Here is a 128,221-nt window from a genome sequence, read left to right as displayed (position 1 = left end):
TTCAAACTTGGTACTCTGAATTTATTTTTCTAATAATTTGCTTGTTCATTTACATTAATATGGAACATATTAAAATTAAAAATAATTTTATGGTGTACAGGGGCAAAGGAATTCACTTTTCAAATCCTCTTTTGTAATTTTTATATTTTAGGATCACTTGCGCAAACAAAGTTATTGAAGCTTGTGGCGTGCAGATAGATGTGCATATTATACATGGCTAGCCTCAAAAATATTGAGGGATATACCCTGTCTATTATTTCCAGGAGGGGCCATGCCTTAGATGGAGAGTCCTAAAGTATTTAATGCTCATTTTGAGCTACACAGACCCAATTAGGGCCCGCGCTCTACTAGACAACTCCCGGCAACATCCAACAGCCCACACAGTGTGCCATCTCCCCAATTTCCCTCACATGGCTTGGGTTAATCCTGGGCTATGGTAACATTCACTCGCCCATGTTAAATCGCAGTCAAGAGGAATCGAACCCCGGTCTCCTGCACAAAGTACGAGAGCTATAACCACTAATCTACGGCGCCATGCAAGGGGTGCTTTTACCTGAAATTTTTATATAATAGCTTTTCACTTACTTTTGGTTTGTTTACAGATTATTGTTAATGTGTAAAGGCTAATTAGGATGTTTTTATTTGTTAGATTGCAAAATAATATATACATTTTTTGATTCCCCTGTAAATGCTAAATTTACATCACAAGTAAGTTGTGAGCTATGAAAATTTAGTTTTATCATTAAAGTCTAGTTGTAATTTTCACATTAATTACATTTAAATAACGTGCTACATTTTAAATTTAGTCTTTCTTGTGGTTTCTTATTACTTTCTAATTAATAGAAATATATTTTCTAATTCATTGTATTCAACCTAAAAAACTTTGTTTATTAACTAAATAACCGTATATATTGAATAAACTTGTTAATAGTAGGGTAAGGCTAGTAAGCATGTAATCAGCCTTCTGTACCCTATTTATGTGTAATATATTGTTTAAGAAATTAACATCGCAAGGGATCGAATAATTGTACTTCTTCGGGGGTGGGACTACAAAGCTTACTATTAACGTGAAACTATCCCACTTAATACACCAATTTTTGCATTAGTCATGTGTCAAGAAAGTTACAATTGTTTCCTTTTTTTTCTATTGGTTCTATTACATTAATACATACATTTTTCATGGAGAATTTATCGTGGACTTAGTCAGACAAAAGTCGGAGGAAACATGAAATCACTTAATTAAAAGATATATACATCCCTCTAGTAATTGGTAATATAGGTATGTACAGTTTAATTAATCAAACAACGTTAAACTTTTAATCAATTTAATAATCTCAACCTTGTCTGACGAAATCAAAATATAACGTAAGTTCACATAAAGATAATTTTTACTCTAATGTACATATACATCAGTTCATACGTACATGCATCTATTAATTAAATAGTTAACAACCTTCTAAAAACCACTTTTTCCTTAGTTATTTGGCCCCTGTAGGCCTATTAATTCAGACTGTAAATATATATACTTACTAAGGTTTTAATTAATTACATACCCATTGTGAGAATTTTATGGTGAGTTCAGTTAAAAAACACATTATTACACACAATGTAGGCGCTTATGACTTTTAAGCTCAGTTTCCATTGGGCATTAGTGGTTAATTTTTTTAACGCCTAATGGAAACGTGGATAATTAGCACACCTATTGTAACTTGAATTAGCGCTGGCCAAACATCTAATTTTTTTTGACATTTTAACGCGATTTAGCTTTAGCACACTTTTGTATAAAAGAATTGAGCATAATGTATGCAAAGGCTATTTCTACAAATGTTTTTTTACAACAGCGGGTAAAAAGGTTATATATTAATTCTTTCAGAGGATGATTATGTTTTCCATATGCCCTTGTTTTACAAGACATTCACTGTCTTGACCGTTCTCTTTTTGGATTTTGTCTTCTTCTTTTATTTCAACTCATAAAACGCCAGAAAAAAAGTTCTCCTCGATGTTGTAGACATATTTCATCAACAAAAAGAATTAAATGAGTGTTTACTTGTAATAGAAACGTCCTTGCGCAAAAAATTCAATATGATTAACTCTGAGGTCAGAAATTAGTGCGAAAAAATTAACATCATTTAACGCCAGATGGAATCCAACCTTTAGGGAATATCAACAAAATATTTTTTTTAAAGAAACAAATAATAACTACTTTTATAAATTAAAATCAGTCATCAGCCATAACAATTATCTTAACCAGTTGTCAACTATAAACATTTTTCTGCACTACATTTTTGTGCAACTTTATATTGGACATCCCTCAGAGTTATTTTCAACAATCGGCTAAGAAATGAAATATATTTTGATTGATTGGTAGCAGAAAATAATTGCTAGTCCCTTTTTGATAAATAAATAAACCAATCAAAATGGCGCTTTTTTAAATTATCAGGAATCAGGATTTTTTGTGATTGGTAGATCTTTTTTGCTCTTTGTTGATGGTTTAAATATGCTGCAAATTTATCATGAGGTCAAACATCGAAGGAATTGCAGCATAAAAAACAAAAGATCTAATAGTAGAATTTTTGGCATAGGGCGGAGGGTTATAAAAGATTTCTGAGGTTGAACGGAGAAAAGAGGGTAGTGGGTAAATCAAAATTATCAAAAAGCTGGTGGGTGGTAGAATCATAATTGCCAATGGTCCCTTATAACAAACCTTTGTGTTTAACCTTCCTAAAATTTGAAGACTTGAATTTTAGAGGAAAGGTTAAACTCTTTTTAAAAAAACTGCAATATTTTGAGCCTATGTGGCTTTTTGACATTCCCACATTAATGTGTAAGAAAGATTGCATGGAAGTTGTTGGAGAACAAATACATTTGTATAAATTATACTGGCAACCTCTAACAACAATTTTCTGCACTAGATATGACTTTAAAAATCCACAATTCACCTGCATAAAAACTAAATCAGTGCAGGTTACCATGGCTATTACAAACATGAGTGCGTGCAAAACATTTACAAGACACAGAAACAACTTTCTAAATAAAAATGTAAACACGGGTATTTTTTAAATAAAACAGACAAACCATGACAGTCATAGCTACGAAAAAAAAATTTAAAGGTATTTTGCTGAATGGTTGATATAAGCATTTAATTAATCTTATAACCCATGACAGCTACAGATTCCTGGCGACGCAAGTGTTTATTTGTGTTTTAAAAATTTATAAATTTCCATGAAACCTCGACCAGCCTTCCACATCCAAAATGGCGATTGGCGCGCATGCGTATAGCAGTAGTAGAAATCGTCATGAATCGGAACGTAGGTGTGCACTTCTTTTGGACTCTCCTACGCGGGGAAATAATAACGTCCTTAATATCGCGCCTCAAAACGCAAGGGGGGAGACACGGTCATTTTCTTTTCGCGCAATATTTCAGCATTTAAATAGAATTTCAAAATACAGAAAGATGAGTTAGTCAGAAAGGCGGGATTATTTAATGCATGAAAACTAAAGACAGTGTTATTTTTTACAAAATAAAACTCGGAAAATCATAAAAACAAAAATAACTTTAGCATGAGGTGTGGGGCTTCTATTTCTCTTTTTTAACGTGTGTTTAGGCTCCGTAGCTTAGTTGTTATAGCTCTCGCGATTTGTCCGGGAAACCAGGGTTCGATTCCTCCTAGCGACGATTCAAAATGGGCGAGTGAATGTTACAATAGCCCTGGGTAAACCCGAGCCATGTGAGAGACATCGAGGGAGATGGTACACTGTATGAGCCGTCGGATGTTGCAGGAAGTTTTCCGGCAGAGCGAGGTCCCTAATTGAGTCTGCGTAGCTCAAAATGAACATCAAATTCTCTAGGACTCCCATCTAAGTCATGTCCCCTCCCGGAAATGATAGACAGGGTATATCCCTCGATATTTGTGAGGTTATCCATGTATAATATGCGCATCTATCCATCTATCTACTTTCTGCTGGCGTTGGTGCTAGTCAGCCTCGTTCTCCCGTCCCTTTTTTATTGTTTGATACTGGCGTTCTTGTACGCTAAGTCACAAAAACGGAAAACCTGGCAGTTGTTTTCCCATTACTATGGACACAAAAAGGAGCAAACAACCGCAGAAGCTCCTTCCAACTTTAGACATGTCTTGCTGATCTGGATGTTAGGATGTTAGGGAAAGAAAACACCTGCTATACCATGCTTCTTTCACTCTTTTCCGCTCATAAAAGTAAAACAAAAGCAAGATTGTACAAAAAACCTTAGGAATCTTGTTTGTCCTAGTGAATATAAACCTAAAACCGAAAAGAAAAAGGAAAACATGTTCTTAAGTTTCAACTTTTTGTATAGTCTGATGAAGACCTCCAATAAGGATGTCGAAATATTACTAAAAGAAAAACAAAAATGCTGAACGGCCATGTATATGTGTTTTAATTATTGTCTTAAGTAAAATGTCGACCAAAGTTAGAGTTATAGTTTCATATGACCACACTAAGGAAAGTTTAAAGGAGGGGGGGGGGGGGGTGTAAATTAGGACGTCCGCTATAATGTGTGCGCTATATAGAAGTTTAGTTATGTAACCTTTACCGTCTTTTTCGTTGTAGGTAAGTGTTCAATATAAGGAATATTCGCAGTTGTTTCCGGAAATTTCACCTGCATTCTACACAACTTGTTCCGCACTTTGTTCTATTTCAACAAAGACACGACACCATCGTCGTCATCGTTCTTTTCCCCAAAGCTTTTTAAGATAAATTTCGATAGTAGGTTTCAAGCTGCTTATCAAAGAACTACAGAACGCAATGGAAGTTACTACTGGAGGGTACAACCTCGCTCCAAGAACTTGTTAGGCTTTTTATATTTATATTATATTCAGGCCGTCCGTCCAAATATAAAAGCCTTACAAGTCCTGGGGACGAGGTTGCCGGAGTATATTGAATTTAATTGAACACGCAATTACAGTAACTTGGATCCAGTGAGATAAAAATGACCTGACTATTACCATTGCTGTTCCTGTTGCGACAAAATAATAAAATGACACGAGTCTGAATGTGTGATTTAAGAAAATAATCGCCAGTTTTAAAATCGTGAAAAAAGGACTAAACAAGAAACTGTTGACGACTTTCCTTTGTTTTAACACAATTTTTTAACAAATTGAATTTCCAGCATTTTTGGAAAAAATTTTTGCAACTACGTACACTGGATACATCATAATATTATATAGACGCAACCCCCGCTCTAAGTCGACATTATTTTCCCGCCGTTCCGGTATAGAAATAAGACTAAAAATCTTGGTGGTGTTGAGGTGGTGATGAGGTTAATCCTAGGTGCTTTATCTTCCTAATTCTAATATTTTCCCCGCTTTATAAGGCTATTGTTATAAATAGACTGCGGAGGAGAATTAATTTATAATCGAAACAAACTAATTAGCGGCTTAATTGACGCGAATAAATTTGTCAGAAGCATGCTCGTTCCCAGAGTCTCTTCACCCCTGAGCCTTCACGGAGCGACATTTTAACCGCTATGAAATTATTCAAAAAGGAAAATGTCCTGGGAAAGAGGTTGTATTACATGCATACACTTTCAGCGATGTTATATGTGAAAGGAAGTGAAACTCAGTGTTGTATAGAGACTTGTAAAGATATTCTTTGTAACACAGCGTGTGATTTGAAAAATGCTAATGCATTTCAAGAAAATAAATAAATAACATGAAATGTTATATTCATGCTGTCAGCAAAAAAGTTATATTTAAGTATATTTTTGTGGTAAATTTTTTCTTACTGTGTACCGTCTTAAAGGCTTACCAGACTGTTTCGTCGAATACAATACAACTACAGCAATGGTTACCAAAACTAGAAAAGCTTCTCAGCAACAGGCCCGGCGAAACGGGAATCGGCAGGGACTTGGCCTCCAACATATTGCCAGAAGTTTTTACCGTTTGCAATGTAACAACCGCAACAATGTTTAACCGCGATCGACGATCTGGGATTTCTGAATATTACCATCCTTTTCCCTGTAGTATAAGTAGCGTTTAAGTAGTTTGTCACAATATAAATATACAAAAAGAGAAAAGAGTATATCTTTCTCCTTTTAGTATCTCTATGATCACAATTTCCGTTTAGTCGTACGGTTTGTTTATTTTCACTCCACATGCTGTTATTGTGTTCAAAATAATTGCGCTGCAGACTAATTTCAGATTCTCGCAGACTATACTTCGTGCTAACAGGCAAACATGGATGTACAAAATACTGATTTTACCGAGCTTTGGTTTACTTCACTAAGTGCTCGACAAGAGGTTAAACACCTGGACACCAGGCACTGTATCAATCATACCCTTTCTCTCTGTGCAAAATATGTACGACGGGCAAATTCCAGTGGATTTTTTAAACGGATAAGCGACCGAAGTGACTATGGTGACTAAATGTTGTGACAGTGAATATTTTTTACCGAACGAAACAACTTTTACCGACCGGTTTTTGCCAATTATTTTAGTAGTACTGTAGGATTTCAAAATAAAGCTTTGTAGAGTTATTTTGAACAAACAAGAGCGCTCTGTTATTGCGTTTTGTTTTGTAATGTGTGTTTTTTGACAAAAATTGACACAGCAAACAATAAGAACATCCCGCCTTGATAAAGACAAAAAAATAATTGTACAGTTATTATTCTTGGCAAAATTGATCTCCATCTTTTAAAGAGGAATTTGCATCGTGAGCAAAAAGGAGCATTTTGATAATTAATGACTTTTCTTTAACAACACACAACAAAATAAAATGTTTCCATATTCTTACAAAGTTTATCTCACTTTAATTAAGGGTTCTCGGCAACCTCGCTCCCAGGGCTCTTTTTTCTCTTTCTGATAATCTCGGATGGCGAGAGGAAATAGGCCTGGCACCGCAGACTGGAAATGTCCACTATTTGTGGGCATTATAAAACTTCCCTTGTTCTAACAATCTCGCCGTGGGGACGAAGTAGCGTTTAATTTATTTCGTACATGTAAAAACAGCCTGAGTAGAGAGTCTTCTACTACCGTTAATAACTATGTAAAAATAATGTGTAAAAATAATTTGTAAAAATAATGTGTAAAAACGTGTGAAAATATTGTTTAAAAATGTGTAAAAATAATGTGTAAAAGTTCTGTTTCTCTTTTTGGCTGGATCGTTAGATCTGCACACAAAATGATTTAGTACGACTTCTAACCAGGGTTTCGGTATAGTGCACCCAATGCATTTTGAAATTTCTTAATATTGGTGCGAGGGCCATTTCACTCACAAAAATAATTATGATAGGACACTTAGAACTATTTTTTAGCCTTGATAAACAAGTTGCTATTAGAAAATATTCAAGAGCCTAAGTCTCTTCAAAAAATAATCTTTTTGAAAATAATTTAATTCTTTTGCGCTTTTTATCCCGAAACTAATTAAAACGCCGTAAAGGTATAGGAACGAGATTGGTTGTTTATGTTTATGTTTCCGCCATTATGTACTTTCATCTTTACATAATTTAAGAAGTGTTGCCGAAAATTATGACGTTTACACATGACGTTCGCATAATTTTAGTAAACGCCAATGAAAACGCATTAAATTAATTATTAATAGTTAATTGTTGCTTTAAAGCCAATCATAACAGATGTAGCGATCACGTGTCAAAACAAACTTTAACGTGCTGGGTCACACACGAAAGTTTTTGTCCAGATATTCATCGCAGACATTCTCGCTTGGAAGGTTTTTGGGGAAGAAATCGACTTTAACGAAGTGAAATGTATCTTGATGTCTGTACCTAATACAAAGGAAAGACGTGCTACGTAACACTGAAATTTTTAAATGGGAATCCATGATGTAGATGTCTTAAAATAGATTTTCTTTGATGTCCGAATTTATATTAAGCTTTATAACTTTATTTATTTAAGATGTTTCGTTTCTTTTTGGAAATTTTAAATATGTTTGAAATACTTCAGAATAAGAATATGTAAAAATAATAAAACATTATCTTTTTACACCTGGATGAAAGAATAAAATGTAAAAACGGTCTGTCGCCTATCGATCGTGCGTCGAATCATGCTTTCGGTTCAACCATGGTTTCATTAAGTGGATGTTCAAATGACGTCACATAATTGTGCAAGGTTAGAATGGAGTAGTAGTAAACAAAAACGTTTATTTTCACTCAGATCTTCGCAATGAGATGTTGCTTGCATAAGAAGGCTTGGAAGAAGAAGAAGCATACATGAAAAATATTTTCACCCAAGATGGCAAGCCTGATTTGCAAATGGAGAAATAGCTGACATTCAAAAGCTGAGGTTATATTTCTTTGATTGAAAGCAAAATGGAAGATAAAAGTTTCCTGGATATTGGTGATACGCTTCTGTCCGAAGTTCTTGTTGAATATACTTCAGATGACGTTGTAAATAAGATCAAAGAAACCTCCTCAGCTAAACAAAGTTCTCAACCATTTTTAGTTAACATGAAAGAAGTGAATTGCTCTCGTGAGCTGCTTATAGAATACTTACAACTCGCCATGGATGATTTTGGTTTCTGTGTTATGGATAACTTTCTCTCAGATGAAGATAGCAGAAAAGTTTGTTTAGAATGTGAAGCCTTGTCACTTATTCCTGGCTTATTAGAGGATGCTGGAAAATATGGTGAAGAAGACAACAAAATTAATACTTTTCGTAGCGATTTAATTTGCTGGTTAAATGGCAGTGAAAAATTATGTGCAAGTATAAACACATTAAACTTTACTTTTAACATACTTGTTAGCTCGTTACTGAAAAATCGCACACGCGTTACGCATAAATCACACACTCAATTGTCGTACTTTCCCGCCAAATCGTTTGGTTACAAACATCACATTGACAATCCAAATAATAATGGTAGACTTCTGACAGTTATTTATTTTTGTAACAAAGACTATGACGTAACTAAAGATGGCGGAATATTTCGATGTTACATTAAAAATAATACAAAATACGTTGATCTGGAACCTAAATACAATCGCGCTTTTATTCACTGGTCAGATCGACGAATCATGAAAGAAACGCTACCCTGCAACCGAAATATTTTCTCCTTGACTTCTTGGTATTTTGATTCTTTAGTCTAGAATAAACAAGAAGTACCACATACATATATATTTTTTTTTAACAAAAATCAAAAATGGCCGTTTTTGATTTGTTTATTGAACTTTTATTTTTGGAAGAAAAAAACAGTAAATTTAATTAAATCAAAACAAACATATATATACCTTCTATGATGATATTTTGTTTTTTAACTTACATTTTATATAATTCGTATGAAGTTCAAGGCAGGCAATACGCGATCGAGACAAGAGTGTACGTTAAGGAATAATTATTTCTTAATGAGAAAAGTTTAATCCCGGCGCGTCCAGACTATTTATGAAAGGAATTCAAGATGGCCATCTTTCCCAACCACAATAATAACTGTTCGATCTTGAAATTTTACAGGTCATGCTTACAAGTACGAGGTAATAAGCAGTTGTTTTCTTGGAAGTGAAAGAGATGAACATAAATCGCTGACATAAGCAAAATATTGAGGGAATGCGTCAATAAATTAGTAGTTAGAATTGCTTTTCATATAAAATGATCAAACTTTTTACTAACCGTTACATCAAAAAAAAAAAAAAATTCTGTGTCAAGTTCTTGTATTTGTTTCTTATGTTTCTTTTTTGTTTTGTTTTGTTTTGTTTATTTTGTTTTGTTTTGTTTATTTATGTACACTGTTTTTCTTGGATTATTTCTGACTAACACCAAAAATCTTAATTTTGAACCTGAATATTTTCTTATTAGCAACGGCAAAGCTTTCTTTTTCAAACTGGAAAAGCATAAGTCGAAGTCAATAAGAAATCACACAAAACAAAATATCGATATAATTGTGTGAACAATTCTGCATCTGTTAAGCCTATACTATCTCTACATTGTTATAAATTATATATATATATCCATAAAAAAGAGTCGAGGAAATCGAGGGAACCCGGACAACTTTACTATATCTAAAAAAATTTATTGACCATAAGATTGGGAAAAAATATTTAAAAAAAGTTCAAAAGTGTTCGGTGTAGATGAGTGTAGGGATGAGACTAATTTGGAAAAATGTATTTTTGATTTTATTCATATATTTTTATTCTATGGACAGTTGTTTTTAGATACTAGACACATGTTTTTATCAAAAAGGAAATTTTAACCTGAAAATTATAATAAAAAAATGGTTGGTTTTGTGGATCGATTGATGATTTTAACAACGTGTTACATACCTTTGTTGAATTTGTTCAGAAGATAAAAATCGTTGGGTGCTGATATTGCTTAATGGTTCCTTATTTTTTCAGATTCTGTTCACGTCGATGGTGTGGTTGTAATCTAATTCTAAATCCCATGAAATCATAAATAAAAAAAAAGATTAAACATTACAAACTTCACAAAATGTTGGAAAAAAACTTGTGGAGTTGGTTTAGCCAAGTCTGGGGTGAAATTATTATCATTTTCATAGTAGCTACTTGATGTTGTTGGCAATTTTTGTTATAGTTGTCACATGACGATATATATATTACTTGACTTCAGCCAATCAGATGTGGTTCCTGCGCTTAGCAGAAGAAGTCGAATTAACAAACAGGGGTCCTAATAAGAGGGGGGGGAGCTCAATTGGGACCCAAGAGTGATACATTTAAATATTTTTAGGGGTATTGATCAGGTTTTTTTAAAAGTGTATATACGAAACTGGTCTTTTCTACTGGTCGGTCGTAACCAACGACATAAAATATTAAAAATCATCATATTGTTGATGTGTGTTATGTACTTTTGCATGAATATATATTGGATTTTTTATTTGGTTTGGTATGCATTCCACGCACTCGAATATTATCAAGGTTTTTTGTTTGTGTAACAACTTTTCACTATTGACCAACATAAAGCACAAATGCAAATTTTATGAGTTGTGAGAAGCTGAAACTGAAACTGAGATTTGGATGAAAATCTAAGCAAGTGGCTACAACTAGGCATTTGGAACAATTTGAAAAGTTGACAAAATATTACATGAAAGTACTTGTGTCATTTTAATGTCATCCTTAGCGACCTATATTAAGACCAAGGATTTTGTCTTAAGACACTAAAGTTGAAATGAAAAAACGGAATTACTTTGTGTACCTTTATTACTGTTGACTGGAGATGTTTTATAGAGTGCTATATACCAAAAAACTAAACCAAAAAAATGGCAGCAGCAGCATAGAACGTTATTAGGGTGTCGTTGCGTTATGAAAAAACAGAAAAGTTTTTGTAATGCTATATTTTTACTTTGAGGTGCTAAATGACATTTCCATATTAAGACCAAAAATCCCAAGTGGCGCTTGGTGATTGAAACTTTTTAATGCACCAACACTGGTAATTTTTCAGCACTGCAAGTAGAATTTGGAGTACCGGTGTTATGAAGTGTATTATCAAACCTGCTTGGTTTTACATATCAATGTTAGGCAGATTTTTCTAATAAAGTTTGTTTGTTTTTCTGTTTTCATTCTAAAATCAGATTTTAATTTTTTTTCCTTAAAACACAATGAGCTTATATTTTTTAAGGAACCTTTTTACTAAAATTGGGATTTCAACAGAAGTGCATGATAATTTGAAGGATTGACAGCAAAAAGAACTTTACTTTCAGCTATTCGGTAAAAAAACTTCATTCGACAACTAGCGGAGTTTCTGTGTCACAAGCAGTAAAACAAAATGTTTACTTTGTTGTCTTTTCTGCCCTCTTCGCAGCCTTCCTAGCAGTCATCCTCGCTGCTCTCCTTATCGTCGTCAAGTAACTCGAATAGTTGCCTTCCGTTGTCAAATGGGTTGGGCATTTTATAGACCCGTATGCCTTCTATATTATTGAGAGGTCAACATAAAATTAAGAAGGAGACCTAACTACCTAAATTTTTTAGGTCATTCTTTTCTCAACTTTTTTTGTTTTTCTTGAACTTGTAATTTATTAGAATTTTAAAAATGCGGTTTGTGTTGTTGATGTTTTCTTGCACAATCACACATATTGAAAAGATTTACTGAGGAGGGCTCAAAAATTTGACTCGTCGAAACTTTGTATCGGCCCGTCTACGTCAGTTCACTGCACACGCATTAAAGTGCTCAATATTGTGCAATATTAAAGAGCGCTTTTGCAAGCCCTGATCGTTTTAAAATTTAATATAATTTCAACTTTTTAAAGAACACTGTAATACTGCAGTGTATAGTGGCTTAATTTTATGATTTCGACCCATGAAATAGCTTGAATTGCCGCCATTTTGAGTTTGTGCGTGCATTTCTGTTTCCAATGAACACTGTACGCTTCAAATACTTTTTTAAAAAACCGTTCTTTGGCTATTCTTTAAAATGGCTCATCACTTAGCCAGTACTCTCCAGCCGGTAGGCTTTAAAAGTTTTACTTGGCTAGGAGTGCAGTAGCGTACTGAAAAGCATAAAGTTAGAGAGAGCAATCCTTAAAGGTATTAAGAAGCTGGGAAGAATTACTGACCTACTTACAACAAAACACTTGCGACCATGAGAAAACGTGATGCAGCATGCGTTGTTTCGGAAAAATTGGTTACAACGAGATGACAAATGAACAATGTAAGATTTGGAGAAACTTGTTCATAATTTAAGGTATATGTTGTTCCCATAGCAACAGAAGAAGAATTGCGTCATCGAAACAAATCTCCAGACAGCTAGAATATAAGCGTAAAGACAAACTGCTCATGGAACAGTGAATGTGTGTACTGCAGTGGCAAGGATCATTCTAGCAACAAATATATTATTATGCAAAGACATTCCGCATTGGAGGTAAACGCTCTACCACAAGGCTACCAGTCACATGCTTTGCTTCAATCGCACAGTAGCTGACCACATGGCAAATCAATGTGGATTACCCATCATACTTTATGTGCAGTGAGAAAAGCCACATCAATTTGTCCAGAGTAATAAGGTCAACATTAAAAAAACGACAAGCTAACAAACACAGAAGATCGAAGAATGAGTGGACTTGGCCTGCTTACAAGAGGATTACATCCAACTTTATCTAGTGTTGCTGACGTAAAAAGGGTGCAGAAAACAAAGTTAGCGGAGCGAGCAGTTCCTACGCGTGCACAAAGCTAATTGCTAAATCGGAATTAAATAAAACTGTTTAGTGTTAAGAATATCAACCTCGTTCCCAGGGATAATTGTTTATTTATTTTTTTGTTCCAGGACTTCGCAGACAATACTTACTACAAGAAAGAAAGGAAACTGATATTTTAGTTTCCATAGATATTGTTGGCATACAAAATTTGTAGGAGGAGAATTTGGTCACAATGAGTTGAAGAGACAGATTTATTTAACCAAACATGGAATATTGCGAAACCAAAACTGACTATGGAATTCAAGTATATTGTAGCTACCTAAAAATAACAAGGTGATTCATCGTTTCTACAAATACACAGTAACTTGAGATCATTCTTTCTAAGTGCAAAGTCACATTGTTCAACATTTTTTGGTTAATTTCCTTCGTAATAACGGCTCAGGGGCCAAAAACCCTGGGACAAGGATGGCATTTTTTACTTGATTAAACTGTGCATAAAGTAAAGTTATGTAAATACAGGGTCTGTGGTCTTTTTTAGTATGCTAAAAACTGCGATATTGAACACGGTACATGTTCTGAATTCGAGCTTCGTTGTGGATGTTCATTTCCAATTTGAGGATTCATCACACAATATGTCCGAAATAATGGATCTGAAACATTGTTTGTCTGAAAATTATAGATTCAACACACAATGTGTCCGAAATAATGGATCTGAAACATTGTTTGTCCGAAAATTATAGATTCATAACACCCAAAATTTTGTATTTGAAACATTATTTGTCCGAAAATTATAGATTTATCACACAATGTGTCCGAAATGTTGTATTTAAAACATTATTTGCGGTGATTCTTTGCACTTTACCATCATGTTAAAATCAAAAGACGAGAATTTTTCTATCACAAACTTTAAACAAAACGTTAGAATTCGTTTTGAACTAAAGTAAATCGATTCTCAGCAGATATCGTATATGGAAAGAATTTCAGGCTTCTAATGACAAAAATTAAAAATTTTCTTTATGACATGCTACAACTGTCGAGTTTCTTTTATAGAGAATAAAAAGTCATAATATATCAAATGAAAATTATTCTTTTATACATTAACTAGTCGATAAGGACCGTGGATAAATCCACTTAGTCAGAAGGACAATGGAAAATAGGTTGTTTTAGATGTTTTTTGATGACATCAGCAGTGCAGATATAAAAAAAATTTGGTGAAGTTTAGTTTATTCATTGCCTGTAATGTTTAAGGGTAAAACGCTGATCAAAATAATGTATATGATCATATGTTTTCGACAAACCCTTAAGGAGATATAAGGTTTTAAAAATTTTGCTGACGTCAGCAATGGCCCGTCAAAACAAAACATTTTTTTTAGAAATTCGTATACCTGTTGCCTTCATCGTATAGATCTTGAAACGCTGATCAAGAACATGTATAGGATCATATACTTTTAACAAACGGTTGCAGAGATATTAGGATTTGAAGGTTTTTTGATGACGCCATTAACCCGTCCATTTCGAAACGGATTTGGGGACCCAGGTTTGGAAAAATTACCCAAATTGGTCCTAGGTGGTCCCTAGTTACCCACGCGGTGAAAAATCATTGACGTCTCCACCTCGTTTCCAAGTTATTTGGGCTCAAAATTTTAGGTGCACTGTAATGACTTCATTAATTTAATATAGGACATTGATGTTATTGTAGTGTTATTGACGTCGCGCCTTAACGTCAGAAAATTTAACATATTAGACATAACTTTTTCGGCAACATCAAAAGAAAATAAACACATCCAATTTTCCTGTCACAGACAGACAGACACGCTTAGCGTATTATTATATAGACCAGCCGGGAAACCCGTGGAAAAATCCACGGGGTCGCCCATCCTCTATATATCGCATTTCGTGTTTCCGTAACAGGACGTGGCTTTCGCGGACTCGCAGACAGACGGAATACGGCTATTATTAAAGAGATTTACAAAAAATAAAGAACATGAAAACAGGCCTTGTGGAAAGGGCGAAATAGTGGTGTGGGGTTTTAAGAACACCATCTGTTTATCAATTTTGAGTCTTCAACTCTACAGAAATAATTCTTTTTTTGTGCTATAATTTCCAATGTGGCAGTCCATCTTCCATCATATGTCATTTTAGTGACAGTTGTGGTAGTTTTCTTTAAAGAAAAGTGCCCACAAATTTGAGTAACACATTCTAGACCAACGTCGTTTCCAGTGCCTGTTGACTCTCTTTCAAATGGCTAGTTATTATCAATTCCACAACTTACTTCTCGAACCTATTATTTTAGTTGTCAGATTAATTTTGCGATAAAAAATCGTTAATTGAAGACATTCTGGAAATTGTTCTGTTATAAACTTACATTCTTTAACCGTCTACCATACCAATATCCTACTGTTAAAAAATATTGTTTCTATATGAAATTTTTCTATTCTTTCTGTCAGTTTTCCCGCGATATATAAGTTGCAAGAAATTCAATTTCCTGACACTTCATAAGCATTAGAAATGAGTATTTACTATAATTTTTATCATTTTTGACAAGTCTTTCCGACATGATTTGGTTTTTCGTAAAAGGTCCAGTTACATCTTTTTATATTCTTTTCACACAATTGGGAGACAGCTGGATAAATTAAACAAAAAATTGGACGTACTCCTAAAAGTGGCAGTGCAACCAGTTTTTCTCATTTAATGTTAGTATTAGAAATGAGACACATGAAGATATAGTGAAAAAATCTAAAAATAATCTTTTTGAATCCCCTACATTTGTCTCATGATATTTTTGTGAAGAACTCTATCCTTCAAATATATTTTTAGTATAAGTAAAGCCAAAACCTTTCCTGTACTTTTTACTCAGTTATTCATGCAAACAAGAGCTAGATTTTATGCTTAACCCTATTCGGTCCGGGGTTTTTCGAACATACTATGACGGAGGGCGGAATCCGCCCCCCCCCCCCCCCCTCAATAACTTTTTATAGGGTTGTTCAAATTGAATCAAACTTAGCATGCTTATAGTAGTCATAAAAGGTACAAAATGGCAGCAATAAATTTTTGCTTGCGTCAGCACATTTTCTGTGACGTCATCAGAAGCTTCAAATATTTGTTAAAAATGCCACTATCTGCTTAAAATTTAATTACTTTTGTTCCAGAGCGAACTTTTGAATTCTGTTTGAAGTTTCTGAAGGCTAAATAAAAGTTATTTAACATATTTTCTGGTTTTTAGGTGGTTCGCATAAAAAATTGCCAAAAATTGCCCGCAAATCCGTTTTTTTCCGATTTTCGGGTAAAATCCGACAAAATCGGGAAATCGGATTAATTACGTGTCCAAATTATGCACAATGATTCTTCTTAATAAAAGAAAGTTGTGTTACAAGTTTCAAGTTCTAAGGATAATCCTAACAGAAGTTATTAAATTTTTCTCATTATAAGAATTCCATAATGATTTTTAAGGGTAGTTTCAAGTAATGGCCAATATCAAAGCCTCTGAAAGGTATGGGACCTAAGGATTTGGCATGCAGGTGTCTAATAGATAAATATTGAAACTCAGTAAGTTTTATAACCATATAACATAACAATAAGGAGTTAACCGTCAGGGGGTGGGGGGGGGCGGAATCCCCCCCGGACCGAATAGGGTTAAGACAGCAAACAATGCACATTTATTTTATTCAAGTTTTAATCGTCTTTCAATAAAAGCATGTGGTCAATTTATGTCAATTTATTCAAGTTATAGTTGACATTTTAAAGTTGTCGCTGTCGTTAAATAATTTCGAAAACAATTCTTAAGAAAATCCTTGCTCACACCACGCACGTATTTATGCTAAAGAATAATCATTTTCGTGCTCCTTGCCATGACTCCATTTTCGGCATGTCATCCCATCATACCATAGCTTATTTTAGTTAAGGGCAAAAAGGTACGCGTCTATGCTAAAATAAGCATCCAAGTGAAATAGCAAGCAAGAGACTATACGGATGATCGAGCGTGATTTTTGTGTCCAAAACGTTTATCCATCAGGTACGAGTGACATCTCATTGTAACCAAGCTACAGATCTCAGTTCCGATTGACTGACTGAATGTGGGTCATTGTGTTTTCCATAACTTTAAAACGGTAAGTTGAAAAGCATTCTTGCTTAACACAGTAGGTCAAATTGGTCTTAAAAAATGTTTCCCTTGCAAAATAATTGTGGATTTTACACGAATTCACTGAAAATGAAATTTTTTTACTGGTTTGGCATTCAAGCATTTACGTAACTTACAGTGTCTAGAGTCAACCCCGTTTCCAGACCCTTTTCTTGCTAACTATATAGGAGCAAAAGCAATTTAAAAATGTTGTTTTTTGTTTGTGTTTAAAACATCACACACCTCGGACCCATTCCTCTTCGTTTTTTCATCGATATTATTTAATAAATCCTAAATAAAAGATATTCATCCCAGTACGGACATAAAAATCCTCACGAGCTGGGAAGAGGTTGAAAGCGAAAATCAAAAATCAAAATAGTTATTTAATCGTTTTTTTGATAAAATAATTTCTTTTCAATTATTTAGAAAATTTTAAGTTACTTCTCTAGTTCGTAAAACAAAAAAACTGTTATCACTATGGTTACAAGATTATGTCGTCATTTTTTATAAATAACCAATAGATTGTTTAATATTTTATCCGTCACCTTTTTTAAAGATGGCAGCTGCTTTATGTATGTATATATGTATGGTTGCAATGAACTTCATCTTGGGTGCTTTCTCGATATTATGAAGAAAACATGGTAATATGTTTGTGGTAAAGAAGGAAGACAAAATTGAAACGTAGGAAAGAAAACTGTAAATAACACTTGAAACAAGGCCGGGAGAAATCAAATACGGCCATGTGCTCTCTTTTCATAACATTCTTTACAAAAATAAAAACACTGTGAAGGCGAGAGTATGACATAAAAATATTCATAACGTTCTTTTGATATATTACTTTTAAACTCAAGAAATTCTTTTTTATTTGTTCACTTGCATATTATAAAGGAAATTAATTATGAACCAAGGGAGGTTTTTATATGCAAAAAAAATTACGCATAAAATATTTAACTTAGAAGAAATCGCAGTTAAAGCAAGTGTGAGAGCAATGAAAAGAAGAGCTTTTTAAAATGCTTAATTAAAGCGAGAGGATTTTTGAAATGTTTAGAATTCTCATGTTTGTAAAATTATCATGAAAATAATCCCTTGGGTTTGTTTATGTATAAATTGCTTACTTTATCTTGTACATATCAGGTTATGTAAACACTTGAAGTGAAATATAAGAAGGTATATAAACACACAGAGAAACGCGCACGCGAAAAAACATCTTCAGAGATACGCTTTACTTCAACTAACCGGATTAAGTTTTCCGTTTATGTTTATTGTACTTATGTGCATGTTAACTTTGTTTTTAGTGTATATGTCGACTTTGTTTTGATTATATATGTGAACTCTGTTTTAACTGAGAAAGTCTTTCATTTACTAGTATAATTTAACGACCTAGTATAATTTAACGACTTAGTTGAGTCTACTTTTTTACCAAAATTTACAACTGGCCCAGAGTTTTCACACTTGTTATATGCTATTTGTAATTTCAAAGTTAATTTCTTAGCGTTACTTCTCGTTTTAGCGCTTGCTCTTCAGGATGTTATTAGATATCCTGGTGACGAGGTTGGGGATGTTATATAAAACTTTTTAAATGAAATACGAAAAAAAGCAACTTTGTACCAAGATCCTATTCCTTTACCAGAACTGCGCTTCTCTATCGTTTTCAGCTTGTTTGTCAAAAGAACATTTCTATAAACTAAAATTGTCATCCAAGGTGAAGATGTGAAAAACACTAGAACATGGGGCAACTTCGTTTCTTGGATGCTTCGCCCATCATGATGCCTCGTCACTTTAAGCTATCTACAATAGAGAACTGTAACATTAAAATAGCTGAGTATAAAAACAATACATTGAATCATAGTCATTAATGTATTTATCCATGGCATGATGTATACATTGAGGGTAGTCTACATTCTCGACCCCAGAGCTCTTCGAGATAAACCTCGAGGTTTTAATCTCAAAGAGCTCTGGGGACGAGAATGAATAGTACCTTGGTGGGTTCATCATATTTAGCATATTTTTAGATTAGTATTTTTGAAATTTTTGCTAACATGGAGACGACGTTGCTTTCTAATATTTGCTTCTTCACCGTCACTTGAATCACTCTTAATCTTTTTCACAAACATCTTAAAACGCATGCGCAACTGAATTTAATATTGTGTGTAAAATGTCTAACTGACGCACAGTTTTGTTTTTTGAAAAAGTTTTATGTTAATGTTATTAAAAAGCATTGGTTAATTCAAAGGAACATGTTTGTAAAAAGTTTATGGAGAAAATTGATGTCAAAGTAGACAGAGTAATAAGATTACGTATAGTATGTATATTACGTATGTATTTGACATATAGTGCGTATAGTACATATTGTACGTATAGCACCTGTGGTACGTACAGTATATACATAACATATAGCACATATGGTACGTATCGTACGTCTGGATTCGTATACTACATATGGGACGTATAGGACATACAGTACGTATAGTACACATAGAACCTATAGTACATACAGTACGTATGTTACGTATAGTATATATGGTATTTATAGTACTAAATGCTATGCACGGAAGTTGTGTTTTTTTACATTATACTTTTTATCTCGCATATATTTTATACATTGCTAAACTTCTAAATGAGATACTTAAATTCATTTTTAAAATTTTAATTGCTCTGTTAACAACATATTCCCAAAAGCCAGATGCGTAAGAGCTAACATTAAGTGAGTTTAGAGAGAGAAACTTACAGAAAAAAATATATATTAAGGGTGTCAAGATTCCTTGTTGATATATTCTCCTTGTTGATATATTCTCCTTCATGTCTTTTTTTTCATATGTTTATTCGTCTTCATGTCAATTTCAAATGTGTTTACATAGGGAGCGCAAAGTCCATTTTGCAGAAGAACGCTGGAAACGAGGTTGTCTTACTTGAAAAATCATATTTCTTCAATACATTGAAAGATCTTTCCAGTCCTTTTTATATCTTTCTCCCTTTGATATGTCAGATACCCTTGGGGATAAAGTTGATAGACAAAGAAATAACGTAGACCACAAAGACTTGAAGATGGTATTAAGTGATTACAAGTATGTGAAATAGGGAAGGCTGCTTTGAAAGAGAGTTTTCAGCTCTTAAACTAATAGATGTTTTAAGAACGCAAAACTGCCAAGAGCATTTTGTGATATTAACTTTAGCTATTGTAGTATTGATACTCTGTTTGTTTGTTTGTTTGTTTTAGTGTTTTTAGTTTTATTTTCTCACATCCACCTCAAACTGCTCAAGTTCCGTTCAAACATAAAAAAATAATGACAGGCTCTGGGAACGATGTACTGTTAAAATATTTACCAGCCAAATAGCACGAATGAAAAATTTATCAAAATATTCCTGAATTTTTCGCGTGACTAAATATGTTCTTGCGTATTAGGTTTATATTTGATCTTATTTACTGCAAACATCGTCTTCAAACTTAGCCCCTTTTTGTGGCTAACTAAAAAAAAAAACGATAAAGCCCTAGATACAAGGTTGCTTCCTACGTATTAATCGCTTTTATTTTAATATCTTCCCTTGTTTTCCGATTTCACGTTTCTGCCTACGCAGAAAAAACAATGATTTTGAATGTTCTATTACATTGCATTAAAATACTTTTTTTTTCTCTAGATAAGACAGGTGAAAAATGTTTTTGATTATCTACTAAGCCAATTACTAACCTTTTATTGTATTCGTGTTTTCTTCTTTAGATTAAACAGCCACATAGTTTAGTACTAAAAAATACACAATTGACTAATAACTCTAAAAATTACAAAATAGTTGCCATGGGAAACGAATTAGGTCGTGGAAAATACGCCAAAATGGCAGATGGAGTTACGGAAGGAGAACATTCTACGACTACAGCTTATAATGAAAAGGCAAGCTCAACAAACAATATCAAACAAAATAAGGACCAGAATGATAAACAGGCAACACAAAATACTGACCAAGTTAGTCATCAAACAATTAATAAACCTGATAGCGAAAAAGAAGAAGATGAAAAATCGTTAAGCAAACTTAAAAAAGACATATACAATAAATTACACGACAACTATGAAGTAATCCCGACAAACGAGCCCGACGTTATAGCCGTCAAATAAGACGTGTCGGTGTAATTGGTTGCTGCTAGTTTATTTGCAAGACTGATAAATATTCGCAGTTGTGAAGACCATATGAGCATTACACGAGGAGCGTGACATGCAGTCATTAGAAGACCTTTGTTTGCTATCTTGTAAGATTGTACGCAGTTAGTTTTCATTCTTTTATATGAAAGTAAAGAAAAAGTGGAAATACATACCTTTTTTACGGTTTTATAAGATTACTCGTGTTTCTGCATAAAACGTGGACTAGGAACTTGTTTCCAATGTCTTAGATAATAATCTTTATTTGATAAGAACCATAAATTTGCTTCAGCCCGACGTGTTCTTATTTTTTCATTGTTAAGTCTGAAATTGTTCTTACCTTTTGAGCACTTTTTATATAAATTTCGTAAAATCAACAAATTTATTGTGGATAGATTATTACTGTGCTATACTTATTGACATCTCGCCGTCAAATATACAAAAATAAACAACAGTCCCTCGAAGTTGACGATTTAACACAAAATGATATAAGTGAACTCATTCCCAGTTTCTCTTCTAAACACTTGGCTAATTGTTTTTCACGATCCTGTAATGCATGCGCTGTCTCTTATTATCAAGCTGCATTTAAAATATCTTCTTTGAAACACGGGGACAGGATAAATAAGTAAAAAATGAAATGCGTGCCTCTCTGTAAACCGTACCTAATTTCTCGCCAGTCTTATTTATAATATCGGTTATTGTCGTTTTTTTAAAATACTCACTGTCAATTCTTGAACAAACGTCCAACGCCATTTGGTGTTATATAAATTCACACTATTAACGTTTAGCGTAAAGGAAGCAGAGAGAGAAACCCAAAACAGCGATAATATATTTTATTTTCATTTTTTTCACATTAGTAAATCACCATTAGTGCATCTGCTACAAGCTTTGGGAAGCGAAAAGGCATGGTGAAAAGCACGAACTTGTAATATTAAAAGATAAAAACAAAAAGATATTTTATAAGAAGACAATGATTTCTTTGATACATGATAAAATTTCTTTATTTCAAAAGTTATGTAATAATGATAAAGCTAACTATTAATACTACTTTACTGTTGTCCACAACTGGCGAGTTAACTGGCGAGTTGATTAGCGAGTTAACTGAAGAGTTACTATGCGAATACTCGGTACAAAATGTGCATGTATTGCAATTTTGCTCTGACCACTATTCGAAACTTGGTTTGTCCATATTAACAACAACCATATTTTTATTTTTTCACTTTTGAACATCGTTGTTTGCAGGATTTGTTTCCTGATGTCAAAGCCGCTGGCGTTTGCTTGACAGTTTCTTTGTCCCCGGCTTCAAGGTCAAAAAGGCAGGAACTCCTGGGAGCAAGGTTACTCTTGTGAGGTAAAAAAAGGAAAGGTTTTTTGAATAATTTCATTGTGATAAGAAGAATTAGATTTAAACGACATCAAAAAATTTTTGCATAAAAATGCTTTTATTTATTTTAATTTGCAGTGAGAATATCACAAGGATTGTTTTGTGAGTTGTTTTTTTTTGTAATTATTTTTTAGGTTATTTCGTTTCTACAAGAACCGAACCTTATACCCAAGGTCTTTCACACCTAGGATATGCTAACGTGAGGACAAAATGTGATAAGCGTAGATAGACCCTGGAAACGAAATTGATATGATATAAACACACAAAAGAACGAAGGAAATTTAACTAGTGGTCTCTAATGATAAATTCTAAAGCCGTTCTTCTATGTTTCAGAACAGAACTGTTTTATCTTTGTCTTAGATAAAATAAATAAATAAATTATCAAATAAATAGACTTTGTTTTTTTCATCTCGTCCTCAGCGCCTTGTTCAACGCAACAACAAGAAATCCTTGGAACGAATTTGTAAAAAAATAATTTATTTTCCACTTAAATTTTAATTTTCCGGAGCTCACTCGCAGCGATAAAACTCGAATGTTCTTCTATATGTGTTTTCCATCCCATGTGGCATGGTTATGGTGAAAGATGTGGTAAAAACGAGGCAATCGGTTGTGAAACAAGTAATACCCATTCTTCACTAGTCGATCGACACACTCCCAATCTTCACCTCCCCATGATGTACCAAACTTTTCTTCGTTCATACCTACACAGAAAGTTGCATGTTTACAAGTTGAAATAAAATCTTTACTACATTTTTTTGTTGCCACTATAAGAAGAACTAGCTGCTATAAAGTGACCGTCACAGCTCCTACTTGATGACTGCTTTCATTCTAATAGTTAGGGAATTCAAACAACGTAGAAGATGTGGGAAAATATGAAATTGTGTAAGGATTCCTAATTAGGTTATTGTTTTTTTTAAAAAAAATAACTAACGTTACGAAAATTTAAGTGATTAACTCATTCATGTATAACCCCTATTATAATTTTACCCCCTCTCCCTCCCTTCGATAAACATCAAATCAAAAACCGCAAGATATTCAAGTAACTTCAGTCATTTAACACCTATAAGGCCAAAGGTTTTTTAAGATGCTCATCATTTCCCCACTGTGAGTATTTTTGTAGCTAGAACTCGTATCTACATGTGCAATTTCTTTTTCTTCTCAAACGTAAAAATTTGGATGAAGTAACTAGAGATCACTAGAGATTTTTTATCCAAATGTCTACCCTTAACGTAAATGTTTTTAGGGTCATAATCGTTCACATTATTTTTATTCAAATTTATATAGTTCCTAGTTTTCAAAAGAAGATTAAACACGACCTCCTTTTCAAGGCATCTGGTATATTTTCTCGCATTGGAACGGCGATACGAACTGGGTTCGAGGTTTGAAGATACCTACCTCCTATTACGTCCCAGTCTGATTTATACAAAGCCATCATACCAAAGCCGTCATCAACCCAGAGAGGTGGTGATTGGTTGAACTCCGTGTATTGTTCATGCTGTCCAGGGAAAAATTTCAACAAGGTGGGAGAAAAACCAGCAAAGCCTTGAAATGTTTGCTGAAATACAAGATTTAGAAAGGGTGTTCGGAATACACATGCTTAGCAACTGAATTAAAAACTGCTGAGGAAATTTCGTATAAAAGCACATTTACTTGCATATTTTTTTGCCTTAAAATGGATCCAATTGGAACCGATGCTTTCCGGGGGTAACATAGATCTTAAAAAAAAACAATCAAGTTCGTTGAAAATCTTATTTTCGTTTCTTCCCCAATACAGTCCGTTCCGAGGCAAAGCTATGAAACAACAATTTACGTCTGATTCACATCCTCGTCTCCAGGGTTTGTTGCCTAAGCCGCTAAAAGGTGAAAGCCCCTGGGAACGAATTTACCCTAATACAATTAAAATGTTTTTGCCACGTAAATGACACATGCGATCGATTAATAAGTGAAGCAATGGCATCACCCATTCCCCATTTCCTCCCTAATTACGCCTTTTTTGTGCCCGAAATTTTAGTTAACACGACATTAAAATGACGAATAAAAATATCACCTCTTAAATTGGACTGCGTAAAAAAATGTTTTAATCGATTCAGAATGCTGTGTCACAAAAAGAGAAATTAAAGAATATTTTTTTTCTTTGCTTCCCACTCTTTTGAAATACTAAAAGAAAAGAAAAATCACTGCGGAGAAGGTTAGTTCCATCCACAGTTCTCGCAACTTCGATCACAGGGCCTGTAGCGCTTTTTGATATGAGGATAAAACTAGGTGCTATTTCTCAGGTGCTATATGATTTCTGCACTTTTACTGGTCTTCAATACGTCATCTAATTTCTGATTGGCTTAAAGTAACTCATGTTGATTAATTTAATTAGCTCTTACCTTACGTATTCTGTCGAATAAATTCAACGGTAATTCCAAGTGTAAATCTAACACGAAAGCGATCTCATCGTTGGTCACGTGACTAAGAGCAATATTCAACGATTTCACTTTGTTGAATAAACTCCCTTCAACTTTCACCAGTTTAAATGGTACGTGGTACGATGTTAGAATGTCACGAATATTTGCATCGGTACTATTGTAGTCAATCAGAATTAATCGGATCTAGGTAGAAAAAAAGTTATGTTGATTTTGCAATGCAAAATCTGTTCTGTTCTTGTTAAGATTGTTAAGAGGTCAACATTCTTTTATAATAATATCAAAATTCTAATCAGGCTGGTTATTACTCTTATCTCTCTATTGTTTTAATAGAATCTCTCTATTGTTTTAATAGAATTTTATAAAGCATATTCTTATCAAATAAAGGAGAGTAATGCTGAGAAAGTGTAGACAAGACAACAGTTAACTGCGCAACACTTCAACGATGTAACAACACTAACTTTTATAAATCTGTTTCTTTCTATAGTCCTTTGCAGTATATCAGTGGCGAAGAGGTACCCTGACATCACCAAGGAAACATTAATGAAGGGTGTGTTGGGGAAGGGGTGGTGGGGGATGGTTTAAGAACGGACTTTCATACTGAATTAGAACTTTGACACAACTTATGGCAAATATTGTAGATCAGTTTACATGATAGGAAATCGTGAGCAAGTGATCTTTTAAGCACATAAACATTTCAAACGCCATCAATGGATTTTTCAGCTTTGATCGGCTGTATCTCAAAATTTAATGGTTATAAATAGGTCAAGCTTGAGTGCATTTAAAAGAACTTATCAAGATTCTAATCTTTCAGCCTATTGCAACTTTCGGTTGCTGTCACCTTTATAAATTCACAAAACAACCGCAAGATTGTTGATTTTTAATTTCGCCTTCCATGAGTTACGCCAGTGAGACCTTGTTCGGTTTTCGCAACAATAACGGCGTTTAAAATTGCAGCATTGTATTACATTTCTACGAAAGTGCATCATGGGAAAGTTTACTTACGTTTTTTTCGTTAGTTTTTATGATAATGGTTTCTAGACTCTTCAACAAATGATGTACCCACACCGCTTGGTTTTTAACTGGAGTGAGTATATTAACGGTCACGTTTGGCTTCCATTGATAGTTCTTCATGAAGCAGATTCTGTTCTGTGTTTTATCATGACGAACAAAATGTGTCGTTCTGTATATCTTTTGATCATCGACAGAGAGAACATCAAGTTCAACAAAGTAATGAGTCTGCTTCCATTGCGAATAGGGAATAAATTGCTGGTTTAAATTCTTCTGAATGTGTACGATATTCTGTATTTTGAAAGATCTTAAACAAAGAAATTGAAAGTACCTGGAGCTGATAACAAAGACGCAACGAAAGAAACGCAAAAAAGTCTTTTTTTTTAATTTTAAAACAAATAGGGTAAATTTGAGAAAAAATGGTGTATTTTTATCACCCTTAATTTTTCGTCAGTCGTAATTTTCGTCATCTTTTTAAAATTCTGTTTTAGAGGTCCAATAAAGAATGGGTCTGTTAGAAACTCTTCTTTATTTTTAAAATTATTAAAACTTGAGCTAAATCACTCGCTCATTAACCATCGACTGTTCTTTAAATGACGAAAGTGTTTCCTTCATAGAACAGTATCTCCATGCGAACAAGTAACAAAAACCTATTGAGTTAGTATAAACTTAGACATAGAAACCGTCCTAGGTATAAATTACCTGTTCATTTGATGTTGAATTTCTTTTACAAGTTTCTCTGCTATTAAAATAGCCTCTGTTTCGTTTAAAAGCAGGTGCTTGGTTGGCCATCCGCCGGTATAATTAAAATATTCTTTAGGAAAAACAATTTGTCGATCGAGGTAATCTTTACCGTAATATTCGTACACGATTTTGACATGATTTCGTGTAACAGGCTCACAAATGATAGTAGAATTTTTGTATATATTCTCTGTATTTAAGATTGGTATTTCATGGAATTTCATTCTGTTAATTTCCTTTTGTTTTGGAGGGTATTTGATATGTGGTTTTTTTATTTTAGAGAGTAGTGATTTTGAGCCATTTCTGTTTTGTATTTTATTACACTTAGCCTGGAGCAGATTCCTTTGGTCAATTTCTTCAAAAGACTCGTTCCCAGTCCGCCATTTTATGTCCATTTTTCCATATGCTAGACCTCCCTGAAGAACTTCCACGAAATATACTCGATTTGTATGTAATTTGACTCGTTTATCCAAGGAAAACAAAGCATAGTCAGGTATGATTTTGTCTTGTCTTTGCATTTCCGTCACGTTGAAGTAGGAATACAAAACAGGTGTTCCCATAGAAACGTTGTAGCCAGTAGTAAAATCCTGAAACATCATTCCTGTGTCGACCAATATAAACTCTAAACCGTCCCTGGAACTTAATTTAAATTCAAACATGGCGGTTTGGTTTGTAAACAAAAAACCGTACAGTCTTCTTACATAAGCTTTAGAAACAATGTCTCGATCAGTCAGACTTTTTGCTATGCTAGTATGCTGTGGTCTGTCTGGAAATAACGGATGCCATTTGACTGAATGAGTCTCTCTTTTTATCTCCACATCGCTCCACCAATCAGAGCATAGTCCTTTATCAAATGAATGTAAAAAATTTTCGCGCCAAAATAACATGCTTTCTTTTGTGGTTAACAAAGTTGGGGATGGTGAGTGATTTGTGGGATGTCGGCTTGTTGTTGGAGAATTATTTAACACGGTAGGCTTGACAGAATACAACACATTTGTCTCCTTTTTCAGCTCTTTTTTTGTATCCATTTGCGACAACTTATCTGCTTGTGTATTTTCTAAACTACCAGACATAGAGTTTGTACGTAACTTCTCCTTTTTGATGACATCCACGATTTGAAAATTACTTCCAGTTAACGCTAAGCTTGGTTTAACCGTTATAACCTTTTCTTTTTGTCGTTCTATTGGAGTTAACGCATCAAGGCGAGCACTTTCCTTCATTTCAGCAACATACTTTAAATCTTTTAACTTATCTTGTGATTTTGTGGCAACTTCGTTGTGATAAGCATGCTTAAAATCTTCTTGCGAGTCCACTGTATCCTGTTTAACATAATCATCTTTCTTTCTGTCTCCTAGCTCATGTTGTTGTAACTCTTCTTTTAATTTTTCAAGTTTATTCTCGTAATTTTCTTGATTCACTTCATCTGTTATAAAGCTCCTTACATAGATATCCAAAAGTTTCCTCGAATACAGTTCGCGCTTCATTTTGTTCATACTCCACAAAAATGTAGTGATGTTAATAAACGAGGCAAACATCAAGACCAAAACAAAAAATATGATTAGAAATCTGTAAGATTTAGTCTTCATTTTGAATTCAAACGTTTCTTCTTTGGGAAATGATAACTCCTTCTTTTTTTTCTTGGTATATTTTTTTACAATTCTTGAATTCGTTGCTACAGTGTTCAAAATTATTAGCTACATTACAAATAATTTTTGTTTTCTAATTTTTAATGTTTTAACTAGCACTCGTTCCTTTCCGATTTATCTTTCTTTGATTCTTAAATTCGAAATTCTTCATTTTAACATTAAATGTGTTTTTTCCAACACGTTCTCAGCATGTACAATGGAAATAACTATGTCGTTACCTAGTAATACACCATAAATTAACACCGGAGAAAAAAACACGTGTATTTTTCTGTACCTCTGAAGAATCAGAACGCAAATTTTGAAATACAGGTTGCTATGTTACAGACTTTAATAAACTTTATCCCCAGTACTTATTATCGAGTATTGAAAAGTGCAAAAGAAGCCACATGTTAAGATTGATTCCCATACTATATCATAGGCAGGGGCGTAGAAAATGGGTGGATGGGGAGCGACCCACCCCCTTAAATGTAAAAATTCTCTCCCCACAAACACACAGACTGAGTGCATTACTATATTAGGTATTTTTTGTTATTTGGATGCGATTTATACAATACAAAGTGTACTTTTTTCCTTAGTAGGTCCTAAACCTGGCGAAACTTTCTTAGTCACTCAATGCTAAAAGGCCCATCAATTTACATTCTTGTCCCTAAAACTGAGAACTTAATCAATTTACGTATTTTTCCCTCCAACTGTGAAACCTGATTTAACAAGTAACAGTCTTGTCCCTCCAAATAGAAACCTGGTCCATCAGTTTACAGATTTGTCCTTCCAACTGAAAACCTGGTCCATCAGTTTACAAATTTGTCCTTCCAACTGAAAACCTGGTCCATCAGTTTACAGATTTTTTTCTTCCAACTGAAAACCTGGTCCATCAGTTTACAAATTTGTCCCTCCAAATAGAAACCTGGGCTACACCTCTGACAAGTATCATAATAGAATATTTAGAACTCTCTCATGAACGTTTTCTTCACCCTACGGAAATTTATTTGGACATCGGTGGTTCCTTGCTGACAAACATTTTAAACACTTATCGAAAAAAAAGTCGGAAAAAAGTGACCAAATTTTTGCGAAGTAACTATTTTTCGCCGACCTTTATTTTGCCGGTTTTTTTAACCCATTTTTACTTCGATATCTATAAGGTCATAACGATAATAACGAGAACATACAAAAACAACATTGGATCAGTCTCTGCGTTCGTCTTCTTTCTAAATAACATTTCAATAAAGTCTTAACAAAAAATAACATTTGAACAAATCTTAAGGACAAAAGCAAAGAAAATATTTAAAAGAGACTAAAAGAAAATGTTTTTATTAAATTGACTGATTTATTTAGTTTTTATTGTACTTGTTTTTATTGAAAAATCAAACTTTTTTTACAGATAAGTTATCTCGTAACTATTCGTCGAAAGTACACAACGATCCTATACATTATTATTATTATTATTAATATTGCCGTTGAAGAAAATATTTTTACTTTTACAAACTTTTATAAACTTAATGTTTCATGCTTAGCACGTAATAAAGGCGAAAAATGAACAACTTTTTTTGAAACATTGGACTGATGACGTTATCAAAATTTGTAATGAAACCTATATTTTATTACATCGCTCTTCTGCCTATAAGTGGATTTTTTCACAGGCCTTATCGCGACCAATTTAGGCATTCTAAAGAAAAATAGTGGAGGTTTTTTGAAAACAAAAAGAATTTGACTGAAACAAAGTATTATATAAAAAAAATTATTTACCAATGTTCAGAATATGTGTATGATAAAAAAATTTCAGGCCAAAGGAGCTTGTTAAAAAAATTTAATTACATGAAGTACCCCACAAAAAGTTAATCACTCTATTCACGTTTGATTTTAACAACCGAAATGCTTGATTTTTATATATATGTGACAAATTATTTTGTAGAAAAAGTCAAGGAACTGTTATATCTCGTGTACCCCAGGTCACCCAGCTTTTTATAACAATAATTTTTATTCTTCCGTTTATTTAAATAACTCCTACCTGCCGACACGATTATCTCAGTAGAAATCTCGTCCTCTGAGCGTTTTTTTAGCATTTAAACAACAATTTATTAACATAATAAATCAACCTAGAATTTACAATATAAAACACAAATGACCAAAGACATTATACGTGGAAAGATAACACTTTGAACATTGAAAGGATGACATTACAATACGAAACGACATATAACTAATATTGATTTAACAGTACATTTAGATGCAATCGTAAATGGATGCTCTATTCGCCAATGCAAAGTCATTGAGATTAATATCCCTATCTAGCGTCGATCCTGAACCCCGAACACATCGAATTGTCGATCGTAGCAACGAGAAACAGATCTTTGTTCGCATAACATTTATTGCTAGAGAAACTGGAGTGGACCGTTTTTCAGCAATCATTTCGACTAAGCGTTAAAAAAGGGTTTGCACTCATTGCTTATCGCATCATTTGTCGCGAATACAAGAGGTGTAAAGGAACCATTCTCCACTTGAGGTACGCGCTCGTTATACTGCTTCTTCTTTTCCGTTTTGTTTTTCTAGAAGGTTCTGCTTAATTCCATATCCATGTATACTCTTTGGTCAGGAATCCAGAAACTGCGCGCTCTCACATTGAGCCTTTCCGTCGTTTGCTATGCAATGTTTGTACCTTTTACCATTGATTTCAAGAAGGCTCGGCTCTACTCTTACATCTTTATATACTTCCTTGAAAAGGTCTGCAGTAATGTTGCGAGTCTCTTTAAGTATGACTATTTTTCCCCTTTTCACGACAATGTATGGCTTAAGTCGAACTGACAACACATATGCAGTTGGAGGGCAATCGTTCCAGTTGCCAGTTCTATTGAATCTTGATTGCGTTCTAGAACTGTTGCTTTGTAAAATCGTACACCCATTCTATAAGTGAAAGCGTTATTAATCAATTTGAGACTCCTGTTTGCATATTAGATTTATTGATTCGTGTCTCCTTGACTGTCATTTTGCCGGAAAAGCAAAACAGAAACCCTGGGGTAAGAAGTCTTAAAGTGCTTTAGCTGGGGGGAGGGTACTTCCTGCGCTGGTCCACATTTTTTACATTAAGCAGCCCTTTGTTTATATGTGTCTCGTTGTACCAAATTTTTTTTGTATAATTATTTATGCGAATCAGACGGTGGTGGAGGCAGATGGTTTGGTCAAAAAAGGAAGGGGTTGATTTTTAGGTGTCCATATAATATCGTTCTGTCCATCGGTCGTGTTGCTAAACTAGCTATGTTCAATTCTCAGACATTCAGAGTTCAAACTCTGAAACAGTTGCAACGATTTCTGCAGTTTCAAACCAAGGTAGCTATATTTTTTTTTAAACATTCAACCTTTTAAATGCCAAGTCAATAGACGAGTTGAAAATGTTTATAAAGTTCCGTATATGCGCGCGCATCCTGACAGGCAAGAAAAAAGGACCATGTAGTGAAATTGAATCTTTATGCTAATTTATAGATTTTTAGGAATATAAGGTTAAAAATGAATTGGGATTGTTTTTTCTCAACTATTATCTTCTCTGTTTTTAAGACCAGATAGTACCTATTTTAGCGTCACTTTTTTTTTAACTTAATATTTTCTATCGTTGTGGTCTGTTGTTTAGGGGCCTTCGAAAATTCTTTTTGGGCCCCGTTAGCGGGATATCGCCGCTAAGATTCGGACTCCCTCCCCCCTCTTTTAGAGGATTTCCGTCTGTGAATACACACATTCGGATAAATCTTGGAAGGCTCAGGGGTGTGTTTTGTAGATCAAAGTTATCGGAATTGATGACAAGAACGACAAATAATTTTCAGGCCACAAACAAATATTTGAAATTTTTCAATCCTTAGCGGATTTTTTTTTTCAAACTAAGCCGAGAATGATGATGATGATGATGAAACCCAACAAAATTCTAAGGTCTCTTGCATTTTTTGCCTGTGCACATGCGTGCGCATGTCCAATGTTCTTGATGCAGAATCAAAACATTACATCACGCCGCAACTCATCTATTCCACGTGAACAGCCATGAACGTATATAGCTAGCTACCTATTTTCAAGCAAGCATTTCCATGCCAACAGCCATATGTAGCCATTAATAGACCACTTTCTGTGTGACGTAATTATTTTGATTTGATTTTAGGAACAATGGGCATGGAGGCGCCCTCGCAGCCAGGGAAAACTTTTAAATATTTGCTACCAAAACGTCCAATGTAGCTTAAATAAGCAAATCACAGCCTAACCATGCTGTGTTATATTTTAAATGCTAATATATATATACGGCTTTTATTCCCTGGTTGCATCGTCTTTTGTATTTTAATAGAAGGAGTAACTTAGAATTTAGCTTTGTTAATAAAACCATATTTATTCACTGAAGGGTTTGTAAGATAGCACACTTTTAGTAAAGCTTAATTTTCCTGCAAACAATTAAAATGTATACAATCAAAGTAAGCAGTGGAAACATTGACTTGCCTAAACATGCAGTTTTGGTTAAGTAAAAAAATCCACATAGTCAAAAGGGTTTTGGAGCGGGAAACAGGATCCCCTGGGTCCTTAAGCAAAAAACCTTTCATTATGACTAAATACATATAGCTATATTTTATTTTAAAAATATTAACACTTATCTGTTCAGTCATCGTCATTGAATAATATAAATATTATCATGTCATGAACAAGCGAGTTTATTCTAGGCTATGTTTCGACAGCTACAGCTGTCATCGACGGGCAATGATTGTAATCATCTTTGGATATTTATTATTTGAAGAGATAATTAGAGGATCAAAATTAACCAATCAGATCACAGCAATTAAAGTAATTAACTTTTTCACAAACCCAGATGGAAGCAATAAATTGATTAAAATCTTTCCTTTTTCCAAAAGTTCGCTTTATGTTACGTTTCTTTTTCTAAAAGTTTGCTTTTTTGTTACGGTTGTCCCGAACCATTTTTTTGCACTTTTCTCCTAAATGTTCGCTTTCCGATGTGCGGGTAACCATATTTCTGGAAGTTGATAGGAAATACTTTTGATATGAGTATTTCTGTCTATACTATTTATGGTTTCTTTTACTTTTCTTGCTGTCCAACCAGACTCTCGGTCTATGATCTTTTTATTGTCTCAGTCTATAACATGATCATTCTTCCAGCTATGGTCCGCAATCTCATTTTTGTGCTCTTGCACACGTTGTTTAAACATTCGTTTTGTTTCACCAACATAAACAGCATCACAATCCTTACACAGGATTTCGTAGACCATATTACATTGACTCTCTAGACATATTTTGTCTTTCTGATGGGACAGTATACTACGTAGCCTGTTTTTAGATTGAAACACTGGCTTTATTTTATGATCTTTCAATACCCGACGAAGTATATTACTTGTCCCTGGTATATATGGCATACATACAGTGGCTACTGGTTCATCTTCCGCATCTTCCCCGTCACTGCTCTTATCAGTCCTGTTCATAATTTTCCTCTCAACCTTTTAATGGTCTGTCTCGAGTACCCATTTGCAAGTAAGGCGTTGTTTATATGAGATAACTCTTTCTTTCGGTCATTCTCTCCACTGACTACATTGGCTGCTCTCTCCAGTAATGAGGACGCTACACCTTCTTTGCAAGACATTTGGTGATTAGATGTGTAGTTGAGATATTGATCAGTATGAGTTGGTTTGTGGTATACTGATACCACCGTTGCGAGACACTAGAGTGTCTAAGAAAGGAACCGTATCGTTCTTCTTGTGTTCAATTGTAAATTAAATCTTCGGGTGCAAATTATTGATATGTTCATGAAATGTGTCTAGGTGTGCTCTTTCTATTATTAAAAGACGTCATCCACAAATCTTTTCCAAACTCTTGGAGCGTGATCGGCAGTTGTTAAAGCTGTAGTCTCTTGAGCCTGCATATATATTTCAGCTACCACAGAGGATGTTGGGCCACCCATAGCCATACCGTCAGTTTGCATAAAGAAGTTACCGTCAAGTAAATACCATGTTTTTGTAAGTACAATTTGGAGCAAGGACATTAGTTTGTCAATAGGGATGCGTGTTTTGTTCTCATACTCATCATCATTTAGCAGTAATTCCCTGATGATATATAATGTGTCCTTTATCGGTACATTTGTGTACAGTGAAGTAACGTCAAATGATACCATACACTCGTCGTCCTTGATCCGTATGTTTCTGATAAATTCCGAAAACTCTTTCAAACTTTTACAGTGATCACTCTTTGTGTAATTGCTAAGAATGGAAGCTAGGTATTTCGATAAACGTGGAATTCCTATACGCCCAATCGTGTCGTGTACAGGATCACCTTTGTATAATTTATTAACAATTTTATTAACATTTTTTATTAGAATTGCATTTTCGTTAATGAAATTAATGACTATGTACTATGAAGATAGAGCAGCTATATGCAATTTTTTTCCTTTATCAAAAGTTTACTAATACTTCTACTATATAGAATATCGCTACTATATAGCTATAGATACAACATAATTATGTTTTTCCTAGCCCTGTCTAGAATTCGAACCTGGATCTCTCATTTGCAAGAGTGTCATAGCCATTAGACCAACAGGGCATGCATGCATATATAATTTTACTGTTGCACATTATAGCTAGAAATTTACAGTAAATTTATGCTTAAAATTTTTTATCCTACATCAAACCTTTTCCAACAAAGAGAAAAAGGTTTGATTTGAGGCGATATGTCATGGGGCTTTAGTATTAGCAAAAACACAGTCTGTTGTGGACACAAAATATTTCATGAGTTAGTGAGTCATTTTATTTTAAACCTGACAAATCAGAAAAAGCTACAAAATGTTATGGAGGATTTTCACAAATGTGCAGTTTCATTTATTTTCATTTTGCTTCAAAAATTCGCTTTACAGAAAAATAGCAACAGTTCCTACTTTTCACTGCCTAAATATGCCACTGAAAGTTATAATCAATCAGAATGCAATATTCAGTGTTTATTCTCAGAAAAGCTTATTACTGGAAAGAATTCAAAATAACTGTCTTTTAAATTTACCACATGTGTTTCGTTTCACATGAAAATCAAAAAGATATTTCACAGCTAATCCACCTCTGAATTTGTCATTCATAATTTGCTTTGTGAATATCTTGCATTGGTGTGTATACAGTTCAGGTGAAGTTACAGAAATCATTTTCTTATTAAGAAATTATTTCCCAATGTAGAAATTATAAGAAATTATGATCAGGAATTTTTATTCTTCTGAAAGTTCTGATTGAACCCAAAAATGAATGTGATATGTACACATTTTTATACATAAAAAAACTGAGCCTTAAAAACCTCAAAATCTTTAACAAAATTTAGGAAAATCCTCAGCCTCAGCATGTTAAGATGCAATTTTTGGAGACCTTGATATTAAAAATTGATTGTTACTAAATCATCATAATTTCAAAACAAAACACAATTGAGTCAAAGTTTTCCTCCCAAAACTAGTGTTTTCTTCTTTAGCCTTGTGGCATGTTAAAAAATTGTTTGGAAAGTGTCTACTGCCAGAAGCTTTGAATCTACAAAAGGAAACATACAAAGTTATTACAAGGTCAATATATACATTACACCTTTACCAGCTACAAAAAATAACCAGCTGGCTAGCTATTGATTTGTTGTGATGTTATAAAATGTCTTGTTACTTAAATAAAAAAGAAACCAAGTTCTTTTGAATTTGACAAAAAGCTTTTTCAAATTTGTTGAAAGTGAAACTATAACAGTTTCATGTTCACACTTGCTAGCACAACAATAGAAGGCAATTGTGTATCTTACTCTAAGATCAATGGAATTAAAAGTAAACAGATTACCTAAAAGCGTAGTCATCGAGTTAATGCTATTATTTTTGTAAAGTCAAAGCCTGCTTTTCTTACAGCAGACTTTACACGTTTCCTTATGTTCATTGCTGAAGCAATATTAAATTGATACCATACCACTAGAAAAAATTTTACAGATTCGGCAAAGCACCATGAAGGGGACACTGCTACAACATAATATAAAAAAGCGAAATAAAAACGGAACCTAATTGTAACGATTCTAGAAAGCGTGGGGAGGCTAAATTTCTCCTTAGGCGAGTGCCAAGTTCGCCAATGTGTGAATCCGCCCCTGCATTCTATATTAAATTTGCTGTGACACTGGAAATATAAAATTGGCATGCAACTAGAGGTATAAGTAGGGGATACCTAATTGCTGATTGGTTAATTTATAAAAGCATTTTTTTAAAACGATAGTGCAAAATAATTTGTTTGTCATAATTATAGTTATTTTGTATAGGTGACACATTTTGTTAATTAAAAAAAGAAACATTTTGTCCCCAAAAGTCCCCTATTGACACGATAAACTGTTTGGCATACATTTCATCATATTTTTACCTAACACAAATACACTTCCTGGCAAGGTGCTGTTCTGTGGCAAAGCTATCAACAAAAGACATGATCCAACATAATTTGCAGAATAGTCTGACTTTGCAGAACCCCCTTGAACAGGTTTGTCATAGCAAAAAAGGAGCCTAGTGGATGTGTACTTGATCACATGGAGTTACTGGAACCATGTCTCGATTTAATCAGGGAACTATAACTGGATGATAGACAAACAATACTCTTTCTTATTTGTTACTGACAATACTAGTTACTTGCTCTCTTCTCCTGCCTGGTCAAGCAAATTGTGGTTGCACAGTTTACAACCACATTCAGAAAAGCCTTCAGTAAACATCTTTTATCTGAGGTAACTGTTATTTATTTTTAGAATCTGAATGTTTCAAAGAGGAACCTCCATCTCACTCAAGTCAGAAGTATGATGATTTTTTCAGTACCAATGCTCTATTGTTACATTTATTCTTTCTGGGACAACTATTTTACATATACACATGCTGTTGTAAACTTTATTAGAAAAATCAGACAAAGCAAAAAAAAACTTATTCCGAGAAGCAAAAACGAAATCCCATACCATGCCTCATACAATTATACTGCCTATTCATTTTACAAAAACAATAGAGTAATGTTAATGTGAATAAATCAGGAATGAAAATATAATTAAAATATACGGCCCTTTTTTTTCTTTCATCAGCTATAAATATACAAATAAGATCAGATATTCCAATCAAATTTATCTATAATGATTGTTTTGTTTTAAGTAAATATAGTCTGCATACCTGTATTTTGGTCCTGGATCATTCTGCATAATAGTCTTATTTTTACATTAGTTGGCTACACCAGATTTAAACTTTTCATGTTACAGTATGACTATTCAAGTTAGTTTATCTTTAAGTAGTGTCTACTTTACATATCATTTCAAGACTGTAAACATACAGAAACTTTATTTATTTGTTTAGATTCACTAAAGCATGCTAAACTATAAATCTCATTATCTTGAAAACAATTTCTTAGTAATACACTTCTACGTTTTGAGCTAAAAAGTTCAAAAATTTATGAATATTGAGACAAAACTTAAACAATAATGTGCTAGACATGCTGAGCTCTCCAACACTGTCTGTTTTTTCCTTAAATATATGATATTATCAGATGTTATAACAGTTTGAAGGTCACCACAGGGAAGCCCAAAAACGAAAATTTTCACTATAAATTTGAAACGAAAAACCATTAAAAGCAAAATGGAGACATCATTTTGGTACTCACATAGCGACAACTCAATAAAAGTGTTGAATATTTTTTGACATTTTTCCAATTTTTCCAACACTAGGAAATTTATCTGACTTTCACAAAATAATGCTTTTATTATTTTTATATTGCGGTTTAGGAAATATAGGCAGTATACCCAACAGGAATAACATTGAAAAAAGTTGATATGTTTTTAGCAGAAGGAAAATTAGAATTTTTTTGTTTATCAAAGTCCAGAACAATAAATGAACCTGTTAAGCAAACTGTCTGTAGTTTCTTCCTGTTTTAACATCTTTGAATACCAGTTTAGGTTATTCACAACATTTTGTGTATAATGTGCTAGAACCAAAGGTTACTTAAACAGAGAATAGTGTAAACAACAAAAATATGCGAGAAAATTATTTTATGTAGTAATGTTTAAAAAACATGCATTAATTTTTTATCTCTAATAATACGGAGTGTATGTGACGGTCATAGTGGATATCGTCATTTTCCTTTAAAGTCGCCGAAATTTCCTTTGAAGTTGCCGAAAAAAGTATGTCTCAAATGTTAAATTTTATGACGTTACGGCGCGACGTCAATAACACTACTTTAACGTCAATATCCTATATTAAATTAATGAAGCCGTTACAGTGTACTTAAAACTTGGAAACGAGGTGGTAACGTCAATAATTTTTTACCGGGTGGGTAGCTAGGGACCACCAGGACCAATTTGGGTAACTTTTCCAAACCTGGGTCCCCAAATCCGTTTCAGAGTGGACAGGTTGATGACGTCATCAAAAACCTTTAAACCCTAATATCTCTACAACCGTTTGTCACAAGTACATGATCCTATACATTTTCTTGATCAACGTTTCAAGATCTATACGATAAAGGCAACGGCTATACAAATTTTTGAAAAAATATTTTGTGTTTTGACAGGTCTCTGCTGACGTCAGCAAAATTTTTAAACCCTTATATCTCATTAACCGTTCATCGAAAGCACATAATCATATACATTTTTTTGACCAGCGCTTTAAGCTCTACACAATGGAGGCAACGTGAAAACAAGGTTCTCAATTATTTTTTGTTATGGATCGGTTGCTGACGTCATCAAAATTCAAATGACTCTTCTTTTTATATTTCCACGGGCCTTATCGACTAGTTACTAATATTTAAAATGTCTTCCAAATCATACTAAGTGGTACATTTTGTAGATGCATATAGTTTGAAGCAAATTTGTATAACGTTTGGAACTATAAAATTTTTTTAAGGTGATGCATCGTGTGTTCACAGAAATGGATTTGCAGTATTGACCTTACCTCTACCATCTCGAAATGAAGAATGTGAATTTACTTTGCGTCCAGTTAGTCAAACTGTTAACGATTTAGTTTCATTTGTACAAGCAGAAGATGGTGGCATCGACAGAATAGCTGTTTATACAATGGAAGGAAAAAGAGTTTCACACTCAACGCCTATAGATATATTGATCCAAGGAGATTTCAAAATAGTTGTTAACGATAAAACCTATGATATTATCCCACCTAAACCTGGTACAACACCTTGATTCTCCTTTTTTGTTATTATTTTCGATATTTTGTGCTAGGATAAAATACATCCTGGTCAACATTGAAAATACTTCTAAGCAGTGGTTACATAAAGTTTCATATCAGGGTTGAAAATTTCATTTCTGTTTCTTGTCTAATTTTATTAAATGTTTGCATAATTTCGGGAAATATGAAACTTGTTTCAGCGTTGATTTAATTTCGACGTCATAGTATTCTCGTAAACACAATTTACAAATGGATTACAAATTGAATTGCGTGTACAATGTCATCATATATATAGTTTGCACCATCCTGGTATGGGAAACTTCATGTAAACATGTCAAGATGTCATTGCAGTTTGAGATCTCATTTCTTGTAAATCTCGTTTTGGGTCTAAATAAAAGCTATACCTTGATGTCTGAGCTAAAACGTATAGCTTTGGACGTCATTGGTACAAGTTGTCCATTTTTCTAGATACTTTTCCAGTTGATTACGAGGACCAGCTCTCCAGCACAAAAAATTTAATTGCTCAGCTGTACACTGATGTCAATGTTCAAGCATATAAGGTTTGTTTGTGGTGTTCATTTTATGAAAGATTTTTTTTGGTTTATGTTTGTACAAGTTGACTAAATGCTGTGAGCACTAACCTGCACTCGCGAGCACTAATTCCTAATTTCCCACATTGATTTAACATATTAGAATTGTTGATTATAATATGTTGGCCTATCTAGTGTATTATTCAAAGATTCTGTTCAAAAGCTAAACTATACCAAATATAGAAAATATTTTTTTCCTTTCATTAGCAAAGAACTCTGATAGTCAATGAAACTTTTTAAACTGATTCCAGTTTGTTAGGGTAAAGAATCATCGTGTTTGATTGAATGCTCAGAGTAAATATCAAGAGAAAATTGATTTCATTGGGTTAAGTTTCTTTGAAATGTATGATTAGGTCAGGTTCTTGCTTTTATCAAGAAAGCAAAATTTTTAAACTCATAGTAAATCTTTGTAACCGTGATAGTATTTAACATGTCACAGACCTAAACTCTTAATTTTTCAAGATCTTTAGTTCCCAAATTCCTAAAGACCGTAATGAACACCATAAGGCGACTTTTAGTCTAGATTCAAATGAGAATAAGATGTCTCCAGACGTAATGCTTTTTTGACATATTTGTTATAATTTTCATATAATAATGAATAATTCTGAACAGAATAAACGCAACTCTCCATCACATTAAAAGTTTGCATTGTTTCAGAAGAATTGCAAAGTAGTAAAACTTCTACATTTTTGTTACATTAGGAAAATCGTGAACGTGCTATACAAGTATACTTAGATTCTTTGAAAAACGAATTGGCACCATTAGAAGAGCAAAAAGCACTGATTGATGCAAGAGCTGCCCAAAGAACAAACGTTTTGATCTGGTCAGGGTTAGGTAAGGTTTGTTTTTTTATTGCAATTATTATAAACCCCAGTGGAGTCAACCAGTTAAATTTGCAGCTTGATGCTAGATTGATTATAATAGAGTGGGATTTTTTTGGTTTAAATTTGAAGATTTAGCATGCTAATTGTTAATCATCAAATCATCAATGATGATAATTTACTTTTATAATTAAAAGTAATATTAAAAGTGATGCCAGGCTCCAACACGTTAAACGCCCATTATTTTTAAAAAAGTGTTCATTTAGGCAGTTTTTTGTGTGTTTATATACGTTGAAAGATAAAATATTTCAATTAAAGGATTGCTTTCCAACCCACTACTCCCACATCCCTGCAGATTTCGTTCCATGCAAGTTTTTTCTCTCCGTTTAGGTTATATGGCTTTACAGTTTGGTTTTCTTGCTCGACTGACTTGGTGGGAATACTCTTGGGATATCATGGAACCCGTTACATATTTTGTGACGTATGGCACTAGTATGGCAATGTATGCATACTTCGTGTTGACGAGAGAGGTAGATACATGAATTCGTGTATTATTTTCTGTGTTTTATTCGATGAGATCAACACAGTGTGATGCCAAAATAGTAACTGGGGGGGGGGGGGGGGAAGGATGGTTTTGTCAACCTTTCTTCCTGACTTTGCGTTTAATTAACTTTTACTTCAACCTGGACGGCCCCTTTTAACTGAACAGCCTTTTTATTTAGCCTGGAGAATATCTGTTTTACTTAGACCAGTTGTAAAGTTGACATTTGCCAGTATTTTTCTTTGCCCTGCACGGCCTCTTTTTACTGAACAACCTCTTTATTATTGTCTCTGAGAAATTCTGTTTAACTTAGTCCAGTTGTGAAGGCGCTGTGTAATCTCTTTTTAATTCTTTTCTTCAGGACTGCAACTACCCAGAGGTTCGCAACCGTTCTCACTTGCTCACCTTTCATCGGGAATCGAGCAAAAAGAAATTCGACGTGCATCAGTATAACGCAAAAAAAGATCAAATGGCGAAACTAGAAAATGAACTTAAACTTTTACAGTCGCCACCCGCATTTGTTGATATGAATAAAGCCATCGAAACGTAAACAGTGACTTATAATGGTAGACACAGTAACGGACTATTATTTTTGCACTTTTTTTACAAACTTATATGCGCATACTAAAGGAATGTAGACGTTTAATTTATATTGGTACCTTATGCTGGATTTACACTGGCAAATATGAAATCTTCAGTAATTTTTGTTTGTAAGACACACAAATATGGACATGTGTATGTGGGGATTTATATTTTGTATTTATATACTGAGCCACTCTGGCCACATCTGAAAACAAGTTTCAAAATTAAAAAATACCTGGAAAATATTTTTTCGAGTCTGTTTTGCAAGTTCTCTTTTTCTATCACCAAGTTAAAAGTTTCATTTTTCTCAAAAAAATTTCTGTTCTTTTTCAAGCCAGATAACTTCTAAAAAAAAAGACAGAAAACTTCTGGAATTTACTTCTTAAAAATAAGTAGCCACCCTGTGAACTTAGCATTACTTGACTGTGCACACGAATCTCATATTTACGTTTCGCTGCCGGTTATTTCATTTACCTTATATGTACCATTTTGAACTGAGATAATTTTACGGCTAACCTGAAAAAATTGCGAAATTTGCTGGCAGGAGAATGGCGTGTTGGGTTTAAACTTTGTAGGTAGATAATTTAGTGAATAAATAATTTTTTGATTTTGTAACGCTCATTTGTTTCGTTTTTTCTCTAAGATTTATTCTGTAAATGATCGATTAAGCCCCCACTCCCGAATAACCCCCCCCCCCCCCCCCACACACACACACACACCCAAAATAAGCCCCTTCCAACACCCATTTTGACAAATAAGGCCCCACTTCCGAAAAAGCCCCCATGGGGGGGGGGGGGGTATTCGAATTCACAGTAATTTCAATATAGTTGATAGGAACTGAGAAAATACTACTATAAACAATTGATTAAATTGTATTTATTAAGTGGTATTTATTTCGCAGGTTGAGGTATTAATAACACTCGTGGTTATAATATCCAATTCAAAGTTTTTTTTTGGTTTTTTTAATTTGTCGAACAATATATTTCCGAATATCCTGCTCCCTGTCAAAACAACATACTTTGTTGGAACAAGAAGTCCGACCTCCCTTTTTCTCTTTCCAACCACAAATGCTTCAAGTTTGTTTTCAGGCGCTGCGTTTAGAAAGTTCGTAAGTAAACAAGGAATTTCTGTTGGTAGATGTCCAACCGCTAGTGTTACTTCATCGGTTGATTTAAAAACGGCAATAGCATTTTTATCATATTCGATTGCTTCTTCCCGGATGTCTGTTTCGCATATTAATTTTTGTCCAATATGTAGTGCCCAAGCGTCTTTATAAATATGATGTCCACAAATAGCTGTCTGGAACTCAATTTTAAAATTCATTTTATACGATACTGACAATGCTCTAGACATATTTGAAATCTTTTTTCGTCGTTACAAATAAAACCAACGTTATATTCGCATCGTTCTTGCTCTGAGAATTCAAATGTTTAGGTAATTCGAAAGTTTTGTTTTTAAATAGAACCAAGAAGGCAATAGTGATATTGAGATCGATTGGTGTTTGTTTTTATTATACCTTTAGAAAGATATGCTGTGTTTATTAAAATCGTTTTTTTTTTATTATTTAGCACACTAGATTTTTGCATAATTTTATAAGCCCCCCTCCCATTTAACCCCCCATCCCGAATAAGCCCCCTCCCCCAATACCCATTTTGACAAATAATCTTAATAATCTTAATCGATCATTTACGCTAACGATGTGTAGTAGTTCATTGTGACTGTACTTCTGAAAAATCCTGGTAAATGTGTATTGGAATTGTTCTGTAAAGTAACCATGTTAAGTTAAATCTTTGAAAAAGCAGATACTTGACCCTTCCTTACGGGAAGACTTTCTTGGAAAAGTGGTTCTTTTTTAAATTCCGCGTTCACCTAGTACTTTGTAAATCAAAGATGTGTTATTATTTACCCAGGATAGCCTCTTCAGTTACTATTGGTACTGCTATCAACGAGGGTCCTGCAAAGGGGGTTCTAGTGCATTTAAAGCTCCCATTTGAGCTACAGAAGTCGTGCAAGCGACAACAATCAATAAACTAGACAACCGCCTAAGATATCAATCCTATTCTCATGCTGAGCGCTAAGCAGAAAAGATAGATTGACACTTTTATAGTCTCTAATATGACTCGGCGTGGCTTTGAGCCCAATACCTCTCGCATTATGGTAAAATAAAAACAAAAGTAAGTATATAAAAGGACCACCGTATCCGCCGCCATTTTTCTTTGAAATACGCCATAATAATTACCATTGGAGACAATTCCAAATGCAATATAATTAAATGTAATTGCGTCATTTTATTAAGGCTTTGGTGGCAACCTTATCAATATTGCTAATTCTCTCATTACAGAGAGCCGTTATTAAATTAACGGAATTATATTTAAAAAAACACGGAGATTTGTAAAAATGAATCATTTCTAGATAGTTGTAGGCCATTTTGTCACCTTCATCCAAGAGAATTTGCCTTTTGATACAAGAGGACAGATCCTCACTTATCAGAAAGGCTAAGGTATCACGTTTTGTACCTTATATATGGGTGTAATAGTTTGCAGCAAATACTCTTCTATATGTACGTTATAGCACAGAACGACTTGCTAGAAATATTTGATTTTTCAGTATTGGAAATGGGATTATGTTCATGACCTACGGATAATAGAAAGACAAATTTAAAACAAGTTTCAGGGTGACGAACATCTTGGATGTTCGTCACCTAAAATTTAACCAAATTTTTAACGCCGTCAGACACTGAAATTCAAGTGTTTTAAGTACCCTAAATATATTTATCTTTATTCTTCAATAGTATATGTCATGTCTCTATTTTGTCTTCTGATTACATTAAGTTATCTATTCTCATCTGGAGTAAGCCAGACCGCACACGTGGTATTATATATGGATTATTTTTGCGCTTGGATTGTTAATCTGGAGTATTTCAACAACATAGATCTTGTTAATTTGTACAAGAGGTTTGAGAGCTTTTTTTGCAATCAGTCGCAATTTGCTTGATGGTGAAGAAAAGCAATTTTACAAATTATCAAAGATATGCTTATCCTTGATAAGTGTATGTCAAAATTTAAGCGTAAAAAATCCAGTCCCAGTACATTTCTGTCACATTTGTTAAACAAAAATCAAATGCAAAGGAGAATGATGATGATAAGCACGTGATGCGGCTCTGTGCAGTAGACCCAGGGCGAGCGTGTTTGTTATACACATTTTTTTAGAGGAAATGTGAAACTTCATCCACGAGTAGAAAAAAATATTTTTGATTAAAAAGTAAGTAATGGGCTGCTTTTCAGGTATTCGATGTAGCTACCTCTCCCTTTCCCCAGTCCCTTTATAACTAACCAGAGTTACATCTAGCATTGGTCTAACTAGCTCGTCTGTCATACAAACTGCTTTGTGAAGAGTCCAACCGGATTGACAGTCTTGTTTTATAATTAAAAACTAAGCAACTTTTCAATTGGCCCTGCGGTTAAAAAGACTTCAACTTGGTACTTGGGTCGAGCTTGAGGACTTGAACATACTATTACAAGTTTTCATTAACAAATTATTTACCTCTTAACTAAACTAGAAGAATATACCTGTGAGATATGTGCATAGACGCATTTCGTCCCCAGTATCTTCTTTCTCTACAGAGTGGAATCGTGTGCATCACAAAGGCGAAATGACCTAGAAAGTAGGTTGTGCAAGAACGCATCGCCTTAAATGGAGAGTAGCGTACCCTCTTACAAATACATAACTAGCGGAAAGTACCATCCTTACGGTAAGTTATACTTTATTATATTGCGGAACTAAAACGATTTTTTTCAAATTCTAATATTGAAAGTCAATAAAAGGGGGAGGATATATAAACAAATTGAAATGGTATGTTAATGGTCTTTCAATTCTTATGGTTTTTTAAGATACCTACATAGATAACACTAATCAAATTAGATATGGATCGATCTTCTAGCGATTAAAAAAATGTCAGTGTTTACTTAATTCGCGAGTGCAACAACTAACTATGACGTGCGTATCGTGTGTGCATCGCGTAATCATCTAGTACTATTTTCTATTTTCCAGACGGACGGACGGACAGAAATCATAGTATCAACTAGTCGTTAACTCATAAAAAAAATCCACAAGATTTGTTCGTCAAAAAAACCCACGAAACCTTTAGTTCACGAGAATTAACTCGTCACAAGAAGGTGAATAAAAATATATCATATCGTATTTGATATACGCGTATCTGTGGCATGGCCTTTTTCTGTTAAGACACTCATTATTATAAGAGACTAGTCGTTACCGTGGAAAAATCCAGGGAATTCGCCCGTCGCTACTCGCAGCTGCCATCTTTCGCGCTCACCGGAATTCGCCTGTCGTAAAAAAGGGAATAAGATATATCGTATTTGATATTCGTGTTGGTAGCACGAAATGGTGAGAAAGAAAAAAATTTGATGGAGTCTTGGGCTGCCTGGGAATCTCTAAAAATTAAAAAATAGAAAACCTTACGACATTCAGGAGGTTCGAGCTTAAAAAAACTCAACTAAATTTGTCATATTTTTTTTTGATATTATCAATTTTATAAAAAGTACTAGAATATCACAAAACTAGGCACTCGAGGTGACTAAGTATAATTTTTCGTTACATCTGGAAATCAGACGAGTAAGGTTGGGGAGGTTTACATATGACAGTAATACTGCGTTTACACTTTAGCAAATTTAATTATGAGTCAACTTGCTAAAAATAGACATTTATACAGATTGCAAGTACACTAGATTTAAAATAGTTTGGCACATTGGTGTAAACAGATGAATACGAATAAAACAATTCAGTTTTTAAACTTAAGTTTCTTTATTTGAATCCATATAAAGTGCTCAAGTGTAAGCGCAGTATTAATTAACAAGGCTACACTAAAATCTGAAAGCCATAAAAAATGAGATTTTTGCAAAACATTTTCAGTTCCAATCTTCCTTTCTTCCGAAATCTTACTTTCCCTCAAAATAGAAAAATCTATAAGAACCATAGAAACCACAAGGTTAAGAGGGAGAGTCGCATTTTTGTTTCCAGACGGTCCATAAAACATTTTTCAAAAAATTCACCTTCTAGACTGCAATAAAATGAACTTCTCAACCTCGCCCCCAGGACTTGTTAGACTTTTATATTTGGAAGTCTAAAAAGCCTAACAAGTCCCGGGACGAGGTTGTGAACATTTCTACTATTTTTTGTATAATAACTCTTTAAACGAGCCTAAATTGTCCCTTTATAAACATTTAAAGTTCTGTTCTTGTTATTGTTGTTTTGCAAAGATTTGATGTAGTGAAAAAATGAAAGACGCCTGATTTTGCGGACAAATAAGAAGGAGAGGTAGGGATAGGCTAAAAAGAAAGTAACCAAAAGGCTATGAATTGCAATTGAAAAAATAGAAACCTTTAAAAATCTTAGATATAGCAATCTTAAAAAAAAAAATTCTGAAATGTTAAAAACTTTATTGAATATGTAAACAGTACTTCATAATTGGGAGAAGAAGTTAAAGCCACGAAAATTACATGAAGTTGTAGTGTAATTTAGGACATTTCAGGGCTCTGTGCAGAGGTTGCAACATATAGCTTATTTTTTCTGCATGATCTTGAGAATGATTCACACAGCTCGAACAATCGCTTGTGCCGATCAATTTCGTTACATTAATATTTAATTTAGAGAAACTTTTTTGCCGTGGTTTGTTTTTATGACGCATTAACCAAATAAGGGAAAATGTAAAATGCCAAAGTGATTCAGCATGACGTAATATGTTATGTGCCGCACTTTACAGAAATTCCAAGGTTTTTCAGGTCAATGGAACAATAAACAGTCTGTTAACAGCCTGATTTGAGTATAGCTCGTGTCAACTAAATCTTTTATACAACCGGTCAAAATTAATTACTTGTTAAGAAATTTTTTCTAATAAAATGACTTTAGAGTTTAAGAAACTTTCACCAGTTGGCTGTTTGCTTGGTTTCTAATACAAAAAAGTGTAAACAATTTATCTCCTAATAGATTGAGAAGCTTAATCACTTTAGGGTTCTAGGGACGAGGTTGCCTAGGAATCACAGCTGTTGTTGTTGTCGTTTTTACATTGACCAAGGGATCCTTGAAATGAGAAGTTCTTGTCTATTTGCCTTAACATAGGTGACCACACCTTACACTGACTTGCGCTGAAAGTAAGTGACAGTCTAAGCATATATATAATTTTCAACCATCGTTTTTATCCATAAATGTTAGCTTGTTATTCCGAACTATCTTTTGAAAATCGTTTGCACAGAAGTTGTGAAAATTTGATATTATTCTAGCGGTCTGAAATTGTAAGGGATTCATGCATCGTTACTTTTCACGCGTAAAAAAGTTAAAAATGCTGAAATCGCCCTGTTTTGCTCCTTGTTTTACAGCTCATTACAAGAAAAATTTTTTCACTTAAAAAATTTAATAAATAACCGTTGATGAAATTAAATATAAAATTTCTTCGGAGAGCTGCTGTTTTTAATACTTCCTATGGACAATTTCTGTGGCATTAGTACAGGAAAGCTGTATCAACCTATCTTAGCAACTGGTTATTTTTAAAGGACGTATCTCCATGGTAACAATATAAAAATAACTTCATCTAATTATCTGCTGTTCCTTTTTTCTCCTTATGACATTTAGTTACCAGAGATTACTTGATTGTAGCCAACAGCAGTGGTGTCCAAATAGCAGGTTATTTAAGTTAATTCCTGGTCGCTAGGTTGGTTAATAAGAACGATGAGACAGTCAAAGTCCGTTGTCACTCGTGGGGTGTTTGTGGTCATTAAAAAAGGAGGGAGATTGACATGCAGACGAGCGAAGTTCTTCCATGGTACAACTTCTCAATTGGCCTTGCTCTTTCCGTCCCTTCAAAGTTGGCCATAACTTGTGTGACTTTGGGAGTATGGTATTTGAGTATAGGAAATTTGTTTTTTTCTTACAAAGTAAGTTTCTTGACATCTAAAACACGCTTTCTGCTAATAAAAATTGTTGTCTTACAAACAGTCCATGCAGAAGACGTTTAGTCTTCTGCATTGACCGTTTGTAGCGTTAAGTAGCTATTGAGGAGTCAATAACTAGCTCCACTTTTTCTCTGTTCAAAGTTTTAATAAACGAATCAGAAAAGGATTTCAATAAGACCTTTACGCAACAAGTGACGTGTCTTCGATTTCAAAAATATCCAGCCAGCATAGTTTAACAGTTTGAAACAGGGAAGCCAAATAATTGTCAACCTAATGCAGGCAGTAATATAAGGGACAGGAGATGATACGCATGTCCAGAGTGACAGACCATCATTGCCTTATTTGGTTCACCTCTTTCTTAAGACGGTTTTGTATAGACTCTAATTACATAAATTCACTTAAAAATTTTAAACTCATAAAGCATATCACCCAATGTCATTGGGAAATCAGTGCATATTGAAAATGTTGAGTATGGATTAAGTCCCGTCCATCAGTCATGTTGTTTTGACACAATGTCATGTTATTTGTGGTTGACCTAATTAGAGTAGTAATTACTTTTAATTAACCAAGTTGTTTCCGTCATAATGGCATCAACCTTAATAAACCGAACGGAAAGTAATACCAGATTGATGCAACCTCATTCCCAGGGATTTTTAGTTTTTTGTACAAAACCTAAAAAAACTTGGGACGAGGTTTCAGGTTAGTGTTGAGTGACTTTGCTTGAATAACAGAAAACGCGCCAACATTCCCTCGAATGCCACTACAAAAAACTACGCTGCACATGATACTGAAGAAAAATGAAAAACGCAGCTGTAGAAGACTTAAATCTGCGACTACCTAGAGGGATAATTCTTCCACATTTCCTAAATGATGGCCATACATACGCCCAAGAGCAACTTTTTGTTTTTTTATATTAAAGACGGTTGGGCCTTTGACTTGGACTAATCTAAATTCCTATATCGTCGTATCAGATCGGCTTTGGAAAGCGATTTCGTCTTTCTAATTCAAAACAAAATGAAGGCGGATCCGTATAATTTTAGCGGCCAGTGGAAAACTGTTTTGATGGTCATCCAAGAAAATTCCAAACCCCTAATCAGACAGTTAAATGAAAAGACTATTGTAATTTAATTAGCCAGAGAAAGTGTATCATTAAATGTTCTGCACTCTAATCACACAACTCATTTCTTAAAGTGTGCCAGACCATGACCAGACACACTATAATTACACCTGACATATTCTTTGAGACATTTTACCTCTAGACAGAAATTCAAAATAAGTGATCATTTTACATCAATCTCTTTTTAATTTGTCGCAAAAATTGAGTTGTTAAATTTAAAATGATTGTTATCTTCATGCGTACTGGTTATAAAGAAAACAATATGAGTGGTCCGGTTTTTTTTCGCTGTGAACAAATATGTTTTGTATTTCAGTTCTATCATTTCATCAGGATAGTCCGTCCAGCCTGACATTCGGGTCTCCTCCGGGAAAAAAAGGAAATAGCAATGAAGGAAGTAGAAGAGAAAAAGTCGAGTGACAAACCGGTGGGAGGGGAGGGGGGAGTTCATGGTCGCCACATTGTTACTCTGTGCTACCCTCGTCCTTAAGGATTCTTAGCTTCTTCACATGCGGAGGAGGTTGCTGTTATGTTGCACCAACTTGGACAGCTTGCATAGAACTTTTGATTTATCTGCAGTGACTAACTGGTGACTAAAAATTGGACAGGGTATCTATCTCTCTTTTTTGCTTTTGCTCTCTGATATCTATCCGACTTTTGTAAATCTGCTTTTTCTTGCAAATTATTGTTACTTTTTCTCTACCAATATTTTTTGTAGGTTTTAAGTTTTTATTCATGAAAGTAATAATAATGAGAATTCAAATCAATTTGTCAGCAAACATCAGAAAATAATACAAAAAGAGAGCACAAGATCATACGATAACGCAAAGATGAGAATTAACTTTTCACAACTAAGAAATCTTTTTATTACTTTTCTACGACGACCAACTTTTATTCAATAAAAATCTTTTTCTTTGCCTAGAAGAGAAAGAATCCCTGGGGACGAGGTTGATGCATGTATCAAATTTAAGATCAAAAACAAAATTTTGTATCAAAATAATATTACCTTAACTCGATTAGTTAATCTGATTAGCATTGTTTGTTCGATTACTCCTCACACCCCAATTTTGCCTTGATAACTCACAAATGACTCATAGAAAGGACACTGCTCAAGTTGCGACAGGCGTGGGAAAAGTCAGATAAGCAAAAATGAAAAAAAAGTATTTTGACGAGACGTTTTAGCTTCGGATTGCTTAATTGCCAGGTATAATTGAGTCTGAGCAGTCGCAATTAACCGAAATAACAAAAACAAAAACAACAACAACTAGTACAACAACAAAAACAATTAACACGTTTTTAGAACAGTATACGTGTTAAAATCCAAGATAAAGAATCGGATCGCTATCTGAAAAGGTAGTTCTGCCGACACAGACTTCATGTTGGGCACTGATGCCGATACTGATAAAGAAATGTACCGGACCTGTATTCGTGATTAGTAATTTGTTTTGTTGTTTACCGCCCTTCAACACAGCCGTGCTCCATACGGTTAATTAAGTTCAATTTGATAATAAGCATAGTAGGTAACAAAGGGAATTAAATATTAAATCTTCAAAGACGGAAAACAGGAACACGGGAACAACATGAAATAGATAAATTCTTCTAGCTTGTGTTTTCAGGAGTAAAAAAATTTAAAGAATTCATTATGACGCAAAAATTCACGAGAATCTTCGCTGCAGTAGGATGTAGTATAAGCATTCATACATATTATATATATACGCTCACAATATGTATGATATATAAGGGAAAAAAAAGGCCAATTCAGTTTTATCCGAGCACTTATACATACATCACATTGGCACGAAGGTATAAATAGCGTAACGAAATATTTATCACTCATCAAAATTCTGATTTGACAGTTTTATAGTTTTTTTTAAAGACAGATTTTCAATATGTACAAAACAACATATGATCAAACTAATTGGATACACGTAACTATTCCTTTTAATTGACTTGTTTTTCGACAATTAGTTAATTGCAAACAACTACGTCATCAATGCGTCATCGCACTCACAGCCATCGAACACGTGTTTTATAAGCGTGTACACGGCGTTTTAAAAATGCAATCTACTGCGTGCCTAGTATTGCGTTAATGTATGTATGTATGATGTCATAGGTTTTTCTATCGGCTGTCTCTACACTCAAAAATTTGTTCCAAAAGCAATAGGTACTTCAACCATCACTGTTGTTCCACTAATATCAACACTGGTCCCTGAATCTGCAAGATGAAAAAGATAGAGAGAAAAACGCTGCAAATAACGTTTAACATTTGTTCTACCAAGCGCACTATTCGACGGTGTATCTACTACGGTTATTTTATAAGAACAAAGGGGTTGAGAATTGCTGCGAAAGAAGAACAATAGCAAGGTTGATTTTTATTTTTTATTTATGATGTTTTTATGAAAACAAACCCCGCAAAATAAACAGAAAATGGAATCAAATCCGAATCTTCACAGAATCTAATGTTACAATTCTGCAACACTTTTATTTACCTTTTAAAATGTAAAAAAAAATTGTAATGCTTTAAAAAGTGATTTAAAAACTACAAAATTTAAGAACATCACAGACTGAAGGTATATTTCCTGGTTTTTATAGGGAAAAGCAGCTCTGCATATGCCAGCAACCAATATAGGATAACAACGGAAGATATAACTTTACCATCTATCAAATGACGCTTAGAACGGCAGTGACGCGAGAGTAATATGGATCGCGTCTCTTCCGTTGTTTATTTCAAGTTATTGAAAACATTTTAAAAGCCAAACAGGAAAAGTATGATGCGACATTGATGCAACAGTTATAGAGTCAGAAATAATTGCATGTCCATTATTCTGTAAATAATACACGAACATAAAATAACAAATTCGAAACAAAGAAACATGAACATAAAAACACAATATATGCATTAACAAGAACGTGGAGCTGGAAGTCAAAAATATGGCTTGACGTAGCAGTTTTTAAAAGTATTTATCTTTCCCATGACGTCATCTAAATTTAATAATAGCGATGTTTTTTTTATAAAAGGCAAACAAATTTAAAGACGCCATGAACATCTGCCGCAAAATTTTTTGCAACACCTGTTACTTCAACACTCCCCCTCTTATCCCTCCCTCGCAGTTTGATGATTCTTCGATTGCAGTACGGTTCCAATCAAAATTGGTAGGGCCTAAAATTTATTAAAAAACATGACTAATATTTCTTTGGCATTCCAATCGATTTTAAAAATTATTCTGAAAAATAAGCAAGAAGATTCTGCTCGCTTTCTGCATATGGCCAATAAAACTTGTGCTCATGTGGCCCTAGCTCAGCATAATGAACATTGTATTCTGCAAGATGATCAAGAGTTGCCTCAGAAATTCGACCGCAAATTCAAGACTTTTTAGGCTCATTTTTAATTTTTTAAGAGATTAAAGGGTTGTTGCAGAAAAAGAGTCAAGTATATTCCAAGATTTAAAAAAAAAAAAATTAAGAGGCTTTGAGCGCCTGTGGCAACCCTCTAGAAAAACAACTTTTTTAAACAACAAATCTCTGATTAAATGTGAAACCAGTCTAATAAAAAATATTTTCAGGTCAGATGCTTTAAATTTTGGAAGAAATATTAAAACATAGGATTTAAAGATGTCTCAAAACGGTAACACCTCTTTTTACGCCTGCGGTAAAAGAAGCGCGGACTCCATAATACCGCTGGGAGTAGGGCCATAGCCTCTTCAGAATCAGTCTGGTCTCCCTGACCGTTCTCACAGTACGTGAGTTTATTTCTGGCGCTAGTAAGAAACATACCGATTAAATAACTGAATAGGAACTTTTAAAAGGAAAACTGTAATTTTTATTGACCTTTGTGGAAGACGTATGACATCCAGACTAATTAAAACTTGGTGGAAAAGCAAGAAAAACTTTTAACTGTTTTTTATCTGTCTTTCAACTCAAAAAAATATTGATATAAAAGAAAAATTTAAAAAGTTCTTTTCTAGTCAAATATGTACAACCTCGTGTAAAGTGATCACGAAAATATTACGATAACATGAAATAAATAATATGCTTAAACGTCGTTCGAGCAAGTATTTATATTTTCATGAAAAAATCATCACAATATATATATATAAAGCTTTCAAAATAAATAAATAAATACTATATACAAACTGGTTAACTTGAATACATGAAAGCTAAGGTGACATTCTGCGTGCATATACAAGTGCTTTAACTATCACATTGATCGGATTGTAAAGAAGTTTCGACAACACAAAAGTTTCGCTTCAATTTTAGTCAAAATAAGATGATACTAAACAACGTCAGAGAAGGTATCTGTGCAATAGCACGCTACACGATAAAAAACTAAGGTTCTTACAAATTTCTAAAACAACAGATACGGCGCGGTAAACACAAAAAATTAGTTCAGTGTCGTTGGGCGTACATTTGTGAATAAGCAATAGAGTCACTAGGGATGTGTAAGCTTGGTGTAGTCGTGAACGATGGCATATTCGATTGTGTAACTACTGAACTATATCGATCATTTGTCATCGGCATCATTTCAGCAGATGTAATACGAGCCGTTTGCATAGCCATGCTAGAGTAAAAGTCGTGGACACTAGATGCAGTGGTGGTAGCTCCAGGAGAATGACGTACTTGTGCGGGAACCATAGCCTGTCTTGCAATGGCTGGCGAACCATAATCGGCGTACATAGCGTAACCGGGCGGTGCTCCAGGCATTTGATAAATAGGAGCGTACATAGAGTCTTGTGGGAAGGGAGAAGGATATGGGAATTTCATGCCAGTTGGAATGCCATTTGGATCTGTAGCGTAAGGGAATCCCATCTTATCTTTTTTTATCATTGTTTTCGGCTTTCGTCTTCTCGGTTTGTATTTATAATTGGGATACTCGATGCTGTGCTGTGTCTGGAGACGTTTCGCTTCTTCGACGTATGGTTGCTTCTCAATCTCACCCATTCGTTTCCATTCTGCTCCGAGGATTTTTGAGATCTCAGAATTATGCATACGTGGGTTGATCTGCGCCATTTTTCTTCTTTTTTCACGTGACCACACCATAAATGCGTTCATTGGTCGTTTAACATGATCGGGTTTTTTTGCAACATCTCCGTTCGTCTGGCTCGGACTTAACGTAGTCTAAAGTTATAAACACACATATTTAAAAATAGATGTGGCATTATTTATCCAAGCATAATTTTTGTAAATTATTAAATTAAATTTTGTAAAAATAAATTAACTTTCTGCATCAACTTTAAGCATAAATTTCCTGAAGAGAAAAAATAAAAGCAAGGTCGATGTTTTACCTGTCCAGATGATAGATTAGTTTGTTGTGGCATGGTCATCAGTGTGGGGGAGGGTGAACCTGATCCGTTGTGTTGTTGCTGTTGCTGTGCAAGTATCTGCGAGTGAGGATTCAAGCTTGTCATCGGGTTGCTAACCATCTCGACTGGCTCAACTTTCGGTATGTTAGATTTCTCGTACATGCTTCAGTATATATAGTGTGTCGGCGAATTCTTTGAAACTCTCGAACGATGAGTAATTATCTGAAAATAAGAAAAAAAAATTGTTACTTTCGGTAAACAAAAACACAAACAATAAAAACAAATGACGTTCCGCGTTTTATTTTTAGCGGCGTTGTAAATTGCCGAATAGTGTTTTAAAAATTTTTTGTTTTACAAAATTTGTACCTAAAATTATTTGCCAGAGCAGAGAGAGAGCACGCGTTGAATTTTTTATAATCTACGCAACTCAAATAACGTGACGTCATGAGGTCGCTCCCATGGAGGAGGTTTTGTTAATTCCTCGTAAGAAAATGATAGTTATGGGGGGCATAATTTTCACCTTCTTGATGGCCGCTAACACTGTAAAAAAATACAAATAATGTTAATTATGTCGTGGGACACCAGTTGATGAGCGATGGTATTTAAGATACGTTTTTAATGATCTGCCAATTAAAAATAGTAAACCCGGGAGACTAATTAATAGTATTATGATTTCTTTCGGAACAAAACAAAAATCAGAACCATTCTATACTGTAATGTTAGAAACATATATACTGAGACCGTTGTTTGAAGTTTTTTAAAAAGATTTTTGTATAAGGCATTGTAATAAATTGAGCGGTTGATTGTACTGACGAATAATAAAATTCTACGAAATGCTAATAAATTTATTTATTTTGTTAAAAACGAAAATTGTCTTTTTTTGACAGTTTTTTTCTGTACTTTCAATTTCTATTCTCGTTTTTTCTTTTTTACGTATAAATAAATTTCTTTTTCTGTTCCCTCTTTTTTTATCGGTTTTGTTTTAAATCTTGTTAGCAAACTTTGTCTTTTTAAAAAAACAAAAAAACCTTAGAATTAATGCTAAACAAACTTTTTTAACCATATACAAAGAAAAAGAAGAAAAAAAGTTCAAAAAATATTTCTTTTACATGCACTCGCCTCTCCAGGGCGGCTACTATTAAAATTATGCGCAAGTGAGATCATTTATTCATTGATTCACAAATACACTAATCACCTAACATGCTAAAATTTTCTAAAACCCAATCCGATATTAAAAATTCACATTTGTCCTTACATAAAAAAATCAATCTTAAATCAATTCTATAGAAAAAAATTACTGATTACATACTCAAAAAAATAATAATAATATTATTACAAGGCATATTATACAAAAAAGACAATAAAGTGCTTTAAAAATCATGATAAGAGATATGTATTACCTTTAGCTATCTAATGATTATCTTGAATTGTCACTTGTTCAAATTTACCACCATAAAAATAAGTCTCTGTTTCAAAACACAATGCGTTGCTTTGAATAAAAGACCTTTCGAACTGAATAGCTAATAGCTTATGAGATCTATATGCTTTCGTACTCCATTGCGTTAAGCATGCTTTATAAAATTAACCAATAGAATTCTTTTAATATGTTAATAGCCAATCAAATTAGTTAAATGATATGAAGCATTTTAATTGTATTATGTTGTAACAATACAAAGTCATTTTCGTGTTTTGTGATGATTAAATTTTCTCTGTTGAACTTTTTTATAACAACAAAAGAATCTATTTTGATTTTTTCCATTTTAGCACTGAATAATAAAAGATTTCAATTCGATTATTATACCACTATATAAAAAACGCTCGGCGGGAAGTATTGAAAACTATAAAGTCGAAAAAACTTGTTGTATAACATCATATGGCCTGAAATGAATTTTTCGTAAGACCTCAGCATGGTGTTTTTTAGTTCACAATAAGGGAAGACGACCTGTTGTGAATATCCTATGGTGAAAGGAAATGAAGGCACATGTATGCTTTTACAAAATATTCTATAGCTACATACAATTTTGATGGGAAATTTTTCAAAACCCATTATACAGGAAAACACAAAATTTCTCATACATGTATAGCGATATATATATAGTCCCTTGATGCAAATCAGCAAGAATTTTTAAAACTATTTATTTTTAACCTAATCTATATCTAAATACTTAATCTTTATTTTCTTTAGGAATCTATAACTTTAGGAATACAAACTTTCAAAGTTTATCATTTTTTCCAAAAAGTCTCAGTCGGTAGTCATATTTAAAACCCGATAAAATAACAAACATAATCCTCTAAACAAAGGTGACATCAGGTGTAATCTCTCAAATAATGCTAGTGTAACAAAACTTTCTTGCAGAGTACACCCCACCACACCCATATTTAAAAGAGGGGGGGTATTTTTTCATTCAGTTCGTACAACAAGGCTTTTATTCAGTTGAACATTAGTTGCTTTTAAGAACATTTGAACCAGCATTGTGAAAATGAAGTAAAGGACACGACTCAATTTGGTATTTTGAAGAGCATTTTAGGATACTAGCTAAGAATAGTTTACTGGGGTACCAGGGAAGAACAATTTTCCCTTCATTCAACCAGGCGACTCGGTTAGGCGTGAAATATCCTGTGACGTCATGACCTATTGCGCGTTTAACACATGACAAAGGGAGTCATGAAACACATTTCCATACGAAATATATTTGTCTTGCTCACCCACATTGTGAAATAACAACACGCACAAATACAGACTCACGTAAATGATCATTGGCTATTTTTTTAATTGGGGCCGCTGTGTTGTTCTTTGTAACTCTTATTTCTTTTAATATCCGAAACGATCTTTCGCAACAATACATGTTCCATTAAAGAGCGGTGTCTTTTTTAAAAAATATAATGCAATCGTAAATTTATCACGATTTAATTCTCGTGCACCCAAACAATTAATTCTTGCTTGTGATTATAAAAACAAAAGGAATAGCGCTAGCTAGAGAAAGAAATTTTAATTAAAAATAGGCTACATTTGATGTGTTAACTTTGTCTGATGATAAGAACATATCAGCTTGTTGTTGTTGTTGTTTTTGTTGTTAAACAAAAACAAACTCAAAAACAAAACGTTTTCTTTTTGTAAACAAACAAAACACTAAAGATTTCATAGGCGCCCTTTTTTCTCTAATCTGTACAAAGAAACATGTGCGTGAAACATCTTTTAAAAGCGCCAAATATATCAATTTTGTTGAAACTTAATTCCCAACTCCCTTCAACATGGGGAAGCTTATTCATACCTTTTTTTCGGCAAGACACCATGGAACAGCGGCTAGATAAGTAGACGGATAAATTCCGTGTAATCTGATTCACAAAATGTTCAGTTGCACTACACAATTTCACAACAAATTACAAATTTTATTGATAAAACCGCACTTTGATGAGTTCAGCGATAAAAAATTGTTATTTGAACTGCAATTAGGAAAGGTAAAATGCGAGCGTTGTTCTTTCATGTGATAGAGGTGTAAATACGAGAATCTAGGAGGGTGATACATAAAGGTCCTTTTTAAACCATTTGGAACAAGTTTCTGTACAAATCTTAGAACTCTATGCTACTATAGTTGTAAGGTGTGCTTCATTTGTGGGAATTGTAAATGTATTTTCTGCGTGAAGTTAGTCTCGCTCCAACTGCACGTAGCAACCACAAGCGCACCCACCAATTCATAAACTTACTTTTCTCCATATTTAAACATAGCACCCAACATGGGTGCCACAACCACAATTAAACAGAACAGACGTGCCACCCAACGATCCTGAAATACTAATAAAACGTATAAAAAAGTATCACCCAAGTATCTAACCCACCCACCCTATGGTAGCTTCATATACCTGTAGATATTTAGTGATTATTTTTGGTATGCACGGACAACAAATCCTCTTAACACGAAAGAATGCTACTGATTACTTGCTTAATTAAATTAACTAATTACATTTTGCGAACTTGCATGCAACCAAACAACACTGTCATAACAACCTTGTACTTAGTACTTTTTAAGACTACGTTTTACAAGGAAATGTGGGTTTGCTTTTAAAAACAAGGGGAAAAAACACAAAAAAAGAAAAAATTCAATTATCTGTGAAATAATTGGAATGAAATAAGCTTTCTTGTTTTTAAACGTTAATAAATAATATTTTGTATAATAAATCAATAAAAGAATCAGCTAACGATATAAAAAATACAAATAAATAATAAAAAATAAATATATTTTTTAATTCTTTTGTTTTAAAATTTGAATTTCAATGATTATCCTCAAAGGCAGTCAGTGGTATTTTCATGGATAGCTTGTGTGGAAAAGAAAGTTTTTATAGAATCGCATTGAACAAACATGAATAACTATACGAAAATAAAATTTTAAATTCATGTCAAAGCTTCAGTTGAAAAGAATCATCTATTGTTATTCGCCAGACTTCCAGCTGACATTTTTTCCCTTCACTGACGCATGAAGTATAATCAGATTAAGAATTGGCAGACCGCCTTCGAATTAAAAAAAAACGGAGAAAAGTCAAAATTATAAAAAATCACCACAATATGAGAAAAACAAATCTCAAAAAGCTGTTTTCCAGACATTGTATCAACCAATAGATCGCGATAGTTGATTAGAAAAAGTAATTTGTTGGTTTATCTCGATGCTGATCTCCGTCAGGAACAGCCTCTTTTGTGCTGACAACAGTCAATTCCTGTTTCTTAATATACAAATAGTCAAAAAAATAAATTCGGATTTCCCAAAAATAAAAATAAAAGCATAAAAATAGCTTATTTCTTTCCTAGACACGCATTTGATTTAATACGCTCGTTGCAACTTTATGCTTCCACGTTAAAAAAAAGTTGCCTGCTAAGCCAACCTTGTTTCCAGGGCTTTTTAGTTTTATACTAAGACAAATCCTAAGAAACCTGAGATGTCATAGGATGAGAATTCTGTCACCCCACCCTTTTTATCACACATCAAATTCCGTACAGTTTACCCCTCATGTAAAAAAATACGTTTTTATATAATTTCTATAGCGACGTATATAAAAGTATATTTGTCATTATCTTCTTGAGAAAGAGGCTAATATATTTATAATAAACTTTAATGGGACCAAGTAAGATATACAAAAAAACACTAAACGTTTTTATTGAAGAGAACAAATCCGGCCTTAGAAAGAAACTTGATAACATAGTAAAAGAAACTAAACGCTTATATAAAAAGTTGAATTAACCCTTTTTAAAAGTGCTCATCGTTGTGCAGGAGTTTCAATCAAACTCGCACAAAAAGACCGTTAATTATTTTAAAACTCTTTTCACCCGTTTACAAAAAGACAGTTCGATTAGTGCTTAAAAAGGTTGATGAGAGAGAGATATCAATTCTATATGTCGGCTGTTGAGAAGTTGAGAAATTTAAAAATGTTTTGATTTGAATTTATTGGGAAAGAAGATGATGTTTAAATTTTAGGAGAATAGATTAAAATGGAAAGCCGTTTTTTTTCAGATGACGTTACTCGCGTTATATATACTGCCAGAAGTGGATGAATTAATTGTTTTTTTTTACAAGATTGGAACATCGTATAATACATTCAAGTAATTTTATTTATTGGAGAGCAAATTTTAGACAGGAAATTGGTGTTAGTTTTAATTATGGTTTTAACTCGCCTAGTTTCCTCATCAGTTTTGTTGCACGTCAAATTTCTTTGCCGAAAACTTTTTGTGTGTGAGTAACCGAGGTATAGAGAATTATTTTCCTCAGCAGTGATATTTCCGACTCTTTCGATTTGGTTACAAAGATATATCACTCCCCAGAAAACACGTGATAAAAATTTACAAACAAAAAAACATCTCAAGAAAGTATCAGATCATGAAAGTGACAAATTTCGATTTCATGTAAAATATACACGAAACAGAAACTAGGTGTTTCACCCAGGAAATGAATATAAAATTTTGTTGTCAAGTGTGGGAAATCTTTTTTTTTACTTTGTTTGCTTGTTTGTTTGTTTTTTTGCTTACATTCTAGTTTCCATATTTGTTTGCCTGTTTACACATTTTATAATTAGCAACAAACAAAGCAAACATCGACACCTGTCTAATAAGCAACCCATAAAACCTAAAAGTGTTATTGTAAACATTGCATCATAGTAAAAAACAGAATACTGAAAGCAAAGTAGATTAAATCATGTGTGTAAAAGATACATTTTGAGTGAATAGAACTGGAGTGAAAGTCATAGGGAATACGTTTTAGGCTTTCCAGATTTTCGTGAAACTTTCTCGGGTTTTGAAATTCTTGATGCAAGAAAAAAAATGTAAAGAAATTTCATTTATAACTCTAAATTGGTATTTTTAAGGTCGGCTTTGTTCGGACCAATAAAGTATTACTTCGTTTATTAAATTCTAATCAAAAGCTAACAAAAACGTAAATTTTTTTTCGGACAAGATCCAAACATCATTATAAAGCATTTTGCTTACAAAAAAACACATAAATTTTGGATTCGAAACTAAGCACAAAAATATATATTTTATCAAAATATCTTGAAAAGTGTTGAGGGAGATAAAGTTTATCATGTGATCTAGTTAAACACATTCCAAAAGCGTAAGTCATTATAAAGCCGTCAATTCGCTGACACAATCACATGCTTCACAGAATGCCCACGAGTTTGTAAATACCACTGAAACAAGGATTTTTGTTAAACATGTGTTTTCAAAAAAAAAAAATTTTGAAAATCAATAAAGTGAATAAAAACAGATTTTTTTCTCATCGTTTTAACTTGGAAAACATTTGGTAGATTACCTAATAAAATTTTTGTGGAACTTAGAGGGGTAGATAGACGCTTAGCTTTTCCATTTTTATTGCGTAAGAATTATCGCAGAAAAATAAGTACTTAAAAATCCAGTTTCTTCAAGGACATATTCGATAACAACGTATGGACAAAATAAAGAAGGATGTATGCACATGAAGTTAAAATCTCAAAAAAGATCAAATGTTGATGTTACGTCCTCAATGACTTTGGAACAACTTATGATGAAAACTAGCCAGTCAGATGTTTAAGTCTCTCCGACTGTTTATCACTGGTGAAAGAGGCAGAACAAAAAAGTCGGGCATGCTGGGCGGAATGAAAACCTAAAAAGTCGTTACAGCAAAAGAAATTAAATTCCCGCACAAATTTTTTAAGAAATGTTACAAAACTAGGGATTACGTTTTTTAGGTTTCAAGAAACTCCAGGATATACCGCAGCAAAAGTAAAAAGAAAACGATTTAAATTTGGTGTTTCACTTTTTGCAAGGAATTTTTTGAAGCAATTTTTTTTTGGAAACGTAATGAAAAAAATGTTACAAGTAAAAAAAAAGAGATAAATGGAAAAATCTCTATATTAAAAAAATGCAAACAGAAAATATAACATAAATGTCAAATATTTGACAACAATTAAAATTAAAATTTGTAAAGAAATATTTAATAATGAAAATCAAACGCTTACAATTAGTGAATGAAAAGATACACTGTAGATCTATATTATCTGGAGAAATTTCGCAAAATTCGCAACCTTTTTGCAAAAGTCTGTCTAAATATTTTTGTAAAGTTTTAAATTCAAGTCTGCTTTTAACAAAAAAATAATAAATAAATAAAAAATACAAAAAGAATTCCTATTACAGACATTTGCGAAATAAAAACCATTTCGTAAATTTTATCGATTTATTAAAGTGAATGTTGCAGATTTAGCGCAATTTTTGATAAATGTTTCTTCAAATATAAACACGAGGCTTCTTAAGTTTAGTTTTTTCTCCAGGCATCGCGTCGCGATAACTAATCTGAAGGGGAGGGGCGAGACGGTGGAGGGCAGGGAATAAGAAAACTTTCACTTTAAAAACACAACTTTGAAATTGTGATTTGCCAAAAAAATACTATTTAGCAAAAGAAGAGGGAAGGACCAAGCCCCCTGCTCCCCCGGCGCCGCGACCTATGGCTGAATTCATTCGTAGATTAAGAACAACAAATAAATACAAACTAACTTATTTCTGAACAGCTTATTTTTTTCTGTGTTGAGTTTTATAATAACATATAAAATCACCATACCGAAATCTGAGCGTATATTTCTCTATTTTTGGAAGAACCATGAAGGAGAACATTTGATGCTTAAGAATTGGAAGAAAATTACTATGTCCAGCTTCAGCTAAAATTTACAAACATTTTTACAAAATAACGTCATCCTATAAACAGTAGAAGTAAATCACATGACATGCCAAACTGTTTGGTATCTTGTGCCAATGCTTAAACATTTCCAAAGATAAAGCATTCTCGTTCCCAGTACTTCTTTTTCGCTTTCTAAAGTGGCTGGTAATAAGAAAAGAAGCACCGGGAACGAGGTATTGCGACGTTTCATTTTTTTTTGATTTTAGTCTTCTGCAGTTTGGCCTAAGTTTATGTTACCTCACAAAATCACACATTTACTGGTTACTGGTGCCTATGGGAACTAGATTGAAATCTTCAATGAGAGGCTAATTAAAACAAACTAGATATGCGTCTACATAATTAAAATCGGCAAAGATGAGAAAATAGAGTTGATCTGATTAGTTAAGTCGGTGAATAGTAAAGTAATTAGATAGTAGCTTCGAAGTATGAGAACTATGTTTGCTAAAAAAAAGAAAAAATATATATTATTGAACATAAACAATCAAAAAATATTTGCTAAAAAATTATTTTACAAAACAGGAAGTGAACAAAATTAGAACCAAAAGAAAGAAAGAATAAAAATTAGGGCAAACAAAAACAACGACGTCGACAATCACTACGACGTCAAAAATAACCACGACGTCGACAATCACTACGACGTCGACAATCACTAACACTTCAAAAATCAAAGAGATGTCGAAAATCACGACGACGTCGACAATCGCTACGGCGTCTACAATTACTAAGACGTCGACAATCACTACGGCGACTACAATTACTAAGACGTCGACAATCACTACGACATCGACAATCACTGAGAGTTTGACAATCACTGCGACATCGACAATAACTACGACGTCGACAACCACAAGACGAGAACGACGGATATGGCAACTAATTTGTGAAAACTTAAGCTTTTTCTGACCAATTGATGCACCTTGCCAATGTAAGTCACGACAAAATGCAAAATCAATGCTTTTTTGGGTAATAGAAAAAATACAGAAATTTCAACTAGAAAGAGTTTGCAGAACCTAACGACCAAAAAAAGTCAGTTTTCAGTAGGTTTTAAATTTTTTCTACTTTTCAAGGGTTCCTGGAGTAATGACCGGCCTTTGTACGATGATGTAATACTATTGGTCGAAAATAAGTCACAGCAGTTTCCATTTTAGTGCAGTGCAACAGCAATAGGTTTTAGTAACACTGTATAATATTTAAACAACTCTACGCAGGTGGCTTCAAAGGGTCACAGGGAGAAAAAATTTGCAACACTGTGTGTGGTCCACTTAATTAATTTCAGAGTCAAATTTCCTAATTGCGTTTAAAAAATCGTAAGATACACAAAAATTATACATTTTTTTGTAGATGCTAACAAAAAATCATGTATTCTTTTTTTAAAAAGAAATCCGGTATGTTTACCACTAATCCGTTTAACGAAAGAAAAAAAACAGAAAAAAACACCTGTTATAGAAACGTTACTATTCAATTCCACAACAAACTCAATCAAGAAAATCCCTTTCAAAAAAAAAGGATTATCCTCCCTATAGGAAATTCGGAAAAAATTTACAAAGAACTAAATTTAGTTCAATTACAACATCCCGATTTTTAAGTCCTGTGAATTAGTCCTTTTATTTCATACATAAGAGTAGATAAAAATCTCTAGTCATGATCCCGATAATCCCGATTTAATTACAGATTATCAGCTAAAAGTGATATCGTCATCTGTTTTGAAAAACATACCCACGCTGAGAAAATATACAACGATCTCCTCACCAGGGCTTTTCAGGTTTCTTATATTATGAAAAAGCCCTGGGGATGAGTTTTATAACACAGGTTTTACTAATAAGAAACTGATTTATAAGAAACCATACAAAAATCCTTAAGTTATAGTGTTCGGCTGGAAACCTGCAGTAATTTTTTATGTTATATTTAATACAAGCAAGATTCGAGTTGGGAAAAGGACAACAAATGTTTAATTTTTTAAGGAAATTTCAAGTACGTATTAAGAAAAGGGATAACTATTCTATATAAGCAGTTCTTAGAATTTTTTCAATGTCTTTATGCACAGCTAAAGCGAAGAATGTGATAAATAATAAAATACACTTATTTAGTTGCTTTTAAAACTGCAACCTCGTCCTTAGGGAATCTTTTATCTTTTCTGACATGAAATGATACAAGACTCCACGATCTTCTGCACTGGAAGCAAACGCTTTACGGCGAGGTCACCAGTCGGTCTACAAATGCTAGGCTATAAGTTTTATTCAATGAAAAACGAATAATCGGACTAAGATCAACATCGACTTCACATGCGAAAGTCATGTGATAAAAAGTAAGATACCAAAACCTCGTTCTCAAGGCCTTTTTGATATCGCGCTGAGTTTTATAACAAAGAACGAAAATGGCCCTGGGGACGAGGCTGACATCTTAAGTTCACATTTGTTACATATCTTATTTTCTTTTAATTTACCAAAAAATTGTTCTGTAGCTAAAAACTTGTGACCGATAAATAAAGAGAATTGGGCACGAATTATCATAATATATTGTTGACACAAGGTAGCACCCCGTAATCGCTAATTTGTCAAAGATATACACTTTCCTGTTATGTGTTTAACACATCCGATACAACCTTATTTATAACTGATTTGAGAATATTCATAATTAAGTAATCCAATACTTCCGTTTTTTAAACCACTTTTCCGGGTTTAATGTTGCTTCCCGCTGAGACTTCACTAATTTTAAAAATTCCTGACTTTCCTGCTTTTTTCGTAACCAATTTCCCATTTTTTTGAATAATGGGTTTTTCTTAATCTGAAATTCAATTTCTGGCACAAGCCTTGATGTTTCGTAACTTTGAAGGAAAATCTGTAGGACAACCACTAGAAGATCTCGTTCAGTTTGTCTACTACTGCCATGGAGGTACCTTTTGTACCCAAACGTATGCAAAACAAAAACACTTTCCCCACAGCATATGCGATACTTTTATTTTTAAGCTTGAAACATGGCGATTTTTTTATCTATACTCATGGCGTAAAGTAAAACAACTGAGCACACTGGCAAAGACAAGAGATTTTGACAAAGAGTCTAGACAACTTCTTTGACTATGGGTTTTAGGTTTAAACATTAACATTTTGGAGAATATTCAAAAACAAGTCAGCATGACCTTTGTTAACAGCCATATTCTTAGCAAGCTAAAAATTAAATGGTGTATACTTAAAGGTATGTTTTTGCACAATATGTCAAAAGTAAACAAGACAAGTGTTTCGAAGCAATCGAGTCATACTGTACTTGCTTGAAGTAAACAAGTTTTTACTCGGATAAGACAATCTATCTTATTCTATGAAATTAACGGTCACGAAATTAACGCGGTTGTTTTCAGAAATGCATTCAATTAACGCTAACTTGAGAATATGCGATATCACACGAGGCAAAAATTACGGCAGCAGTCTAATCCACGGTAGTGAAGCGGTCTTCTCTATTACAAGGCGGTTTGGAAATCGAAATAAAAGTTTTCTTTGTTTAGAAAGACAATGTTAAAAATTTTTAATTTTGGAAGAAGTGCTTTTAGTTAATTTTTCACTAGGATCAGAGTATGAAGATGATACAAAAGCTATTTAAAAAAGATCGCTGAAAAAAAGAACACTGTTGAGCTATCGGCTAACGAGGAGAAAATAGTAGAAAATTTGTATTTTCATGATTTTTTCGCAAAAATTAGCAGTATTTTAATTAACGAGTCATGAAATTAACAGTCATCAAATTAACGCAAATTTTAAAAGACCGCGTTAATTTAATTTGTTAATTTTATGGAATAAGGTATGTTTCATGTTTCAGGATCTTCAGAAAAAAAATTATGAGAAAATCCGAATTTATTTCTAAAAATCTATTTAAGTTTTCTTTTCAGAAATAATTTGTGAGTTTTCACGCATCGAAACCTGCCATAAAAGATAACGTGAAAATAACAGTAATAATAATAAACTACGTCAAACGTCTTCCACATGTAACAGGATAGTTAAACGCTAACATCAAGTGTCGCATGCCCCGCTTTAAATCAGAATATACCAGATTCATTCAAAATAGACATAGAAACAAATATATAGAAACAAAAATAAATAAAAAAATATGTAAAAAGAAGTAAAAAGTTAAATGTATTTTTCAGTTATGTTCTTGGCAAGAATTTAAAACAGTGTATGAAAATGGACATGTGCTTTTGCAGTAATCAAGCTAAAAAAATACGCTGTCTACTTAAAAAAACAGGTATGGTCCAACACACCCTAAATATATCGAACACTACATGTTCTTTAATAGACTTGTCATGTGAAACAATGGAAACATTATTACTTATAAAAGTAGTTCCTAATTCAATGCTTACATTGTATGGAAGATCCAACATGGATCAAAAGCTTCGTCACCTCTTTATGCACTTTGACCAAAACAGTATTGGAAAAAACTTACTTTATACCACACAGCCTAAGAACCAACTTACGTCACAAGCGTTGGCGTCACGATATATTATCATTCATTAAAACTTTCGAAGTTAGAAGAGGTATTTTATAGAAATATCTTCACAATTTCGTAATGTGAACAGATAAATTTGCGAGGGTGTAGCTATTTTCAGCGGTTATCTTTTAAACCGTTATCAAACTATGATAGTATCGACAAAATAATAAAAAACAAGACCAGAGTGTCTGTGTAAAACAAATTTGTTTCAGAGAAATAACTAAACAAAAATATAAACATTTTACAAAAAGTCAGTCCTGACTTTGTATTTGTTGTTTGAAAAACGTTGCTAAGAGACGCGGGATAATTATTCAAGTTCTGACGTCATTCAATATGGAGTATATAGTAGTTAAAACGCAACAGTAAACCAGACTCCCATTAGAAGATGAAGTCTGTATATGAACAGCCTTGTTACCAGCTCTTACGTGTTAACACTTTTCAAATAACTGAAAAAATAAAAAAAGGGAAAAAAAGTCGTTTTAATATTTATATTTATAGTTTAAAAGTTGCGGAAATAGTGCCTGTAGGTAAATAAGTGTATGTGTTTTTAACTTTCAGCAACACGCTCATTCCAACCCAGTGCAACCCAATTTCTATTTAGGCTAAATTGTGACGAAAAAAGAAATGATACTCTAACTTGCCCCTCCAACCTATGATAGAAGTCACGCGTGCCCCGCGCGCCCCCTCGTTCCCACAAAAAGATAAAACGACAGAACAAACACCCCTGTATTCGCATAGACGGCTCCAGTGCCAAGCGGTGTCCCATTTTTCCAAACTTTAGTCCGTATTTCTATAACTTTCCCCTTTAACCCATAAGTCTAGTCACACGTGCCCCCTGCGCCCCTTCACCCCCCCCCCCCAAAAAAAAGGATAACGACAGGACAATTAACCCCGCACCCTGATGAACCGCGTCAGTGCCGAACAGCGGTTATACGTCAATGCACCAATACGCGTCCGCAATCCGATACGCGTCTTACCCTCCCATGCAGCCCTTCGCGAGCAATTGTGGTTATGGTAAATCGGCAAAATTAAATAACGCTTATATTAAGTCATAAGCCGCATTTTGCCCCAACAGGTTGTAGCCTAGAAGTCCGTGGTGAAAAAGCTACAACCTTTGCCAGTCTATAAGAATTTAACGCGCGTCCCTTTACCATTTATTCCCGCGATGCCCCAGAAACTTGAGGTAAGAAATTTGTGACTACTGCAAGACGGTGGCTTTAATCTTGTCACGCATATCGCTCCGCAGCCTCTTGCCTAGAAGCTTAGATAAAATTGGTAATTATAGCAAGCGATAGTGCAACTAGTGCATGTTGCGAGCGCGCTTGTTCTCAAAATATTTTGTATATGGTTGGGTACAGAGATTGTTCAAATTTGGACTTCGTTGAAATTAAAAAATAGCATAATTTGTTGATTTAAATTTATTTGGAAAAATAATTTTGTACGGGCTTACCATGGCAGTGGGGAGGTGCATGTGTGTGAGAGATATATCACTAAAAATAGCGATAATCCCTGTATTTTATTGTGCTTTCTGATGCTGTTGAATTGTTTTGTTTTGGTTTTCTTTGATTTTTATGGTGGTCATTTGATTTGGTGTTTTTTCGATTGGAATTGGAGTTGGTGTTTTTGTAGTATAATTTAGGTGGTCGGATTTTGAGATTCATGAGTGGTACTGGTCGCTGCGTTTGATTTGGAATTTCTTCTTTTGGGAGGAGTGTAGTTCTTTTAGTTTTAGGATTTTTCTTGTTTGTGGTCACAGGTGGAGACAGAGGTGTAGAGGGATACTTACCTGACTTACCTGGAGAGGGTTGGCCGCACGTTACGTTGTCTGGTATGGGTGTAGGTATATGTATGTACTGTAATTGTAATTCAATTTGGTTTAATTTACATTGTATGTGCGTGATGTTTTCATTGACTTGTTCCAGAAGAATATGGTGAAGGGAGGTGGCTGTATGTTGACATATCTGCTTCCAGTGGGTAGTTCGGTTTTCTGTAAGGGAAATGGTGGGGATGATATTTATGCATGGCCCAAAGTTCTCGATTTCTGTTTTTTTTAATTTTTCTTTTAGGAGCAAGTCCAAGCTTTGTTTTTTTTCTTTTTCGAGGTGTCTTTGGTGCACGAAGGTAGGGGAGTCTTCTGGGGGAGCAAACATGTCAAAGTCTTCTGGAACGCCAGTACTGAGTTGATCGCAGTCCATGATTAAAGACTAAAATTTTAAAGCAAAAAATAGCGAACAACACTTTATCATTAATTTTGTCGGGGTTAAAAAGGGGAGGGGGGGGGGAAGACCAAAAGGGAGGTGCATGTGAAATAGTTTTATAACGATCCCCTGGGTATCCCACTCAAAGAGAGCATTTTGTTTTCAAATATGTCAAAATAATACCATGTGTTTAATTTGTGTTCCAAATTGGTTGTAATCCATCTAATTTGGTGGATGCGTTTTATCGTTTTCATAGCGTTTTTGTTAAAGTGGCTACATAAAATATGTTGTATGCAAATTTGTGGGGGGCAACCATTTCCAAACATAAATAAAATTAATTTAAATGTATCTGAATCGGATAGAGGGAGGTTAGTGAACAATAACTGCATATCTAAAGGCCATGTGTGTATTGGGAAAAAGCTGTCACCATTTATAGACTTATAAATTTCGCCGCGTATTTGTTGGATATTGCTATTGTTAAGATTGCTGAAGAAAATTTCTGTCTTTTTTATATCTCCTTCACCGGCGTATGTTGCGTTCAGCGACATTATCTGCGCAAAAAAAATTTTTTTAATAATAATGCTGAGACGAATAATGGAATGAAACAGAACGGAAGAAAACCGAACGGAGCGGACTGTCAAAACAACGAGAATGATCAGCTTGCCAAAACGGCCTTCATCAGGAGCAGGTACCGCTTCTTCCCTGTTTCTGTGAAACATGTTTCACCTGCCCGACAGGGAAGTGTCCGAGCAAACTCCTTGCGATTACAGAAGTCCCCGTTCGTTTTTCTTAGAAAGAAGTGTGTACTTAGACCAGATTGAAAAATAACGGTCGCGATGTGCGCATTAGCTATATGCAAATTGAACATACTTACTGAAGATAAATAAAATATGTTGGTAGCAATGTTTACAGTTGGAGAATCTCGAAGATAATGTCAATAATATTTTGGTTGTGTCTAGGCCCCCAAAAAAAATTTTTTCGAACGCGTTATTCGATTAAACGGCGGTGGTTGCGGACTTTGATGTAAACAAGAATGTTCGAATCTGGGAGCGGGAAATTTCGATCCTTATGTCTGGATAATTGTCGGACGCAAAAGGAAGCATAGAGCGGGAATTTTCGATCCGAAAATGGCGGGAATTTTCGATCCGATTGCAAAAAGGCGGGGTTTTTCGATCTGTCTGGATAATTGTCGGACGCAAAAGGAAGCATAAAGCGGGAATTTTCGATCCGATTGCAAAAAGGCGGGAGTTTTCGATCCGTTTTATTAAAAGACAAAAAATGATTAATTCGAGAATTTTTGGCCCTTTTGAGAAGGAGTTTTGTCCCCTAAAATATAATTGCTTAATAGGACCTTTGACTTAGGGACGACAAGGCTGTTGAAGAAAACCACAATAATGTTTTACCTAAAATATATATATGTAGACAGAAAAAAAATTATTTTTATATAATTACAAAGGTTTTTGAGCCGATTTAACCAAAGTGTCTCTTAGGCTTTTGCCCCGTGTGTATGCAGTTAAGGGGCGGGACGGCCAGATCGATTTTAAAGTCTCATTTTTTTCGATAACTGACCAATGTTTGTGAATAATTCTACTTTGCGCCATACCAACAGGGGAAAATGGAGTTATGAGTGGTGTGATTTCTTCTACGTGTGTGTGCATGACGGGTTCGAGGAGTTCATTTCTCAAAAAATTCAGAGCCTTTGAAAATTTATCAATTAAGAGATTTAGGGGGTATCCTCTAGCCAGGAATGTGCGTGCAAGAGTATATAATTCCTTTTCTAAATTTTGGTCATTGGATATGATTGTGCAATATCTCAATGCCTGGGTATATACGATGCTAGCCTTAACATGATGAGGGTGTTCAGAGGAGTAGTGTAAAAGCATCATTCTATCAGTAGGTTTGCGGAATAGGGTTGTTTGTAATTTGCGAGACTGGTCAATATATATGCGTGTGTCAAGAAAGGGAATATCTGATTTTGAATACTCAAAAGTAAATTTTATGGAAGGGTGAATTTTGTTCATGTGTGTGAATAATTTTTTTAATTGTAGTTCAGTTCCCGTAAATATGAAAAAAATGTCATCTATAAAGCGCTTCCAGAATTCAATAAAACCGGGAAAATCAGCTATGATTAGGCCTTCAAGTACTGCCATAAATAGATTTGCGTAAGGTGGGGCCATTCTTGTACCCATGGACGTTCCTTTAATTTGGTGATAAAATGATGTCATAAATTTGAAAAAACTGTTTTTAAGAATGAGATGCAGCAGCGTGTGAAAGACATGATTTGGTGGGGTATATTTAGGCATTTCATTTCTAAATTGTTTTATAAAATCGAGTACTGCTTTAATTCCTTCATCATGGGGGATGTTTGTGTATAGAGCCGCAACGTCTGCTGTTACAAGAAAAGCATTTTCGGGCATAGGTGGGAGCTCCCGCAATCCTCTGAGAAAGTGTTTTGTGTCTTTAATGTAGGACGGTAGTTTCGTGACCAAAGGTTGGATGAAATGTGTTACGTATTTTGATAGGTTGTCTGTGGCGCTGTCGCAACCCGAAACAATCGGTCTTAGTGGGATCTCAGGTTTATGTATTTTAGGTAGTCCGTAAAATAGTGATGTGCGCGGTGGATTAGGGGGAGTTAGAAATCGTCTAGTCGTTTTGTCAATGTATTGTTTAACAAAAAGGAAATCGACATAATCTTTTACCTCTTTGCTAATGTCATTGGTTAGGTCATTTGGCATTTGTATGTACGTGTTTCTATCATTAAGGTGCAAGTGGACTTTGTCTATGTATTCGGTAGTGTTAAGAATGCAGATCCCCCCACCTTTGTCTGCTGGTTTTATGGTGATGTTTGGGTTTCTTGCAAGATTGACAAGAGCTCTTCTGTGTTGGTGATTTATATTATGTTTCCCGGGAGTTGGAGAATTAATTAAATTTATGTCGTTTGTGATTTTTTCAAAATATTCGAGCAAGTCCTTGTTATCAGGTGTAGGTGGTTGCCAATTTGTTCGGACGTGGAAGGGGTGAGGCTCAACTTTCGTATTTTCAGGGCCCTCGCTTGCGAAAAATATTTGTCTTTTCATAGTAGTAGTAAAATTTATTAAAGATCCCGTTTCAGATGGGGAGGAGTATTTTGTTGGTGTAGGCACAAAGGAGAGACCCCGAGAGAGGATTTCCGTTTCTTCTGGAGACAATGTGTGTGCGGAGAGATTGGTAATTAGGTTGTTTTCGAATATTCTTTTGTTTTCTTTTAGTATTGCCGACGTTTTCCGGGATAAGCTTTTGTTGCGTTTCTTCCATTCCACGCTATGTGGGAACAGACGTCGGATCGAGGGAAGTTTTATGTTTCGTTTTATAGGTAAGATTTCCAAGTGTTCTGCAATGGAGGGAGTTGTTTGCGTCAACGATGTCATGCTTGCGTAAATTTCTTCCTGGTAATTCTAAAACAAGGGGGGGGGGAAAGAAACTTAAAAGAACCTTTAGTAACTATGTATCGGTTAACCTTATAGGGGAAGATTTGAAATTAGCGTGGCGCTGAAAGAAAAGCGTGGTGTACAGGTAGTGTGTGTGTATTCAAGGAGGGTGGCCTCCGCTCATGTAATATCATATTTATAGTTTAAAAGTTGCGGAAATAGTGCCTGTAGGTAAATAAGTGTATGTGTTTTTAACTTTCAGCAACACGCTCATTCCAACCCAGTGCAACCCAATTTCTATTTAGGCTAAATTGTGACGAAAAAAGAAATGATACTCTAACTTGCCCCTCCAACCTATGATAGAAGTCACGCGTGCCCCGCGCGCCCCCTCGTTCCCACAAAAAGATAAAACGACAGAACAAACACCCCTGTATTCGCATAGACGGCTCCAGTGCCAAGCGGTGTCCCATTTTTCCAAACTTTAGTCCGTATTTCTATAACTTTCCCCTTTAACCCATAAGTCTAGTCACACGTGCCCCCTGCGCCCCTTCACCCCCCCCCCCCCAAAAAAAAGGATAACGACAGGACAATTAACCCCGCACCCTGATGAACCGCGTCAGTGCCGAACAGCGGTTATACGTCAATGCACCAATACGCGTCCGCAATCCGATACGCGTCTTACCCTCCCATGCAGCCCTTCGCGAGCAATTGTGGTTATGGTAAATCGGCAAAATTAAATAACGCTTATATTAAGTCATAAGCCGCATTTTGCCCCAACAGGTTGTAGCCTAGAAGTCCGTGGTGAAAAAGCTACAACCTTTGCCAGTCTATAAGAATTTAACGCGCGTCCCTTTACCATTTATTCCCGCGATGCCCCAGAAACTTGAGGTAAGAAATTTGTGACTACTGCAAGACGGTGGCTTTAATCTTGTCACGCATATCGCTCCGCAGCCTCTTGCCTAGAAGCTTAGATAAAATTGGTAATTATAGCAAGCGATAGTGCAACTAGTGCATGTTGCGAGCGCGCTTGTTCTCAAAATATTTTGTATATGGTTGGGTACAGAGATTGTTCAAATTTGGACTTCGTTGAAATTAAAAAATAGCATAATTTGTTGATTTAAATTTATTTGGAAAAATAATTTTGTACGGGCTTACCATGGCAGTGGGGAGGTGCATGTGTGTGAGAGATATATCACTAAAAATAGCGATAATCCCTGTATTTTATTGTGCTTTCTGATGCTGTTGAATTGTTTTGTTTTGGTTTTCTTTGATTTTTATGGTGGTCATTTGATTTGGTGTTTTTTCGATTGGAATTGGAGTTGGTGTTTTTGTAGTATAATTTAGGTGGTCGGATTTTGAGATTCATGAGTGGTACTGGTCGCTGCGTTTGATTTGGAATTTCTTCTTTTGGGAGGAGTGTAGTTCTTTTAGTTTTAGGATTTTTCTTGTTTGTGGTCACAGGTGGAGACAGAGGTGTAGAGGGATACTTACCTGACTTACCTGGAGAGGGTTGGCCGCACGTTACGTTGTCTGGTATGGGTGTAGGTATATGTATGTACTGTAATTGTAATTCAATTTGGTTTAATTTACATTGTATGTGCGTGATGTTTTCATTGACTTGTTCCAGAAGAATATGGTGAAGGGAGGTGGCTGTATGTTGACATATCTGCTTCCAGTGGGTAGTTCGGTTTTCTGTAAGGGAAATGGTGGGGATGATATTTATGCATGGCCCAAAGTTCTCGATTTCTGTTTTTTTTAATTTTTCTTTTAGGAGCAAGTCCAAGCTTTGTTTTTTTTCTTTTTCGAGGTGTCTTTGGTGCACGAAGGTAGGGGAGTCTTCTGGGGGAGCAAACATGTCAAAGTCTTCTGGAACGCCAGTACTGAGTTGATCGCAGTCCATGATTAAAGACTAAAATTTTAAAGCAAAAAATAGCGAACAACACTTTATCATTAATTTTGTCGGGGTTAAAAAGGGGAGGGGGGGGGGAAGACCAAAAGGGAGGTGCATGTGAAATAGTTTTATAACGATCCCCTGGGTATCCCACTCAAAGAGAGCATTTTGTTTTCAAATATGTCAAAATAATACCATGTGTTTAATTTGTGTTCCAAATTGGTTGTAATCCATCTAATTTGGTGGATGCGTTTTATCGTTTTCATAGCGTTTTTGTTAAAGTGGCTACATAAAATATGTTGTATGCAAATTTGTGGGGGGCAACCATTTCCAAACATAAATAAAATTAATTTAAATGTATCTGAATCGGATAGAGGGAGGTTAGTGAACAATAACTGCATATCTAAAGGCCATGTGTGTATTGGGAAAAAGCTGTCACCATTTATAGACTTATAAATTTCGCCGCGTATTTGTTGGATATTGCTATTGTTAAGATTGCTGAAGAAAATTTCTGTCTTTTTTATATCTCCTTCACCGGCGTATGTTGCGTTCAGCGACATTATCTGCGCAAAAAAAATTTTTTTAATAATAATGCTGAGACGAATAATGGAATGAAACAGAACGGAAGAAAACCGAACGGAGCGGACTGTCAAAACAACGAGAATGATCAGCTTGCCAAAACGGCCTTCATCAGGAGCAGGTACCGCTTCTTCCCTGTTTCTGTGAAACATGTTTCACCTGCCCGACAGGGAAGTGTCCGAGCAAACTCCTTGCGATTACAGAAGTCCCCGTTCGTTTTTCTTAGAAAGAAGTGTGTACTTAGACCAGATTGAAAAATAACGGTCGCGATGTGCGCATTAGCTATATGCAAATTGAACATACTTACTGAAGATAAATAAAATATGTTGGTAGCAATGTTTACAGTTGGAGAATCTCGAAGATAATGTCAATAATATTTTGGTTGTGTCTAGGCCCCCAAAAAAAATTTTTTCGAACGCGTTATTCGATTAAACGGCGGTGGTTGCGGACTTTGATGTAAACAAGAATGTTCGAATCTGGGAGCGGGAAATTTCGATCCTTATGTCTGGATAATTGTCGGACGCAAAAGGAAGCATAGAGCGGGAATTTTCGATCCGAAAATGGCGGGAATTTTCGATCCGATTGCAAAAAGGCGGGGTTTTTCGATCTGTCTGGATAATTGTCGGACGCAAAAGGAAGCATAAAGCGGGAATTTTCGATCCGATTGCAAAAAGGCGGGAGTTTTCGATCCGTTTTATTAAAAGACAAAAAATGATTAATTCGAGAATTTTTGGCCCTTTTGAGAAGGAGTTTTGTCCCCTAAAATATAATTGCTTAATAGGACCTTTGACTTAGGGACGACAAGGCTGTTGAAGAAAACCACAATAATGTTTTACCTAAAATATATATATGTAGACAGAAAAAAAATTATTTTTATATAATTACAAAGGTTTTTGAGCCGATTTAACCAAAGTGTCTCTTAGGCTTTTGCCCCGTGTGTATGCAGTTAAGGGGCGGGACGGCCAGATCGATTTTAAAGTCTCATTTTTTTCGATAACTGACCAATGTTTGTGAATAATTCTACTTTGCGCCATACCAACAGGGGAAAATGGAGTTATGAGTGGTGTGATTTCTTCTACGTGTGTGTGCATGACGGGTTCGAGGAGTTCATTTCTCAAAAAATTCAGAGCCTTTGAAAATTTATCAATTAAGAGATTTAGGGGGTATCCTCTAGCCAGGAATGTGCGTGCAAGAGTATATAATTCCTTTTCTAAATTTTGGTCATTGGATATGATTGTGCAATATCTCAATGCCTGGGTATATACGATGCTAGCCTTAACATGATGAGGGTGTTCAGAGGAGTAGTGTAAAAGCATCATTCTATCAGTAGGTTTGCGGAATAGGGTTGTTTGTAATTTGCGAGACTGGTCAATATATATGCGTGTGTCAAGAAAGGGAATATCTGATTTTGAATACTCAAAAGTAAATTTTATGGAAGGGTGAATTTTGTTCATGTGTGTGAATAATTTTTTTAATTGTAGTTCAGTTCCCGTAAATATGAAAAAAATGTCATCTATAAAGCGCTTCCAGAATTCAATAAAACCGGGAAAATCAGCTATGATTAGGCCTTCAAGTACTGCCATAAATAGATTTGCGTAAGGTGGGGCCATTCTTGTACCCATGGACGTTCCTTTAATTTGGTGATAAAATGATGTCATAAATTTGAAAAAACTGTTTTTAAGAATGAGATGCAGCAGCGTGTGAAAGACATGATTTGGTGGGGTATATTTAGGCATTTCATTTCTAAATTGTTTTATAAAATCGAGTACTGCTTTAATTCCTTCATCATGGGGGATGTTTGTGTATAGAGCCGCAACGTCTGCTGTTACAAGAAAAGCATTTTCGGGCATAGGTGGGAGCTCCCGCAATCCTCTGAGAAAGTGTTTTGTGTCTTTAATGTAGGACGGTAGTTTCGTGACCAAAGGTTGGATGAAATGTGTTACGTATTTTGATAGGTTGTCTGTGGCGCTGTCGCAACCCGAAACAATCGGTCTTAGTGGGATCTCAGGTTTATGTATTTTAGGTAGTCCGTAAAATAGTGATGTGCGCGGTGGATTAGGGGGAGTTAGAAATCGTCTAGTCGTTTTGTCAATGTATTGTTTAACAAAAAGGAAATCGACATAATCTTTTACCTCTTTGCTAATGTCATTGGTTAGGTCATTTGGCATTTGTATGTACGTGTTTCTATCATTAAGGTGCAAGTGGACTTTGTCTATGTATTCGGTAGTGTTAAGAATGCAGATCCCCCCACCTTTGTCTGCTGGTTTTATGGTGATGTTTGGGTTTCTTGCAAGATTGACAAGAGCTCTTCTGTGTTGGTGATTTATATTATGTTTCCCGGGAGTTGGAGAATTAATTAAATTTATGTCGTTTGTGATTTTTTCAAAATATTCGAGCAAGTCCTTGTTATCAGGTGTAGGTGGTTGCCAATTTGTTCGGACGTGGAAGGGGTGAGGCTCAACTTTCGTATTTTCAGGGCCCTCGCTTGCGAAAAATATTTGTCTTTTCATAGTAGTAGTAAAATTTATTAAAGATCCCGTTTCAGATGGGGAGGAGTATTTTGTTGGTGTAGGCACAAAGGAGAGACCCCGAGAGAGGATTTCCGTTTCTTCTGGAGACAATGTGTGTGCGGAGAGATTGGTAATTAGGTTGTTTTCGAATATTCTTTTGTTTTCTTTTAGTATTGCCGACGTTTTCCGGGATAAGCTTTTGTTGCGTTTCTTCCATTCCACGCTATGTGGGAACAGACGTCGGATCGAGGGAAGTTTTATGTTTCGTTTTATAGGTAAGATTTCCAAGTGTTCTGCAATGGAGGGAGTTGTTTGCGTCAACGATGTCATGCTTGCGTAAATTTCTTCCTGGTAATTCTAAAACAAGGGGGGGGGGAAAGAAACTTAAAAGAACCTTTAGTAACTATGTATCGGTTAACCTTATAGGGGAAGATTTGAAATTAGCGTGGCGCTGAAAGAAAAGCGTGGTGTACAGGTAGTGTGTGTGTATTCAAGGAGGGTGGCCTCCGCTCATGTAATATCATATTTATAGTTTAAAAGTTGCGGAAATAGTGCCTGTAGGTAAATAAGTGTATGTGTTTTTAACTTTCAGCAACACGCTCATTCCAACCCAGTGCAACCCAATTTCTATTTAGGCTAAATTGTGACGAAAAAAGAAATGATACTCTAACTTGCCCCTCCAACCTATGATAGAAGTCACGCGTGCCCCGCGCGCCCCCTCGTTCCCACAAAAAGATAAAACGACAGAACAAACACCCCTGTATTCGCATAGACGGCTCCAGTGCCAAGCGGTGTCCCATTTTTCCAAACTTTAGTCCGTATTTCTATAACTTTCCCCTTTAACCCATAAGTCTAGTCACACGTGCCCCCTGCGCCCCTTCACCCCCCCCCCCCCCAAAAAAAAGGATAACGACAGGACAATTAACCCCGCACCCTGATGAACCGCGTCAGTGCCGAACAGCGGTTATACGTCAATGCACCAATACGCGTCCGCAATCCGATACGCGTCTTACCCTCCCATGCAGCCCTTCGCGAGCAATTGTGGTTATGGTAAATCGGCAAAATTAAATAACGCTTATATTAAGTCATAAGCCGCATTTTGCCCCAACAGGTTGTAGCCTAGAAGTCCGTGGTGAAAAAGCTACAACCTTTGCCAGTCTATAAGAATTTAACGCGCGTCCCTTTACCATTTATTCCCGCGATGCCCCAGAAACTTGAGGTAAGAAATTTGTGACTACTGCAAGACGGTGGCTTTAATCTTGTCACGCATATCGCTCCGCAGCCTCTTGCCTAGAAGCTTAGATAAAATTGGTAATTATAGCAAGCGATAGTGCAACTAGTGCATGTTGCGAGCGCGCTTGTTCTCAAAATATTTTGTATATGGTTGGGTACAGAGATTGTTCAAATTTGGACTTCGTTGAAATTAAAAAATAGCATAATTTGTTGATTTAAATTTATTTGGAAAAATAATTTTGTACGGGCTTACCATGGCAGTGGGGAGGTGCATGTGTGTGAGAGATATATCACTAAAAATAGCGATAATCCCTGTATTTTATTGTGCTTTCTGATGCTGTTGAATTGTTTTGTTTTGGTTTTCTTTGATTTTTATGGTGGTCATTTGATTTGGTGTTTTTTCGATTGGAATTGGAGTTGGTGTTTTTGTAGTATAATTTAGGTGGTCGGATTTTGAGATTCATGAGTGGTACTGGTCGCTGCGTTTGATTTGGAATTTCTTCTTTTGGGAGGAGTGTAGTTCTTTTAGTTTTAGGATTTTTCTTGTTTGTGGTCACAGGTGGAGACAGAGGTGTAGAGGGATACTTACCTGACTTACCTGGAGAGGGTTGGCCGCACGTTACGTTGTCTGGTATGGGTGTAGGTATATGTATGTACTGTAATTGTAATTCAATTTGGTTTAATTTACATTGTATGTGCGTGATGTTTTCATTGACTTGTTCCAGAAGAATATGGTGAAGGGAGGTGGCTGTATGTTGACATATCTGCTTCCAGTGGGTAGTTCGGTTTTCTGTAAGGGAAATGGTGGGGATGATATTTATGCATGGCCCAAAGTTCTCGATTTCTGTTTTTTTTAATTTTTCTTTTAGGAGCAAGTCCAAGCTTTGTTTTTTTTCTTTTTCGAGGTGTCTTTGGTGCACGAAGGTAGGGGAGTCTTCTGGGGGAGCAAACATGTCAAAGTCTTCTGGAACGCCAGTACTGAGTTGATCGCAGTCCATGATTAAAGACTAAAATTTTAAAGCAAAAAATAGCGAACAACACTTTATCATTAATTTTGTCGGGGTTAAAAAGGGGAGGGGGGGGGGAAGACCAAAAGGGAGGTGCATGTGAAATAGTTTTATAACGATCCCCTGGGTATCCCACTCAAAGAGAGCATTTTGTTTTCAAATATGTCAAAATAATACCATGTGTTTAATTTGTGTTCCAAATTGGTTGTAATCCATCTAATTTGGTGGATGCGTTTTATCGTTTTCATAGCGTTTTTGTTAAAGTGGCTACATAAAATATGTTGTATGCAAATTTGTGGGGGGCAACCATTTCCAAACATAAATAAAATTAATTTAAATGTATCTGAATCGGATAGAGGGAGGTTAGTGAACAATAACTGCATATCTAAAGGCCATGTGTGTATTGGGAAAAAGCTGTCACCATTTATAGACTTATAAATTTCGCCGCGTATTTGTTGGATATTGCTATTGTTAAGATTGCTGAAGAAAATTTCTGTCTTTTTTATATCTCCTTCACCGGCGTATGTTGCGTTCAGCGACATTATCTGCGCAAAAAAAATTTTTTTAATAATAATGCTGAGACGAATAATGGAATGAAACAGAACGGAAGAAAACCGAACGGAGCGGACTGTCAAAACAACGAGAATGATCAGCTTGCCAAAACGGCCTTCATCAGGAGCAGGTACCGCTTCTTCCCTGTTTCTGTGAAACATGTTTCACCTGCCCGACAGGGAAGTGTCCGAGCAAACTCCTTGCGATTACAGAAGTCCCCGTTCGTTTTTCTTAGAAAGAAGTGTGTACTTAGACCAGATTGAAAAATAACGGTCGCGATGTGCGCATTAGCTATATGCAAATTGAACATACTTACTGAAGATAAATAAAATATGTTGGTAGCAATGTTTACAGTTGGAGAATCTCGAAGATAATGTCAATAATATTTTGGTTGTGTCTAGGCCCCCAAAAAAAATTTTTTCGAACGCGTTATTCGATTAAACGGCGGTGGTTGCGGACTTTGATGTAAACAAGAATGTTCGAATCTGGGAGCGGGAAATTTCGATCCTTATGTCTGGATAATTGTCGGACGCAAAAGGAAGCATAGAGCGGGAATTTTCGATCCGAAAATGGCGGGAATTTTCGATCCGATTGCAAAAAGGCGGGGTTTTTCGATCTGTCTGGATAATTGTCGGACGCAAAAGGAAGCATAAAGCGGGAATTTTCGATCCGATTGCAAAAAGGCGGGAGTTTTCGATCCGTTTTATTAAAAGACAAAAAATGATTAATTCGAGAATTTTTGGCCCTTTTGAGAAGGAGTTTTGTCCCCTAAAATATAATTGCTTAATAGGACCTTTGACTTAGGGACGACAAGGCTGTTGAAGAAAACCACAATAATGTTTTACCTAAAATATATATATGTAGACAGAAAAAAAATTATTTTTATATAATTACAAAGGTTTTTGAGCCGATTTAACCAAAGTGTCTCTTAGGCTTTTGCCCCGTGTGTATGCAGTTAAGGGGCGGGACGGCCAGATCGATTTTAAAGTCTCATTTTTTTCGATAACTGACCAATGTTTGTGAATAATTCTACTTTGCGCCATACCAACAGGGGAAAATGGAGTTATGAGTGGTGTGATTTCTTCTACGTGTGTGTGCATGACGGGTTCGAGGAGTTCATTTCTCAAAAAATTCAGAGCCTTTGAAAATTTATCAATTAAGAGATTTAGGGGGTATCCTCTAGCCAGGAATGTGCGTGCAAGAGTATATAATTCCTTTTCTAAATTTTGGTCATTGGATATGATTGTGCAATATCTCAATGCCTGGGTATATACGATGCTAGCCTTAACATGATGAGGGTGTTCAGAGGAGTAGTGTAAAAGCATCATTCTATCAGTAGGTTTGCGGAATAGGGTTGTTTGTAATTTGCGAGACTGGTCAATATATATGCGTGTGTCAAGAAAGGGAATATCTGATTTTGAATACTCAAAAGTAAATTTTATGGAAGGGTGAATTTTGTTCATGTGTGTGAATAATTTTTTTAATTGTAGTTCAGTTCCCGTAAATATGAAAAAAATGTCATCTATAAAGCGCTTCCAGAATTCAATAAAACCGGGAAAATCAGCTATGATTAGGCCTTCAAGTACTGCCATAAATAGATTTGCGTAAGGTGGGGCCATTCTTGTACCCATGGACGTTCCTTTAATTTGGTGATAAAATGATGTCATAAATTTGAAAAAACTGTTTTTAAGAATGAGATGCAGCAGCGTGTGAAAGACATGATTTGGTGGGGTATATTTAGGCATTTCATTTCTAAATTGTTTTATAAAATCGAGTACTGCTTTAATTCCTTCATCATGGGGGATGTTTGTGTATAGAGCCGCAACGTCTGCTGTTACAAGAAAAGCATTTTCGGGCATAGGTGGGAGCTCCCGCAATCCTCTGAGAAAGTGTTTTGTGTCTTTAATGTAGGACGGTAGTTTCGTGACCAAAGGTTGGATGAAATGTGTTACGTATTTTGATAGGTTGTCTGTGGCGCTGTCGCAACCCGAAACAATCGGTCTTAGTGGGATCTCAGGTTTATGTATTTTAGGTAGTCCGTAAAATAGTGATGTGCGCGGTGGATTAGGGGGAGTTAGAAATCGTCTAGTCGTTTTGTCAATGTATTGTTTAACAAAAAGGAAATCGACATAATCTTTTACCTCTTTGCTAATGTCATTGGTTAGGTCATTTGGCATTTGTATGTACGTGTTTCTATCATTAAGGTGCAAGTATTAACTGAAACTGAAAATATCGATTTAATATAATAGACTGAAAAAAAAGGGAAAAAAAGTCGTTTTAATGTACAAAACCAAAACATAACAAACAAAAGACCGTTTCTAAAACGCGCTAGCTATCTACCATTTAAAAATCGCTAACAAAGACGAATATTTTTCTAATATCTATACACGTATATAATGAACATACTGCGTGTCCACTTAACATTAACCCCGCCCTTTCCTGAAATAAAAGACACCCTGATCGAGTCATTCCCATCCCCTTTTACAAAATATTTAACACTCGATACGTGGGATACAATCATTCGTGTTACGAACTATAACGAAATGTAGAAGTGGGTGGGTGGGGAGGTATAGTTTTTAGGGTGAAAGGATATATAAGTAACAGAGAATTCTTCCAAAGGATTTGCTATTTCCCTAACTTGAACACAAGGTATATTGTATAAGTGTAACAAATAACAAATACGTCATATTTGATGACGAATTACTGATTTTTTTCCTAGAAAATTGAAAACAAGTCTGACAATCATGTTTCAATTTACAGGTCTATCACAGGGAGCCGACCGAGTGGACGTATTGACTAACAAAACAATTTTAAAAATAAAATATTAACTACAACCTATTTTTTTATTTTTAAGATTCAAAAATATATTCCTTCGATGATTTTTGGGACTAAAACGCAAGCAAGTCTCAAACCACAGAGTATGCTAAAATAATAAAAAGTATCTGAATCGGTGTGAGACACTCTTCAAAGAAAACCTTTACAGCTTCAAAGATTACCTAAATTTGCAGCAGAATATTTGTTTCGTTTCTAAAACAACGGGACAGACCGATCGGGAAGAGAAAATCCTTCGCAAGAGCTACAATTCGCAAATCCTTTCTAAATAAAGTATTCCTCTGTCCAATCAAATTATTTAGCACCAACTTGACTAACGATGTCTAACATTTCCTTACACTTTCCATCAATTTCCTTTAAATAAACCAACTTGGCACAACGTGGTCCTATACTGTAAATATTAATTAGTAAGTTACTACTTAACATATTCCTCAAAGTGATTGATGAAGTCCTGTCGAATTTCCGAATCAGTTATAGAATTTAGCGGTATTAGAATGTTACCGAAAGGATCTCTTTTCAGCATTTTGCTGTCAAAAAAAAAGTAGTTTGGTTCGAAACTAATCCTGTTTTGAGAGAAGTCAACTTTTTTTTCGCGATTAGCATCACTCTTTTCCTTGCGTACTGTTTCAAAAAGTCTGCCGTTCTTGATGCAGTCGTTGAGTCTGATTCTAAAGTCACTTCTACAACCTAGAGATGTTGATGTACTGTCTTTATCTTTAACCTTTCTCAAATATCTCTCCTGTTTGGAACAATCGTATAGTATAATGCGAAAATCACGCACACCAAACTTTCTATGAAGAGCTCTTTGACGATATTTTGAAATTCGCGGATTGGTTGTAAATTCAACATCTGAACTATTGCTCAGTTCGTTAAGATTGACATGTTTTGACTGAGTGGGTTTACAAATGGCGTCAAAATATGATTTGAATGCGGTATTCAGATATGCACCCTCGCCATCTGTGTCTGAAACGAGTTTTCTCTTCGAGGAACCTGGTAGCAACGTGTCTGATGCAGATGTGACAAACTGCAATGTATTTGACTCTGTTTGTAACGCCTCATAATCATTGTCGCTACCTGACTTTTCACTCAAATCCGCTTCACCAGATAACACCTGCCGTACACGTTTTTCTTCCTGCATTGATGTATCCTCACCAACAAAATTTTTTTTGTAAGCATTTGCATTCGTATCTAAATTATGTTTTTTCTCCAGCCGAAACTTTGAATGTACTAACTCACCTACGTCGTCACCAACTCTGACTCCATTTGCATCCGAGGTATCCGATTTTTCATCCGATTCTGTCACGCAAATACTACTATTTCTTATTCGCTTACATTTCAACAGTAACGGTTTATCGTCGCTACCAACTCTGACTCCATTTGCATCCGAGGTATCCGATTTTTCATCCGAATCTGTCACGCAAATACTACTATTTCTTATTCGCTTACATTTCAACAGTAACGGTTTATCGTCGCTATCAACTCTGACTCCATTTGCATCCGAGGTATCCGATTTTTCATCCAAATCTGTCACGCAAATACTACTATTTCTTATTCGCTTACATTTCAACAGTAACGGTTTATCGTCGCTATCAACTCTGACTCCATTTGCATCCGAGGTATCCGATTTTTCATCCAAATCTGTCACGCAAATACTACTCTTTCTTATTCGCTTCCATTTTAACAGTACCGGTTCATCGTCGCTATCAACCGCCACATCTGAGTTTTTTGAACGGCAAATTCGTCGCTTTTCTAGCTTTCCTTGAATATATCCAATCGAATCTTCATTTTCTGTACATCTCGACCTATAAGCTTTTGGCATTCTGGATTCTAACTGGTGTGTAACAGAAAGATCGTTCTGTGTGCGTCTTAAACGACTTATTACCGCTGATATGCATTCTGATTGGTCCTTTAGTCTCGACGAAATGTTTGATTTACTTGGTAGTTCTAATTGGAGCTTTGACTGTGCGGTCTGTTTGAGGAATTTTTCGTATTGTTTGTCTGCGTCGTCAGCATCAGTGCATTTCCGAACATTATCATCACTATGGCAACCATCATTGCAATCGTCATTAATTCGTTGATCAACGTCATCTTTAATGTCATTAGATAATTCAATTACGAGAGTGTGTCCACGTAACATCTTTTTACAGATAGCTTTACTTCGAATGTTTTTTATGCATTGTTCTATTTTTAATTTACTTAATTTTTTTACCCTGACCTGCAAGTTGTGATCAATACGGTTACACGACGATACCATGTGATTATTTTTCACTTCGGTATGAGTACTTTTCGAGTTATCAGCATCTACAACGGTACTTTCTCTCACTCGTTCATCTCTAGCGAGCTTACTACCACTATACACAAATGATGGCGTGTTCTTACGAGGTGATGTTAAACAGCACAGATGTTTTCTGCACCGGCGAGTGTCAGATTCCATGGCCACACTTCCCTCATTCTTTTCTTTATGGATTATTTTACGTTCCTCTACTGAATAACCATCCGAATCCACACTATCTGTGTTGTCGGATCCACTGTCACTACTCACCTCGATGACTCTTTTTTTCTTTCTCTTTTTACCGAGCTTCGATCTTTCGGCATTAAATTGCATACGAATATCGTTGGATTTAAGGTGATGGCTATTCACCCTTTTAGATTCACTGTCGGACTCATAACTTGACTCACTGTCAGATCCACTGTCATTATTCACATCGACAGGTGGAATTTCTTTTCTCTTGTTTTCGCTCTTTGATCTTTTGGCATTAAACTTTACCAGATTTTTATTCGATATAAAACGAACGCTGCTAGATTCACTATCGGATTCGTCACTGGACTTGGATTCATCACTGGACTCGGATTTGTCACTAGACTCGGCGTCGGATCCACTGTCACTACTCACATCGATGGGTGTAATTTCGTTTTTCTTGTTGTCGCCTTTTGATCTTTCAGCATTGACCTCTACAATATTCTTCGATTTAAAACGATCACCATTCAATCTGTCAGGCTCGGTAACGGGTTCACTTTCGGATTTACCGGTGGTAACCACGTCGACGGGTCGCATTTCTTTTTTCTCGTCGTCGTTGTTTAATCCTTTCGTATTGACCAGCATAGGATTATCATTTGATTCAAAACGACCACTATCCATTCTTTTAGATTCAATGCGGGTAACTTTTCCAGCGTCCCTCTTTATCTTTTTAAGACAATGGTCATTTACTAGTCCAAAATCACTATCGGATTCGTTATCTCTGCTATCTGAACTCTCTTTATTCTCACCAACGATCAATTTTTTTGGATAAGTTTCTCCTTGACTACTATTATCTTCGGCACTCTCAATTGAACATTTCTCTTGTATAAAAGATGTCTGTCCCAATCCTGAGCCAACGACCGTGCTGATTTTGTCGGTTGTTGTGCTCGTAAAATTTTTCGACATCTTTGTATTAATGTTGCTCGACTCTCTACAATGTTTGTCATGACAGTTTGCAGAAGAAACTTCGGCAAATTGACAAGTTTTCGTTTCTGTCTTATCAGTTTGATTCAATTTGACGTCATCTTTTTTAACGACAAGTGATTGCGAGCAAACGTTCCGTATCTTATCACTTTTGAACTTGTCCCTTAACATCTGTCGCGCATGCATTCTTATCTTACTATTTCGGATATCTTCTAACCGATTCTTGGTGGATGTTGTTTTGGCCACTCTATCGCAAGGGATAAAACCTTAAGAAAAAAAAAGAGAATCTCTTGAACAATTTCTTTGATTTGAAATCGAAATAGACCTTAAACCACCTCGGATAGCCTCTTTATTTCTTATTGGTCAGCCTTCAACAAGAATTGCAGAAAGTCTATATGATATCAACTTCTTCTTTTCCTGACATTCCTGGCATTTTTTAAACATGTATTTCTTGACAAAGTCAAGAATAGTTCTGGGTAACAATTTAAACATGTGCTGATTAAAAAAAGGACCGCTTCACGCTTTTATGACTCCAGGGTGACCACTAATAAAATGAGAGCAAAAGTAAGGGTATAAAGGAGAATTAAGGAGAAAAATTGACATTTGTTAAGGATATTTTGTTGCGAACGAGAATAAAAAAAATAAAAAATAAGGATAATTAAGGAGAAAACAAATTTAAGTTCTCCATCTTTAATGTTACATACTATGTTCTATGATAAGAAAATTATACATATTATACAAGTATACATAGAAATTATGCCCTGAAAGATAGAAAATATAGGATTTCAGGTAACAGAGAAATATGTCTTATTTCACTGGTGATGAACAATCCATAAACACATTTCCAAAAAAGTTACGATCAGAAAAATTAAGAAATACGGAGAAATTAAGGAGAACAGCTAAAATTTCAAAATTATATAAAGTATATTTAAGTACTTTTAAGGAGATTTTTTTTTTCTAAGGTTATTTAAGGAATTTAAGGAGGAGTGGTCACCCTGGACTCGTTTCAGTTTCGAACACAGGACCATCCGCAATGAGAACGAACACCACGCAAGGTTTAACAACTAATTGATTTCTTTAAAAATTATTTTCCTCGCAAATTCCCTAAAACATTTCGAAAAATTTTGAAATAAGGAATTATTAAATTTTGAAATACTTTCAGGTGAAAAGCGTTGAAAGTCGGTATTGAGTTGCTAATATATGGATTTAAGACGTAAGTGCTTTTTTATAGTTAAATTTCAGCTTAACTAATATTAATTTAGTCAAAATTTTGTAGATTATGCAGCGCAAAAAACACGATAAAAACGGTAAAAAAGTATTTAAAATTTTCTATCTTGAACTGCAAAGTTGTGAAACGACAGAAGTGATTTGACGTTGCACCTCAACTACTAGGTTCTAAGGTATGCAAAGTTAATAAGTTAAGACGAGTTCACTTTCCAGAACACACTATAGACCCTACTTGTGACCCTACCTGTGCAGTGTCTTATAACAAGGGTATGGTTTAAGGTAAAAATAGTTGCCAAGAGTGTTGCTACGCAGTTGATAAATGGAACTTTTCGGGTCTGTTTACCTATGAACAGGGTTTCTGAACGAAAAGCAATCCATAATCATGCACATACTATAAGTGGTCACATTGGTTGTTTCTATATTAGAGTCGCGGATTTCGAACTTATCAATGTCCACTTATCAATGTTTTTATCTGACGTAGGACTGACTTTTGGTTAAACTTAAATTCCACGACCTTCATGGGCCGCGACGTGGGTTATCTTGTTGCGAGGGTGCGCTAAAGAATGTTACTAGCGAACTTCACACAATCTCCTGGCCTACGTGTGTGCACAAGTAATGACTTCGCAGTCTGCAGAGAAGTGATCATTTCACCCGTTTTTCCGTGTTTAAAAAATGACGAAAAAATTGCCTTCGTTTTATTAATTTTGACCATGATTCAAGGTGATATTATTTTACGCTACATGCCAATTCGACATTAGGAAGAGAGTTGTTAAAATCTGTGATGTTTAAATAATTCATACCGTAAAACTAGATTTTTGAGAATAGAAAGGATTTTGAACTGATTTAGCGACTACTTACGAGAGCGTAGGCCGGAGTCCTTGTGATCTTAGGGAAGATTGTGATTGTCAAATAATACGTTTTTTATTTTGACGTTTGACAAATCGACAAAGTGATTTGCTAGTTCTCTCTCACACGTAGCAAAATTTGCTATAGCTAAATATAAGTATACCTTCTCGATTGTCACAAATTAATCGAAGTCTAAACAAATGAATTTGGCGGGATCATCGTGCATAGCTTTGGCAAAAATATTTTCTTTTTTTCAAACTTGTTGAAACTTATTGACTTGCAAACAATAATTCAAACCCAATAACTTTAGCAATTTTTAAATACATCAGATGCACAAGTGAAACGAAATATACTACCAATGAAAGAGAAAATATGAAGCTTTATATACATCACTGAGGCTAGTGGCTTTTTTTAATCAACATAATTTGCTTAAGCAATTTTCTTTTTTTTAAAGTTGGTCAGAAGTTTTAGGCTTTCCAAGGTTTGTGAGGCTCAGCGCCTACCCTAGTTATTGTAAACTTTGTTATGTGCAACGGACCTAAAAGAACGATATAAAAGAAGTACAGAATTTCACGACCAATTTTATAAGCTGATTTTAACCGTTTAAAAGTTCAATTGTTGAAATTCAATGAACAGAATCTTATAAAGCTTGCGTGGTATGTTTAAGACTTAAAACTACAGAACACGACCTTTACTTTAATAACGACCCTATTTATGACACATGCATGACGTGCAATCAAACCAACTAGTTGCTGAACAAAGGTTTTGTACCTCCACGCGTCAGAAAACTTTCGTCCGATAAGTATGAGAAGTAAACACAAAACAAACTTACCCCCTGATTTCCGTTGAGCAGGCGTTTCAGTAAGAAACTTGATTCTTTTTTTTCCATTGAAACACAAGTCTTCGTGAGATGTATGCGTCTGACTGAATGTCATGAGGTTTTTCACTTGAACTTGTTCCACACCAGATAACCACTTGTTACAGGCCTTAATCTTCACTTCTTGAACACGACCAGCCTTGACTTCGTGAACACGACCAATACAACCCCCTTTATGGATTTTTGTACCGGTTTTACAATCGTCATTATCGGTTCCTGTATCATGATTGTTGTTACGGCACATTATTTCGCCAACGTTCACTTGACCATTCAGCAAAGTATCAATACTCATTCTAATAACATTTTGTTGTGACTCTTGTTTATTGGTTTTTTTTGGGTCACTTTCGTCGCTAGTGTTATAGAAGGCTTCTTGTTTGTCCTGCAAAGTATTTGGTCGACTTTGCTCGTGCTTTTTTTGCAAAATCGTCTTTTGTCTCACATTCTCCAATGCATGATGACTTTTCGCATTTTCTTCGCGTATCTTGGTCTGGGGATCGCGATGAACTAATTTCACGGGACTAAAATCTCTCTCCAATAACTTTTTAGGAGTGCTCCAGCGAAAATTAGTATCGAAATCTAAAAGTTGGATTTTACTTGTGTTCACTGAGCGAAATGGTGAAAACTTTTTAGACGTTTTATTGGTCAATTCTATCTCAGCTGATTGGCTTTGATATGTAACAACCGTATTTTGATTGGAAACTGTTTTAAAAGTTTTCCCATATGTTTTCTGGTCATTACTTTGTGCAGCTACTTCAGGACTGCTGAACAGCTTTATGTTTGAGTTCGTGTCATCCGCTATTTCTAGATTGCTATTTGAAGTTGTCTTTTCAACCAACCCTTGGCTTAAGATCTCTGTCAGTTCATTTGTCGTCACTTTATTTGTCATCGCTTCATTTTTCGTCGCTTTATTTGTTGCGTCTTTCATAACTGACGTAAAATGAGAAGAACTTTGAAACTCTGCATCATGACTCACCAAATTTTGCACGTCATTATGTGGACAAACAACCCCGGTGTCATATTTTCCGCTCTCCATCTTGGGTGGTAATGTTATAATCTTCTGGTTAGTCCCTTGATAATCTTTTCCGCATACGGTGGGATCTCCTGCGTCTCGTATCGCATTAGTAACATCCACAACCGGCAGTCTTCTCGTTAACCCGGGCTGAACGACATCAATATTACTTTCCGACATAACACATGACTTATCATGCGGCAACTGAAAACAACCACACAGAATGTGAATATCAAAAATATTTCTTAATGCATTTTCTTGATTTAGAGAGCATTCGTGAGATTTCAAATTATGACTTAATAGTTCATATTTACTGGCTAGATCTTTTATGTTCACGTTGTATAGACCTTGTATGGGTGGCAAAAGAGATGAAATCTTTCTATAACGAACCGGAGAGGGAGTGCACCTAGAAAAATTACAATCAATGACAGATTGATTTGTGCTTTGAAGTTTCCTTCCAAGGAAATTCTTCCTGTGCTGTTTACAAAGCGGACGAATTCTACTTACCGAAGACGTCGAGGAGGTAGGTACACCAATACTGAGACCGTCAACATTTCGTTGTGGACCAACACTGATACTTTTGTTGTCACTCTGTTGTTTTGCAGCAATAGTGATACTTTCTTTGCTACTCATTGCGATTTCTTTAAACGATGGCTTGTCGTCCACAGGAGCACCATTTAACGACTCACCTTCATGTTGGTGAAATAAAAATTCATTCCCTATCTTTGAAATTGATTTCTTGTCTAATATGTTGTCTTTATCTTTTGTTTTTCCTAATTCAAGTTCCTTTGGTGACTTTATGTTTATTCTTCTTAAAACAGACTTCAACGCGTCAAGCTTGAACAATATTTTTTTCTTTTCCCCAGTCTTACCTGCTACCACTGGTTTAGGTGACATTGTTAGCCTTTTCACAGAAACATTCAATTTCATCTTCAGTTTCTTTAGATTTTTCTGAATATCATCTTTTCTCGACTTGAGTTCGGGTACAAACAGAGAGGAAGATTCCGTTTCAGTTTTCACCGGATCGACTGATTTAAAACTATTTTGATTTCCTTTAGAGGCGCTCTGATTGTGTAACAACCGTTCTCTACTAGTACTCTCGATATAAATATCCGTTTTCACTGCCATTTGTTTCTGAGCAGGACCGGAGCTTGCTTGAGACGCTATTTGTCCTTGGTCCGGTAACTGTTTTTTATGCGTCTCAAACTTTGCTAGAGATGTAGCTTCTCTTTGGACAAGCATATCTTGCTGCTGTGTCCTACTGGAATTTGCTTGCAGCGCAGCTCTTTCCTGGACCAGCATCTGTTGCTCCCTTGTCGCACGATGACTTGAAACCATTTGGTCCTTCATTTCTTGTCCCTGTATTGTTCTAGAACTTCTTTGCAAGGCGGTTTCTATTTGGGCTGGCGTTTGTTGATTCTGCGTCGCATGTGAACTCGGCTGTGGCGTAGCGTCCAATTGGTTTGTAATCTGTTGTTCCGACGTCGTTCCAGAACATGCTTGCGGCGGGAAATTCCACAGTTTCTTTTCAAATAATATCGGATTTACAGTACACGAATCATTGCAAGACGACATCTCGAAATTGTCTAGGCTTTCATCCATGCGCAACCACGGAGCAACACAAGCGCATGGTTTCACAAAACAATCGACAATTTCTTTATTCACACAAGTAGGACTACTAGTGCTAAATGCTCGAGGTGATGTACAATTGGCTGTTGTTTGATCACGGATGGAAGAAAATGGATTCTCCTCCAACAAAACGCTACAACCTTCTAAGTTGCTGCTGCTATCGACAGGTTTATCCACACCTGTGTCTGGATGACAAGAGGGACTATCCATTGAACGAATATCTAAACTCCCAGTCTTTAAAAAGCAGTCAGTGTTTAAAATAGAATAAGATTCGTTTACTTTAATGTGTTCAATGTGATTATTGTTGGGATCAGCAGTAGTTTTTTTGTTTACCATCTGTGGAGGAGCATCTGATGGCCGACAAGAAGAAGAAGCTGTCGCATTATTCGTCATACCAACGCCTACACCGCTACTGCTAGTCGCAATATCTGTAATGTCATCATTACCGTCCCGGTTCGAAAGATTACAAGGAGCAAAATCTTGGTTTCTGCTAACGTTATCTTCTTTGCTTGCATTTTTGCTTTCATTGACAGTGCAGTAGGCATTTTTGGTCACCGTATTCCCACCACGCAGAGATGTATACAAACGATTCACTGTGTCGAACAAGTAAGATTGTTTAACCTTCGTATCACTTGTATTGTAAATCAACATTGCATCGGAAAAATCTTCCATCTCCATCTCATCGTTTGAGTTGTCAGCACCGAGAAATTCATTTTCACTTGCCACAACCTCTGTACCATACTCGATCATGTTAACATCACTCTCAAAGTGCTCCTTCTTGATTACCGTGTCTACATATTCTTTGAGTGACAAACCATCTTTCGATTTTTCCATGCATTCCAGGCTTACTTTTACGCTAGTAGATATATGATCGCCTACTTTGTAAGGAGGTTGCGTTGTGTGGTCAGTGACAATTACTTTGTCCTTCACAGGTCTAGCAACACATATTTTTGAATTTTGATAAGATGGAAACTTAACATTTCCGGTGTCAATTTCGGTAGTTTTCAAAGTATTTATCTGCGTAACTACAACATTTGTCGGGGATCCCCATTTTTTATTTGATTCTGCTATCTTGCCGACAGCGTCAGTGTGAACTGTCAATGGTAAAACGGCGTCAGACAAAGGCGTATCGACGTGGTTGATAGGTAAAACAGAGTCAGACAAAGGCGTATCGACGTGACTGATAGGTAAAACGGCATCAGACAAAGGCGTACCAACGTGGTTGATAGGCAAAACAGCGTCAGACAAAGACGCATCGACATGGTTGATAGGTAAAACAGCGTCAGACAAAGGCGCATCGACATGGTTGATAGGTAAAACAGCGTCAGACAAAGGCGCATCGACGTGGTTGATAGGTAAAACAATGTTTGACGAAAAAATACTACTTTCGGTTGTACACGAAAGGGTATCAGCTTTGACTGCAGTATTTGTGTGTTTAATCGGTAACTTAGCCATGACAGACTGCGAAGTGGTAACGCAAATAGCATTATTAGACGTCCGCGTTGTGCAAGCTTTTTGATGCGATTCTACTATTTTGCTTGCAGCGCCTGCATTAATTGAAGATGAAAAAACACAAGATAAATCTTTAAATACGTCATTTGTGTTTTCACTGACAGTTGTGTTTTCACTAATGATCGATGAAGTGGTTGCACAAGCACCAACATGAGGTAGGGATTTGCTTTTCTGAGGCGGGTTGTTTACATACGGAATACATTGTAGTGTCGACGCATTTACCGGTTCACTATATACCGTGCTATTTACCGGTTGACCATACACCGTGCGATTTACCGGTTCAGGATATACTGTGCCATTTACCTGTTGATATGTCGTGCAGTTCAATTTAGCTGAGTTAGCCATGAACGCTTGAGAATCATGATTGCCCTTGTTTAATCCAGGCACAAAAGCTGGTCTCAAAAAACCTACAGGATTAGGCGAATTAGGTGAAGTGAAAACTGGAAGCAAAACTGGATACATTTTCGGGGGGTAAAAACCTGTAACGGGAACGTTTTGTGTTTGAGCAACTGTCACCACGGGGGCTTGCAACAACGAACATCCTGGGTGTTGTCTGATCATCGTAGGCTTAGCTGGTTCAACAGAACGTGTTCTATGCGGACACGCAGAAAGCGGGTTTAAATCGCACAAAGACTTTGTAACAATACCTTTAACAATGTTTTGGTTTAACTGATCCTTTGAATAAATGTTTTCTATAACCTGTTCTTTCTGATTGGTTGGAATGTTGACCTGGTTTTTAATTGGTTCTTTCTTTACACAAATATTCTGATTGGATAGAAGATTACAGGAGACTGCTTGGTTGGTATGGGGTAGTATGGCTTCTTTTTTTAAACCGACATTCCAATTGGTTGGAACATTAGAAGTTGTTCTACTGGTCAGGTTTATATTTGGTTCTTTATTTACATCAATTTTCTGACTGGATATAACATTACACGAGACCGCTGGATTGGTCAGTTTTGCAACCGGTTTTTTGTCATTACTCACCATCTGATTGATTGAAATTTTAGAGGTAGTTTTTCTATTGGTCAGGTTAGAGCAATTGAATGATTTTACACGTTTTAATTGGTCGGTTCGAAACTCTGCACTAGATAGCTTTACACAGCGTTTACAATCCTGCTTGCATGGTTTCCACGCTTCTTTTAAAGACTTATAACTCAATAACTCCAGCTCTTCTTTGGTCTGTTTCGTAGGAACGATAGTAAAACTGAAAGACTTGTTCACAGTGATGTTCATTCCTTCCGCCCCCCTACTGTCACATTTACAATCATGCTTCACGTAAACGATAGCTCCTAGTTCAACCAGTTTTTCGACGCTGGAAACGATACTCGTAACAAGAGATTGTTTCGTTGCCAATAATTCTTTTTCGATTGCATTTGCTACGCAGATAAACGACTTGGCCTGTTTTAATATGGATACCTAAAAAAGAAAAGAAAAATTATTTAAATGTAGAATTTAGTGTCCCAATCAAGGAATAACTACACCTCAAGTTAGACCCACGTTACACATTACAAAATTAGCGCTTCTGTTAAATGATCGGTGTGAGAAAAGAGAATGTAAAATAAATAATTCCATGTTTTGTTTCTGATGATGGAACAAAGATATTTTCATTGTGGTATATAAGAATTCTCAACCTGAAGTCGAAGATGAGTATGTTCTAGATCCTCATTCTCACGATAACATTTTTCACACGATGTTGTCAAAAAGTCGAATTCGTCGTCCAGATGCCTTACAGAAACATATGTAGAAGTGCCCAAGTGATTTTAAAAAAAAGCGTTTTCCTTGGGTTTGCTTGGAAATATGGTTGGCCAAAACTTCGAACATTTTTATTTTGTTCTGTCTTTCTTGTTATATCCTAAATATTCGTGATAATAATAACTAGCCTTTGCTTGGTTTTAGCTAAATAATAAAGAGCTCTTTGCAGATCCATGCGCCTTCCAAAAGCCCGCCCTTATTTCCATATTTCTTTTGTAAATCTTGTCATATTGATCATATCATCATAATATGTTAAAACCTGGTAATTCGTAGAAAATTATCATTTTTATTTTTAACTATGATCTCATTACTTTTTTATAATCAATCGTGACTTCTTATTTTACTGACATTTTTGACTAAAATTTTTAACATATCCATGATTTTCCAGGGCTTTTAATGGTAAAACTTCACACCTTTTGTATCTAATTATCCTCAAAATGTACATTTACTTGGTATAGTGATTGACCAAAAATTTTTTGACATGCCATTAACTTGTGTCATGATAAATTTAATGTGCAATGATAAAATAGGCTATGCATCGTGGACAAAATGACAAACAGACAAAGGTAAATTAAACAAAAATTTTATAAAAACTTATATCTGAACAAAACTTCACAAAAATCTTCATCCAATTTTCAAAAATTCAAAATGCCATGCATCCCCTCCCCACCCTAATTATTTCTAAGTTAACAGTATGGACATTCCGAACAGAGTGGACACAATATCAACTTTTCCAGGTGCGCACCATAAAAAACAAAAATAAATTTTTACCTTGGGAAGTTTGGTAGACGAGTTAGGGCTCGAAACAGCTTTCTGTAAATCATTAAAGAGAGAAAGCAACGAATGTCTTCTCTGCTTTTCCACATCACAATGCTTCTGTCTCATAGCAGTTATGCCGTGTAGTGCTGCACTATATTCAACTGTCTTGCAACGTAATTGTGTCACTAAACCCATATCTCCTAATTTCACTGTTTCTATGTCAACAAGTTCGTCATCATCACTATCGACGTTTAAAATATCTACTTCGTCGGATTCGTCGGATTGGTTAGTGCGTAAGCGAGAAAATCTACTTGACCATCCCACATCTAATTACCAAAAATAAAAAAAACACAAGAAATATGTCAATAATTGTTAGCTTTTAAATATTCTGTGGAGACGATAATAGATTAATGGCATTAATGCAATGGTAGCATGTATAACTTTAGGGTCATTCCAGTTACTGTCATATAACTATGTGAAGCTGTGTGCTTCCGCGCTGGTTTGAGAACTTTTTGTAGAAGCATATGCGTTTTTAAGCATAGCCTTTTCATGTACTGTGCAAACAGTACATGAAAAAGGTTAGCCAACATTATTAAGCATATTGTAAGCATACTTTGAGGTTAGAGTAGTAAGTTTTTTAAGTAAACTGAGGCCGAGAAAAAAAACACTTCGCTTATAAAAAAGAATTAGCTACCGAAACTGAACATCTAACAAACCCGATTCGTTGGCTATCTAACACTACCATATTTCAACTGTAAAAAAATGACAAGCAAAATTATTGTGCTTTGCCAGGATTTAGGTAAATTCTATTTCACGAGAAACAGGTAGAAACATCATTTAGCTAATAATCGCTCACCTTTCACTGGATTGGTGAAAACGCTTTCCTCTTCGTCCTAAAAAAATTAGTTGCAGAATTCATAAATAATTTACATTTAATGACAGAGGAGTATTCAAAAAATATGTTTGCTCAAATATCCGTCATATTACCCTCTTTTCTTCGCTAAGTTGACTTTTAGGGTACCCCTCTTTGTTTACTGATACGACTTCATCCTGGGTAGGGCAATACATGTTTTTTTTATAAGCAAATGAAATTCTAAAATGAGGCTTAAGGATGCTTATAAAAGTACTTTTTAAAACTTAAAAAAGCGTAGGTTATACGTAATGGCAAAGAGATTTTTTGAAATATGATTATAAAAAATACATGATCAGGCTGAGAATACGGGTATTTAAAATAATGTTGTAAAGAAAAACTGCTCACGCAACATATGTTATGCTTAAAAAATGGTTAAATCTGAGCCTATGGATGCTTATGTCATGCTCACAAAAAATTACTATAATATCATAAATAAACCTCACGCACACACACACGTTTACACACCCATACCCTGTCTTACTTACAAGGTTATTCTGCATTAATATTATCCACTGGAAGGGAGGATCGGCATGCATGAATTTTATTTGTGGAAAATCATTTTGGTTTTTATGTACATGCACATTACATTTTTGCAGCATCGTACTTGAGTCTGAAATAAACTGTGAGGTCCATATATTTTGTCTGGTCATATAGTGATATGGGGCAGCAGAAATTAAATTTTTTTTCTCCTCTTTAAAACCAATCATTTGCACCGAATTTTATAGCACATAAAACAGTAGCGACAGTGTTTTAGCGACAAATTTATTTCGATGTGATTTCCCTAACAAACCTATGGCACTGTGATATTAAACTTTTTATTCAGGTGACAGGACAGATATTATTGCAAGGGTGGTTTATAACCTTCCAAAAATGTTGTGTCTATATGAACATAAAGTCTCATCAACGTACATTAAATACATCATCATTGGATACAGATGACCAGAAGTTTGAAATTAGATGCTGAGCCCTCTTTTGGATGTAATCTTGATGTTCCCAGCTGCTCTTTCGAGCCACTAAGTAATCTTTCGTTCCCTTCTAAATAGTAAGAAGTAAATTTAGAACTATCATAGAAAGGTATTTTGATATTATTCGACCATATGTCACAATTTTTTAATCTATACTTGGATGCTGTTTACGTTAGGCAAACTTGAACTTGTAATGCTTGCTGGACTGCCCTACTTAGACTATTTTACAAACTTTTACAAACGAAAATAAAAAAATTCAGTTCTTATTTAATTATCGGCTGATACCTGGGTGGGAAGGGCATTAACAAAAGTGCATTGCACTTGGTATTGCTAATTTTGCAGCATATTTAAAAGCTCGTCTATTTTTTGTTGTATATTTCACTTAATATGAACTCATTATTTTCCTTACATTATTGACAGCATGGTCACTTTACCATATATGCGTTTAAGTACGGGTTTTATTAGCCTGAAGGTTTCATTCCAATTCAGAAAGGGCCCACAAGTGTTAATTTATATTTGACAGTAATACCCTGGACATTTACTTGAACATGAGGGTTTATTGGTTAATTATGGGTTTTACCAAGGGCACTTGTTAAAGCATGGGGATTATTCAGAAGCACATTAAAAGGGCATTTAGCCAGTCAGTTAAACATATAAGCAAGGAAAATAACTTCAGTGTTTAGTATACGAGCGATAAAAGACATAAACAAAAACTACCTGGCTAAATCTTTCTTCTTGGATCTCAAATTTCTCTGAACCCTGAAAAACAAGATATATTTTCTTTCAACGTCACCCCTTATTTGTAAAACAAAATTTGAGGGCTTTTATAGAGAATTTTCAACTGTTTAGAAGATTACAATGTTTTTATAAAAAAGAAAAGAAGAAAAAAAGAAAAATTCAGAAAATGTTAGAAGCATCACTAAATTTAAGGAAAAAATTATTCATATTATAAATAATTCATATTTAGGAGAAAATTTAAAATGCTATCTGTGAAAAAGAATGGAGAAGTTTTAGGATTTTTAAAATTGAGAAGTATTAGGCAAACGAAATAATGAAAATTATTATTTTTCTTTCTTTTTCGAAAATGGTTTTGCACCGTAAAAATAGATTTTTGTAACCTACAATATAATGCAAACAATGTATCTTTTAGATACATCGTAAATTCAAGATCATTCACTATCCTCACAAGTATTTTTCATATCAACTTTCAACACATTAGTCAACATACTCAAAACCTTGAAATAACAACTACTAACCCAGTCTATCATTTTGGCCACAGAAGATTGGTCCATCCAAATCGGTTTATACTGCACATGGTACCAACGTTGCCCGGTCTAAAACATCAAAACAGTATTCACAATAAGAAAATACATTAGTTCTTGCAGTGAATGAACGTTAAACAGAATCAAGTGTTGGAGAAACTTCCAGAAGATACGCTATCTGTTAAAAATATATTTAAAAAACTTTTTGTCGACATTTTACCTTAAAAATGCAGAATTTAAAAAATAATTTTTAACCCGTCTGTATAAAAAAACAGACATTTTAGTGTTTTCAGTTATGTCTCATAACATTTTGCACTTGATAGAAACCTTCACAACATTTTAGTAAAAGTGTGAAGTAAAAAAACAACACTAACAAAAATGTTAGAAGGTCCAGACAAAAAATAAAAAACAAATGTAAAAATAGTTTGAAAAGGATATTAAATTCTAAAAATGCAATATATAAATCATTAAAAACAGGATGTTAAAAAAGACTTACCGTGGGCACAGCTGTGTCGATAATTTTTTCAATCTCATTACAATTCATTTCTTCAAATAAGGCAAAGATGGGGATGTTTATATATTTTGTTATCTGAAAGTTAAAGAAAAATTTTAGACTGATAATACAAAAAAAGTTAGTTTCTATATATATAGCATAAGAAAATGTGTTCAAGACTACAGCACTCCTTGTTTAAAATTTATAAAAGCGGACTGTTGCAGGAGTGGCGGCTATTACCAAGATTGACAGCTTGATATTTCTATTATGACTATTGCATAAACCAGCAATTTTTATTACTGTACTTTACTAGATTATAAAAATAAATCCAACATCAAGTTTTAAGTATATGATAACCTCCATATGAGCAGTTATTTTTTTAACATTGCAGACTGTTTCATGCTTAAATCAAAACAAGTAACAAACACAACTTACATCTTAGTGCTACAAAGCTTCTGATGCACATTTAATTAGATAGTAAAGACATTTAAATAACTTTATTATAATTCGAAAATTGGAATAAACAATGGAATTTGGAATTTCAAATATGAACAAATCAAAGGCTAAAGCTTTATCTACATTACAAAGTTATAAAAAAAGAAACAAATAAAACCAACAAAACAGGCTACTTGGATTAGAAATTTTATAATGCAATCTTTTCTTCAATTATACAAAAATAGTTTGGATATTCACTATTATTTCATGGACTTAAATTAAGTACTACCCAAACAATCACCCATTCCCTAATTTATCGCCATAGAAAGTTACCAAAAGTGACCTAATCTTTTTTTCATTATCTGCATAAATTAATTAAAAACAGCTTGTATAATCTAGCATGGCTGACAGCTTAGCCAAAAAAATAAGATATAAAATAATTAGTTCAGTTACTAGTGAGCTAGTACACTTTCAGCTCCTTTCACTATGCGTTAAAAACTGCATGTCAATATAATAGATAAATTCCCCTATTTTGTAAGCTTTATTACCATCTTCAGAACCAAACAAAATCTGCATGAAAATTAGAGGCCACACAAATATCAATAGCTTTAAGGAAAAATATGGGGTTAAGATAAAAAGAAGTGCAAATATTAAGAGACTTATGATTGTTGCTTGTGCAAAGACATGACTCAACAGATAAAATAAACTAAAACAGGAAATTACCACTCCTAAAAAAGGATCTTTTTTCTTGTTACGCAATACTTTCTATGACATTAAAGAAATGATAAATTTCATCTTTATCGTACACAGCTATTTCAGTCTGACATGAGGTACACTGTACTGGATGATATAGTTCTTCACCAAGTTCAGTTGACTTTCCAGCACTACTGACTGGTTCAAATTCTACTAGCTTTCCTGGTCCTTCTTTTTTTCGTCTCTTCTTCGACTTGTTTTTGTGTTCATATCGAAGAAGTTGATCATTTATGACTTGACAGTTCATAACAAACATTGCACGAAATTGATTTTTGTATAAATCATGTCTAAACAAAATTTATATAGTTAGATTATAAATACAAACTTCTCTTTTCTCTTCAGGACTTGAAGATAATGACATAGATAATGACAAAACATATATCAAGATGATATTCCAATTTTTTTTATTCAGCAGTGAGAATCTTGTACTAGACAATTCGTACGAGCACTAATTAACAAACATGTGCCAGGCTAGCTTTGTTTACATTAAATTAAAAGACTTTATGAATCAAATTTACTATATGTCTCTGAGTCAAAAAGACATATAACAGTTAGGATTCAGAAGCAAAACTGAAGAAGTCTTTCACAGTATAGTCATTGTTAGTGAGATATACAAGCTTAGGTACAAAAAAGCTTACTGAGAATGAGAATATATTTTGGATGTTGTAGATTTTGTTGTCTTTTTTCTTAGTTTTAGATAACTTAACTTGTGGATTTTATGCCTCTTTATATTGCAAAAGTATTTCCCATAAAAGGTCTCTTTTTCCTCAGTGTTAGATATTCCAGTATGTAAATTGTTTTTTAAAGAGTACACTTTGCTAAAATTAACTGTCTTCAATATTTATTTTATTCTATTAAAATTATGAAGATTCTAAATATTCTACTTAAATTGTAGAAATTACTTTTTTTCAATGGTTTTTAAAAAGGTATCATTTCCTGAAATATCTAATTTATATTCTTAAATAAGGATGTGCTACTATTTACTTTATCTGTGGTTTGTAACACTTTATAACACACTATAACACATCAATGTTACTCTGAAAAAAGGTAAAAAAAAAACTTGAAATAACGTTTGTTTATTATCTTCAATTGTAATATACAAAGCTTAGTATTACCTTTGACAATCCACACAAACAGTTATCATACATGCGGGACAAGACAACATGGCATCACTGATATTTTTCTTGTCTGTTTTATCTAAAACAAAACACAATGGGGAGGATATCGTCAATATAGTAGCTTTTCATTACTTTGCATGCATAAATTTAAATTAGAGTGCAGCAAGTAGTGCACTAGACATTACCACCTGTTAAGTTAAGGGTAAAGAGGACAAAGGCCAGTCCGAATATGGAATATACATTTTAATATTCTGATTTCACTACTTTTATCTAGAAATCCATTCAACTAGTACGCTAAACACATGTAATGATTTTGATTTATCCTCTGGTGCCACAAAAAGTTTGACTTGCTCAGTGATATAGATTTCGGAAATTGGTTCACTGTTTTTTTTCTTCTAAAAATCCATCTTTTCCGTTACATGAAGAAGATTTCATTTATATTAAGAACATACTTTTCACTAATCAAAAGCAGACTCCCATAACACTTACTGCGACACTATATCTTGTCTAGTCATAACTTTTAGGCTATTTCGCACATGCCATCTTAATTTAAATCAAGTATTTTTAAACATTTTTTTTTGGAGAACATATAAATATATAGAGGTTTAGAATGTACTAAAGCAAATACACCTTAAGGAAATACATACTGCTGTGTCGATTTCGTTTCTTTATTATCCATTCTTCATTGTCTTTGTCAATATTAGAATCATACATTATGTTTTCAGGTTTTATAGTAGGTGCTAGAGTTAACGTTTCCAGGTCGCCATCCTTATCTTTATCCACGTCTGCTTTCACGTTGTCTTTACTTGTTGACGAGTTCCCTTAACAGAACTTAAGTAAGGTAAATAAATAATTACAGCCATACTCATGTGCTAAATAAAATGTGCTGTAATCTTGCCTGTGGAAAATTTTGGAAAAATGGGTGACTGCTTTCATATAACGAGGTTATGATGGGTTTTATCCTGAATTTTTATTTGAACTGCTGCTGTGACTGAGTTCATTTTGGTGTGTGTAGTTAAGCATATATATCTTTATTATAATGTGCTATAATGCAGCACAGATTGCCTGAATTTAATTGCGCAACCAGACATTCAATGCCAGGTCACCTAGCTACTAAAATTTGTTTACTAAATGTGTTAATAGGAAATGATTAGATTAATGTTGCAAAAGAGCGAGAGAGTTGGAAAATTTTTCATATGTCTTTTGGACCGACCAGAACAGTTAAAATTTTCTGTTATTTTTTTATGGCAAACATAGACGCAAACAATGATTCTTTGTTACTTAACTAAAGCAATAGGCATGCATATTCTTTACTTCCATGTTTGTACATTTTATCTAGGATAAAATTGTAACAGAACTTACCTTCCTTTATCCCTGGTGCCAACTTAATGGTATACAACTTATAGTGTACAGTATAGTATACACTTTTCATTTTGAATTATTTATAATTTTTTTAACTGTGTGTAATGTGTCAGTGTTCAGAAAAATAACTTAAAAATATGTTGTGAAATAACATTTGACAATTAATAAAAAATCAAGCCTACAGCTAAATGCTACATGATTTAGCATGGTTTTGTGTTACGATATATCAAATTGCAAAACAAAATGTTAAACTTGTATACCTTCTTTCCTCTTTATAACATCTCTTCCATCTTTTGTAGAAAGATAATAATCCAACATTTCTTTGTCGTCCTGATCTTCATCAGAACTAAATTACAAAGACCAATCCAATTACCACATATCTCTTTGTGGTTGCATGTGCTTAAATTAAAAAACTACTTCACAATTTATTTTCAATGTCGTGCGTTCAGCCATTCACTACAAGTAAGAAATAGTAAGGAAAAATTTTACTGCCTAAAACAAACACTCATACTTTGCATGGTAGTATGACTGAAAAATTTTCATTTCTAGATAAAGATAATTTAAATTATATTAGTTCTACTATTATATTGAATGTATTGATATAAAATAAAGGAAAGATATAATTTACAAATCAGAATGTATATATTATTCAGTTCAATATCCTACAATTCCCTTCCTTAAAACTTGTGCTTTCCTTTACATATGTACCTAGACATTTCACAAGAACGACAAAACAAAAGAACAGAACAGAATAGACAAAGAAGATAGCAGATTCTTACTTTAAAAAATCATGCATCTAAGAAATTTAGGCTTAATTTAGGTGTATGATGCATTGTATTACTGTACGCGTCTGGATATTCAGGAAAAATCTTTAACTTTTTTAAAAAAACATCAAATTTAATACACATTTTTTTCTTTTATAAGCAACTTAACTTTTTCTTAAGAATCAGTTGTTAGGGCCAGATTTTGGTTAAGCCTTTGAGGTATTTTCTAACTAAATTCATTCTAGAGTTCAAATTTAGAGCTAAGAACAGAGATGCTACTTTACCTTAAAACAACTTCATCTTCACTATCATCCTCTACATTGTAATCTTCTTGAAATGATCTATCTTCCATTGCAACAATGGTATTCTATTATATTTATTTCTACTCTCTATAACAGAAATAGCCCAGCAAAGTATTTATATATGTATGTAAAGAAGTATTTAGTATTTATCCAGTTATATATACAATCTACTCTCGATGTGGAACCCCGGATAAGTGGAACTTTTGTTTAGTAGAACCAATTTCCTTGGTCCCTTGGATTTGCATTAACAAACCTCTCTTATTTTATATGGATAAGTGGAACCCTCGATAAGCGGAACTTTTGATAAGTGGAACCACTTTTTTGGTCTGTTGATTTTATTCATATAAGTGGAACTTTTCCAAAAAATAAATCATCTACACTATGTTCGAATCATTTTAATCAAAACATTCTTTTTTCGAATGTGAACATTTTCTTTTATTCTTCTCCCTGTTTTTGATTATTCGTAAATTCCTCAATCTCCTGAGATTTCAGATAAGATAGAAGTTTGATAAGCTTTTTCGGTTTAATAGAGGTTCTACTTATCGAGCAATTCAGATAAGTGGAATCATTTTTCAGTCCCGTGGCGGTTCCACTTATCGACAGTAAACTGTATACTAAAAGCATACACAAAATAAAATGCATGTACTTTACTATTAATATTTAGACTAGCCAGCAATTTTAAAATCATAAAAAGGAAAGAAATTATTTGTTATATACTTAATCCTGTCACCTATATGATAAAACTATTTTAACACAACACAACATACTATTTTATTAAATGGTATGTCAAATACCATTACATAATAAATCAAGTAAATTTGGGTGGGATTGTTAAGAAAAAAGAAGTATATAAATGTTAAAGTCATTTAATTTAATCATAAATGACCTACGAAAGTTAAAAAGGTAAATGTCCAAAAAAATGTTTCAAGCCAGTTGAGTTCATATGAAATATACAACGCTTCTAACATAAAGGGGTTAATGTTATTGATTATGAGCCAGTACCTACAAAAATTCTATTTAATAATTAGTTAGCATTTAGTCAGTCTTTCCAGGTGCTGGCCAACCTGTACGAGCAGTCGGACCTGAGATGGGGTAGGCAGCATTAATAAGGAAGATTGGGCCCATCTTTAAATGTTTCTCGTAGTGACTTAAATTTACACATAATTCTGACCTATTGGAAATCTTCGCACATAATGTCAAACAAAATTCTCTACAAGACTAATGTCATGAAATTTTGTATCACTGGCTGTCTTAGCAGTGTATTTCCATTCCACCATATTGAAATAATTTGGCTAATTACCTCATTCTATGAAATTAATGAGTCAAGAAAGTAACGCGAATTAAATTAGCGGGCATGAAATTAACGCAGTTCAATGAAATTATTTTGAAAAAGGCATTTAATAACGCGGTTGAGCAAGGCTGTTTTCAGAAATGCATTTAATTAACGCGAATTTGAGAGTATGCGATATCACACAAGGCAAAAATTGTGGCAACGGTCAAATCGCGGTCTCCTCTATTATAAGGCGGTTTGGAAATTCAAATAAAAGTTTTCATTATTTGGAAGGAAAATGTTAAAAATTTAAAAATTTTGGAAGAAAAAGTGCTTTCAGTTAATATACCACTTGGATGAGAGTATGAAGATTATACAAAAGCTATTATAGAAAAGATCGCTGAAAAAGAGAACACCGTTAAGCTATTGTCCAATGAGGAGGAAATAGTAGAAAATTTGTAAAAAAAATGTATTTTTAGGTTTTTTAAGCTTTATAAAAAAGTCACCAAATTAACAGTATTTTAATTAACGAGTCATGAAATTAACAGTCTTTAAATTAACCCTGCATTTAATTAACAGTCATTAAATTAACACAAATTTTGAGAAATCGCGTTAATTTCTTGACTTGCTTATTTCACAGAATAAGGTAATTGAATGTCATTGCAAGGGTCAACTGATTCTCTAGGTGTGTATCAATACCAGACGCGGATCCACGGTTAGTCAGATAAGTTGTGTGACTGAGTGTAAATTTGACAACAATGTAAGCCCAGTGAATGATTTCGACGTTCCCAGGGAATTAGACAATACTTGTGTTGTAGACCGGCATGTCAATGAATCTGTTCAAAATCTATTTTTTTATGGCGAGAAGCCATGGTTCACAGCCCTATCCATTTTGCCTATGGTAATGTTGACGTCATAGTTGTGACGTCACTGTATAGACTGGGAGGGTTCCAAATTATAGTCACTCAGTCAGTCAAAATGCAAATAGCTATGACCCAAACCCTCCCTGTTTCCCTTAAGGGGCATGTGACGTGATATTTACACTCTATGTACAGTACAACAAGATGTGGCCTGTAGCTGTTGTGGTAAGTTAAGGTTCTGTACTACGCGATTACTCATAACCTGTTAGGATATAGTTTTAACTTGGATCCGTCAAGATCAGTCAAGGACTAGTGCCTTTTGGCTTGGATTCTTTTTGTACTATCATGGCTACTGCAGACATGTTGGTGCAGGTTTTTGCTGATTTAAAGTGTGATAATGTTGAATCTCTTCATGGAGTGTAAAAAGAGCTTTTAGAAAGTGTTCATTTTCGGAATTTTTTGCCCTCTTAAGATTTTTATCCTTTGGTTAGCAAAAGTTTGCATTAGAATTTATGTGCAGATATAGCAAACATTTCAGCTGATAAGGTGTAAAAATGAAGGAATCACTGCTTTATGGTGAGTTGTGGCGTCGTAGATTAGTGGTTATAGCTCTCGTAATCAAGACTGGGGTTCGATTCTTCCTGACGACAATTCAACATGGGCGAGTGAATGTTACCATTGCCCCGGGTTAACCCCAGCCATGTGAGGGGAACTGGGCAGATGGCTCACTGTGTGGGCTGTTGGATGTTGCCCGGAGTTGTCTAGTAGAGCGCGGGCCCTAAATGGGTTTGCGTAGCTGACAATGAGCGGTGCATCCCTCGATATTTGTGAGGCTAGCCATGTAAAATATGCACATGCATCTATATATCTAGAAGCTCTTACTCTCCCACACCCTAAATTCTTTATGAAGGTTTTTAGTATATCAGTTACAAAAAGCTAGTTAAAGGGAGAGCTTTTTCATAACAGACCATTGAAAATGAATACAAAAAGATTTAGTTAGCTAGCTATAGCTCATTAGCTAATTGTTTTTGTAACATGAGCTCATTGAACAGATCTTTCATCATTGTGGAGGAGTTCCTTCTCAATTATAAGTTGTGTTGTTATCAGAAGCATGAGCTTGACATCTGGATAAGGTCAGTGATAAAAATGAACAACTCTTTGACTGGCTATTAAACAAAGTTCGTTGAGTGTAAGGTCATGACAAAATATATTATTTGTAGATCCAATCTATCAGGAGACTGTCTAAACAATTTAGCTTAAAAATAATAATAATAATAATAATAATAATAATAATAATAATAATAATAATAATAATAATAATAATAATAATAATAATAATAATAATAATAATAATAATAATAAATATTTAAAGTGGCTAGCCCAGAAAATCACAAAAACCCAGTTAGTGGATTGTTTCCACTGGGGGGTCACTAGAACAAAAAAGAAACAAAAAATGATAAACGTTAGACTGCCTCAGCTCAATCAAACATAGTAACATTTATAATCTGTGAAAATTGAAAAAAAAAAAGAATAAAAAACAAAAATTAAAAAGTTAAAAAGCGATCTCCATTAAAATTTGCCAAATACATTCGGAAGTCTTAAACGAAAGCAGACTTCAGTCACAGGTCACTTGGTCTGGAAGATTATTCCACACTTTTGCAGCTCTAAATGGGAAGGCTTTTTTGCCAAATTCTGTGTTGACCAAGGGAAGTGTGAACCTGTTTTTTGAAGCTCCTCTTGTTTGATGATTATGAATGTTTTTTGTCAAAAGGAATTTTGAGCACATGTAATCAGGAGCAATGTGATTCATGGGTTTGAAAACTAATATGGCATCGTTTTTGATTAGTAAATTATTCATTGAATATTCCCTCTCTTTCCCATGAAAGGTAGTGACACATTTTAATCGTTTTTCTAGTTTTCCAAATCTACCTTGGGTGGCACAAGCCCATGCCGAGGAGCAGTAGTTGAAATATGGCATGACATTAATGATGTTAAGCGCATTAACTAAAAGGTTTTTTGTGTGAGGCGTTAAACAGGATGCAATGGTTCTAATTTTAGAATATTTAATTAGTATTTTTCTATTTATACGTCATTAATGTGCTCTTCCCATTGCATTTTTTGATCAAATGTTACCCCAAGACATTTAACTTTTTCACTCCTCTTCAAAGGAATATAGTTGATAGTTTTGTTCTCAACTTTTAACTGGCTGTGGTTGCCGAAAAAGATTGTTTCAGTTTTGTCCGTATTAATAGTCATTTTGTTATTATTCAGCCAGAGGTCGACTTGCGAAAGTTCTCACTTGACCTGGGAGACAAGGGTATCCAATTTTATATGTGACAAAATAATTGTTGCATCATCTGCATATAGAAGCTGGTAGTTTGAATTGATGACAAATAAGTCATCAATATACAAAAGAAAGAGCAGGGGTCCCAACACAGATCCCTGCAGCACCCCAAAAGCTACTTCATGAAGCAGATCTGATCCTGTGTCGTTTACAAGAGTCAACTGCATTCGGCCCGTTAAGTAGGACTCAAACCAGTCAAAGGGAGCATCTCTGATGCCAAAACACCATAGTTTTTTTTAAAAAATTTTATGATCAACAATGTCAAAAGCTTTTTTAAGGTCAATGAGCACAAAAATAGGTGAGAACCTTTTAGTCTTGAAAAATTTAGGTACATAACAAGTAAATAAAGATTTGTTGAAAAGACTTGATAAATAAATACTTAAAACTGACGAACCTGCTTTTAGCAGTCGTGAACCAATTCTGTCCAAGCCTGTAGCTTTATTAAGTTTTAGTGAACTAATTATTATCAACGCTTTTAGTCTCAATACGAGCCCACCGAAAATCGTGTCCGCTAACAGGTGGATTAACATTAGTAGTGTCAGAAGAAAATTTAGAGGCTAGTTTGGCACCAACAATGACACACAATGAATTGAATGTGTTGGAAATTTCTTTTGGGTGAGAAGTTTCCGTACCATCGTTTTGGACTACACGTTTTATCGAGGTAGTATTGCCTGACTTATCAGGAATCATTTTTTTTAGGTTTTTTTAAAGTTGTTTTGGTCATTAAAGTACTCGTTTTTGAGTCGATTTTGAGACCTATCACCTGGTTCCTTTTTTGTTTGAAAGCTTCCCAGTCTATGATGGATTTTGTTTTTGATGCTTTCCGTTTTAAGAAGTCTCTTTCTTTGATGGCTATTATTAATTCATCAGTGACCCATGCCTCAACACTGCCAGAAAATCTATGTGTTTCGAAGGAGGCATGTTTGTCAGCCACTGTTTTAACATTTTTATTCAGTTTCTCACATGCTTGCTTCATCAAGGTCATCATAATTATTAAAATATGACCATTCTAAATTCCTGAGGTCCTTCAGAAAAGCCTTCTCACTGAAGTTCTTGTAGCTACGAACATTGATAGTTTTAGGTTCAAATTTTGGCCTTTTGAATTTTCTGATCACATAAACTAAATTGTGATCACTGATGCCTAAATCCATAACACCAGTTTTAGAAATACAAGAACTGACTGTTAGAAAGTATCAAGTCTATAAGAGTGCTACTATTTTCAGTAACACAAGTTGGCTCCGCAATATGTTGTTTTAGGAAAAGAGTCTTCTTTCCTCCATAATTCCTTTATTATGGAGGAAAGAAGAGCATATTTTGAAAGCATGTTACAGTTAAAATCTCCCAAGATAAAAACTTATTTTTCTTTTGGGAGTTTATTAAAACACTGTTTAAAATGAGTATACAGGTTTTCGGTATTCTGCAAATCACTACCTCCAGGTAAATAGGTTTAGTTTTTTAAGGCACACTTTCACCCATAGTGATTCAACATTTTCGAAGTACAGGTGTTTCAAAAGGTGGCTATCCAAGTTTTCATTGACAAAAATCAGAGCACCCCCACCTCATCTATTCCGACCATTCCTATAAAAAACATAGCCAACAATTTTAACGTGATTGTCAGTGATGGTGTCATCAATTTTGGTTTCACAGATGGAGAATACATCAAGTTTTGTTTGATGTAGTAGAAGTTTAACATAGTCTAGTTTGGATGACAGACCATTAATTTTGAGATGGGCCATTTTAAAACCCTTCCCATTTCTGATTGCCTCAAAATCAAAGTTTGCATAAATAGTAATATTGATGTTGTCGGAATTTCGTCACCAAATGACTCCTCATTAGCAAAGGGCAAATTACGAGAAAGACAGGGATTGCAACCGAAAAACAGTTTAACTTCAGGAGTCTTCATAAATTGTTGATATTTTTTATCAGAAATACGCTCACATTTTTATGAGCCCATAATCCACACTCGTCACTAGAAAGTGCTTTGTGTGTTTTTGCCACAGGTTTTAAACATGAAGAACAGGGATACTTTAAGGACCTGGATTGAGGCAGATGTCCCCTGACAAGAGGATTAACAAATAGAAATACTTGTGCCTGCTTGGCCTAAGTTTTGATAAATCCATTATTTTAATTGAAGAGTGAGCTGGCTTTCAGAAACTCCTATCCAGTCGACTCATTTCGTTGTTGTTGGGTGGGCTACTTTTGAATGAAGGTTTTGTATTGCGTAAATGTGGGGTTTCCTATCTGAGTAAAGTTATTTTTAAGTCGTACGGTAGTTCTGTAAACATCTGGCAGATGTTTACAGAACTACCAAAGAAAAAGCAAGGTCCAGCTGTATACCTGTCACTGATTGGTTGGGCACGGGAGGCAGTACGCGACCTGACACCTGCAGAAGTTGGATCAGATGATGGTTTGGGCAAGATTATATCTAAGCTAGATTCAATATATTTGAAAGATGAAAGCACAAGAGCATTTATTGCTTTTAAAGAGTTTTATGACTATAAGAGGAATAGTGACAAATGTCCTGATTTTATTGTGCAGTTTGAGAAGCTCTACAATAAGATATCCAAATATGATATGGCATTGCCTGAAGCTGTCAGGGCATATTTTCTTCTCACAGCTGCGAATATGTCTGAAGAAAATGAAAAACTGGCTCGTACAACTTGTGCAGAACTCAAGTATAAGAATACGAAGGACACAATTATGAAGATATTTGGAGAACTGAACACAGCAGAAGACGCTGCACATTTGGGAGCTCTTCCTGTGAAACAGGAATGCTTTTATGGAAATCTTCATGCTGATACCAAGGACAGCTTGTCAAGGAATACACGTTCAAGAATGAATCCTGTTGATAAGGATGGGAAACTCATGAGGTGCCATAAATGTGAATCAACAAGACATTTTGCTAACAAATGTCCTCATAGAAATCAAGAGCAAAAAGGTTTCATCATGGAACAATAGACCTACAGAAAAGAAACAAGATGTAAATGAGATCCATATCACCCTTTTTGCAGCCTCTCCAGACCAAAGGCAATATTTGGTAGAGGTGTCTTGGATTCTGTCTGTACAAAGACAGTGGCTGGGGAGAAATGGATGGATGAATATCTTGCGACTCTCTCTGAATCAGATAAAAATGCTGTAGATTCAAATAGTACTGATTCTATATATAGATTTGGTGATGGAAAGGAAGTGAAAGCTACAAGAAATCTAATAATACCAGTTATTCTAGGTGGCAAAAAGTATAAATTGTCTGTTGACGTTGTAGAGAATAAAATACCACTACTGATTAGTCGTAATACCATGAAGTCTCTCAGTATGAAATTAGATTTTACCAGTGACTAATTGGGAAGGAAAGAGTTGACTTAATATGTACCACAACAGGACACTATTGCACTTCACTAACACATTGTGATCTTGATGCTCAAAAAGGAACAAAAATCATTCTACATGGAGAAAATTTGAAAAATATTAGTAAGACAGAGAAAATGAAGAAAGCTATGAAACTGCACCGCCAATTCGCTCATGCTGGCAAAGATAAGCTACTCAAACTTGTAAAGGATAGTAATTTGTATGATAAGGAATTTTTGTCATGCATCGAAAAATGTTGCAATGATTGTGAAATATGTCACAAATATAAAAGGCCATACAGTAGACCAGTTGTGGGTATACCTCTGGCAAACACTTTTAATCAAGTAATATGTATGGATTTAAAAGTTTATGAACATAACAAACAACACATCTTACATATCATTGATGCTGCAACTCGTTACTCTGCTGGATGTCTTATCAAATCGAAACATAAAGATGTCATTGTCAGTAGAGTGTTTAGATTTTGGATTGCATACTTCGGATCACCAAGTACAATCTTGACTGACAATGGTGGTGAATTTTCGAATGGGGTTTTACAAGAAATGAATGAAAAGCTCAATATTGAGACAAAAACAACAGCAGGCGAATCTCCTTTCAGCAATGGTATTGTGGAAAGACATAATAAAATTCTGGCAGAGACCATGTTCAAGACAATTGAAGATACAAAGTGTGAACCAGACGTAGCACTAGCATGGCCCATCAGCGCAAAGAATTCTTTACAGAATCATGGTGGCTACAGCCCAAACCAATTGGTATTTGGCCATAATGTGAACACACTCACTATTCTGACAGATCATTTACCAGCATTAGAGCCAACTACGTCAAGTGAAATAGTGAGAAAAAATCTATCTGCTCTGCATAAGGCAAGGGAGGATTTCATTAAAGCAATCCAGTGAGGGAATTAAAAGAGCGCTTAGACATAATGTTAGAACATATTCTGATGGAACGTATTTGAATAGGGAAAAAGTCTTCTACAAGTGCAAAAACACCAAGGGTTGGAGAGGTCCAGGTGTGGTTTTGGGACAAGATGGTCAAATGGTGCTTGTCAGACATGGTGGTAACTTTTACCGAGTGCATCCATGTCAGTTGATGAAACATAGCCAAAATTATAAAGTTAGTGAATTCAAGTAAGATCACGTCAAGAGGAAGGAAGGCCTTTTGAATAAGTTGTATGATATGAACGATAGTGTCAATGATTGTGATAATGATGATGATGGTGATGGTGATTGTGATGGTGATGATTATGATAATGATGATGATGATGACACAGCTGATAAGAATGTGATAGATGTTTATGATGATTCTGAAAATGTAGAGCAATATCATCAAGAACAAGCTAGAAATGTAGATGAAAATGACCAAGAAGATTCTGGCACAAGTGAAAATGAAGTTGAAGAAAACAGGGATACTCATAACAATAATAAAACTGAAGAAGACGAAGGTAGTGGTTGTACAAGTGACATTTTCAGAAGACCATCTACAGAATCCAAGAAAGTTGAATCGAAACCAAAAGCAAAATCATACATCAAATACAATCTAAATGGAAGGTGGTATCGTGCAAGAGTTCTCTCAGCACAACCCAAAAGAAGTGGCACTTATAAAAAAGCAAATCACTGGAATTCTTTTTTGCCATGTTGATGACTTTGTGTATGGTGGTAGTCCAGCTTTCCACAAAGATGTTATTGCTAAACTTTTCGAAACATTCAAAATCAGTACACAATCGAGCTCAACCTTCAAGTATCTAGGTTTAGATGTGGATCAATTTAAAAGCAAAATTAAGATTAATCAAGTGAGCTATATAGAGTCTTTGATAACTGTTAATATTGAAAATGATGTTAACAATGAACGAAAATTGACTAGCAAGGAAAAGACCATGCTGAGATCGTTGAGTGGGCAAATTGCTTGGGTGGCCGGACAAACCCGCCCTGATGTGGCTTATGATAGTTGCCAAACGTCTAATTATGGCAAGGAACCTACAGTTCAAAATTTGAAAGATGCCAACAAGATTATTCGAAAAATTAAGAGCAAGCATGTTGCAATAACCATTGCCAAAATTGCAAATATGAAAAATTGTGAAATTATTTGCTACACAGATGCAACTCATGCCAGTATGAAGTGTGGATCATCACAAGGTGCATTCATCATATTTGTGAAACACCTAAGTGAAGTTATACCAATCTGCTGGCAATCAAAGAAACTACAAAGGGTAATTGCTTAAAGCCAAAAGCCCAATTGCTTCGGAAACACTTGCCCTGAGTGAAGGAGCTGATGCTAGTTTTTATTTGGCCAATGTCATACAGCAAATCTGCAAGTTGACGAAGGTTCCAAAGATCACTTGTATTATCGACAACAAGTCATTATTTGAAACCTTGAAAACAACAAATGTCACAAAGGATTTGAGACTGCGATATAGCCAGATTGAGGCAGATGGTGGAACAAGATGAGATTACTGTCAAGTGGGTTGAAGGAAAACACCAATTAGCTGACTGCTTGACAAAACATGGAGCGTCTCCGAACAAGTTGCTTGAGGTTTTGGAGACATCCAAAATATCTCTACAATAATTAATTGTAGTGATTACCGTTGTGTTTTTTTTTTTGATGATTTTAATTTGTTTGTCATGTTGATTGTGACAAACAGTTGTAGCATGCAATTTGATATTCTATTTGCGTTGGCTTTAAAATTGTGTTACTGGTGGCAATGTTGATATTGCGATTTGTGTTAATTCTGTTGTTATCTTTCAGTAAACAATACAATAGAGACTGGTGAAGCCTTCAAGTTACCTCATCAAGGTAAGAATTATTTAACAGTTTGAATAGCAGTTGCGGCATACATTAAATTTGGACCTGCTATGGTTTCAAATGAAGAAATTATCTACAATTAAATTCATGATAAATTGTCTGTTCCGCTGTAAGTGCAGTTTTGCAGACTTGCGTCATTCGTGCTCTATCAGCGTTCACCTCCGCATTAGTTAAGAACCGCATGGCTGGATTTCTTATGTAAGACCTGGTTACCAACGACGAAGGGGCCGGGCAAAAGAGATTTATGTCTACGTAGTTCTTTTAACTAAGTCAGGAGTCGGTGAATTAGCTAGCATGGTCAGGTTGGCTATGAATAGGCTTGCTTGTGGATTTAAAGGACCAGGACTATTCAATATTTCTGAGATCTAAAAGTGTCCAACCAAGACGGAAATCTATGGGACGTTTTAACTGACGAAAGTTTGAAACGAGCTACGGACATGTCCGACCAAACTGGAAATGTGGCGGACGTGGAGGACGGCAGTCGTTTGTCTTTTGTTATAAAAAAAATCCCTTGAGCGTTGAGAGTTCGCACAAAATAGATTGCTAAAATTGATCTTGCAACATATTGTGATTAAACAATTGATCGCGTGGGGTCATTGTTTATCAGCGAGGCAATTATTTTCTTAAAAAAACAAAAGCTGTGTAACTATTCATGCGAGTTTCACGTCCACGGTAGATTACATTCAGACTGTACTGTATTTGCTCATGGCAAGGCCTGTTACAATGTTACACAGAAGGAGAAGCAGGAACCCACAACACAACAAAGTTACCATATTAGATGACAGATGGATAAAAAACTGACTGGGATAAAAACAATTTTTTAACAAAAACAATAATTTAAAATCGAACAAAAACAACAAATTAAAGAAATGAAAAAGATATAAATGAAGTAAAGAAGGTAGTACAATATATAATAAATCAAAAAGGACTTAGCTGTCAAAGCAGGAGCTCTTCAAGCTTTAGTCATCTTTTTTCTTTCTTCGACTTAGCGCGCCAAGACCGGAGCTTTTAGATACGCCCGACATCAACGAGAGCTAAGTACGGGACGTCAACAAGAGCTAAGTACGGGACGTCCACAAGAGCTAAGCACGGGACCTCAACAAGAGCTAGGTACGGTTTGTTTGCACGCCTTGTAGGTATTGGTAGGTCATAATGCTTTTGTTAAAATCAAAAGGAAAATATTTTTATATCCGAGAAAAGTTTATTCAGATTTCATGACTTTTCTCCTGAGGAGGCAGTTTAAGAAGAAGCAATCAACAACTGTACCCCCAAGACATGGTTGCCTTTTCTTTTTGATTACTCTTATTGTTTGTGTTGTTTGTGTTTTATTGTGCTGTTCATGGTTGGTGTTATTATTTGATTCACCTAGTCATGCTGATGAAGCCTAATATTGGCAGAAACAGCAAGAGGTTATAAATATTTGAATATATTCACAATTGTCTCACTTTATTGTAGCTAAATCCCTCTGAGACAATCTTGACCCTGATTTTTCTTACATTCTTAAAGGTTTTTGATTAATAAACAGTCCTATCAGAATGCGCACACATATTTGGTACTTTGTAAACATATGTTCCGGAAATGCAAAAATAGTATATATTATATAGCTACAGCTAGCTATAGATTAATCTTCATCGTTGCACATCCTATGTGCACATTCACGAGAAATAGTTTGCCCCAATTGGACCTCTAATCATCAATGGCAAGTGCATATAGTCAGTGTAACTGAATTGTAGTAGCTAGAGCTACTTTGCGCACATTACTAACATACTGCCTGGCAGGAAAGCTACTACAAAAACTTGCTTCCACACATAAGCTACTACATAAGCTACAAGCGTTGTTGCTACCTACTCACTACCACTAGTTTCGCAGTAGGTTAGACGTGCTATGTTTTAAATTTTTTTAAAACAACACAAACATCAAATAATAGCAGGAAGTAGCTAAGTAAATTAAAAAAAAATAACAAAAAACGCAAGACAGGCCTACACGTGCTTTGCAGAATCGAATGCTTTCTATTTCGCGATTGTGTGAAGAATTTGCGCATAGTAAAAAATCAAAGTCTCCAGCCCCCTGATAACACCTTACCCCTCGGCTCAGATCGAAAATCTGGCAACATCCGAGCAACAACCCATTCGACATTGTCAGAAAGAAAAAAGAGCACTGAAAGCGAGGCAGAAACTGGCAAACTATTTTCACAAGCACATTACTATAACGGTGAGTTTTCATTTCAGGATCCCTAAGTTTGCCAATCATCACCGGTCTTTACACTCTATCAATAATAATGTTTATGTTACAGCTTCTACAAATTTACGGCAAAAGTCCTTTGTTTTTACAAAATTGTAATTTAGAACTGAAACACACCCGATGCTTGCAGTTAAACCTTCTTCTTATAGCAAACATACTTTACAGTGGACACCATTCTACAAAAAAACACTTTTCTAATGACGGATGAAATGGCGGTCTAACTCTCATAACGAAAATTGCAAACAGACATGTCTCCATAGCGGACATCATTCCTGTTATGTCGTGTTTGTGCTGTACGTCATAGTATGTTAGTAGAATGTAAATAGGGAGTTTTAGAAGAGTGATCTTTGTGAAACTACAAGTGCTTTTTTGATATATAACAATTTTATTGTCCCAATTCCTATTACCTCTTAGATATGTCCGCTATAAAGAGGTCACTACCTCTTTATAGCGGACATATCCAAAAATGGATATAAAATAATTCGTTTAAGGAATTTGTCTATATTTTGCTTGACAGACAATGTTTAAAATATTACATTTCTTTGACTAAGCAAAACGTTTCTTGTAAAGATCTTGGGTGTATTTGAGTCGACTTCAGTTTATCTAAACACCCGAGAACAGGTTTTTAAGGTAACATAAGCCAATTTAGGCTGAACCTTTACATAGTAGACACATCTCTATACCGGAGGCTATGGAGGGGTTTCCGAACTGTACAATTAATTGGATTCAGATCTTTATTTGAAGCAGAAATTAGGGGGAGAAGGAAAGGGGATCGCTTTTTTAAGAGATAAAAGGGCACCGTGTCGGTAGAGGGAGATAGTTTTAATTCACAGACAAGTAGGACGGTTCCAGGTTCCGTTGCAATATGAAAACCTAACAAGCCATGGGGACAAGGTTCATCGACCGTGCTGCTTAATCTCGTTTCCAAGGCACGTTTCGAACTATCTTGTCGTAGAACCAGGTTCAGGGGCTTTTTATATTTTTCATCACTGCGAATTCTAGACTAAGAATCAAGGTACGATGTTTCAGAGAGCTAGCAATTACGAACGAAGAAACTGTGACTGTTGTCATAATTAAACAATCGAAATAGCCAAACTACGTTCCCAGTACTTCTTTTTGTGTGTATTAGCCTTGTTGCGTTCTATTTTGTTATCACTGCGTATGACACACGGTGTATGAACAAACATGGCAGAAAAAACATAAAGACTTATTTTGAACAACAACTTGAGTCGTTGTGAAACTTGAAATCAGAATGCTGTGCAGCTTTGTATAGTTCCTCGTACGAATTCAATTTGTCAATTCGATGAATAAAAACCAAGTTTCTAACTAAAAGATGGGTTTCACGATCAACGTTTTTCATTGTTATTCCAATATTTAACAAGAACTCGTCTTATTTTATTTTATTTTGACAAAATTCATTCGCATTGATTCGCAACCTTTCACTAACTGACTGCCTTCATCTGAAAGAAGTACTTTTGGATAACCGACTTCACATGCAAGTCTTGTGAAGGCTTGTAGAAATGCAGAAGTGCTGTAATCTTCCATCACCTTGATTTTAACCGTTGACGTTGCTGTACAGCAAAAAACTATCAACTATATTTTGACAGTGGTTAGCGATGATACATCTCGAGTATGAAAGGAATGGACCTGAGAGATCAAGCTGAGTAATATAAAACACAGGTACAAATGGTTAAATTGGGTCTTGATACACGTCCAATACCACTTTCAATGTTCTTTTCTCCAAGTACCTGCATCTTGCGCAAGCAGTTTTCACATTTTTTACCAATGATGTTCCTTCAATGATGCAAATCTGCTTCAATATATATTTCCATGCTGTCTCGACCCCTGAATGACCTACAGTTTTGTCATGCCATTGAATATCGTTTGCAACACTGTATGCTATTGGTGAATGCCGGTCGACTACTAGGACACAAAATTTTGTTGATGACAGGTCCTTCATAACTTTTGTTGCTTGTCCAACAATCGTAACTACATCTATCGGAAGAATTCTTCCAGAGTAGAGGAGAATTCCATCCTTTTCTTGACTGATTTTTTCGTATTGATTTGACTTCACGAAATGTCTGTTCAGAGAATATAAAATGTATGTTCTAGCGCAGTCGCTTGCGTGCAATGCAGTGCCAAGCTTAGTCATGCCTAGTGGAGTAAATTCCCTATCATGCAGCGTTGAGTAAGAGTATCTATTATTCACTACAAGGTGATAACATCATCAAGGTAGAATAAAAGATTCAACGGGCATACAGGGGAAATTTCGTAATGATACTAATATTCATCAAAAATCAACGCATGCGCAGTAAAGCCACGCTATTATTATACAACAAGTGTTGTAAAATAACACTATAAATAAATGAGTTTCAAGACCCAAGACATGTGCAACAAGGCTATTGAAAAGGAGCCATGGCTATTCAGGCATGTGCCGGATCATCTCAAGACGCGGGACATGTGCAACAAAGTTGTTGAAAAAGATCCCCGGCTGCTGAAGTACGTACCAACCCGTTCAAGACGCAGGACATGTGTAATGAGGTTGTTGAAAAAGATCCCCTTGCGCTCAGGCTTATACCGGGTAGGTTCAAAACACAGGACATGTGCAATAAAGTTGTTGAAAAGTATCCCCAGGTGCTCGAAGATGTGTGACGTATATAATAAATGTGTATCAACTGCCAATATAGTTTGAAAAGTATGATCTTTATGGTCTATCCCTACCACTTGTAACCCTGGCATGCGTACAAAAGGAGGAGAGGAAGAAGTATAACAAGCAGAGAATTCAAGACTTGTGGTAGCGTTTTAATGACCTAGAGGATTATCGTCCTTGTAGCAGTGATAAATAAATGGAGTATTGCAACGACTGTGAAAGGGTACTCAATGCGTACGATAAATGTACCTGCGGGCGTCGGTTTTCTGATAAAGGGTAAAATGTTGTGCTGGTACTGCTACCATGAATATACCACATATAATGGGGGTGGTTGCCCATGTACAATGAGATGCAATTCTCTGACGTCGTTCGAAATATACAATAAAGAAGATGCTCCGATTTGAAAATGAACCTGTCAACTCAAAACCATGCTACAATTTTGCGACTACCTTTACGGGTATTAATGATATCAACGTGGACTACCTGACAGTGTCGGATCCCATGCCCGCCAACGGGGGGAAGGACCAGAGGTACATTATAGGATACCATACACGAGACCTCGTGGTAGCTCTAAGGGTGAAGACACTAAAAATCTGTTCCGCGCATGGGGTGACCCGGTATAACGCCAATGCAGTACCGGCATTGAGTCTAGATTTTGAAGAGTACTCTGATTGGGTTGCGAAATATTGTCAAATATGGTTAAAGGTCGAAGAGCTGATCTCCGAGCAGTTGACAACGGAGCCTGTGAAAAAGGACCGATATGTGAACGCCAAACTCCCGTACCACAAGGATGCAATTACCACTAAATTCTATGGTATGCCGGTACCCTACGATGAACCCTGCCAAGTTAGTGCTGTTCTATCCATTTCATCGGTATATGTGCAAGGTAAAAACTACTACCCTCAGGTACACATCACAGAATGCGGGTATAAAGAATTAAAGGATTAAAAACATATATTTCATAGGTCCTATAAGGCCTATAAAATATACTAAACTAAGGACTGTAAGCAGAATGAAGGACAGGTCTTCAGACTCAAAAAGATTGAGGAAATAAAAGGATGAAATAAAGGAGCGGAATAGGCTAGCGAAAAAATTTAAAATGCATAACACATGGGTACGCTTCTGCGACCATGGATTGCTTGGTATTGGGGTAATTACATCCGAATTAGGGATAGGAGCTACAAATTTGGTGCACCGGTACCTCTACGTGAGTACAGAGTCCTATATCTCTGTGATATTTCCAGAGTTCACGAAGTATGCCATCAAGGTTCCAACAACTTACCTCAATGACCCTGTTAATGTAAATTGGAAAGGGCAGGAGGCCTTGGACTACTGGAATATCCAGGTTAATTTTGCTACCAATTGCGCAACAACGGCATAAGGCATCTGTACCAAGCACATGACGGACTCCGTGCCACTTATCAACTCCATCTTTAAATTCCATGTCTATTACCACATGCGTCGTATCCTGGCAAGAATGAAAGTCCCCATGCCTTTTTACGATGGTTTTGAACAATGCAAGAATCCCTACTCCACCTCCGGGTATGCGCAGGTATGCCGCGAATACAGTGCGGATTCTAATGCCTTGTATAAATTTAAGGCTGTTATGTCGTCACTCACTAATGGTAGATGGTGGCCCCAGGTTGATGGGGACTGGGCAAAATTTATCATGCCGACAAGTCAGTGTTTGACATCGGAAGGGTTGACCAAGCTTAGCGAGAGTATCAGGGTTTACGTAATGCTGTTACTGGGGTCCCAGTTAGGGGCTAAGGCATCCTTAATCGGCTCCGGTGCGGACAATTATACAGCGAGGCATGATATCAAGGTGATATCACCGAGTTCAAAAAAGTACTCCAATATGCCCTGACGCCCGTGAATTTTGCCTTAAAGGGGAAGTTCGGTCAAAAATTATATTTTCATAATCAATAGTCATAAAAGAAAAAAAAAGAATACGATAATTCTTTTTAAACGAAACCCTTATTTTTTTGAAATAATCTGTGTTAACCACGCGTAAAAACACCTCCGTAGACTGACCCCTTTACGTTTTTACGAAGGCTGGGTCGAGTTTGAATTATGACGTTTTATAGTTCAAAAAGCGAAGTTCGGTGTTGGGGATTAGGTGTAATCACACGAAGAAGCGTTTTGTTTATGCATTTTATTATTTCAATATGCCAAACTGTGCTGCCATCGGCTGTACAAATCGAAGTAGCAATAATAAAAAGACAGAAAAGGGTAAGGGAAGCGAGGAAAATAAGGAGGTAGATAACGAAAAGCTTACGACAAAAGACGAAGATAACAACGAAAGAAAAATCCGGGTAGTATTTTATCACATTCCTAGTGCGAAAAAAGATAAAGAGCTTCGGAATAAATGGCTACACAATATAAAAAGAAGTGGTACCTTGCCGAAAGACTCTGGGTTTTATATTTGTTCTCATCATTTTGAACCAGAGTGCTTCGAAAGAGATTTACAAGTAAGTCTTTTCGTTACCTATGTTTCACCAAACAGCCAAACATTTGTCTTTCTCGTATTTAGAAAAATTCAACACAGTTTCATTTATTACAGCCATTTCCAAAAGAAAACCATGTCAAAAAAAATCATTATATTTTCTTCGCATGTTCGCATTTTCTTTCCCTCAGTGCTGAATGTTTTTTTAACATCGAAAAATCCTTCAAGAACATGTGCTTTCGTAAGACGGGGGTAATGGAAATCTATTATTTTTAAATTTCTAGGCTGAACTAATGGGTTCTCCACCGCGGAAGAAATTAAAAGATGGTGCTGTTCCGACCTTGTTTAATTTTACAAAACAGCCTGAGAAACGTAAAAGAACAGAAAAAAGAATCGAAGACCGTCAGAAACGACAGGTATAATAAGTGTCTATATGTTTTTGCAATACAGAGGGTTTGTTTTAAAATGAAATTTTGTTTGGTTATCTTCTAGCTAATTGATTCTATGCTGGAAACAGAAGCAAGTGATACTACACAACCTGAAAATAAACAAGAAATGGGAACCCAGACTGAAACAAATGGCGTTGATAAAGCTGTCAATGCTGTCAAGTGCACTAAGACACGCGGCGTTCAATGTCAATCATCACTGTATGTGAGTCATGAAAAGGTTGGAATCCAAGTTGCTCCAATAAAAGTGAAGATTCCAACACCAAAAAAAAAGAAGGACAAATGTTGTAATACCGATTTTTCTTTCTCGCCCGATGTAGAAGTATCGATGTCTGTCATAGAAGAATTTTCAGAATACGAGGAAGAAGCAATTAGTAATAATGAGAAAAGTCAAGACGAATCGTTCAATTTGGAAAATCTGTCAGATAGTGAGAATGATAACGACTTCGATGCGGACATCCCCGACCTAAACGGCACGTGTTTTATCGTTTTTTGGTCTTGTCTTCTACCTCTGCTACGATTTTGTTTCACCTGTTTTAAGCCAGCTGAACTGAATAAAATTGCAGTTAAAGGGACTCAACTAATCGTACATTTGTTGTGCAGTGACCATCATGCTCACCAATGGTCATCGCAACCACTGGTGAGTAAGCGACCGTGGGGAAATTTATTGCTTTCCTCAGCCATTTTAATTTCCGGTAACACATACCAACGCGTTAAAGAAATGATGCAAATCGCAAAAATACATTTTTTGTCCAAAACCACCTTTTACGAAATACAAAAAAAGTACATATTCCAAGCGATTCACAAAATATATTCCACTCATCGAGAATTGCGATTTCAGTCTTACCTAGAAAGCAATGAGGCACTAGACTTAGCAGGCGATGGCAGGTGTGATTCACCAGGTTACAGTGCAAAGTACGGAACTTACACGTTACTTAATTCAAAATCAAATGAAATAGTTGACTTTCATGTAGTTCATGTCGGCCAAGTTGGGAATTCGTCGCGTATGGAAAAACAAGGGTTGATTGTTGTTCTTAATCGTTTGTTAGAAAATCAACTGTCAATTGAAGGCATTGCAACTGACAGGCACGTTCAAATCCGGAAGTACATGCGAGAAGAACGGAAGGATATTAAGCACCATTTTGACGTATGGCATATGGGGAAAAACATTAAAAGAAAGTTGGTCAAATGTGCCAAGAAAACAACTGCTAAAGATTTACTTCCTTGGGTAAAAGCTGTCATAAATCATTTCTGGTGGTGTTGCGCCTCTTGTAATGGTAACGTGGTGGAGTTACGGGAGAAATGGCTGAGTTTGTTGTGTCATGTAAAGAACAAACACAAATGGGAAAGCAACAAAATATATCACAAATGTGAACACTCTAAACTCTCTAAATTAGAACAGCGATCAAAAAAATGGTTGATGGAAGGAACGCCTGCTTATAAAGCCCTTGAATCTGTAGTTCGGGCTAAGTCTTTGTTGCGTGATTTAAAGTACTTCGTCGAGTTCAAACACACAGGAAATTTGGAAGTTTACCACTCACTCTACAACAAATATTGCCCAAAGAGGTTACACTTTAGCTTTGCAGGAATGATTGCTAGGTCACAACTCGCCGTTCTTGACTTTAATGCTGGAGCTAGCTCCTCCCACGCACAAACATCGTCTGGAGAGCATCGCTATAAGCAACAATACTCGAGGATTACAGACTCCTGGGTTATCAAAAAAGTTTACACGGAAAAGCAAAGGTCGTACGTAGAGGATATTGTAAGTGAAGTTAAGTATTTGGTTACAACTAAAGAAGGGTACGCAGCTCCCAAAGTCGCCGATGTTCCAAATTATATAGCGCCAAGAGAGAAACCAGATAAAAAAGAAGCCATTGAAAATATGAAAACAAGGTTTACATTGTAATAATTTTTTTTTTATTAGTATTCAATCCCCTCTTTAGCTCTAAGGTTGAAGTTGGTTCTTTTATTCAGAATCGGAAGTGCAGTGGTTAGTACTGGTTTACATAGACAAACCATCCCAAAAGTTTCGGCTTCAGTTATACATTGTTTTCCTAAAAAGAAAATCTTAAAAAATGACCCCCGTCTCAAGTTTTGATTTTTGAGCGCACGTTCTCATTCGATTTGTAAAGCTGAATAAAATAAAACAACCACCGTTGTGTTTTTTTTGTGAGATTGTTTTGGCAGTAGCGAATGATAACGAATAAAATATGTGCGAAGGAGAGTTAAATGTTTTTGAGAAAAAACTCATGTTAGGCAAAATATTTTGAAAGAAGTTTTGCGTCAGTTGTCGTGTTCGTAGGCATATTTTTTTTTATCAACGCGAAGACCAATATTTAAAGGGAATATGTAGAGTTTTGTTATTGTTTTAAACACGAAAAAGAAAATTATGCTTGGCTAAATTTTTTGTTTATTTTACCTTCAAAATGATGGTCAGGAATTTCATTTGTATCCCTGCAACACAAGCTTTCACTGTACGACTCCATCGCTCTACAGTGACCACCGCATTGGCACCAGTTATTATTGCCGATCCTTGAAACTTCATCTTCTTCCTCATCACTCTCGGAACTACACGTTCCTAATTTATTCAGTTCTTCCAAAGAAAATTCTGGTTCAAATTTAAAGGGTCTGAGAGTGGATAAATGAGGTATGTCATCGTTTTCATCTTCGTTAGAACTTGAATCGCTTCGAATTTGATCCATTGCTTACAAAACTAACACTGTATTTTCAAAGAAGTAATTTGTTACAGATTTGAAAAGAAATATAGCAGGAAAGAAGTAGATTCTTCTAGCAAATCGTGTAGCCTGTGTTGTGACTCTTTCACGCGATGCAATGTTTTGAACTATAAAACGTCATACTTGAGTTAGAACCCAGCTTTTTTTTTTCTGACGCGCTTTTTCAAAAACGGAGCATTTTCGAGAAGTTTGTGTCAACATTAGAGACATTTCCGAAACTCCAAGTTTAATGAAGTAAAGTTTTTTTGTTTTTATAAGTATAAATACATGGAATTATAAAATAAAATAAATTTTTTTTTTTTGACCGAACTTCCCCTTTAATGCATGGTGTATATATGCTGCCTTCCGACATGAACTTGCGCATAGGCAAAATTGTAGGGTATAACAACAACATTTTTGATGCGACAGCCAATGTAGTAATTGGTATCTAGCTTAATTTGAACAACAAGCCGATTGTGAGGCATGCGGCTGCCGCACCCCTCAAGCATACTGCAAAGCATACTAAACCTCCTATACCTCCTATACATACTCCCGATCATACTATACAGGCTATACCATCCATATCTCCCAAACATGCTACGTCTCCAAAACATACTCCTATACCCGAACAACCTACACATCAACACGAGGATACCAAGGCCACATTTATCACGATAGAAGTAGGCTTAATAATCGCTTACATCTGGCTCAAAAATAGGTCTATTTCCTGATATATAGCACGACAAAGCTGGCAGCGGCTGCAATGGCCATATACAGATACTTAGCTGCATACTTCACGATAGTTGACGCTACCCTAAGAAAGAAGGAGACTACCGTACCGATAATCCCGGGTAATCCAGCGTTTGCCTTAAGTGCCAGATATTTGAGAAAGTTTCCAGGCCTCTCAAGTTGCTTTTGTACGAACCCTTTTTCACCACCCCCCGCGGCACTTCCCCCCTCCCCGCAGCACCTGCCTCTGCATCCCCTCCTCCTATGACGGCAAGTACAATGGTGGAAACCAGTATACCGATAGCAGAAACTATACTAGCTATAGTCAGACCCTGTTCCTTGAAAAATATCTTCAATTTTTCAAGTAGGGTGTTACTATCCCCAGCGATTTTCATCAACGTTTCTTTGATAGCCATCAGCTGGGGGTATATTTTATCAGATAGTATACTGTGTGTTTCAATCTCAAAATCTCTTCTTTCGTTACGCTTTTTAAGCTTGTCCTCCAGACTT

The 128,221-nt window shown here is 35.1% G+C and overlaps 8 protein-coding genes across 9 annotated transcripts; 3 read left to right on the top strand and 5 right to left on the bottom strand.

The window, feature by feature from the left end:
* The first annotated feature begins 7,670 nt into the window (after positions 1-7,670).
* Positions 7,671-9,226, top strand: LOC130628947 (egl nine homolog 1-like). Its single transcript, XM_057442013.1, has one exon. The coding sequence runs from the start codon at positions 8,300-8,302 to the stop codon at positions 9,071-9,073; it is 774 nt and encodes a 257-aa protein (XP_057297996.1). The 5' UTR covers positions 7,671-8,299; the 3' UTR covers positions 9,074-9,226.
* Positions 9,227-22,215: 12,989 nt separating this feature from the next.
* Positions 22,216-29,338, bottom strand: LOC130628564 (uncharacterized). The gene is made up of 5 exons (XM_057441511.1): positions 26,815-29,338; positions 26,107-26,419; positions 25,066-25,287; positions 24,086-24,245; positions 22,216-23,391 (listed from the first exon to the last, which is right to left on the bottom strand). Exons 1-5 carry the CDS (start codon positions 28,437-28,439, stop codon positions 23,231-23,233), a joined length of 2,481 nt encoding a protein of 826 aa, XP_057297494.1. The 5' UTR covers positions 28,440-29,338; the 3' UTR covers positions 22,216-23,230.
* A 2,245-nt stretch (positions 29,339-31,583) lies between these two features.
* Positions 31,584-42,800, top strand: LOC130628563 (calcium uniporter protein, mitochondrial-like). The gene is made up of 7 exons (XM_057441510.1): positions 31,584-31,820; positions 37,242-37,287; positions 39,367-39,645; positions 40,114-40,205; positions 40,937-41,069; positions 41,447-41,586; positions 41,959-42,800. The coding sequence occupies exons 1-7, from the start codon at positions 31,749-31,751 to the stop codon at positions 42,145-42,147; spliced, it is 951 nt and encodes a 316-aa protein (XP_057297493.1). The 5' UTR covers positions 31,584-31,748; the 3' UTR covers positions 42,148-42,800.
* Positions 42,801-54,146: 11,346 nt separating this feature from the next.
* On the bottom strand, positions 54,147-57,119 carry LOC130628919 (transcription factor sox-3-like). The gene is made up of 3 exons (XM_057441977.1): positions 56,959-57,119; positions 55,541-55,780; positions 54,147-55,373 (listed from the first exon to the last, which is right to left on the bottom strand). The coding sequence occupies exons 2-3, from the start codon at positions 55,718-55,720 to the stop codon at positions 54,645-54,647; spliced, it is 909 nt and encodes a 302-aa protein (XP_057297960.1). The 5' UTR covers positions 55,721-55,780; positions 56,959-57,119; the 3' UTR covers positions 54,147-54,644.
* A 19,985-nt stretch (positions 57,120-77,104) lies between these two features.
* On the bottom strand, positions 77,105-84,141 carry LOC130628918 (uncharacterized). Its single transcript, XM_057441976.1, has 2 exons — positions 83,514-84,141; positions 77,105-78,586 (listed from the first exon to the last, which is right to left on the bottom strand). The coding sequence occupies exons 1-2, from the start codon at positions 83,769-83,771 to the stop codon at positions 77,174-77,176; spliced, it is 1,671 nt and encodes a 556-aa protein (XP_057297959.1). The 5' UTR covers positions 83,772-84,141; the 3' UTR covers positions 77,105-77,173.
* A 141-nt stretch (positions 84,142-84,282) lies between these two features.
* On the bottom strand, positions 84,283-101,286 carry LOC130628917 (uncharacterized). The gene is made up of 9 exons (XM_057441975.1): positions 101,116-101,286; positions 100,614-100,691; positions 100,075-100,116; positions 99,302-99,427; positions 98,336-98,372; positions 97,492-97,805; positions 92,335-96,384; positions 90,774-92,031; positions 84,283-88,134 (listed from the first exon to the last, which is right to left on the bottom strand). Exons 1-9 carry the CDS (start codon positions 101,161-101,163, stop codon positions 84,842-84,844), a joined length of 9,246 nt encoding a protein of 3,081 aa, XP_057297958.1. The 5' UTR covers positions 101,164-101,286; the 3' UTR covers positions 84,283-84,841.
* Positions 101,287-102,158: 872 nt separating this feature from the next.
* On the bottom strand, positions 102,159-106,179 carry LOC130628920 (E2F-associated phosphoprotein-like). Of its 2 annotated transcripts, none has more exons than XM_057441978.1 (5): positions 105,829-106,179; positions 105,041-105,126; positions 104,066-104,239; positions 103,416-103,497; positions 102,159-102,587 (listed from the first exon to the last, which is right to left on the bottom strand). In XM_057441978.1, exons 1-5 carry the CDS (start codon positions 105,894-105,896, stop codon positions 102,299-102,301), a joined length of 699 nt encoding a protein of 232 aa, XP_057297961.1. In that variant the 5' UTR covers positions 105,897-106,179; the 3' UTR covers positions 102,159-102,298. The 2 variants fall into 2 exon arrangements, with proteins under 2 accessions (XP_057297961.1, XP_057297962.1); XM_057441979.1 differs by having other exon boundaries at positions 105,041-105,236; positions 105,829-106,177.
* Positions 106,180-124,115: 17,936 nt separating this feature from the next.
* On the top strand, positions 124,116-126,399 carry LOC130628997 (uncharacterized). The gene is made up of 2 exons (XM_057442079.1): positions 124,116-124,238; positions 124,315-126,399. The coding sequence occupies exons 1-2, from the start codon at positions 124,116-124,118 to the stop codon at positions 126,172-126,174; spliced, it is 1,983 nt and encodes a 660-aa protein (XP_057298062.1). The 3' UTR covers positions 126,175-126,399.
* Positions 126,400-128,221: the final 1,822 nt, after the last annotated feature.

Source organism: Hydractinia symbiolongicarpus, chromosome 15 (assembly GCF_029227915.1).
Source record: "Hydractinia symbiolongicarpus strain clone_291-10 chromosome 15, HSymV2.1, whole genome shotgun sequence".
NCBI lineage: Eukaryota > Metazoa > Cnidaria > Hydrozoa > Anthoathecata > Hydractiniidae > Hydractinia > Hydractinia symbiolongicarpus.
The sequence above is the reverse complement of the archived record's forward strand: the minus strand, read 5'-3'. Positions and strand labels throughout refer to the sequence as shown.

Bases quoted from the DNA above. Each gene is read 5' to 3' on its own strand.
- LOC130628917 (XM_057441975.1), bottom strand. From the start codon at position 101,163: ATGAATTGTAATGAGATTGAAAAAATTATCGACACAGCTGTGCCCACG. The intron at 92,032-92,334 runs GTAAGTAGAATT...GGTTGTTTTCAG, and splicing joins CTACCTCCTCGACGTCTTCG to TTGCCGCATGATAAGTCATG. The intron at 88,135-90,773 runs GTAAGTTTGTTT...TTTTTTCTTAAG, and splicing joins TGCTCAACGGAAATCAGGGG to GTTTTATCCCTTGCGATAGA.
- LOC130628997 (XM_057442079.1), top strand. From the start codon at position 124,116: ATGGGTTCTCCACCGCGGAAGAAATTAAAAGATGGTGCTGTTCCGACC. The intron at 124,239-124,314 runs GTATAATAAGTG...GTTATCTTCTAG, and splicing joins AAGACCGTCAGAAACGACAG to CTAATTGATTCTATGCTGGA.
- LOC130628919 (XM_057441977.1), bottom strand. From the start codon at position 55,720: ATGTACGAGAAATCTAACATACCGAAAGTTGAGCCAGTCGAGATGGTT. The intron at 55,374-55,540 runs GTAAAACATCGA...TTATAACTTTAG, and splicing joins CTAATCTATCATCTGGACAG to ACTACGTTAAGTCCGAGCCA.
- LOC130628920 (XM_057441978.1), bottom strand. From the start codon at position 105,896: ATGGAAGATAGATCATTTCAAGAAGATTACAATGTAGAGGATGATAGT. The intron at 105,127-105,828 runs GTAAAGTAGCAT...TTTGTAATTTAG, and splicing joins GAAGATGAAGTTGTTTTAAG to TTCTGATGAAGATCAGGACG. The intron at 104,240-105,040 runs GTATACAAGTTT...AGTTCTGTTAAG, and splicing joins TGTTATAAAGAGGAAAGAAG to GGAACTCGTCAACAAGTAAA.
- LOC130628947 (XM_057442013.1), top strand. From the start codon at position 8,300: ATGGAAGATAAAAGTTTCCTGGATATTGGTGATACGCTTCTGTCCGAA.
- LOC130628918 (XM_057441976.1), bottom strand. From the start codon at position 83,771: ATGCCAAATGACCTAACCAATGACATTAGCAAAGAGGTAAAAGATTAT. The intron at 78,587-83,513 runs CTACCGTCCTAC...GCTCTTGTCAAT, and splicing joins TCCAACCTTTGGTCACGAAA to CTTGCAAGAAACCCAAACAT.
- LOC130628563 (XM_057441510.1), top strand. From the start codon at position 31,749: ATGTTCAATTCTCAGACATTCAGAGTTCAAACTCTGAAACAGTTGCAA. The intron at 39,646-40,113 runs GTACAACACCTT...CCATTTTTCTAG, and splicing joins TATTATCCCACCTAAACCTG to ATACTTTTCCAGTTGATTAC. The intron at 41,070-41,446 runs GTAAGGTTTGTT...CTCTCCGTTTAG, and splicing joins TTTGATCTGGTCAGGGTTAG to GTTATATGGCTTTACAGTTT.
- LOC130628564 (XM_057441511.1), bottom strand. From the start codon at position 28,439: ATGAAGACTAAATCTTACAGATTTCTAATCATATTTTTTGTTTTGGTC. The intron at 26,420-26,814 runs GTAATTTATACC...TCTTTGTTTAAG, and splicing joins ATTCAACATCAAATGAACAG to ATCTTTCAAAATACAGAATA. The intron at 25,288-26,106 runs GTAAGTAAACTT...TTTTCTACCTAG, and splicing joins TAAAAACTAACGAAAAAAAC to ATCCGATTAATTCTGATTGA.